The sequence below is a fragment of the Centroberyx gerrardi genome, chromosome 3 (assembly GCF_048128805.1).
Source record: "Centroberyx gerrardi isolate f3 chromosome 3, fCenGer3.hap1.cur.20231027, whole genome shotgun sequence".
NCBI classification, from domain to species: domain Eukaryota; kingdom Metazoa; phylum Chordata; class Actinopteri; order Beryciformes; family Berycidae; genus Centroberyx; species Centroberyx gerrardi.
Genome location: NC_135999.1, coordinates 25,865,269 through 26,009,447, shown reverse-complemented (window position 1 = coordinate 26,009,447; position 144,179 = coordinate 25,865,269). Strand labels below are relative to the sequence as shown.

The 144,179-nt window shown below is 42.2% G+C and overlaps 5 protein-coding genes across 7 annotated transcripts in view; all 5 read right to left on the bottom strand.

Annotated features, from left to right (window-relative positions):
• Positions 1-33,270, bottom strand: part of LOC139909249 (vasorin-like) — a 34,493-nt gene extending 1,223 nt beyond the window's left edge. Inside the window, exons 1-2 of the mRNA XM_071896260.2 lie at positions 33,189-33,270; positions 1-3,710 (exon numbers count right to left, since the gene is read on the bottom strand). The exon at positions 1-3,710 is cut by the window's left edge and continues 1,223 nt beyond it. Coding sequence (XP_071752361.1) covers positions 1,566-3,689 — 2,124 coding nt within the window. The 5' untranslated portion in view covers positions 3,690-3,710; positions 33,189-33,270 and the 3' untranslated portion in view covers positions 1-1,565. The remainder of the gene's footprint in view (positions 3,711-33,188) is intronic.
• A 20,746-nt stretch (positions 33,271-54,016) lies between these two features.
• Positions 54,017-56,242, bottom strand: LOC139909257 (beta-1,3-galactosyltransferase 1-like). Of its 2 annotated transcripts, none has more exons than XM_071896272.2 (2): positions 56,218-56,242; positions 54,017-55,249 (listed from the first exon to the last, which is right to left on the bottom strand). In XM_071896272.2, the coding sequence occupies exon 2, from the start codon at positions 55,242-55,244 to the stop codon at positions 54,207-54,209; it is 1,038 nt and encodes a 345-aa protein (XP_071752373.1). In that variant the 5' UTR covers positions 55,245-55,249; positions 56,218-56,242; the 3' UTR covers positions 54,017-54,206. The 2 variants fall into 2 exon arrangements, with proteins under 2 accessions (XP_071752373.1, XP_071752372.1); XM_071896271.2 differs by having other exon boundaries at positions 56,027-56,239.
• A 5,451-nt stretch (positions 56,243-61,693) lies between these two features.
• On the bottom strand, positions 61,694-63,049 carry LOC139909260 (beta-1,3-galactosyltransferase 2-like). Its single transcript, XM_071896276.2, has one exon. It carries the CDS (start codon positions 63,011-63,013, stop codon positions 62,216-62,218), a length of 798 nt encoding a protein of 265 aa, XP_071752377.2. The 5' UTR covers positions 63,014-63,049; the 3' UTR covers positions 61,694-62,215.
• Positions 63,050-74,983: 11,934 nt separating this feature from the next.
• LOC139909242 (beta-1,3-galactosyltransferase 2-like) lies at positions 74,984-97,550 on the bottom strand. 2 transcript variants are annotated; one of them, XM_071896250.2, is made up of 2 exons: positions 97,435-97,544; positions 74,984-76,332 (listed from the first exon to the last, which is right to left on the bottom strand). In XM_071896250.2, exons 1-2 carry the CDS (start codon positions 97,476-97,478, stop codon positions 75,201-75,203), a joined length of 1,176 nt encoding a protein of 391 aa, XP_071752351.2. In that variant the 5' UTR covers positions 97,479-97,544; the 3' UTR covers positions 74,984-75,200. The 2 variants fall into 2 exon arrangements, with proteins under 2 accessions (XP_071752351.2, XP_071752352.1); XM_071896251.2 differs by lacking the exon at positions 74,984-76,332 and adding an exon at positions 92,534-93,912 and having other exon boundaries at positions 97,435-97,550.
• Positions 97,551-98,827: 1,277 nt separating this feature from the next.
• Positions 98,828-130,673, bottom strand: glis2a (GLIS family zinc finger 2a). Its single transcript, XM_071896266.2, has 7 exons — positions 130,204-130,673; positions 114,557-114,747; positions 108,750-108,949; positions 105,275-105,460; positions 104,633-104,766; positions 103,270-103,388; positions 98,828-101,579 (listed from the first exon to the last, which is right to left on the bottom strand). The coding sequence occupies exons 2-7, from the start codon at positions 114,720-114,722 to the stop codon at positions 100,888-100,890; spliced, it is 1,497 nt and encodes a 498-aa protein (XP_071752367.2). The 5' UTR covers positions 114,723-114,747; positions 130,204-130,673; the 3' UTR covers positions 98,828-100,887.
• Positions 130,674-144,179: the final 13,506 nt, after the last annotated feature.

The window sequence follows — 144,179 nt, the reverse complement described above, 5'->3', positions numbered from 1 at the left end:
AAAAACAGTCTGAGGTTTGTCTTAACCATGTCCTTATGGAGCGTTGGCAGACCTGGCAGAGAGAGTGAAGTGTCTGGGAGTTTAGAGTCCATGCACTCGACAGTCACATTCAGTTCTTCAAACATATTTGGGCAAAACTCATTCCAAAGTATTCTGGACATGGTCTAAAGACGTCTCAGTTTTAATTTAATCTTTTCAAGGAGATATTTCATTTGACCCGCACATTGTTATTGGTTGCTTATAAAGTTGGTGATCTAAGAGCTTAAGCTTATTTACTGAGGCACTCATTGTCAGTTGCTCTGGAGAGTTTCAGCGAAATGTAACCTAAAATGTAAATATAAAATGATCTAATCCATGACGACTTAACTGGGGAGCACAGTTCATAACATATTCACACTAAAGACAACAATAGCAATACTGAAGAAACAGCAACAGCAAAATGCATGAGAAAAATACAAAAAAAAAAACATTACAAAAACAGAATATCATGATATCAGCTAGACAAAACAGCCTTCCCATAGTATCACAGCACAGAGCTACGCAGGCCAAAAACAGTCCATTCTCAATGTCTCTTCATTCAGTCCATTTATCTTTCACAGCAAATTTATCTCACATGAAGACAACAGCTTTGGAGTGTGTGGGGTAATGGTAGATCTGTTGGCGCTGACGAATCAAATTCTCATGCGAAGAACCTTCTAGTTCTATTTCAAACTAGATAATATTAAAAAACAAATCCGGAGTCCCATTATTAGCTTTGTAGAGTGATTTTTAAATTTTTTGTGTTATTGCATTTCCTTCTGTGACCATCAGACTTGTAGCAGTTCCTGATTGCGACACTGGAAAGGAATATTTCTTTTCAGTGCAAGTTTCGTTTTTTTGCCATGGAGCAGTTTGGAGGAGTTTGTTGAAAATCCATTTTGTACCAGAAGTGTGGTCCAGGTGAGTCTACATCTGCATCGTTTTCATTTATACCACTGTAATTTCCTCCAGTTCTGTAGCCCAAACATTGGGACACATACCCCCATACTGTATCTCCCAAATCCAGCAACAGGATTGCAGCTCATTCAAATACAGTTTCTTTTACATCAACAAAGCAACTTAAAAAAAATAAGCCAAAAATGACAGACATGTCAATGCAAAAAGGCACTTCCGTTTTCAGTCTGCTACTTAGACCCTTGTAGGCGATTGCACTTAGTTTAAACACTTGGTTAGGTTTTCCCACCATCACACTCTGCTGGATGACTTCAAAACCACATCCCTTTCATTGTCCAACAGTGGTTTAGTGACTGAGGAGCTCATTTCCAATATGCTATATATCCATTTCGAAAACAAATCTGAAGTTCATCATTCAGTATCTCTAAAATATAAAGGATCCAATCTGTAGTGTTATCGATTAGACAACAAAAGACGAGTAAGTGCCACTTTTCAAATGGTGGATATCTCATTTTGGAATGAAACTCTTTGACTTTAACCACCAAGAGAGCCATAGGAGGATTCCATTAGCCTCTGTGGGCAAGCCCCATATCTCTTCCATATCTTTCCAAGTCACTGAATTGTACTGAATCTTAGAAATAAGAGGGTTTCAAGGCTGCTACATTGTTATTCGATGGACAATGTCCTTGCATTAAGGGAACCTCATATTCCAAACTCCCATTTTGTTGCAAGGTTGGGGGCGGCTGAGGAGTGTGACAGCGGTCGATCTCTGGCTGTTTGTGGGGTAGAGTACCATTTCCCCCATTCTCCAGGCAGGCCTTGACCCCCTCCAGTTCCATGGGATCGGGATCAGCCGGGCCCAGCTCCAGCTCCATTCCGGCCTTGGCCCGCCTCCTCTTCCGCAGACAGATGACTGTCCCGGCCACCACAGCGACCCCCAGCACCAGGGCCAGGGCAGCCAGGGCGGGGATGAGAGTGTAGGTCAGCTGACTCGGCGTCTCTATCCTGGACTCTGAAGATGTAATCTGGACCCCTGCGGTGCGAGCCTCCGTACACGACCCAGTTTCCACAGAGCTGTTAGCCCTGGAATTGACTCTCTCACCCAGCGGACTGGCGCAGACTGAGTAGGTACAGTTGGGCCTCAGGCCACGCAGGGTGTACTCTGGGTAGGATGCTGGCACACTAAGGATCATGGGGCGGCGGTCAGGACCTGAGAGGTTGCGATAGGTCAGCCTGATGCCACGGATGTGTGGCCTTGTCTCGATGAAGCGGTGCAGGTCGAGGAGGATGGATGTGGAGGTCACCTGTCGTGAGCTGATGGCATCAAGTTCAAAGGGCATCACCTTGGCAACCACAGAGACTTCTGTTGTCGAGGGTTTGGGTGGCTCAGGGACTTCCTCCACATTCTCGCAGTAGAGGCCAGAGGTTCCCGGGGGACACAGGCAGCCCAGTTGCCCCATGCGTTCAAAACGACAGGTGCCCCCGTTAAGGCAGATGTTTGGTGGGCAGATGTGTTGCTCATGTTCCCCGCTGGTGGAGCTAGGGGACACTGGAGGTTCTGGTGGAAGGAGGTAGCTGTCTGTTTTTGAGGAGAGGGGCTCTTTGCTGGGTGGAGGAGGGGGAATAGCATTGGTATGGGTGGTTTCTGGGGAAGTGGTTGGCATCTGGGGCACAGAGGTACTCTCCATGGGAAAGCCAATCAGCACCGTCGTGGTAGACGGACACCCAAAATCCTTGTGCTCCAGCCCTGCAAGCATCCTCCCAGCGTTAACTGGGGGGAAGTGGCATCTGGTTTCTTCAAGCCTCCCAAGATTCACAGTCTTGTCTTTCAGCCAGGCAGGGAACCAGGCCAGCGGACACAGGCAGTTAAATGGGTTCTCAGCTGCTGTCAGGTGTATCAACTTGGGAAAGGTCTGGAAGAAACCCTGGGGGAATCCCTGGAGATTAAGTCCACTCAGGTCCAGGTCGTGGAGCCCAGTCAGCTTCTGGAAGTCCTCCGTCCTGAGCTCACCCAGGGGGTTGGCAGTGAGGCTGAGCTTGATCAACCCCTTCAGGGATTCCTGCTTGAGGGCCTGGGGCACCTCCACTAGCTGGTTCTGGGAGATATCGAGGTCATGGAGGTTCACCAGGGAGGCCATCAGATCTTCGTCCAGGGACGTGAGGCCCAGAGAGGCCACTTTAAGGGCCTCCAGGTGGGGGGTCTGGAGGTCTGAGGATCCCAGGGTTGGGATGTTGTTGTGGCTGAGATCAAGAAGCAGAAGCCTGGGTAGATGAAGGGATGGCAGAGAGGTGAGCTGGTTCCCCTGGAGCTTGAGTTCCAGTAGCATTTCTAAACCTTCAAAAGCTTCCAAATGGATGCTCTGGATACGGTTGGCATGGAGATATAGCCTCTCCAACTGGACCAGCCCAGAAAAACTGTCCTTGGAGATATGGGTAATGTAGTTAGAAGACAAGTCCAAGTTCTTCAACATTGACAGTGTCTCAAACACACCACCTGGAACCTCCGTCAGCTCATTCTGGCTCAGGTCCACCATCTCCAGGTCCCCCAGGCCTCTGAAGTCGTCCTGGGCCAGAGTGTCGATGCCGTTCTGGAAGATGTAGAGGTTTTTAGTGGAGGTGGGGACTCGGGGCACGGTGCTGGAGCGCCGCTGGATACAGAATATCGCATCCTGGGTCTGGCAGGTGCAGTCCGCTGGACAGTCATCGGACAGCACCAGGCCAGATGAGAGGAGGAAGAGAAGGAGGAAGGGCAGCATGGTGGTGTCAGGCCTGAAACTCTGAAAGAGATGAGAGAGAGGGAAAAGGTCAGTATTAGTCACCATAGACTGTTACAAAGCTGGTCTTAATTAAGAATGAGACTTTAAATAACACATTGAGACATAAAGCAGAAACTGCGGTTACTGAGGATCAACAGTCTGGTAGTGAGAACCTGAATGTGTGTTAAGTAAGAAGTCTCCTCTGTTTCTCAATCTAATTTCGAAAGTCTAATTCTATTGGTTCATAAATTCATGCAAGAGAGGGATTTTTCTTTATCCCTTTGTCTTCGTCCACACACACACACACACACACACACACACACGCACATAGTAACACTGGCCACTCCATCGTGGTGAATTTGCCGTTTGCTTAATGAGCACACACTCAGGGGATAAGGACCCCCAGGCCAAGGCCAGGGCTTAACGTGGCCCACCCAGCGTGACCCGTCCTGGGGTAAGTGAGAAGCGTGTTCAGCCTCTTTGCTGTGTTTATGACACGGTCCTCAGCCCGTGAAACCCAGTCCGCAGTAACGCGGCTGGACACCCACAGCCACATGGCTACTACATACAAACACAGCCTAGTAAGCGTGTAGACACACATCCACAAACGTGCACACACACACATTTGCTTAATAGAAACACATGCACACTCCATCATTTCTTGAGATATATTTGCTCACCCACACACACATTACCAAACACATGGAAGACACATACAGGACTTCAGGAAATTAGGGGGGAGAGAAAGAGTTTGCATGTGTGTGTGTGTGTGTGTGTGTGTGTGAGAGAGAGAGAGAGAGAGAGAGAGAGAGAGAGAGAGAGGGCAGTTCAGTTTAACATCCCACTGCAGAGAATAAAAGCCTGAATGTAGTAAAAGTACATTGAAACTAACTCTAAAGCTAGATCTTAAACCTAGCTTTAGCTAATAAGTGTTGACTGAAGCTGAGGAGTTGTGATTTCCACATGAGCTTTTATCTACCAAACTGTCGAAACAAAGCTGTAAGTATGGCTAGGTTTGTGCTAAAGCCTGGATCAAAAACTAGTTCTAGCACTCCTCTTCATCCTTCTCCTTAGCCTCCTTTTCCTCCGCATCCTCCTGTTTTCCCTCTTCCATCTCCTCCTCCTTCATCTTACCTCTCTTTTTCCCACTCTTCTACCTCCTCCAGCCTTCTTCCTCCTTCTGTCTTCCTCCTCCTTCTTTGCCCCCCCTCCTCCTCTTCCTTCATCTTCTTCTCCCCTTATACCTCTTCCCTACTCTTTCTCCTGGCCCTCCTTACCATCTCCTTTCCCTCCTCCGCTTCCCCTCTTTTGTTCCTTTTTCTATTTACTACTGACTTCACCAGTGACTGTGTATAAAGCCTCATGGGGGCCGTAAGTTCTGTTCTGTCTGTGGAGATGCCTGAAGGAAAAAGGAGGGTCTATAAAATGGTGGCTTAATTTACTGCCTGGGGTTAGCAGGAGCAGCGGCCTCCATAGTATAATAAATGCTGTGATTCACTTCACAGTGCAGGAAGATAAACAATCAAACTCACTCCAAACCAGACTTCTCCTCAATCTCTGCTTTTTCATGACATGTTCTCCTTTTTTCTTTCTTTTCATCGCCTCATTATGTATTGACCGTTCTGTCACTCCATGGGCCAACTGTCAAAGAATGTGTTTCAACAACATTACAGTTTGTCAAGGTTGACCTGTTTTTTATGCAGAAATCCAAACAATGTTGATTGTGATTAATATGACTCATTTTGATGATTTAGAAACTCTTGAAATATCACATATCGCATTGCTTAATGTTGTGGAACGGTTAAAAGTAGACTAAAATACTTTCCTATCTTTTCTCCCTGGCTCTTTCTCTATTGAACATGATCATTCTTGGGATACATGAGTATTTGTTAAAACTATTGTCTGGGCATTGTGACTTTGAGCCTTGCACACCTTACCATTATTTGCTTGTAATGTGGCAATTTAGGAATGTAAGCTTATTCTACTGTTGCCCTCACTATCAGTAGCTCTGGCGAGTCCTATGAAGCAAATGTAAATATAGACTCAGAGATTTATGTATTGGATTGTTCAAGGTTTGTACATTTGATTGTTATCATCGCTGCTGCAATGCAAATCTCTGATAAGTACTGAAGTCCAAGGTTGTGATTTAGCCTCAGCTTGGCCGGGATCTTACACACACATACGTTCATGCAAATATCTATTGATAACACAGTCATGCATGCACACGTATGCATGTGCACGCAAAACTGTGCACACTGTCCATATGCACACAACAATGCAAACACAAATGCAAGCGCACACACACACACACGCATGCTTGGGCCAGACGGCTGGCGCAGGTTATCCTGAATGTAACCCTAACCTTAATCCTGACACCAGACCAGTCGGAGCACAACAAGATTTTTTTCAAACATGTTTGATTTTGTCGGACCGAGTCTGGTTAGGCTTGTGTGGTGTGAATCACTCCAAGACTCACCAAGAATCTGACAGTCAATGAGAGTTTAGCTCAAGGGGGAGGAAAACAATAATGAACCGTTAGAGAAGTCGCTTTTAACAACAACTCCCACTCATGTAGATAGTTTACACCAGTAGAGATTCTCAATTCCTGTTATACTATTCTATGTGGAGGAATAAACCCTATATTAAGTGGTTTAAAATGGCAACATGCCTGGATCAATCCACCTTAGTATGCAGTTACAAATTAGGTCAAAGAAGTCTCATACAATTTATCATCAATGTTATCTTTGTAATAATGTTACTAAGAAATACAGTTATAGTGTGAATGTAAACTGCCATGGAGCAAGAAACCTTATAACACCTGTTTCATGTCTACAGCGAATTGTTCTGAACGAATGGGAAAATATTTTTGAATGACAAAAAAAGTGTAGCGTGTAATCGCCTCGTCTTCATGTGTGTAATTCTCCATCTTTGCCCCGTCGCCCGGTGGTTTCTGATGGGACAGAAAGAATTTAATCAAGACCAGTCGTTTAGTCTGAACTGCCCCCGACAGGCAAGTTTTGAACAGTCTTGTAGTTTGACCTGAACTTTACTCAAAAGCACAAAATGCAGGCACAGCTCTCCCCATCGCCCCTCTTCTTCCCTCCATCTCTCCCTCCCTCCTTCTCTCTGACCTGGTTTGTGTCAGTGAACCCTTGCACCCGTGCTTCTCCCCCTGCCGCCCTCTCCAAGACTCCCGGGGTGGAAACTGAGGTAGAAACTTAAGATGTTTCATTAAAGCCAGGAGCGTACCTCCGGCCCCACGCCTCCTTTCCCCTCCTGCCCTCCTGTCTCTTCCATTCATCCCCCTCTCCTCATAACAGACAGAGAGCAGGGTCTGAGCCGGTCAGCACGGCTGGAATTTGCAATATCCCCCCAAAATCCATCTTGATCATGAGCAAACAGACAGAGACAGGGGGAGGGAGGTGGTGGAAGAGGGAGAAGGACAGAAGAGGAGGAAGGGCGAATGTAAAGAATTAGGAGGTTAGAGAAATGACTGTATAGATAAAGAGTTCTGAAGTTGAAGTGGCAAACACACATTCAGATTAAACAGATTTATTTGGTGTTTGAAGAACCAAAATTGGGATTTCAAATGGCATGGTAGTGTATACATTTTAGGCATTAGCTGACAACAAGTGAACAGGAAAAGGTTCAGTGTCTTGTTCAAGGACAGTTTGACAAGACATGGTTGTTGTGGGGATCGAACCTCTGACCTTGTTAGTTACAGGAAGGGTCTAAGCAACAAACCACACTCTGTAACTAAGTTGGTCAGTTCTCAGCATGTTTGTACTGCTCTTACATTTCATAGAAAGTCACAGTAACATGCTATCAGAATAAAACAAAGATAAGGCAAAGGAACTGTGAAGAAATGAGGGAGAAAACAACGGGTAGTGAGTGTGTAGAATCCGCATAGTACAAGTCTCTCAATCTGTCGTCTCGTTGTAATCCAGGGGGTGATGTCTGATCTTTGATATGCTCTTAAACTCTTTGAGGTTTCTAAAATCTGCGCCTGATTAAGACTTGGTTTCCTTTCAAATCGAGTCTTGTCAGTGCGGCGTCTCCATGTTTTGGCCAGTACCTTCATTACAACTGATTTTATCTGTTGTTTGAATGAACTTTAGTTTAGTTTAGTTGTGCATCAGAGGCAAAGTGATAAGAAAGATAAAAGGAAAAAGCAAGCAAACACACCAAAAGATCAAGATGACAAGCAAAGGTGTAACTGATAACCAACTTTGCAGTTTGAGACTGCCTGCACTCTTAAACATGATGTGTCATTTTCAACACATCCCTGTGTCCAGTTTGGCATCACATCTGTGTTACTCTTCAACACAATACATGTTGACATTATACACAGTGTCAAATGTGTTGCTATTAGCATACAATAAGTTGTGTTGTAAAGTAATGTCTCAAAACATACAGACACACACAAGTGTTGAAAAGGAACCATTCTTTTTAAGAGTGTAACATTGCAGCAGGAGCCAGAAGGCTGCAGGAGCAAACTTGTAGATAGTGTCTGAAATTACCAAAAAATGTACCTGGCCAAAATAAGGAATATACATGTTTCATAGAAATATGTCACCCTGCCTGTTTTTAGTGCTATTTCATCATACTATAAAGCAAGGAATCTCTGTCTGTATGTGTGTCCTTCGCATATCTCGAGAACCGTTCGTCCGATCTTCGTCACACTTGGCGGGTGTATTGCTGGGGACCCAAGGACGTGCAGTGTCGAGTGTGAAGTTGTTTGGATGAGCGGTTCTCGAGAAAACTGCAAGCAGCAATACCGGAGGCCAAGCAATCGGCCCGTTCCAGACAGGCATGTTTTGAACGGGCACTGCACTAGTGTATAGAATGCTAAAGATCAATTTTGTAATTCATCACAAAGTACAGAACAGAACTCACTATAACCATGTTTGTCTCAAAAAGTTACCGGCCAGTGCAGCAGGTGACACTTATTGATTTATCTGCCAAAAGGGAAATTTTACAGACATTTTGCGTTTGGTGGATGTTAATTTCGGACATGGTTGTGGTGTTGAGCCTGCAGAGGGAAAAGCAGGTAAAGTGGAAAAAGGTCTGGTGTGTTACGATGCTGAAGTCACCAAACCACTCTGTCACATCAGCCAGTAGTAAATGAGCTTCACCTCACAGTCTCTATAGGTAATCACACACACACACACACACACAATGAAACCGTCTGCAGTCTGACACAATGCTCCACTGGAGTCAGAGAATTACTACTGTGATATGGACGTCAAACAAGGCATAAGACTTCTTTTGTCAGAGACACATGTCTTGGTTTAAAGACACACTTAGGCCCGGAATCCGGATCTCTCTTTGTGTGCAGTCACTTATAGTGCAATAATAGGATTATAATACGAGCTGTTCGCCATTCCTTTTAGGGTACTGCTGCTGGCACACTTGTTGGGTGAATAAATAGACTGACAGGGAGACGAATGAATAGAGAATGAGTGAATGCGTTTGTGTGTGTTTGGGAGGGAGGAAAAGAAAGAGAAAAAAGAAAGGAGAGAGAGAGAGAGAGAGAGAGAGAGAGAGAGAGTTAACAAAGGAAATTACTAATCATGCAACTGAAAAAGTTTCTCTTGTCAATTTCCACAGGCCATTTGGCTTCCCTTGCTATATTTCTGACAGTTTGTCTGTCTAAATAAAAGGTGACATGATTAACAGGTTTATTTCATGTTTGGCCATTCGCTCTTCTCACCACACCGGATAGTCTTCTTCTATAAACTCCTATCAGCTCAAACGGTTGTTTATTTTTTCTGCCATTTCAAATCCTTAGTAGGCTACATGGTCTTGTGGCTTGTGTCAAAACATGTAGGTAAACACTCTTGAAAGGATGCATCATTTTCAACCCCATTGCAAGCCTAGTTAGGACAACACACACTTGTGTAGCTTGCCAATTAGCTTGTTTGACTTAGGTTTTGCATATTGTTGGTTGGCCTTCATTGTTGTAAGTGGTTTTAATCCTTTGCTGAGGATGTAACTTGACCGTAGCACTAACATTAGTTGTGAAGCTGTATTAGTGAGCTATTATTGATTTGGTGTTATTTTCCATTGTAATATTTTAAGGTCATTTTTCAAAACTTGAAAATGTGGTGACTGTTGTTTTGTGTGCCTCAGCATCAGCTGCAGCCGGTCCTCTCTGCTGGCTGTCTTGACATGCTTACAGCTGACAGGCAAGGAAATTAGAGGCAAGCTAGTTTTCACTTTATTATTATTATTGCTAGTGGTAGTAGTAGCAGTAGTAGTAATAGCAGTAGTAGTAGTAGTAGTAGTAGTAGTAGTAGTAGGAGGAGGAGGAGGAGGAGGAGTAGTTTGAAAAGAATATGCAGGGAAACAAATCCATCAGTAACTTGCTGTAAGTTCATCGCCACTGCTTCCAGCATAAATCATTCTTTTTAAATTGACTCAGCTTTTCAAAGGGATGAAGTGAGGGAAATAGGGATGTAGAGAGGGATGAAGGGAGAAATGAAAAGCTTACAGCTTACAGTCTGTACAGGCCTATTTTCAGTACTTTTGTCCTTTTTTAGCATCGTTCTATATTTGCCTTCTCTTTTCCTTTTGTTTGTCTTTGACTGGCTGTCCACACCACAAAGCCGACAATCTGCCATCCAGCTTCTTCATCTTAGCAGTCAAAACATGGGGAGCAGTGCTATGCTGCATGCAATCAGTCCTACATTACACTACAGTCACTTTACTAGGTGTTGCAAAACCGGTTATCTTTGCTCTTTCACAAATTCATAATCATATGTGACAGAGTATTCTGCTTTTAAAACCTTGCGGAATGCAGTATATCCTTAGCTATTTGTATGTGTAGATAAGATCATATGATGAAAGAAAAGCATCGCTGTCAAAATGACATAAAACAGGTAACATGCAACCCCCAGTGGGCCCACAACATGCATAACTGCGTGCACACACACACACACACACACACACACACACACCAACATGTCTACAACACAGCTGGGTTCTGTTACCCACAATACACTGCAGCCATCTCTCACTGTGAAAGAGAAAAAGAGGCGCACATAAACCTTTGTCCACCACCATGATAAGAGAGTGAGGTAGGGAGAGAGAGAGAGAGAGAGAGAGAGAGAGAGAGAGAGAGAGAAATTAAGTGTCTTAATAGCTGGTAGCTGCGGTCTACCTCTATTCATCCAAACTCCACTGTAAACAAAGCCTGATTCCTCTACACTTAGACCGCATGACAAAGGCCAGACATGAAAGTCACAGTATATTCTGCCATAACATTCGCTCACAGCTGACCATAGTGCCATACAAAGCCAAAGAGCAGTGATGGTGTGAGATGTGAAACTGAGAAAAAATGACTTGTAAGTAAATAACAGTTAGGCACTAGGACCCAGAGCAGCAGAGGTCCGCTGTCCCTCATGCATCTGCAAAAAATAAGATTTTCAGCAGTGAAGAAACTTTCTCATTGACATCCATATATTTTCTAACATAACCCACAGCACCAGAAGTGATAATACGTGTGCCGCTATTAACATATGCTGTGTTGGAAAGTAACAGCAAGTCCCAAAGTAGACCCAAAGGTGTTAAAAGTGACACATCATTAAAAGAGAGTAGACTCTTGAAGCGGGAATGAAGGGAATGAAGTGGTTCTTCTTCAGTTGCACAACATGGACTTTTGTCTTCTTTTTCTTTTCAGTTTTTTCCACGCTCTCAGGAGTGAGCATTGAGACATCAAAGGAAAGTGGTGCAACTCTTGCTCTTAAATCTTCAGAGGAGTGGAGGAGTAAAACATGACAGCGAGAGGGAGTAAGTGATGGAAGGAAAGTATGGCAGAGGAGAAACTAAAAGTAAATGGGTATAGAGAGAGAAGTAAGGCAACGGTATACTAACATGTCAAACATGCCAGTAATAGAATCACAGTCAAAAACAGCACATTTGTGTATATTCGTTGCGGCTTTGTATTGTTGGTTTACCGTATTTCCTCTAATATTGGCCCGGGCCTTTATTTACCTCAACTGCAGAGGGTACCAGGCCTTTATTGGAAGCAGGCTTATATTAGAGACAGGCCTTTATTTCTAATTCCCTCTGTTTGATAAGTATATTTGCTCATATTTTAGTATGAAGCCTCCTTGTTTTCTGATCTGTTTCTGTTGGGGTACGTTAGACGTTTTTTTGTTACTGCAATGCATTACGATAATTACGGTAATCGACGACGGCACGCTCCAGAGACTTCCGCCGGCCGAGCCATCTTGTGGCACTTGTACATAACTACAAACTACAGTTACAAACAGGCACCAGGAGTTTACCGGTATCCACCGTTGTTTGCATGTAAGCTGAAGCTAACTGAAGCTAACTGAACCTGGGCGCCGATGTGTTCCCGGTGATCCGGCTGAGATTTCGGCGGGGGTCCGGGGCTTGGATCGGGAGGATCAATGCGGGCCGTGGACGCGGTGGAGAGGACAGCGGCGGAGAGAGGAGACGGACACGGTCCAGCCATATACTAGGTTTTGACCTAGTCTTGTTTCCTTTGTTTTTTCCCCCGGCCTGTATTTGAGGCCGGCCTTTATTTGTTCGTGTCGACGACGCGAACACTCCATGCCAGTGGGGGTGTATGAAGATTAAAGAGGTAAACGTAACCTAGGGAAACTAGAAATAGCAGTGACAAAAACTAAAAGACTGGAATGAAAGTTGGTGTTTAAGTAGTAATCAACATTTTCATATGAATAAATGTCCATTTTGTAACTCCATTTTGCCAGTTAATGAAAGCTTTTCCCAGGAAAAATCCTCTGGCACACAGGAAGTGATGTGTTTTACATTTCCAGCAGTAGTAAGAGCGGTTAGTTTGTAATAAATAGCGGAACGAGGGAGAGAGTGAGAAATGAAGGTAAAGAGGTAGAGAGAAAGGATCATAAATTGTGTCATAAAGTTGGTCTGTGGGGAGATTACGTCATTTTCACGGAGGGAAAAAAAAAAGGGACATGAGTTAGTGGTACAAGCCACAACCCCCTCCCACCCCCCTCACCCCCTCCCGAAACTCCCCAAAGTGGAATATCCCATTACCTATTGCCTGTAAAGCTTACCCGTAAAATCAGTTTAACAACTAATCTGCTTTAAGAGTTCAACCCGAAAAACTCGAACTGAAATAACAAAGGCTGCAATCATGCAATATTGTGTAAGAATATCTGCTGTCCAGCGGTTTTCTGGCTCCGTATGAACAGACACATGAACGCACATACGCACACACATTAACCCTGCACACACGCCGAAAATGTCTCTTTAAGTCCCTGTGACAACTCTTGACCTTTGTCCCCTGAGCCCTTCGGCAAATCCATCCCCAACACATTCCACGGTGCGGCCGGGCGGCGCTGCCTCTCCGCCACGCTCCGCCACAGACCGAATTCAGCAGGGCAGATGCTGAGCTTCGGCACGACACACTCCTGAGAGCCTGTATCCACACACACAAACAAATTCGCAGACACACACACACATTTGATACTGGTGAGGACCTTCCACTGACTATATTCAGTCCACAACCCCTAACCTTAACCCTCACCACCTCCTGCCTGACCCTAACCTTTAGGATACCCTAAACCTACACCAGCAAACACTCTGACACTGAATAGATGTATAAACACGACGGCCTGTACCAACGCTGAAAACCCGTGTAAATATAGCACTGACATGACAGTTGAGACGCCGTCCATAGTCGTCCATAACTGCTACCTGAATGGTTTTGTGAAATTGGAACCTAAATATCTTTCTGGTTTCAGTTCAAAAGTTTCCAAAGCTGTTGTAATATATTTTATTTTAGGAAGGAGACTCCTGCACACTGCCTTGCAACACACAGCACTTTACTGATGAGCTTTCAGCCTTAGGCCATCATCAGAGCAAAGTGAGCAGAACACCAAACACACAGGTGTGCAGATATCCTGACTAGTACAATATATTTTTTGTGTACCATGCTATAATATCATATTGTGAATATTTTGTGCTTATTTGTGTTGACATTGAACTCGGCCGCCTCCTGCATGTCACTGTCCGTCAGTAACCATACCCAGCAGACATTTTGATTTGAATAGATGTCGATACAATCATCTGCACCGACATTGCAGACGATCAATATAGCACTGAAATTAAATTTGAGACAACGTCCGCAGTCGTCCATAACTGCTACCTGCATAATTTTGTGAAATCGGAACCTAAATGTCTTTCTGGTTTCAGTTCAAAACAGTTTCCAAAGCTGTTTTAATATGAATTCTTTGCGAATTTGTTTGCGTCGCTGTTCGTGAAATACTTGCTGGGATAATTTTAACCCTAACCCCACAAACAAGCCAGAAAATAAATGCGGACCAGCGAATGTACTGTATTTCTCATTTTCAAACCAGATCCTCATAAGGACAGCAGTACAAAAGCAACACACACACACACACACACATTTGGGAAAGTAAGAGTGAGGCAGAGGGACAAACGCATTAGGGGAAACACCTAACATATGTAACATGCGAATTACACCCCTGGCTCCGGTTACCCCGTCTGTCCACACAGGAGACAGCTGGAGGGACGAGGAGATGAGGTGGAGAGGAAGAGTGAAAAAAGAGATGAAGAATAGGGGAGCAACAGCTGTAAAACGAGGTAGAAGAAGCGTGTGGTGGAGATGGACGAGGGAAAGTTGAGCTGAAATAGGAGGAAGAGGAAATCATGAGGACAATTTGTACAAAATAAAAAAAGAAGGGAGCGGCTGGTGAGAAGTTTGCAGTGTATTTCTTTCTTTTGTCTGTGTGTTTGGAGCTTGTTGTGATCTTTGCCTTGGATGATAGTGACCCGACTGCATGCCTCCGGTCAGGCGGGATGAGCCAAACCACAGCTTGACTCATAATAACAGCGCACAAATATGTCAGAGTAAACACAATGAAGTGCGTGAAAGGAACAACAGTAACGCATGCAAGAGTGAGTATTTGCATACAATCTCAATTACATTTACATCTTCTCCTCTACTGTCTCTGTTTCTCTGGCTGGACTGAAAGCTGCTGATCTCACCTTGTCTTCTCTGTGCTTTAGTGTGTTTCTCTCGTTTTGTTATTCTTTTTTAGCAAAATGCATACACACAAACACACACACACACACACACAAACACACGGAAGGAACTACAATACCAGACAAGCTGTAGACGTGCCAAAGGCAAGTTACTTCTGGAACAAATTAATAACAGTGTGACAGTGTGGCAATCCATCTCCTCCTGTTGTTTGAAATTAAACGTCTCTCGGTCTTTCATCCGCCGCAGGATCCTGATCCTGATTCGAGTCACTTGTCTCTTCTCACCTGCTGCTTCTTCTTCATCTCCTCCTCTTCTCTCAGCGTGCCTCCTCTTAACTTTCTCTATTGACTTCTGTCGCTCCCTCCCTCTCTCTGCCTCTGGTCTCCCTCTGCCTTTGTTGCGCTGACAGCTTCAGCCGCCGGCTCGCTGTGAGTCTCTGTCAGATTTATGAACAGACAGACCGCCTTTCTCTGCCAGGGGCGCAAATAACTTCACATGTAGGTTCATGGTTTCTTCAGTGGACCCCCTTCATGCATTCGTCTTGCATTTATCCAATTTTAGTAATTTCTGCTGGAATGCTATACATAATGATAATAATGTGATACTTACATGCACACGGATAATTTGATCTTAAACCGATTAAGGCAAGACTCCAACTATTGAAATTGTCATGTAACTATATTTATCTTTATCTTAATTGGAGTAAGGTCAGAATCAGAGTAAGCAGAACCAGGTTAACACAGCTAGATTTCTGCTCAGTCTTTTGATATATTGGAGGATGTAAACGCCTTAGTTGGGTTTCTTTTGGTTTTTCAGACTGTGCATGTCAAAGGTCACAGACGCAGGAACCCAGATGTTGTATTTACAAAGCAAACCTGGCGCAGTGCAGTGAAGTAGCGACTGGTAGACCAATTATTAAATAAATCCATGTAAATTAGGTATTAGAGGAACTGCGTTACTTCCATCCTTGTAAATGTTGTAATCGAAATATTGCCTTAAGCTTTACTATTTAATGTTGGTGTGAAAGAAAACGTATTAAATGATACAGAAGAAGCATCCAATAAACAGGACGACTGACTTGATACTCCATCATTTGACAGTGAGTCAACTCGGTGAAGGATTTTGGCCCACATGGCCGTCTTGCAGACGCCTGGGTGTCTTGGTGTGTGAGTCAGGTATGGCAGAGATGCCAACTATGCTGCCGCTGCTATGATGAAAATGCACAGTGGCATTTAGGTGTGCTGCTGCTGTTTGTCATGCCTCGATTCTGTTCTATGGGTTTAGGAAACCTCGCTGAAAGGGGATCAAGCCCCTTCAAGCCAGACTGGAATCCAGATCTGGTCTGTTGGCGCAATTACAATGGACATCTCTCTTTAGCTTGGAGGTGTTAGTAGGTAGAAATGTGAACAGACAGATGTTTAAACAGATTTTAATTTCCTACTGAAGTGGGTGTGTGTGTGCATCTGTGTCCTTAAATCATTTTGAACCTCTGCAATAATTCTTCAAGTTTATGTATGCTTATTAAATTTAATAGTTCAAATAAAGCATTTGAAGTGTGTGTGGGTGTGTGTGTGTCTGTGTGAATGGCCAATGGATTTTGTGGGCCACAAGAGTATAATCAGTATAATTGACGGCTTGTTGGCCTAGGAGGTAAATATATTATAACTACTATTTCCTTGTCTGATATTGATGCTCAAATGGTTTGTACAGGAAGTGAGTGTAGGAAAAGTCATAGAGGGACATTTCGAAAACAGAGATATTTCAATGTAAAAATTTAAAATAGCCGTCATTTGACTATGGCTTTAACCTTTATTTATACAAGAAAAGTCAACTGAGCATGCTTGCACTTCTCATTCATGCAGTTCCACAAATTCACACCTGGGAGCTACTGCGTAGTAATAATAGGGAGTAATCTGGTTCAGTATCCAGGGAAGAGTTAACCAGCCAATTCCCCAAGTTCATACAAGTAAATTCTAATCAATAAACCTACAGAAATGGATATTTTGCCTCTGAAGATTTATTGAACATTACATCATTCACTCTCCCCAGACGTATTTTCCCAGCCGGTCCTGGGATCAAAGCCGCCGACGTTCCAGTCACAAATCTGTTTCTCTAACTTCCAAGCTACCGCTACCTGTGTGTGTGTGTGTGTGGTGGGGTTATAAATATGTAGCTGAATCAAATAAGTTATTCAATAAAAATTTCACCCGTGTTGTTTTTTGTTTTTTTTATGGCACATTCTAGTTGCCAAAATGTTATAATGATGGGGTGCTGTGTCTCGTTGCTTTTTATTGTCCCGGAGCTGCATGTCAGTACACACTGTCTATTAAAATTCAAAAATGAATTAATAGATACAGACAGATGTAGAGACACACCCACATACACAGACATACACAAACTCCTCTTTATTGGAAGAGGAGTTAATATGGAAACTGAAGTGTGTGTGTGTGTGTGTGTGTGTGTGTGTGTGTGTGTGGGTGAACCTAGGTGATGTGGTGACACTGGTTTTTCCAGTGGTTTATCAACTTGAGGACAAGTTGACAAACCATGATGCCACACAATTAGGTGTTCTGCAGTAGAAGTGTATAGAAGAACCATAGAAGTGTGTGTGTGTGTGTGTGTGTGTGTGTGGTTACACTCTATTGGCTGCAGGCCTGTCCTGTCTGTCAACAGTTGAAATGAGCATGTCACCTGCACTCAGATACAGGTGTGCCCACAGCAGAACACACACTGACACACACACACACATACTCAGACACACACACACACACACTTGAGCACAGGTGAGCAAGGAAAAACACCTTCTCTCAAACATCTCCCCCCCCCTTCTCTCCCGTATAAAATGTGTTCACCCCTCCTGCAGAGTTACGTTACTGGAGTCAATGTTTAGACTGACACTACTTTTCTGAGTACTTTACAAAGTCTGTGCTCTTACTTACACGTGTCATTTTTAAGTAGTTACCCCTATATTTGAGTAAGTCTGATTTATTTGATGTGAGAAAATAAATGATAATCTTGCCTTGCTGACATGAGCTAAAAAGAAACCATTCCCAAGCCTTGGGTTGATAATGATAATGACTGAAAATGATTGATCATGACTCAGTAAAAGTAATACTTTATTTTTAGGAAGCTGCTCTTTCATCTTTGCTTGAGTTGATTTTTCTAAAATGGGACTGACTTAAAGCTACAATATACTTTTCGCCTTGAAGCAGTGAAGCATGTTGTTAGTGCCGCCCTCCTCCCCCTCACTTGTACAAGTTCCCGCTCCAGCACTTGTCACTCATCTTGAAACAGCATCCAGCCTGAGGCTGAGTTAACCGGCATCTGTAAAGCCACCACAGGCGCGGAAGAAGCAGCGAACGCAGCCAATCTGCAACAAATAAAAAGCAATGCCAACATCCACCGTGTTTTTGAACAGGTTTTGTCTGCCATGCATTAAGCTTCACTGTACCTTTATTTGTTTACTGCTTTCCACCATTGTTGTTGTAGCTAGGACTTCTCCTAGCTCACCTTGGTAGCCACAACCAGCCCACCAATGGCCAAGCACACAGCAAATAGTATACGCCCAAAAATCGTCCTTGAAAAGCCAATTTCATGCACACGGTGGGATTCAGGCATTTAGGTCACAGAGAGACGCAGACTGCTAAAGAATAATATCCTATTTATTTGTTATCCTGCTATGGGAAAAAGTTGCATATTGCAACATTAAGAAAACAAACGAATGGAAGTAGCAGTATTTCAGGAAAATACTGCAGTGCTCTTTAAATCACTGCTCTCCTCCTCCCTCCATCTATCCCTCCCTCCATCTATCCCTGGGGGAACTGATGGATCCTGTTTGACAGTCACCTGCGGGCCTCTTACCCAACTGGGGGCCCCTTCATGGCTGTTAACCCCAGCTGTCAGTTACCTAAGCCAGGCCCCCAGCAAGATACAGGTTTATCTGGACTGGGGGGGATCAGCTTCGCCTCCAGGTTTACAAGTCTAGGCAGATACTGTACCTCATCTGTGGATTAACGTACATCAGGCCCTGTTCTGGTTCCAAGACCCAGGTGTGTGTGTGTGTGTGTGCGTGCGTGCGCACGTGCATCTGAAATAGTCACAGTTACACTTCAGTTCACAGTCTGTACCACCACCACCTTATAGGCTACAGTGAAACTCATCCCCTTTTTTAGTTGCTGTCTGTATTGGGACACCTGTGTTAAAAGTGTTTTCAATAATAGTGATTTTTGTACATTAATATTTCAGTCATAAGTTGACATTCTTATCCAGTGTGACGTACAATGAGTGCAATAGATTACCAACATTACAAGTATGCTGCTTTGTAAAAAATGACCATAAGCTTATGTTATGATGCTATATTCCATTTGGTGGATGCTTTTATCCAAAGAGCATTAAGCACTATTCACACAGGACTAGTATTATGCGGGGACTTCATGCAATTAATGAATTACTCCCTAATCTCAGCCTTTTGAAATGGATTGGCACAGGATAATGAAATTTGCTAAAAAAATTACCGGTGCCCCAGTTACAATTTTAGAAGGTCAAGATCTTACAATTCATTACTGTCTGATTTAACAAAGCAAAACTTGAAGTTTGTGCTGAAAATGCATTCAAAAACTTCCTCTATAGATTCCACTATTGCCTCTTTTTCATGACAGGTGGAAGATAGAAATTGCGTGTTCAGGGTTTGATTTTCATGGAATTAGTATTATCAGGTTAGCTCTGTCTTCACCAAAATACTTGGAATTTTTAGTTTTCAAATTCCAGACATGGCAGATTCGCACAGGATTCAAATCAAATTAAAAAATCATTGATCTTAAACCGATTAAGGCAATCTCATATAATATTAGTCCCATGTGAATAGGCTTTACAGTATCATGAGTGCCTACATTCTTTAGCATAGGTGACATCTAACAGCTTCAGCGAAGCCCCATAAACAAGACAGTAGAGCTACAATTTCACCAGAGATCAAATTGCTACAAAAGCCTTGACATAGAGGCATGCATGTACACACACACACGCACACGCACACACACACACACACATGGAACGACAGACTTCTACCAACCATCCCCTGCTGCTGAATCACCTCATTAACCCAGCGTTAGGTCAGGGAGTGTGCAGGGATTTACTGCTGAGGGGAACTTCTATAAGAACTGCCAGTAAGGAAAAGAAGGCCCCACCCCCTCCCATACGCACACACACACACACACACACACACACACACACACACATGCACATGCACATGCACACACACACACACACACACACAGTGGCAGATGAGTTCACCTTTAGAACGAACATATGGTGTTTGTTTATTGTTTGTCTATACGTGTATATGAAATATTATGTTTTGTATATGAGTGTGTGTGAGCGTGTGTGTGTGTGTGTGTGTGTGGGGGGGGGGGGGTTACTCTGCTGTTTACTCTGTCACTTATCTGTTTACTTAAACTCCTGACAGATCCCTGAAAGTAAACACACACACACACACTCATTGGTCTTGTCTCTGTTGGAAGAGGAATCAATTAGTGGAAACTGAACGGAGTGTGTGTTTGTTTGGCTGGGTAAAGCCAGTGACCTCGGCTGGTTCGTGACCCAGAAACAAAGGCTGCATTTTACACGGGAACAGAAAATCTGATTTTTAACTCTTTGTGGTGCAGCTCACAGCTACTCCTGTTTCTCCAAGCTTAGAGGAAGATCTGAACTCACATTGTTTTCCACTGTGTAAATGCAGCAAGAGGAGGAAAGCCAAATGAAGCCTAATTTTAGTTCAGACTACATTCATCTTGTCCTATTTTAGTAACCTGTCGCTGCAGGAAAACCATTTTTCACACTGCAATTACATATTTTTTTTTATATTTTACAGCACTTTCTAAATATTTATTATTATAATAGCAATAAGTCATAGATGTCAGGTTGCCCCAATTCAGCTTATATTTCCGTAAATCAAAAGGCCCCTATCCCATACTGAGGCCATGGTGGATGTTTACATAGACTTACAAAGCAGTTCGGGTTCACATCATTGATGACGTCACACACACACACACACACACACACACACACACACACACACACACAGACATCAGAGTGCCTATCTCCTAAACAGACCATTAATCAAGACAGAAACCAGGCTCTTTGTGTTCACTATCAGCATCACCCTCATGAACATGCATCTCTAATAAGCAATAACTAATTAAAATGCCTGTACTTCATGATTAAAGTGATTCTGATTCTAATTCAAAGTGTATATAATGCTAGTTCGTCTACATTTAGATTGCAGAAATACAGCTGATGCTCTTATTCATTCGTACTGATCCATCACCGGTCGGCATGCTGTGGGGCAGAGGGGGAAATGTGTTGTACTTTGAGCACTGCAACTGCACCGTTGCAGGAAAAGTAACTCAAGTTACAATACAAGACCTGTGAACCAGTTGAATAGGGTCAAAGTTCATGTTAACACACCATCCTGATTCTTTTGTTTCTTTTCAGGTGAGATGTTTGTTTCAGGCACTGGATTTTTAATCGATTTTTACTCTTATTTTGGTGCTTTCTCATTTTATATGTGTGTATAAATGATCTCAAACAAAGACAGAGCTGGATTCTGGGATGTAACTGCAGTCTGTGGGGTGTAACTGGACTCTGAGGGATGTAACTGTACTCTGTGGGGTGTAACTGGACTCTGTGGGGTGTAACTGGACTCTGTAGGGTGTAACTGGAGTCTGAGGGGTGTAACTGCACTCTGTGGGGTGTAACTGCACTCTGTGGGGTGTAACTGGACTCTGAGGGATGTAACTGGACTATGAGGAACAGAATTGGGGACTGAGGCTGAAGCAGGAGCGGCCCTGACACGCTCCACTGGAGACTAGGTGTTGACACACGGCTTTGAAAAGAGCCTGGAGGCTTCTGGGAATGTTTGGAGAGGGTCTGGGGGAAAAAATTATGTTGTTGTGTTTGTGTGAAGATGGAGTGTGTACACACACACACACACACACACGTACATGCTCACACAGGAAGACACACTCCCATAGAAGCCCCAAGTGACCTTGTTCGATTTTGCACTGATAGCATGAATAATTCTTAGTATTTTGTAGTAATTTACTTGTTATTTTTGCCTGCGGATAAGAGATATCAGCAGAAAAATGACTTCACGGAGAGACCAACAGATAACCTTGTTTGTTCTGCTTAAACTACAGGCTGTCCCAGCAAGCATTTGACAGGTGGTGACACACAGGAGCTAGCCAAGTTCAACGCCAACCCAAACAAGCACAACATGAAATTATAGCATGGTAAAAATCATATTATAACAGCTTTTGACACTGTACTGAACCGACATTCAGGTCCCGATTTCACCAAACGGTGCAGGAAGCAGCTATGGACTACAGATATCTGCTCAACTTGCATTTTGGCGCTGTATTTACACAGGTTTTCAACATTGGTGTAAGCCGTCGTATCAACATCTATTCACTGTCAAAATGTTTGCTAGGTTACCACCATAACAACTCAAACCGAACTTTACTGTAAAAGGTTTTTGTGTCATTTTGGGTGAGGAGAGATGGGGAAGAGTGAGAGGGGATGACGTGATAAAAGTGCTGCTTCGAACCCACTTATGTCCCAAATTTGTTTTCTTAAACCTCTTGGGCACAGTTGGATTTAACTTGAATGCTTGAAGTATTTTCTCCTGTCTAAAATCAGTTTGACAGCAGCTGAAATGGGTCACTGAAAGCACGGCCTCATGTCTTAGATAGATAGATGAACTCTACCCCGGATAGTGATTTTTGTTTCACGGAACGACACAGAATGGCTTGAGTGTGAATGTTTCAACTATTCTGGGAACATACTGAGGTTCAACCATGCAAGAGACTGAACATGCCAACCATACACAAGGTAAATTCATGATCATGTGTGTTAGGAGTCCTTAATGCGGCCATTCTAATCACAAATGTGCTGAATCTGATAAGAGATGGCTATCAGATACAGCAGAAGCCAATTTCCTCACATTTGCTTTGACCACAGCAGCTGACACACAGGTATGCACGCAAAATAAATGTGGATGCATGCACACAAGCATATTATGCGCATGACACACATCGCCACACGCACTAATTTCCCTTTAGACACATATAAGTTTTCCCACAGGACGATCACAATTCAACCACCAATCACTCAGCAAATCAGCAAACACCAAAAATATATTTTCCAGAGCTCATGTCCTCAAATCAGACCATGGCTGGCTTCCCCAAAATCACCTTGAGCCTAAGTTAATTTTAATTCCATTGTAGATGAATGAAGCTGTACGATGTACTTGATCTTCAGATGTTTTTGGAAAATCCAGTCTACACTTTCATTTCATTTCCTGACACATCATTTCAGATGAGGACTGAGATTCCCAAAGGCATCTCTGCACTGTGTTCATCTTTGTTCCACTGTAAATAAATAAAGCAAACGCAGTATGTACTTAATCTTAAAAGCTTTTGGGAAGGCTAGTCCATATCTTCCTGTCTACATCCTTTCAGATCAGAGCATCTTTACACTACATTCTATATAAGAAGAAGCAGTTGTGGCACACCTCACATTAAAACAAATCTCACAGTACTATGAGAGAAATCAATAGAAAAAAAGACAAGAAAAGAAAAGTTAAAGGTGTATTAGGTAATATATCACCTTTAACGACTTCTATCAGTGACAAGTACGAATTGCAACAACATTGATCGAACTTCTCTCCCCCAAGCCCCACCTCCATCCATTGCGTCCCCTTGAATTAGGGTGGCCTGTTATTGACTCAAACCGTGAAGTCACATTGCGAATTGGGAGTGTTTTGAAATTCCAATGGGTGGAGATTTTCTCTTCCAAAACAGAGCACAGGCCAGAAAGAGAGAAACCTCAGCACTGATCAACAACCCCATCAGTAAGAATCTTATTTACTGCCTCCTTCAGTCTTTGCTACCTCAGTTTACATTTTATTGAATATTAACTTAGCCTCGAGATGATTTTTGGGAAACTAGTCTTTGTCTAATACGTCCCATGTGTTTCAATCACAGGGTAATTGCCCAACAGTCTGGTGAGTCTTGGCCTCCGCGGAGGGACTGTCCAGCATTTCTCCAGCTGACTGACCCGGGACATCCTACTGCCGGCTGCCTGCTTGTCTTGGCCTTGCTCTGGTCTGTCTGTGTTGCTGGAATGTCTTGGTTCAGCTGGCCGCCGTCTCTGAAGTACTGGCCCATCACAGATGATAGACATGAGGAAATAAACTCTCTGTCTTCTCGAGAACTTTCCCCCTTTTTTACTTTGTTGACTTTTAATTTATTTTGCTTTATTATTGTCTTGTGGGCATGCTGCCTTTCTCCGTCTCTCTGTCTGTCTCTCTTTTGCACACACAGACACACATGCATACACAGACACACATGCACAAACAGACACACATGCACAAACAGACACACAACACACACTTCCCCTATTCTTTCCTCTCCGCGCCGGTGTGTATAAAATGCTGTGGCAGCGTAACTTTTGATCCGCCTGCCATCTCTTTGAAGTGGCTGTTAGCTCTCATCTGTGAACAAGATGTCTAAATTAAAAATACCACAGGCTCGCCCACAGCCACAGCTCGCTCCGGCCCAGACCAGGGTGGATTCAGGAAGTGAAAAGTAGCTGGGTCAAGTGCAAAGCAATTGAAGGAATAGTTCACCCAAAAAAATGTCATTATTTACTCACCCTAATATCAGTCAAAACACCGGTGAAGTTTGTATGTCCACATAACACACAGGTCACACAGGTAGTTTTTTGCCCAAATTATGTAGGAGTGTAAACATGGAAATGGAAAAAGGTTGCTTTCAAAAACAACAGTTTTAGTGAAGACTTGCACTAAATACTGGAAAAAGAACCAGTTCTCATTTGCTTCAGTTGTTCTGGAGAAGGCTGACATGGAGCTGCACTAACTCGCTGTGCGTTCTGTGGACAAACAAACTTCACAAGTGTTTCGACTGACATGAGGGTGAGCAGATAATGACAAAATGTTCATTTTTGGGGGAACTATTCCTTTGAGAATGACGCTGCACCTGCGCTGGTTTCATGTTAAGTTGTTGGAGGTCCGTCTTTCTCTGTTGTCATTCACAGAGACATCATTTCATATCACATATGGAGATGTGGAGAGTGATACGGAGAGTGATACGGAGAGTAATACCTATAATGCCCATAGTATGTCCTGCACTGTCACTTTGTACAGTGTGTTAGGTGCTGCTGTCCTTGTGTCGTGTGTGCTAATGTGTATTCTGAAGCTCGGTAAGTGGTGTAACGATCATCTGATTTGAATCAGGGAGACCAGGCCAACTCTGCAAATTATGTCTGCTCTTCTAACATATGTGACAAACAAATCATACTTTTCACCATGGAAACCCAATTCCAAAGTCAAAATTTGGAATATTGATTTGTTTCTTTTTTCTTTTGCATCTTTCTTTCTCCCCCATGCAACACTCTGCTACAACTACCCAACCTCCCTTTGTGAATGTGGCTGAATTATCATTGTCAGATGAAAACCTCGTAACTCCAATTGTGGTGGTATTTTTTTTTTTTAACATTGAAGGATCACATGCTCCATTATGGTTTGAGAAAGTTCTACGATCCTCAGGCTTATAAAAACCTTTCAAAACCCATTCGATAAACAGATTGTTTTTCTAAGTTCCAAGGTTTTCAGCCAGCAACAGCATTATGCAGGAATGATGAGGAAATAATCTGTGACTTGACGGCTCAAAACAACAACTTGAAAGTGTTCATACGTTCAAACTTGTTTGAAACCATGATTGAAGTTTTCTGTAGACTTTGTTTGCTCGGGATAATTATTCTCAGCTCTACACACATTTTATTTTATCATTCGAGTTTATCTTTTACAGCAAACCAAACATTGTAATGCCAACCACAAAAAATAAAATGTAGTGTCCTGCCATTGCTTTTATTTCTACCATTGCAATCTGACACAAGCTGTGTAATTTACAGAAACACTTTCACTTCCACAGTGGTTTTATTTGGATGCTTTATATTATAAGGACCATTTAGCCCTACTCTTTGTTTCTTTTTTCTTATTTTGTGGGATAGAATGGAGGTTTTATATATTTCTAAATTCAGAAGACAGTTGAAAGCTCCAGAAAAATATCAAAGGTATATTTTCTGTCATTGAAACTAGTCTTATCATGTTAACATTGGATTTCATGTTTCATGTATAATGTTGATTACCACATTACTCTTTTTTTTGTTGATTTCCACAAGTCCCAACCAGAGTTAAAATAAGGACATCATAACAAGTAAACTCTGCATTGCTTTTCATGGCACTGAAGCAAATATTATATCGAATCGTATCCGATCAGATAAAAAACTGAATGTAATTGCCTGGAAACGCTGACCTGCTCGTACATGCTGTATCTGTATTGATTCGCTACAAATTGAGATTGATATCAAATTAGATTCCAACCTTTCAACAATTACAGTGATTCTTCCAAATGTTTTGGCAATCGTCTAATGCTCATTAGGAAAAGTCGACCTCAATTTACCTTTTCCTTCAAAATGCAACTTGCCTTCCTGGATCTCTGACATTTAGAGACAAGCGACTATTGAAATCATCAACTTTACCCTCTTTCACTCGGATAAACAAGTAAGTAACAGTGGAAATCTTGCACAAGCTCCAGCTTGTTGGCTTGATCTGTTTGTGTTCATGTGGTGGTCTAAACATGATCAGGCAAAAGGCTTCAGGCCAAGCGGAAATGTGGTGAACCTGGGATGGCACTCTGTTCTCTGCTGGAGGGTTAAAGAGCCGTGGAGCCTCAGGCTGCAGCTCCTCAGCAGGGCAGCATTTAGACTGCAAGTTTAAGACTGCAATCACCTAAGGCAGATTCAAAACACAAAAACATTTAAACAAATATCTATCCCTCTCTCCCTCTCTCTCTTTCCCTGTCTCTCTCTCTCCCTCTCTTTCTCTCTCTCTCGCTCTCTCCCTGTCTCTCTCTCTCTCCCTCTCTTTCTCTCTCTCCCTCTCTCTCTCTGTCTGTCTCTCTCTCTCCCCCTCTTTCTCTCTCTCTCCTTCTCTCTCTCCCTGTCTCTCTCTCTCTCTCTCTCTTTCTCTCCCTCTCTCTCCCTGTCTCTCTTTCTCTCTCTTTCTCTCTCTCTCTCTCTCCCTCTCTCTCTCCCTGTCTCTCTCTCTCCCTCTGTTTCTCTCTCTCTCTCTCTCTCCCTCTCTCTCTCCCTGTCTCTCTCTCTCTCTCTCTCTCCCTCGCTCGGCCTCTGTTCCTTCTGCCTCGTCAGTTTCTTGTCCCAGTCTGTGGGTTGACTGGTTCTGTGGACGCTCCCCCCTTTGACTTCTGACCCCTTAATCCCCAGCCAGCTGCAGCAAGGCCGTTGTGATTGTGTGTGTGTGTGTGTGTGTGTGTGTGAGGAAGAGTGACAAGGAGAGAGAGAACCTGTCTATGTAAGAATGTGTGTGTGTACAGTATGTAAGCATTGTTTAGATTAGTATAGTCATGGGCGATAAGTTAACAATTTGTTGCTGGCTTATCATATGTACTGAAGTCTGTGTGTGTGTGTGTGTGTGTGTGTGTGTGTGCAGGGGTTAGGCATTGGTTAGTGTGCATGTCTCTGCTTCTCTTAGCAATACCTCCCACTGTTACCTCCTACTATAAGACTGTATATAGAACTTTGGAGTCACAACTAGAGAATGAACTGTGAAATGTCACACACACACACACACACAAACACACACACACACACACACACACACACACATACGTATACACACAATGGGAGGGACACACTAAAGGTATTTAGTATTTAATTACTACTGTGTAGAAACACTTAATGAGCGTGGCTTTCTGCAGGTTGGTGATTGATTTATTAAGACTACTCAAGTCGCAATTTTCCAATTAGAATACCTGAGGCACAACCACAGTGCCACACCTGCAGCACTAGCTGAGCCAGAGGCCAGGAGGTGAAGCGCTGAAGTTTTGTCAGTGCAGATATGGCATGACTCTCTCTTGGTCCAAGCTTCCAGTTCATTGAATATTCAATTAAGCAGATATAATAGGCTATCTATAATCTATAAATACTTTTAATCTCATCCTCTGACATTTGAAAGAGTGTAATTCTCAAATGGACCACTTTCTCTCTCTTATTTGTCGTCCTCTCAGCCTGTTGTGCCTTTGAACAAATAACACAGCAGCCATGACTTTCTCAGTATGAGAAGTTAGGATGCGCTTCCTCTGGGTGTTAAATACCATGCAGTATTAGAGGTGAAAATTATGCATTTTGGCTTAGTAAATCAATGGGGAGTGATGCATTGCAATAATCTCCTCCTCCATTTTTGTGCCCCACCATTAACACTCCTCAAAAACACATACATATCCTATTAACTGAGTGAAACATGCTAAAAACCTTTTCTCTTCTACTCCATTCCATGCACAAAATGCTTGTGTGTACAGGTTAGTAGATCAGAAACAACACTTTTAGCGCACGCAACTGCATTAACTGCATTAACGTCTCAGCAAAGCTTAGGAAATGCAGCCCAAGGTGTCACACAAACAAGCACGCAGACTCATGGCTGCACACAGGGAGGGTTGCATGTCTACTGTACAACACAAGGTGTGTAAAACGAACACGATACTGCACACACACACACACCCTTTATACACATTTACCTAAAGTTACGCCTAAGGCAACCGAGGCTCAGCGATCTTTCAGACACCCTGACACAGACGATACGCGACACACGAGCATGGACTCCAGCGCACACGTCCGTTGTAACCGATCGGTCCGGATACCTTCTGTTTGTCAACCGACTTCTCTCATCACCTGTTGTGCCTTCAAGTTGTACAGCAGATCACAGGTCCAGACCTTGGCCCTTTGAAGTGCTCTGTGAGGCCCTGCAGCCCCCAGGCCACTGTCTATCTCCAGCCTATGTGTGTGTGTGTGTGTGTGTGTGTGTGTGTGTAGGGGAATGAGGGCTGTTGAATGGGATGAAAGGATGTGTGTGTGTACAGCCAGACTATGTGCCCTCAGGAAAAAGAGAGAGGGGCTCAGAAAAGGGAGCTGGAAGGTGGGGTTCCCCTAATCTGCCCCCTCTCCACCACACACACACACACACACACACACACACACACACAGACACACACTGCCCCTCGCCCTCAGGTAGTGGATAGGGCTGCTGTAGGAGGATGAGGGGGAGGGGTGTGTTATCTATGGACTTCAGACAGATAAGGTGTCAAGTCAGACTATAAAAGCTTACTGTATATACCTGCTTCTCTGTGGTCTCTCTCTGTCAAAAGAAACATCTGTAATACTCTATTTTTAAAAAAACTGGTAAATGGAATCAGTTACAGATTAAAGATGCTTTGAAAAAAACATGAGATGATTTGTTGCGTTCCTCGGAATTTGAAGAAAAAATGTGAAAAATGTGATTTGATTTTGAGATGTTAGACACAAATAGATACAGATATCAAAAATAGACACAGATATGATTTTTACAAAGTATTCTGATCGCCCTTGAGGCTGTTACAGTGTCTGGAAAGATAAATCCAACTCTCCTCAACTACTTCAAATACTGGTAACCGAACTAAATTCTGCCCAGGATGTGTACTTCTGTTAACAATTCATTTAGGGATGTGAACCAGTAGAAGGAACTGCTTAGCAATAGGTTCATCAATGTAATAATGTAAGCCTGGTATCAGCAGTGTGTAATCTGACCACAGATCTGCCGTTAGAGCCATCTCCTTCTCCCGGTGCCTCCTGGTACCGCAGAGGAATGTTACGAGGAGTCTATATGTGTCACGCTCTTTACCTTCCTACTGAACCGCTGTGTTTATACAACACACTCAGAGGATGAGGGGGGAAGGTGCTTAGCGACACGCTCCGTGGGTTAGTAAAGGGCTAGCAACCGCTAAACCTCTCCCCAGGGGGGTCGAGTTCGAGGAAAGTAGAGGTTCCCCTCTGGCGAGCGTGTTAAGTCTTGGCCCCGCTGCAGGTTTGGGGCTAGAATTCCTCTGGTGTCAGGGAGCCTTGTAAAGATGTAATGTGAGGCTTTTTATGCTGTTGAAAATAGACATCAAATTTAAGAAAATCCCAACTGGCATCATAAAAAAAACATTCTATTCAGCAAGTTTGCTTTAAAGCTGCACTAAGTAGCATATTTAAGTAAAAATGCACCCATATTATTGGCCTAAACAACAAAATGAGGCTGCAATAAAGAAGAGCATCCCATCCCCCATAATTTAGACTAGGGTTCAACTGATATTTTTTTGAAGCCACCGACAGCCAATATGTTGTGCCAATTCATGATCTGTAATTTTGAGTATTTTAGTATTCAGTGTTTCCCCCAGAATTGTATTCTTGGCAGGATGGAAAAGCCTCTGAAGCATTCAGACCATCATGGGACACTAAATCTCTCCATTGAAACACAGACTAAAGAAATTATTTTGGGGTTAGTAGCTCTTCACAGCAGGACAACCCACACTACCAATTCAATTTTTCCAGTCCAATTCAAATTTTTCAAACAGTTCCCTCTTGCGGCTGTCTGGGGCCGCCAGTGCAGCTTGAAAACAAAGTCAGCTGAATTTAAGTGCCGGTTTCATTGGTAAAACTTAATAATCTTGCATCCATATTTAATGCTGTGAAACCTACATTTCCCATTGTATGTAATCCTTGTGGTCTTCTGTAAGTCACTCAGTAAAGCACAGCACAGACACTACAAGGGTGAGGCGTAGACTGGTACTGTATGCTTTGGACAAATGCATCCGCCAAATGGTACAGTGGCATATGTCATCCTCTAAAGCTATAATAGTGCAAACCTGGGGAAATGCCGTCAGCGTATATCATGAAAACGGCTTGTTACAGTGAATGGTTTCAATATGGCTGCTGAGCTGCAGGTAGGTCTGTTCATGAGGGAAAATAATGACTGTATTGAGCAGAATGATTTATCAGCAGTCAGGAGGCTTGATGCTGGGCGGCTGCTCCATCTGCGGCGTCCCTGCTTCCTTAAACATTCCCAAATGAGCAGAGCTGCTGCACCCCCACCCCCACCCCACCTACATCTGCACAAGAGCGAGAGAGAGAGAGAGGGTGGAGCGAAAGAGAGCAGAACCAAGGCTATAACAGATTGGGTAGCAGGACAAACTGAGCAGGAGTGAGAGCGTGACACTCTGACACATGAACAAGCGCAATCCTGAGAAAATATTAAAAGCAGAAAACTGAGATGGAAAAGAGATCAAATAGAGAGCTGAACGAGAGACCAGAGGAGGGAAACAAGCCTAACAGCCTCTCTGCAGTGGTAAAAATGTCACATCTCCAACAGGTCCAACAGGATGTGGAGAGGGGGAACGGATTCCCAAAATGGCAAAAACACTCAGGAAGGCAAAGGCAAGCAGACAGTTTTACAAAGCCCCAAAAAAAAAAATAAACAGTTTTAAAGATGCATAACTGTATCTGTGCTTAAAAACTTGAAAAGCAAAGACAGCAATGGTTAAAGAACTTATGACTATTATGATATTGATTTCAAACATGTCACCCAGCCCTAATAACAGGCTTTAATCCCCTACTGAAATCTATGGGTGGTGGTACAGTGACCAGCGCCTGACCTGAAGGGAGGGTGTGTGTGTGTGTGTGTGTGTGTGTGTGTGTGTGTGTGTGTGTGTGTAAGGGTCATACCAGACCAGAGCACACTTAAGCCCCACTAAGAGGGAGCATCTTTAGTTAGTGTGGCTGATAACAACTGCAATCACACACACACACACACACACACACACACACACACACACACACGCACGCACCTCAACACAATCCTCTTCACCTTGTACCTCTTAACTTCCTTCACAGGGTTATTAACTCCTTGATTGGGGAGCTTTCCTTCGGGGTCCCCCCTATTTAGTTGTCATGGTGGCATGACCCCAACACTTATTAGCTGACCCTTGGGATTAGTCCAAGCTGGAAACGGGGGGGGGGGGGAGTTGGGGTTAAGCCTTCACCTCCGAGCGCCCGCTGCAGCATCCCACAAAAACCTTAATTAAATTGCTGAGACACCGAGTCAGGAATGTTTGCTTTTCTCTCTCTCGTACGCTCCATCCCTCTGTCCGTCGCTCCATCTCCATCTTTCTTTGCTTTTCCCATACTCATACTCCATGCTGAGTTTGTTTTTCTGTCTGCTCACCAACCCTATATTGATTTGGAAAGCTTCAAACTCCTCATATAGTCCATTGATGGTAAAGCCAGTGTATAATGTTACAATGATGGCAGGCCATCGTCAAAATGTCACCGTTTCCTTTTAGTGAGATATGTTAGAAATCTCTGAAAACTTTAGTTAGGCAATAGCTGATGCCCTTGTATTATTAATGTATTACTCATGATGCACGGGTCTGTTTCAAGCTGATCTATGCAGTTTTGAACCACAAAAACACCCCAAAAGTTGCTGATATAGCTTTACAGATAGATAATGAATGTTTTTTTGATATGTGATGAGATCTGAAAGAAGTTCAAAGCATTTTAAACTTATTTTAATTATGAGTCGATTTTTTTTTTTTAATTACATCTACATATTTCAGCATTAGGAACCTAGTGAATTCTAGAAGATGCCATGCAAATATCACAGCCAAATTCAAGCCCTTGTAGGAATTATTATAGGGCCTTATATGTATTATGGTATAGGAGATAAACACACCATAAAGTACAATAATGTCACTATGTCACTATAAATCCACTACTGAGCACCGCACACACCTTATATGCCCCTATGGAAATACTGCAATTTGTCATTGCGGATGACCAGCCACTCAAAAAGATGAAATCTCCCATCTGAGGTGAAAACAATCACACAAAGTCAAAGAAACCCGCTTGCTCTTGGAGAGATAACGCCTTCTAATCCGATACATTGGACACAAACACGGGATAAAGCAACGACAATGATAAGACATAATCCTATTTCCACATATCTCGGCTGGAAACACTCCTCTCAGTGTCTCTCCTGTCCGTGCGTCCCTCTGCGCGCGGCTGGACGGGAGATTTTGACCCGAGATTGTGACCCGTGTGCCGGGTGAGGAATGCGAGGACACGCTGACAAAATAATCAACCACAAGGGAAGCTTTCATATGTAAAGAAAGCGAGATAAAGGGACTAAAAGTAACTGAGGTTGGATCAATTATAGCCTCTAACTCTGTTAGAGTCCACAGTTCAAAGACTAACTGGTTACCTCTGTGGTTATTATCGATATCCAATAGATTATCTCACCCACTAAAAGTGCATGAGGCAGGTTTCTCCACCATGAGACGCAACAGTCGGATTAAACTCGCCTGAGGAATGCGTGTTACTGCACTGCAGAGTTATTGAAGCGCTGAACAAACTGCAGTGTGTTATCTAATCAACCCGACTGTGCACAAACATGCACTTTTGCAATTCACTGCGGGTTTCAAATCAAACTTATAGTCAGTGAGAGATGAGCGCAGGGTGCGCAAGGGGAAACTTACCTTGTTAAAAGTAAACCAAAGTCCGCCGGAATGCGCTCTGGCACCTTTTATCCAAACTTTTTTTTGCCGCGCGAGACAAAGCTCAAATCAAAAATGCTTTTCGGGTCCGCAGCAGGGCATCCGCACAGAGGTTAGCGAAAGGTGTATCACTGCAAAGCACTCCGCTCCGTCTGTCTGTCAAACTTGGAGACCGAGGTCTGCCAGTCTTGAGGCGCGCATACACTTTCAACAATAGCGCTCATTGAGGGACGGGAGGCGAGCACTTAAACAAGCTGGGGAAGTGGGAGGTGCGAGCGAGAACGCGGAACCGTGCGCGTTCCCGAGTCTCAGGCTGCACCTGCAAAAATATGGCGAGAGAATATCCACAGCAGGACAGATGGATTATTCTGTGGTTCTGGTGCCAGAGATCTGAGGCGCTCTGACTCCATGAAACAACTTCTGTAGATAACAGAAGTCTGAGCCTGTAGGCTATACAGCTCTATAATATGTTTTAAACATTTCTTGCACTTCAGTTGCCATATTACACTGTAATATATCCTACACTGTAGGAGTTAGTTTCTGAGACCCACCTAATACATATTAGGTACAAATTTCACCACAGGGGTCAGAGTTCAGAGGGGAGCAGGTTCAGCGTCTTGTTAAAGGACTTGAAGTGTGTTCACACCAAGCATGTTTTGAGTAATTTATTTGGTCTCTGGGGTGTTCACTCCTTTATTTTGGTTTGTTTGGGCATGAGAACGATGAACTCAGGCGGCACCAAATAACAGCACCAAAATGCTGTTATCAAAATTCTTGAAAATGCAAGTCAGTCATCTTCCAAGAGAACTACGGTGCGGTTCGTTAGGAGCAAAGAACGTAATCCGAACCAACTACAGGAAATGACACCAAAACACAAGGTTTGGTGGATATAAGGAGGATGTTGACATTTGATAGCCAGCAGTTCCTCATGCTTGGAAAGCCTAGCATGACAAAATGAAGTGAGGGGAAACCACAGTCTGGACTGATGCTCATATTCAGCTATTTCTACCAAAACTGTCAAACAAATGAGCTCCTTGTGCCGTGGTTTGCTTGTAATTGGGCAGTGTGAACCTAAACAAACCAAATGCAAAAACGCAACAAAGTAAACTTTTCCACCACGGTTTGGACCAAAGAAAACCAACTGTAGGTATGATCACATGCTAAGACACAAATGAACACATTGTCTGTTATGAGACTGAACTTGTGACCTTCTGGTTGCGTGATGGTTGAAAGTCCCAGTGCTGCTACCAACAAAGAAACGAGACTGTCTGCAAGATAGCTATCTAGCCTGCTATATTTCTTTCCATTTATAGTTGTTTTTTCTTTCATCTCTGCTATACCCACTCACTCATTGTAAGTTGTTTTCTATAAGAGTAAGTTAAATGCCTAAAATGTACTTTTTTACAGTTTTGACCAACCAGGTCCACATAATGAATGTCATTCATGGGGAAACAGAAAGAGGAAAGGCCAAACAAATTCAACATTTGGCTCTTTGTAAAACTTCCACACCAACATTTCTCTTCATTTACAGTTCCCTCTCCAAGTTTACTTTTCCATTTTAGGCATGTATATTTATACTCAGTCTTGGGAAAGTTAGGTGTACCGATACCAAATACTTCCGTCCGACACCTAAGCTGTCAATGAGCTGTGGACGGAGACACTAAATTAAACCGTGGAGCTGCGATGCGTGTACGAAAACACACTGAAACCTGACACACACACACACTACTCAGGCTGCATCACTCAGGACACACAAGCCCTCTGCCTGGAAAACTTCCTTTATCAGCATCAGTGTGCACACACAATGAAGGATTATCTGCTGGTGTCACACACACACACACACACACACACACACACACACACACACACATGCATGCCCACACAGACAGACATACATTCATAAACAGACACACACACACACACACACACACACACAGTATTCACAGGCCCCAAACCAACCAAATCATTAAACTAACCATCGCTATGTCTACAATATTGTGAAACACACACACAGCCATGTAGGCTTAAACACACAAACACACTCTCTCTCTCTCTCTCTCTCTCTCTCTCACACACACACACACACACACATACACACACACACACACACACACATACAAAGCAAACTGCACACATGTTCATGAGACACATGCAAATAAATGTACACTCATATAAAGTATATAATTAAATTTACATTCATGCATTCATTCAAATATACACATGCAAGTACATTACCCAATACACAAAAATACACACACACACACACACACACACACACACACACACACACACACACACAAAGCAAGACATCTGTAAGTCATTAGGTATGAGATGGGAAGTCAGACAAGCCGTTACATGCATGACCACTCAGGTCCAGATGAAATCCTGTTTCTATAATGCAGCACTCACTCACAGTAAACTCACAGGGAATGAGGTCACACTTCTCAAAGGGTAAGTCAGTCAAAGACGATTTGACTGATCGTGACTTTTTAGAATATGCATTTGAATATTTTGTCTACTAAAACTGTCATCACAAAACATTAAACAAGACATGAACCCAGAAATCTAACAAATGAAGCCAAGTTGCCTGTGGCGCTGCATAAGAAGAAACAAATCAACTAGCGATGATGAGTCATTTCCTTTGCGTGTGTGTGTGTGTGTGTGTGTGTATGTAGTATCTAAGTATGCAGTAATGCAGTATAGGCATCATAACAGCAATTAAAGCATATTATAACCATAGATGTACTATTATCATGCTATAATCACATCAGAAAATCACATGCATTATAATAAAATCTTGCCATGCAACATTTTGAATCTGGGTCAACTGCAGTATGAGAATTTGATTTCCTATACGTTTACCCCAGAGAGTATTTCACCACTAGAGTTGTTGCAAGTATGCAAGACACATTCCAACCATGTTGATAATTCCCATAAAGCAAACCTTTGACAACGAGCTATGCTAATTCATGTGTTAGCCAGGAAACTAGGTAGCGATCTTTACGGTTTTTATTCTCACATTTGTTCAAAACTTTGTAAAAACATTTTTCACACAGTACTCATGCATTGGTAACTGCTGTATAAAGGCAATAATATCCTTGAGAACATTCTCTACTGTGATTATAGGTGCTTTGGTTCTGCCGATACCACCGTCGTACCTATAATCATGATGAAGAATGACCTTATGGATATTATTGCTAAATGATGTCACGTTCTGATTATATTGATTATAATACAGCTATTGAGTGATTATGATGGGTTTAGGATTCCTTGTAATCCCTTTTGAATGACACAACAACTTAACACAGAGGAGTGTTATGGACTGTGTGAAGTAAGGGGAAAGCAGGCATGTGTGTGTGTGTGTGTGTGTATGTATGTGTGTGTGTGAGTGTGTGTGTGTGTGTGTGTGTGTGTGTGTGTACAGAAAAACCGTGAGCATATACACATGCATGCTCGTCTGTATGCATCAGTATGTGTAAAAGTATATGAGTGTGCTTGCATGAGCATGCGTGCGTGCGTGTGTGTGTGTGTGTGTGTGTGTGTGTGTGTGTGTGTGTACTTGTGTGTGTGACATTTAGCCCCTTCAGTCGACCTGTCTGGTGACCTGAAGGGAACCCTGGGAAGATAAAGATAGCCAGCGGCGCCTCAGACCAGTCAGCCCTTTCAGATTATACATATAAAACATGATCAAGTCTACAGAAGAAGGAACATTCAGCCGCTTTGAGTTTTCAGATGAGTGATGTTTATAAATCTATTTCAAGATTATAAGTTAGAGTATTGTGTACATTCATAGTTAAAGATAGTAGAGGTTGTGTACTTTCAGGTGATGTGTAATATTTGTACTCCTGATGATTTGGATTGGCTGTATAATTGCAGGTATGTAGCCTGTTGTTCTGTATTGGCTTGCCGCTGATTCTCATCAGACTGCCAATGCTTATAGGCTTCAGTGATAGGTGGGATTTATGGCAACGCTGATACATGATTGGCAGTTGACGTTTGATGGTTCTGTTGCCCCAAAAGTTCAGCTGCAGCCAGCTTTTATCTGTGGACAAACAAGGAATCAAGGCAATCATGGTCAGTATCAGCCGGAATGAACGAGTTTCTCAAGTTGCAGGCAGCATGTACGTCGTGTGGTTACTGTTACTGCAAATGAGAGAGCATAGCAAGTATCAATATCTTGGAAAAAAAAGGCAAAGTAATTAGGCAGATCACTTCAGTAGTATCAGGAAAATTACACGATTCAAGAAAATTCACCAAGAAAATTGAAAAAAGTCTCCCACTGGCAGATTTTTCCACTTGTTTTAAGAAAAATAAGACTAATAGAACAGAATAGAATAGAATAGAATATTTTTTAAGGGTATCAGGAAGGGTAAAAATTTGATCATGTAACCTTGGGCCTTAACCCCATCCTTCATCTACAGATTGACACCACGACCACTGGCCTCACAACAAGGGCAGCTTGGCTGTGGGATCAGTCGCATTAAAGACTGCTTTGTTTTATGTGTGAGTGTGTGTGTGTGTGTGTGTGTGTGTGTGTGTCTTCTGTATGCTGTGAGGTCGAGAAAGAGGAACAGATTTTGACAGGAGTGCGAGAAAACAAACACAGACCCTGACCTCCGTGGCAATGTTTGATCTGCTGCTTTACAATCAGGCGTTCAAGTGGGATTTTCTCATGGGGAAACATCGATACACTGAACTGAAGGGTTTCATTCAAAAAGATACGCATTAGAAAAACAATGCTGCTGCCCATTGTTTTAAAAACACAGATGACTGCATCGTCTAAAGCGCTATTGTTTTGTAAGTAGCAGGCGCCACTGTCATATTCAAAAGTGAGTTTCATTTTAATGCCAGGTAGGATTCAACCAATATGGCTTTTTGAATATGGGTGTATGAGCTATGCGACCCTTGCCTAAATCTCTGCACATCCAGCATTTTGCAGCAACATAAAAGCATTTGGATTAAGTGTGACTGTGGAATGAGAGTAGCTCCACAATCGAAAATTAAGAAGGAAATAATAGGGGCTAACAATTTACAGCATCAACCCATGATAAGGTCTGCATTTACAGATTACATCAACAGCATGCCAGCTAACAGTGATTGTCCAGTGAACGTCAAAGTTCGCGAGCGTGGTGACGCTCCCTATTCATCTCAAGGAGAGCAGGCGTAGAAATTTTGCGGATGATTGTGGGAAGGTGAGCATCTAAAAATTCCAAGTGTAGCCGTGAGAAGGCAGCGGCAAAAATAGAGTTCAAAAGGGCTATATGCAAATTTCAGGCATCTGGAGTAAGAGTCCTCAAATGTCAGGTGAAAAGTCAGGTGTCCATTTGATTGATGTCTCTTCATGAAATGTCCCAATCCAAGTTCCACCTGTCCTACCAAAAACAACATGGAGGAAAAGCCAATTATTGCTGTTTCTAGCCTTCTAATCTTGAGAACAGAGAGCCAAATTAAAAAGGGCAGCTGCATGGAGGCTCAAAGACGATTCTCAACAAATAAAAACGAGATCGGGTTGGGCCTACAATGACACCCGTGACCCATATTACCTTTTTTAATTTCAGCAAACCTTAAGAAAGCAACTTGTATGTATTTACAGGCTAAGGAACTTTAAATAATCTATTCATGAGTAGGCCCTACACCACCGAATTTGCCTACATCCATTTTCACATTCACAAACTGCCAAAAATGTTTGAGCATGGCATTGTCAAGCAGCAGAGGCTTTGTTGTCAGTGGCTGTTCTGAACATCCAAGAACCCACATTTCCCTTCTGCCAAACGCCACAAGAGGACCAGCGCAAAGCGGTTGAAAATAGCATGTAAAGGGCGAAGCATGGCTCCTGCAGCCTGAACACCAGCGGAGGGCCGAGGTGGGAGTGTCGCAGGCAGAGTGTTTATGTGATTCACACAGCCGGGGCTGGGGAAGGCTTGACCCTTCACAGACCTCCCCAACATAGCGGAAATGACTTTTCTACACCCCCCACCCACCCCCCAAACACACACACACACACACACACGCACACACTCATTCAATTTACAAGAATGTAAACACCACAGGGAAACGGAGGGGAAATAAGTAGAGGGTGATAGAGTGAGTGTTAACCTGTGTGTGTATATACTCGCTTATTTGCATACTGCCCAGTAAGCAACATGCTTATACTGTATGTGTGTGTGTGTGTGTGTGTGTGTGTGTGTGTGTGTGTGTGTGTGTGTGTGTGTGTGTATGTGTGTGCATGCAAGTCTGTCTACATGTGTCTTCAAGCGTACAGTACGCGGCCGCGTGTGTTTTCCAACATGGCAGACGTTACCAAAGCTACTTTAATGAGAGCTGTACGGAGGCGGCGGACTCGGTGTTTCAGGCTAAATTGCTCCGGTGGAGAAGAAAACATGAAATAGCACATTGGAATTCAGGCCTGGAGTCACTCTCCCCAGGGAGGCGGCAAGAAACAGCGTTTGGTCCTGAGCCACGAACACTAAAAGGAGACGAGAACAGCGTCCATGTCTTTCTTTATTCTCCTTCCCTCTGTCTGGCTCTCTGGCTCTCTTTCTCTGTCTGTTCATTTATCTTTGTCTGTCTCTCTCTCTCTGTCTCTCTGGGAATTGATTTCAATATGTTTTATTATCAAAATAACTACATTCACTATATTGCCAAAGCATCTAAATACAATTATCTTTCTCCCTCTTCCCTAATCTGCTTGTCTTTTTCTTAATTCATATCTCTATATGTGTCTCCCGCTCTCTCTGTTCATCCTATCCTTACTATGTCACTCCAGTGTGTGTGTGTGTGTGCGTGTGTGCGTGTGTGTGTGTGTGCGTGTGTGGGTGTGTGCCTGTGTCTGTGCATGTTGGAGCTTCTCTATAGTATATTAATAGAACTTGCCCTCCGCTGGTGATGAAGTTGCCACCTGTACCCCGTCTCAGCCGGAACAAATACATTCACACACACACACACACACATACACACACACACACACATTAGGTTGGACAGGGCACAGACCGGGTAGTAATGTGTGTGTGTGTGTGTGTGGGTGACAGCGTGGTATTTCAGTATTTCAGTACATTGCAAAGCAGTTAGTACATTATATTTACCTTAGAAGTACCTCATGGAGGAATACAAGACTTCATGTGGTACAAATTTAAGAAATAAAGTACAATCAACTACAGAACTAATGAATGCCCCCCCCCCCCCCCCCCTCCACAGGGAGGTCAGAGGTCAGGCTCAGCTACAGAACAGCACCCATGGTAAGGATTCAGCATCTTGCTCAAGGACACTTCAACAGGGCGGATGCTTGCCAAGATGGAGGCTTGAACCCAGCTGAGGCTCCTCAGGTTGGAGGAAAGTCTCCCCACTCACTATGCCACTCAGTATCCTTTCATTCCTGATAGAGAGAAAAGGAGTGATGCCTTGCGAGAAGGAATAGGGAAGAAAAGAGGCAGGACAGGGAAGAGGAGGGAGGGAAAGGGAGGAAAGGGGGCAGAGAAGCAAAGAAGATTGTGTCAGGTAATGAGAGAGAGAAAGAGGTGAGAAGGCGAGAGGGAGGAAGGAAGATAGAGAAAGAGAGAGGTGGAAAGTGAAAGGGAAGGAGGTAGGGAGGAAGAAACGGCAAGAGATAACGAGTTAGAATGAGTGGGAGAAAGGGAGGTAGAGACAAGGGGTTGGGGGTGGAGAGAGGTAGCAAGGGAGTGTGAGAGAGAGAGAGAGAGAGAGAGAGAGAGTGAGAGAGAGAGGAAGGGAGGGAGGTGACAGCCATGGGAACCCATCTCTGGCCTGCGCTACAGAAGCTGCAGTTGTGAGCGTGGTCAGTGTTGTTGTTTTGTTTTCACATGGCCTTCAACCTCGCTGCGCGGACCACAAACAGATGTTAATGACGTTTCTCACAGCAGTTTCTGCTCTGAGTCATCAGCGCTGCTAATGAACTGTGGTGAGACGTTTTGTGAGGATGGACGCCACAGCAGAACTCACAATGCTGTAACACAGCCAAACACGCTGCAGCAGAAATACCAGCGCTGCAGTAACAAAAAATACTGTAAAGACACTAGAGGGAGTACAATGTATATGAATAACATCTGAGCTGTGAGTCAATGTATGAAGGACTGACTGAATGAATGACTAAATAAATGAATGAATCAATCAATCAATCAATCAATTAATCAATAAATCCTATACTACTACCAATACTACTACTACTACAACTACAATTACTACTGCTACTGTTACTACTGTTACTATGACTACAACTACCAATACTACTACTAGTACAAATACAACTATTACTTCTACTACTACACTGCTACTGCTACAACTACTACTATTGCTACTACTACTACTACAACTACTACTACTACTACTAGTACCACTACTGCTGCTACTACTGCAAACCAATACTAGTAATACCACTACTACAACTACTACTACTAGCGCTGCTGCTATTCCTACTACTACTGCTATTACGCTATTATTACTTTTACAACTACCAATACCACTACTACTACTACTACTACTTCAACTAACAATACTACTACTACCAGTACTATTACTGCTACTACTACAACACTAATACTACTCTAATACTAATATGACTGCTACTGATAATAATATTAATAATATGATAAAAATAACAACATCAACATTATAGGTCTACTCAACACTAACTCTGATGACATTAGCGAGCCCCTAGCTTTGATGGCTCAGTAACGATGATAACTTCTCCAACACAAAGCACATCCAGGCCTGATATGAAAGGAGCGTTCCCTTGGCATCAGCAGCGGAGCAGCCTGAACAGCTGTGTTTGTTTTCAGAGAGAGAGAGATGACACTACAGAGAGAGAGCAGACGGGAAAGGCCATGTGGACTGTTACGTACGCTCGTTTGATTCTGTGTATATACAACATACGTAGACTTGTGACTTGTTTGTATGTGTTTTTGTTTGTGTCTGTGCGTGTGCGTCAGGGGAGCGGAGCGCAGCAGGAGGCCTCCAGCAGCCCGGGCCTCTGCTGGTTCTCACAGCCCACAGAGTGACTCTCCGACAGGGATCGTGAGAACCTGAACGACAGGGTCCTTGTGGTTAAGAGGAATTTGACAAAATGTAAAGAAAGTGTTCGAAGATGTCAATAGCATAATATAGTGAGTGGAAGGCATTCGACTATATCAGTGTGCGCACACACACACACACACACACACACATACACACATACACACACACACACACACCCTAAATCTAACTCTAACCCTCTCCACATGCCAAAACTTAACCTGTACCCTACTTAAAACAAATTTCTAATTATAACTTTAACCCTGAACTAAGTCCTAACTCTAAACTAACCTTAACCCTTACCCTACCCTAAACCTAAGTCCAACCTTAACCTTAAACTCAAATCCTAACCCTAAACTAACCCTAACCTTTGCCCTATCTAATCCTAAATCCTTAATCTTAAAGTCAAATCCTGACTCAAATAGCCCCTTAAAGAACTGAGGACCAGCAAAGCGTCCTCAATTTGGAGGATTGTCCTCATCTTTCTATCCTTGTGAGGACATTTGGTATGCCTTAGTATATAAATACAAGAACACAAACACACATACAGTACATACTGTATAGATATACTGTATATATAGATATATATAACTGTGACATAAAATTCCTCTTAAAGGAGGTGGGAGTAGCTGGCTTGTGACCAGAAGGTTGCCGGTTCAAATCCCTGAGATTAGGGATGGGGAAAGTGAATTAGTGACGCTCTCGCCTCCCTCAGCAATCGAGAAACATTTAACCCAAGGCATTTAAAAATGGGAAACTATGGCTTCATGAACTCATATGGTGTTTCGCTGAATTTTTCACCATCAAAGGAATCCATTCAGGCTGCACTTCCAGTCACCTTTATAGTCTTTTGCAGATAATTTGGTATAGAGCCGTATATTGGTGTGGCATGACAGATTAGAGGGAGGGAGAAATTCTTCTTTCTTGGGTCTGATATACAGCAGTATAAGTTCACTAAACAGACCAACATGTACAAAGATCATAACTCAAAGCTGGTGGTAGTTCAGTGGTGGATCAGTGGTGGATCATGGAACAAAATTAGGTTGCAAAAATGATTGGGATGTAACTGTTACTGACAACTGAGTTTGGTAAGCGGTCCACACCATCAAGATTCTGTTGTGGAATATGAACTAGAAACACTTTTTCTGGAAAATAGTAGGAATACAACGAATCCTTGTGATACTCGGCTACATAAAAAATATGTTTGGGTATTCTTTCTTTCACACATGAAAAACTACAGTCACCTTTCCTAAATATTGCCTAAATTGTGCACATAGTTAGAATAATGAGAGGTCCCACACAAAATTTAATCTGTCCAATAACAAACCACAAGCCTGGATTGCAAAGAACTTGCTATTTCAAATTTTGTCACTTTTATGATTGATTTTTGTGGTGCAAGCCTGACAGTTCTGCTGTAATGTGCTGATCATCCAGTGGTGACATAACACAGATGAGTCTGGCCTAAAACACTGGACTTGGCCAAACTTAAATCTACTGTAATGACACTAAACTCAATCACAAGGCAAAATGCAAAAGCCCTGTGTCTTAGGTCAATGTCATAACACTTGTTCATTTTATTGTCTAATCCTTCTCTCACTCTAGTATCACTCTTATCAGTCAAGCAAAAAATGTCCTCTTACCATGTCAGTTAATCTTGTATTCAGTCTCCCAACCTTATTAAAACAAGTAAAAATGGGTCAATAAGGCAGATCACATCACTTATTCCAAGAAAATGACACTCCAGTTTAGAATGAGACTGCATTGGAAACAACAGTTGTTTTAATTATCTAACCTCACTGGTAGAGTTTTTTTTAATTCATTTGAATAAAAGTCAGATTTATACTTGACTGATTGAATGAAGAGTAAATGATTTGTTGAGATTTGGCATTTTTGCAGTGTGGTAAAAATGTTTGGATTCAAAGCACTGGTATTTTACTTGTTTACACTTTTACACACGATCCTCAGAATATGTCCAAAAATAAACCCAGACACAGAAAAAAAAAATCCCATGGCTATAAATAGAGAGAGAGAGAGAGAGAGAGAGAGAGAGAAAACAGAAACAGAAATTGGTAGAATTATGGAAATGTCTACTCTGGTCATTCAATTAAATTAAATTCAAAGGAGCTTTATTGGCATGAAATACAAAAGTACTTATTGTCAAAGCAAAAACAATAAATAACAGATTATAACTAGATTCAGATAGCAATGAGACAATAATAACAACAAATGGTTCAATAATATAATACTAATCGATCACTAAATCAACAGATACATTTCTAAAAGGACATATGATATGCATCTGAGATATTTTGCTGCAAATGTGGCACACTTTTGCTTTCCTTGTTTTCCTCTTAGAGTATTGTAATTTCATGTGGGGAAAGTTTTCAAAACTACTGCTAATTCTTTTGAATTTAGTAATAGAGGTTTCCCTAATTTCTTCAGTTACTACAGTTCAGTAGGAAGTGTTGCTCTGTCGCCACCTTGCTTCCAGCTTCTTCCATCATCACCAGAAACAGCAGAAATCATGCAAAATAAATAAATAAATAAATAAAATTGGCTCCCTTTTTTCACTTTGTCACCTCTTCTTCTTCTGCCTTGCCTATTGTTTCCTTTCATTTTCCATCTTCACCCACAAACCATTCATGGTCTTTATCCTTTATTAGCACTTGGAGGATTCTCAAGACCGGTGCGATCAGAGTCCAGTCCAATGAACTTGCGAACATCGAGGCCCAAGAATCTGCAGGTTTTAATTTCAGCCAAACACTACAGCAGCTCACTTTGTAAATTGGTGTTATACTGTAGTTGTACAAACATTTCTCTGAGAAAGAGCTGCTGGAGGCAGAAATAATCTCATTGGCTGAGTTAAGCCTAAGTGGGCGGAGCCAAATAATCGTTTTTTCGTGCAGAAGTTAGGTAACTGACAAACCTGAATGGAGGAACTCTGGTCAGAATATAAATAAATGTAGGCTAAATGGTAAGGACTTCTATGTTTTTTTTCATTCATTCATGATCACTAGTCCATACCCGGGGATGCGCGCTCCACAACTCCGCGCAGACTTGCCAAAAAGGCTAATAAACAGCTTAAATTTGGGAAAATGGATCAGCAAAAAATCAGCTTCGTCAGTCCCTGCCTATGCCAATGCTCAATGCCCATGTGCAGTTTCAGATTGATTGGCCAACCCGTTGAGGAGCAAAATGGATGCAGACAGACAGACAGAAGGACAGAGTTTTCCTCATTTTATAGTAGGATGGCATTCATGATCTTGGAAGGTCAGCAGCTAGCTAACTAGCTTACCAAGACAGCTACAGGCTGGCATGGCTAGTTTGAACTTGGAAGGTCAGTTAGGCTAACTAGCTAACCTAGATAATTTAGTTTGGCTTTTTCAGTTGGTAGATCCCTCCCCTTGCCTTTTTCACTGGGCTTCAGTCTAGCGTTACTTAGCCAGTTTAACTCAACCATTTATTTCTGTCTCCAGAGTCACTGTGCCACCGAGAAAATGTTTGTAGTACAACTAAAATTTAATCTGCGCTGATTTCACTGATTAGTCCGTCCTCTCTGGTTGAAGATCTGCTCATCAGTGAAATGAGCTGCTCTAGTGTTTGGTTGAATTGAAAACCTGCGGACTCATGCCTCAGGCCTTGGCATGGTTGAAGACCACTGCTCTAGTCTACATCGTGATCTAGACCTGGGAGGGGGAGGCTCTGTGTGCCTGTCTGTCTCTAGGCCAAGACAGGACCAGCTGAGGTTTACGACCCTGCGGTGCTCTCTGTTTTCACAGGGTGACAGGGAGGACAGCCGGTCTGCAGGGGGGCGAGGAGGGGGGAGACGATACGGCAACACCTGGTCTGTGTGGGTACAGGGGGACGGAGGGTATAGGGGGAGAGGTGGATGAATTACTGAGTGTGTGTGTGTGTGTGTGTGTGTGTGTGTGTGTGTGTGTGTGTGTGTGCTTGTACTTTGAAACTGTGAGAACCAGTTTTAGACCTTCAGTGTGAGGAAACGTTTGCAAAGTCCTCACTTCTTCAAGGAGCTAGTCTACAATTTGGATTTGGGTTTAGGGTTAAAATTAGAATTAGGATAAAGTTTAGCTCAAGGTTAAGGTTACGGTTAGGCATGCAGGAAAGGGTTAAGGAATGAATGTAGTCAGGGCTGATAAGGATAGAAGTACAAGAACGTGTGTGTGCACACGGCCATCTTCTCTTAAAAGCAATCAGTGCAAGACATCTTAGATTTGATAGTACTTATCTTGTAAACAATACAAACACTTGTTCTCTGTTTTTTTTTTTGTCTGGTGTCAGGTTTTATCACTAGGCAGAGTTTGCAGTTCCAGCACAGTGATACAGAGTTTGTCTGCCTTTCTGTCTGCCTGCCCACCTGTAATTTAATCATGTATGAGATCCAGCTCACACATGACAGCCTGCTTAATTTGCTGAGGTGCAGGAGGCAAAATGCAATCATATAGGTGTAGAAGAAGGGACTTCTGCACGCTTAGGTCAATGCAAGTTTCATGAAGTCCTTTCTATGCCTATGTTGAACTAATTCTGTCTGTCTGTTGAACTGTCTGTTGAACTGTCTGTTGAACTGTCTGTTGAACTGCTGTCTCACACCAATCAACAGGAGGTGATACCCCAACGTACAAGACCAGGCTTTCCATACTCTTCCATATAGAGAAGAATGCCTTTGTTTTAAGCTAACCACACGCACACACACACACACACACACACACACACACACATATATATTATATACACTTATATATTTATAATATTCGGGAATCCCTCCACCCCCATCCCTTCTAGACGACTGAGAGCATCAAAGGAAGAGAAGAAGATGAGCAATTTCCCCTTGGTCGTGTGTAGGTGTGTGTGTGTGTGTGTGTGTCTGTCTGTCTATCTGTGTAAATGCATGCATATGTGCGTGTGTGTATGTGATCCATATGTATGTCTATGTTTCTTGTGCACAAATTGGAGGATGTGTGTGTGTGTGTGTGTGTGTGTGTGTGTGTGTGCGTGTGTGTGCGTGTGTGTGTGTGTGCGTGTGTGTGTGTTTAGATATTAAGTGGGCTTTGTAACATGGAGGGAGCAGATACAAACCCAAACATACTGTCTGGTGGACACAGGCAGGAAGGAGAGAGAGAATGTGTGTCTGAAGAAGGAAGAGAGAAAGAGAAGCGCAGAGCTAATTTCCACCAACCAACTTAGAGCAATTTGTATTACTGACCTATATTAAAGGGGAAATAAGTAAGATTTTGACCAGCCCATAGCACAAAATGACCATAATAATATAGCCTATCTGTGGGGGTTGACAGGGTTGGTGATCAATACAAAATAAGAAGACATTTTTCTAATTTTGTAACAGATAAGCATACATTTTATTTATTATTTTCTTTTTTTTTATTGAGGCTGTGAAAGGTTTGTTTACATTTGCAAAGTTTTACATATGTGAGTAAAAAAGACCTGTATTTTGAGCTATAAGAAAGTTCCTAAAGCATAGTCCAACTCTTCATTCAACAAAATATCAGAATATACCTCAAATTCAGAAGTCTGGATTGTATCTTTAACACACATAAGACCCTGATCTTCCTCAACAAGGACATTTGAATTAATATTGGATGAAATTTTAAGATATTGCCTACACTGAATATTCCCCTAATCCTAATAAAGGTTGTATAACATTTGCAATAGAAAAAGAAAACAGCATGTTGACATGTTGATTTAGAGAGAGGGGAAAATGAGATATGTATTTGTTTCCCTCTTGTGTCTGCTTGGCACCTTTTCAGTCAGGCATGGCAGAGCCAGTCGGGGTGCGTTCAGGACGCAGCTGGCGCTCATTACCAACAATGCCCTCCTTCAGCAGGACCGCCTGGGCCTCAAAGGTAAGGCCTTTAAAATGAGTTGGCACTCAGGGCAAAGCACCTGGCAGCTTTATGAATGCATGAGGGGGTGTGAGTGTGTGTGTGTGTGTGTGTGTGTGTGTATATATGTACATGCATATAGACAGGCATAATACCTGAACCAGAGCACCACTGCCTGCTTAATAAATGTATGAAGTGAATGGATGTAGACAGACACAGTATGTGAGCCAAACCAGCAGCAGACCTTTATAATCTACAAGATTCCAATTAACAAGTCATCAGACCTTCCAAAAACACAGTCTTGGGGACCCTGCTGGGAAGGTCCAGCGTCCGGGACTACCAAGTCGGTTGCTAAACAGCGTCGCATTCATGTGCTATTTTGTCAGAAAATCAAACCCATAAGACATACAATAAACAAACACAGAAGTCCTGCAGTTAAACAAGTTATTTTGATGAACTTTATTCAAACAAATGTTAGGTTAGTCTGGTTAACAAGGTGCATATGTGTGTGTTTTTGTGACAGGAGGAGTGATTGACAGGACGGAGTCCCGCCTTTTGCCTCAGACTTCTCCTCATTGGTTGGATGGGTATCCACACATTCCATTTAGAAATGAGAATAGCAGAGGAATGGGGCAGCCGTTGTTTCTGATATTCTGACATTATCTTGCTCGCCTTTGGCCACCAAGCGATGTGGCAATTTATCTTTATTACTTATAAATAAATGTTAATCCATTAAATTTGCCTACTGCAGCTTTAAGGTTGCTCCATCCATATGTGTGTGTGTATCTAAGAGGAAAAAAAACAACCAAAAAAGACAAATTCCAGTTGCCTATAGCGCAACATGGTCAATAAAAGTAATCTTCCCCCTCTTCTTCCACTTGTCCTTCTTCTTCTTGCACAGTGGATAGGCCCTACAGTGAATCATGCCAACCGCTGAGTTGGATCTTTGACATTAGGTGGCAGCAAAACGATGAGTAATGTTTGCATCCAGGCCCTCGTGTGTGAATGGGAAAGGCAGCTTTGGTTTTGGATGAGCTTCTGTGTGATTTATGCAGGCTGCAGACAGCAGGGAAGCGGAGAGCAGGGCCTTTGACTTCGGGGATCCTCCCTTATCTGAGACAGGGAGAACAGCTGGGGATGAACGACAGCACATGGGAGAGGATAAGTCTGTGTTCATGCCAGAGAAAGAGAGAGAGAGAGAGAGAGAGAGAGAGAGAGAGGAACAATGAGCCAAGATAAGGTTATTATACTCTTATATGTTTTTGCTTGTTTGTTGTTTTTCTGAGTTGAGATTTATAGGTAATGAAAGACTGATCTTATTATGCTACAAAACGTTTCTTGAATTGAGAGACAGAGAAATATGAGAGAGCGTGCAAAGAGATGACAAGAGTGTGACCGTGGTTTAGTTGTTGAGTATTTCTTAATTTCCACACCCTGACAGAGGGGCTGATGATGGGAGGAGATCTCCATGCGTTGCGGTCCTGCATTGTGTAGGCGTGGTGAGGAGAATCAGCCATTTGAAGCGGTGCTTTGATTTATATCAGCTAAATCTCTTGTTGCTGTTTCTGTTCTCAGTAAAAATCTACCCGCTGGACCTCTGTTCCCATCCCATTTTATGTTTCATGCATAGCAATTTGGTTGCATGGAGGACGCTGCCAAGTAGCTAAAGACAAAGACAGGGATGAGGACAAAGTTAGGGATTTGTATTATGTTCAGTCAGACTATGATGGACTATGATTGTTTGACATTGCAAAATAGATTTCTAAATATAGATCAGAGAAGAAAATAATCATACTCGTTGCTCTCATCCAGAAAAAGTGATAGGAAAGTAAGTAGGAAAAGGGCTGATTTCTAGATTACTGTTTAGCAATTTTGGGGGAAAAAAAACACCTGATTTTCATCATTCAAAAATCTACTCATCATTCTGATTCATAAAACACAGACAGTGATCAGCAATTCAGTTACTTGCCCTCCTTTCCAAAAGACTATATATGCATTTTGGATTTAAAAAAAACAACAAAACAAAAAAGAAATGGTGGGTTTCTCAGTTTGGAATGACACTCAAATGTTCAAATGAACATATAAAGCAGCAAAACTACCCTTTTAATTCATAGATTGTGGTGTATTTCATGCTATATATGCAATAGTCCAGGACCATGCATAGCAAACTTCAACTCTTGTAGTCAGGACTGCGTTAGAAAGCTGTAGGTTTTATCTGATGTTACACCGCCCTCTTCTGGACTGAAGACCAAACTAAAACTGTAGAGAGTTTCACTGCAGCTAGACAAACCTGAAGAGTTTCATTAGAAAAGTGACACAAACTATTTCTGACAAGGAAGTGAAACAGTTTGAAATAACTGAGGTAGACCTTGGAATTATCTTTTTAACTATTGAGTGATGAGTTTCAAGTAACATTATTTTTTGTCTAATAGCATTTTGGAATGAAACACTTCATATTGATTTGAGTCTGTAACTACTGTGCAACATATAAGCACAAATAAAATACAATTTGTCATTTGCCTTGATCTTTTTGTCTGAACGCTTAAATAAATGAACTGGTGCCAAGATGCAAATCATCTTGCAACCAAAAGCAAACTTGGCCTGATTGCGTAATACATACACTGACATTACATGCAGCTGAGAGTTAGACAGGAGGAACATACAGTGCTTTGTCATTATGGCATACTCCCACACACAGTTTGAATGTCTTGGCAAAGATCAGAGAACCAACACATTGACAGAATAAAGCAGAGTTTGTAACTATGTGTGTGCGGTAAGTTTCTGTTCCCTCACAAAGTCAACTAAGGGGCCACTTTACCCCACAACAAAGAAGGTCTTTCGGAGTAAATAAAAGCCTGTAACGCAAATAAAAAAATCTGAAAATTCAGAACTGTTTAAAGTCACAAGGAAATGAAAATGACTTTTTCATCTTGTTGGCTAATTTTCCATATCAAAACATACACAGATTTTACACCGAAATTTACAACATCTGCATGTATTCTCATATTTTTACATCAACATCCCTTCCCTTTCTTTAATTTCCTGGAAAACAGTATATTTTTATTGATTACTTTATAGTGTAACAGTAGGTGCACCTACATTTTCCAACCAATAATACCACAGATTTTTGAACAATCCCCCCTCCACTCCTCCCATCATGTGAAACCTGCAACTTCACAGATTTGGTATGGTACGGCGGTCAAGTTTTGGGTCTTCACCCCCATCTCAGTGCATTCCAGTGGTTGCAATTTGTTTATATTGAAGAATCTGGAATTTGTGACAGCTCAACATTCACTCACAACCCATTTCTGAACTTTTGAACACTTTTGAACGGCCCCTCCGCATTATGTCCCGCATTATTGTCCGTATCATATTGTACACCTATCCAACAATAAATCCTTAAAATGTACAACATTCTTATTTTCTCATATTTTTACATAAACATCCCTTCCCTTCCTTTTACGTCCTGGAAGACAACATATTTTTATAGATGAAAAATTATTATTTTTTCACATTTCCTTGTGACTTCAAACAGCCAATATTCATACTGTCTGCTTGCTCCTAAATGTGGCGTGTGTTCAAATGGTGAACTACAAATGACACTATGGCAACAAAGGCATAGTGACAATTCAATTTTTTTTCAATTCAAACTTTTATTTCAGACTCAGGGTCCAGCTAAAAGACAGGACATAACATACAATGAATTACATACAAAGGATCAATAAAAGATCCTGGTTTAAAATATATAATAATGTCTTACAAAAAGACAACTGTACCAATGTCTCCACAGCTGGGATTGGTAGCGTGTAGTACTAAACCTTATATTTGATAAAACCAAGATGATTTCATTTACAGAGTCATTAAGCCGGCAGAAAATAAAGGCAGTCCAGTTTTTCTGTGTTGACACTATTTCCATTTCTAGATAGTGCAGGTAGATGTTCAACATTTATTGACATGGCAAAAGGTATATGATCAATCGTTGCTGCCCCATACAAGATGCTCATACACCCCAATGAAGCATGTGCATCAGCTGTACTAATACAATGGTCCAGCCATGACGTAGTGTGCCAGGCCTCACTAATGTATGTATAGCTATCTGTAGGCAAAAGCACTTTGCTTGACGATATAAAATTATTATCTCGACAGAACTGGGCCAAATAATGAGTTCCTGTCTGAGACATCCGCATTCATATCCCCAATGACATATACACTAGAAGAAGTATTATCTTGAATAAGGGAGTTGATGAAGGCAAGCCTATTTAGATATTCATCCTCATTCTGACGGCACTCATAGGGTGTATACACATTTAGGATAATGAATTCCTTATTATGAATAAATTGTATTGCAATACACCAGTCAACACCAAGTCTGATCACATTTATCAACGAGTCAAGCTTCTTATTCCATAGAATAGCCACACCCCCTGGTATCCTACCTCTGACAATTCCCATGCCAAGGTCAGTTGTAGACTCCCCATCCCCATGAAAGTTATCATTGAGAGAGTTTAGTTTTTCCAAGTCTTGCTTCGCTAAAAATGTCTCTTGCATACATAGTACGTCACAGTTCTCCAAAAGGTTGTCAACAACTATGCGGCGAGCTTTATCCCCTGCGCTCTGGCCCGTATGCAGGCCACGACAGTTGTATGACAAAACCCGAATGGTCATTTAGCAAGACTAGTGAGTGCCCATGACACTTTAAAGTACTGTTTAAAAGATGATAATGACAGTGGGAAGTTTGTCCCTTTGTTCCCAATACTATACTAGTCTGCACAAAGCAAATTCCATAAATATAATAAGTGCTCTTTTAAACTGAACCATGTCAGACACCTTTGACTGTTTTTCAAATTCTTTCCATGTGAAATCAAGTTATTTCAATATTTTTTCTACAACATATGATCTTTTGAAGTTTGCTTTGCTTGTAACAAGCAAATCCATACTGGCTTTTTTTTTTGTTATGGTACTTGAAGAGAAAGTCCACTCTGTCCACATTCCACATTGCCAAGAATAAGATTCTGGGAGAAATTAACTAAAACTTTAAAGATATTGAATATCAGCACAAAATATTGAATTTAGAAGTAAACTGCTGGCGCTACTAGCAGCCTTTCTTAGATTGTTAGGTTGGAAGACACAGTCGAAATGCTGAAGTGAATTCTGCAAGTGGTGGACCATTTTGTTGGGAGTTGCGGACCATTTTTCACAAAATATTGAGCTACAGTCTAAAGTAGATCAGCCTTCAAAAACCCATACTGGTCAAACCCTAGTGTCAATGAGAAAATAAGCATTCAATTCTTCCAGAAAAACATTTTCAAATATGTGGTTTTCCTTTGACAATAGCAATTTGCTCATTTGCTACAAGCTAATCCAGATCCAAGCAAGGCTTCTAACTTTTCTGTCTTTTAAAAATTGATGATGGGACTCCTAACATTTGTGGGAGAGTGTACTAATTCATGTTGTGATTCATTTCTCCAAGTGTGGTGAAACATAATCAACCTTAAACAAACATTTCAGCACATTCTTTGTAAGCCAATTAGTTCAACAATGGCAAATATTCCCCTGTAGCGTGTGAGGTATCAATGTCTGCCTTTACGTGCCAACTACAGAGTAGAAATACCGGTTTTAGACAATGCAGCAGTTGGCTGTGTAGATCAGGTGTTCCTCGTGGAACTTTTGCAACTTCCAAATTGCAGAGGCTGCAAATGCTTCCTTAAGAGAGAGGGGTGGTCAAACTGGATTTCTAAACAAGGGATTTTAGAGCTCCAAATAATCTTTGGTCCATGAATCAAGTACAATATTGGTGAAAAGCTTTCATCAAACTCAAACTCAGTCAATCCTGCACACTGACATCTATGTTTTTTTTTTTAACAAAATAACTTTTCTTTAAACAATTTTTAGGTTAAAAATGATGACAACAAAAATGCCATATCTGTCAAAACTTTTTGTCAGTATCTTTCAGCCCTAGTGATTACACACACTGCTTCATAACCATAGTAACAGAGAAAGTGTGTCCATCACCATTCATGTGTCCTGTCGCCTTGTGCAAAAAGACAGTGAACCCCACCTGCTCACTCACTGTAACTCTGGATAAGGAAAGAGATTCAGTAAAGTCTTTCTCTGTTGAGGTTCAGCATGGCTCTCCAGGCTCCCTGGTCTTCTCCCAGTAACTCATCATCTGCGGGACGCTTGTCGTTGTCACGGCGATCACTTTTGAAAGGCTGCAGCGGCTGAGGGCCAACCACGGGTTGACAACAAACATTGACTTTTCGGGGGGGTCAGTGGGGGAGATGCCCAGGCGTTTCAGGCACATCCCGAGGTAGGCGTCTTCGATGTAGATGGGCCTGATCTGCGGGGAGACCCCCAGGATCTTCCCGGGGAGGTCCAGGGACATGACATAGCCCATGCCCAGAGGATATGGTGGGTACTCAGGCTCAGCGATCACCTCTCTTGGCATGTAGAATTTATTGCTGGGGTCTCTTAGAACCGGGCTGTGCCACCACACCAAGCCCGTCATGTAGTTCTGTTTTGGCGTGCTGGGATCCAGCAGCAGTTTAACCAAATTCGGGACATTGAGGAACATATCCGAGTCAATCTTCATGACGTAAGACGCCTTAATGCAGTGTGCGCTCAGCCACTCCAGCATCACCATAGTCTTGATGGTCAGGTTGCGGTAGCTGTCTTGGAAGTCACTCTGGATCAGGTCGTGGTGCTGCAGGTTCTCCTGTTTGAGCTTCCCCTGCTGCTGCTCAGCATCGGCTCCTCCAGGGAGGCCCAGCAGGAAGAGTGTCTGGACCAGCTCACCCTGAACCAGGCCCTCTTTGCCCCATGTCTTGCGGATGGCGCCCCGAGCGGCCACGTCACCGGGCGCCACCGGGACCATCAGAACCAGGAAAGGGGTCTTGGCCTTACACACCTCTGTGTCGTCCATGATGAACTTGTAGTTGCGTGGGTAGGCCACGTGGTACGGCCCAGGATCCTCCCATGCTGATCCTGGTGACGGTTTGGGTCCGGTGGGCCAGTTCTGCTCTTCAGGCTCCGCCCTGCTGAGGCCTGGAGTGGTCTGCCTGACCCAGTTCCAGTCAAAAGTGTAGTAGACTAAGTAGAAGGTCGCTGCTACCAGGATGAAAATAAAGATGTGTCTGACATGTCTCCTCCGGGTCTCCATGAGAGCTAAACAGAAAAAAGGGAGTGACATTATTATTTATGTCATATTATGGCATGATAGTGGCTCTTTCAGCTAATTAACTATACGCACATTGACAGTGGGTGCTTGGTTAAGTCCCGAACATCAGTTGAAAAAGTAGAACCCGTACACCAAAGTATGATTTAACTCTTTATGCATACAACGTTTTGATCCATGACGGGTCTTCGTCATGGTTCCTCAAATAAAAAAAAAAATGTTGTTCTACTTTTCAAATGATAGTGGCTCTTTCCCAGTGATGCACTTCCGTCTACAATAAAAAAGGCACTAGAAAAGCAAAAGAAAATTCAACAATCCATCACAATGGGAAATGAAAATAATTAGTAGCACTGAAAATGCACAACGAGAAAAGTGCTTATTAAGTCATTTGAAGAGAAGGGTGCTTTAGGCTTTACAGTTGAAAGTTCACATACCATCATAAATAGGCTACTGGCAAACTGTACAAGTCAAGCAAGTCTAACAAGAAGATAACCGTTTTACACAGTGAGTAGACTATGTGTGTAATGTGCAGGTAAAAGGTTGAAATCTAATTTGCATGTTGTAACTTTGTTTCAGGATGACGGAAGAGAACACTGATCCGAGGTCGATTAATGTTGCCGACAGAATTTGTCTTGTCACGTCACTTACGGTTCTGTCACTTCTCCCTTGTTACCAGGAACTGACCAGCTGTCGCCGGGTGGAATATTAGGCTACCTCAGTAATCATGTAAAAAGGTGTACAGCTGTAGCATGGCAAATTGAGCACACGTTTCAGCAGGACCAGGAAGCAGACTAATTTCACTTGCCGTGTCTTGTATGCGTCCTTTTAAGGCGCTTTCATTCTCCATTATCTTTTCCTCAACTTAAAGTCCCGGGTGTCCAATAACTCTATCCGGATTTATAAGATACAGAATGGATACAGACTTAAGTAACAAAAGAAAACTGAACTGTAACTCCACCTGTGACATTCAGCAGCCAACTCACCCCAACAACCCCAGCATCAAGCACCGCCCACAGTTTCACTACACAGTCGTCTCTCTGTCACTTCCCTCTTCACTTGTCAGGAGTCCTTACTGTTGTGAAAGCCAGTGTGAGCCGGTATTGCGTTGTTTCTGTGTGGGTGATTAAGGGGAGAAGAGCGCAGGTATAAATCGGGTTAAGACCGAAGCTCTCTCTCTCTCTCTCTCTCTCTCTCTCTCTCTCTCTCTCTCTCTCTCTCTCTCTCTCTCTCGCAATTTAATTCAATTAAATTCAACCTTTAGTATGGCATATATGTGTTGCAAAAGCATTAAAATTACGGCACATCAGACAGGAACAATAACAATAATTGATAGCAGTAATACAAATAGGAACGGTAATCACTAAACAATAACAACTACAATAACAATAACATCAGTAAATTATCACTAGAAAATGTTACATTTTCTGAATAAAATATGTTGTAAAAGTTACAAAGTTGAATTCATTACAATGAGTTTGAATGTCTGTAAAAGTTGATTATTTGGAGCTTAAGCTATTTATTTGTGAGCCAAAAGTAATAATCAATATATTGATGTCATATATATGATGTATATTGAGTCATAATGTTTTAAAATATAGTGGTACTATCAGCAGTAGTGAAAGTAACATCAGTAGTAGTAGTGGTAATAGAATTAGTAGCAGTTGTAGTAATTGGACATAAGTAGTAGTAACAGTAGAAGTAGCAATGGTAGTAGTTGTAGCAGCAGTAATAGTAGTAATAGCATTAGTCGTTGTAGTAGTAGATGTAGTAACACTTGATGACACTTTGATTGAATTAGTATTAATTAGTATTTCTATCAGTTGTAGTAGTAGTGATAGTAGCGTTAGTGGTAGTTACAGTACTATTTACAGAATAGTTGTTATCCGAAGTTGAAATGAGACTATAAAACTGTGTTGGCAGCGTATAATTCCGGTGTTTCGTAGTTGATGGCATGCTGTGACATATTGGGCCCTCAGTTCTAGTAGCTCACTCTTTTCTCCAAATAGAACAGACATTTTTTTTTAGTTTTTTAGTTCATTAAAATCTGGTGTTTTTCCCAAGACTAGGGGAAATAATCTTCGCTTAAAAGTTCATATTTTGTACCGAACATGAGGCAATGCTCTTTGTTTTCAATGTTCTTTGAATCACAGTTTGGGCAGATTCTTGTTTCTCTGGGAAGCCATGTTTGTTTGTGGCGTTCTATCTCTATGGTCAGCTGGTGGCCGCTCACTCTGTATACACAGTTTTTTTTTTTTTGTTTGGTGTCTTTAATTACAGCAAGATATTCTGCACATGTAATCTCTATTTAATGCTTGATAGCAATTAAGCTTGTTTATTTTTTTTCCAATAGTGAATGTATGTTTGTGATTTATAAATTCAGTATGTCTGAATGTTGCCGGTGTTCTCTCTATCTCTCTCACTGTGTGTGTGTGTGTGTGTGTGTGAGTGTGGTAATTGGCATAGTTAGGAACACTCCTGCATGTCCTATCCATTTCCTGTCCACATTTAAGAGTGCGCATACAGTAGTTGCTGCATTACAAAAATTAAATGAAAGCTAATTGGTAGGATGACAAACAGAAAGACAGGGACAAAGCCGTCTGTCTGGTGTTGGGATAATAATCAATTGTGAAACCTTGGTGTAATTACCATAAACAAATTCGACAATGGTTGTGATGATTGGTTGCCTCTATCTCATGTCAGTGGTATTGTTAGTGCTGCTGTTTCTCAAAATTAAGACCACATTTCCCATAAACCTGATTCTTCCTGTTCCAGACTCTTTGTATCTTTGGTCAAAAGTTTTCTCTTTCACCTTACTGAAGAGGATAAACATGTTGGAAGTGATTTTTCCCATCGGCCTTTCACTCATTCATCCATCTGCCATTGAGAGAAACTCTGAAAGCTTTAGCTCTGTTTGCACTAAAAGAGAAGCGTCTTTGTCCTGTTTTGTGCTGTAAAGCAATCAGGCAGATTACCCACAAAATCTGAGGCGGCACACAGTGTAAACTGTAGTGTAGAGGCCGTTACAACCTGCCAAGCTTCTCTGTGACTGTCTTTTTTGTTTACGGTAAATATGCTGATGTCTCAAAATGACATAACACCTTTAAAGTCACAGTAGAAGTTGCAGTACCCAGAGATAGTAAAGTGGTTAGCTTACATGTGGCTCTGCCTCTAGAGTTCCTAATTTATTTATTTTTTTTATCATGTTATCATGCCACACATACAGCCTCTCGCAATTTAATTGCCTTTAGGCATGAAGTGTCTTAGGAAATTTGTGCTCAAGTGAGAGCAATTCACCTCTGAATCAGCAGGTATTTGTGTCTGGTGCAGCTTAAATGCATGACACTGAAATAAAAGTGAAACTAAGTATTCAGTACAACCTCTAAAAATATGACTCATTTGGATTCAGGATTCAATACTTTATTGCCATATCAACCATATTTCCCAGGAACCCGTCACAAAATGCCCAAGTGAAGAACAGAACAATAATGGAATAGAAATAAAACCCTTATCCAGTTTGATTGACACAGGATCTAATGTAACTATCCCTTGTGCTGTTCAGGGTGAGAGTGTATGTAGAAACCTGGCTTGGACGTTAGAGGAAATGGGGTTGGATGAGAATGAACATGTCATTGGGGTTATCAGGCAAGATCCTGCCATCACAGGTGTTTTGCTGAATTAAACTCACTCTGCCTCCAGAAGGCTTAACAGGACGAGTCAACCCCAACATGCCCGTTCTCAACACTAATCAGACATGTACGTACCTACACTACAACAACACACCTTCACTTGGGCTTATACAGTACTTAGCCTACAACCTTTCACCCAAAATTTTACAGTGTCACTGTCAATCCCAACAATAGGCCCTTTTCACATCGTCATGGTAACAGCTAAATCGGTGCATTGCAACTTCCTGTGGCAAGTTTCTTTTTGCGACCAACAAAAAAACTAAATTGTAATGGTTACTAGCACTAGATACATAATGTAACAAATAAAACATTTTGGGCACATTGTGGAGTGATTTAGTGAAGGCCACAGCTGGCAACAGGAAGTTGTAATGCACCGGTTTCTCAGTGCAGAAACATTGAGAAACAGAATGTGAAAAGGGCCTATTGGCAAAAGGGATGGCTGACCCTGCTGGTTTGAAGCAGTCAATTCAGCAGTTCAAACATTGCATTGTAAATACTTCCTCTCAAAGCACTTATGGCTGTATACTTTTTTTTTTTTCAGCAGGTGTCACGTCTACTGTATTATGTCATTCTGATGAGGTGTTTGTTCAATACTGTCATGTCATGATGATGTCTTCTTGGTGAAGTGTTTTTTGTTGATGTTTTTTTCAATGTTGTATCATGTACTTTTAATGATTGTTGGAGCATGTCAGGCAAGACAAATTTCTGTGAGAACGGACAATAAAGTATTATCTTATCTTATCTTATCTAAGAGACATAAATGTTCTTATAAGAAAAAACAGTATTTGGAAACCATTTGCCCTTTTCTCACATGTGCCACTTTCAGGAATGATAGAATTTTACCTATGTAGAGTCATTTTTGGTGCATATCCCTGAGCAATTTGTGATCACAGAATCATCACAAAGTACTGAAAATGGCTTTTAAACAATTGTAAACTGCTCAGTTAAAACAGTCTTTGAAAAATCAAATACTACCTTAAAACGTCCCCATGCCAATGGCATTACTCATAAAAGATTTATTACAATAATCACCATGACTTTACTGCTCTGCGTCAGCGTTGAAAGACAGCATAGTTTCCACACCTCAACTTGAAAATCCCTATATTGACGAATGCATTCAGGAGGGTGGAGAAAACATTAATATTGCATGACGTACATCAGATTACACCACAGCCAGCATGACCGTTGTGAACTCCAAACTCCAAGTGTACCTGTAGTAATCCTTGTGCTAACAAGGTGAGCCAGGCTTCTTCAGGTCTGTCCAGTATTTCACCAACTGAGTAGGTGATGACAGGGGAGGATTCACAGCGATTTTATATCAAGTGAACTGGGAGGGATTTGGAGGCGCAAATTAAAAGGCTTGATAAACTTTGAGATCTCCACAAATTTCTGGTGAAGATCATTAGAGAATAGGTATCCCATGCCCGGCGTGTAGTTATGGTAGAGGGGATCCAGGTACATTTCCTCACTGTCTCTGCTGTTCAAGGTAGTCTTTTTCACTCCATGGGTTTGATTTGGTTTATAAACTCTTTGGTTCAGACAGGAGAAGGCGTATTATTCATCCCATGGCTCCTATTGACAATCCTGAGTTAGTAGAGGAAAGCTCTCCCACCATGACAGAGAGTTGCTGGATAGAGTATAGAGGATGAGGATCAGGAAGTTGAATATATAGTGAAACAAAGGTTTTGTAACAGTATGGGTTCAACACAAGTTGACAAAACTGGAAATAAGAAAGACAAAGTTAATATTAGGGTTAGACTGATATATCAGTCTGCTGATGCATCAAACCAATATTGTTGTTGTTGTTTTTCTTTTTTAAGAAAAACAGTCAGTGTTATCCACCTCTGATATGATGGATATCATGCAGTTTAATTGATTACATGATACTAATACTGCAATGGTTGTCTTTGGGAAGCCATTAACCTGGATTGATTCTAATGTGACTGTTAGAGTCTACATTCTCCACATGTCAAACATGTTTTTCAGTTGTCAAGAGGAACTAACCCCATGAAAATGTGGTTTGTCCAACTATGTCCTAGCCTCGTGAAACCAGCTAGGCTTGTGTGACTCCATTGTGACTACATTCTGCACAAGATCTGTCTGGCACAATGCGGATAGTTTAATCAAAGCAGCTTTGGAATCAGCTTTGTCTGAAATGGACAACATAAAATCCTTAAAAAACTAACAAAAGTCAGCTCTGAAAGCTTTTCTTCAAGGAGATTATGTTTTAGCCTTTCTTCCGAATGGATTCGGCAGTCAGCTTGATTTATCAGTTAGCTCCGTTTGTAGCCAAGAAGATTTCCCCAGTCAAGAACCCTATTTTCATTGTTGTTTCGCCATTGATAGCTCTCATGGAGGACCAGATCATTGTAAACAGTCTTTCTACAATTAATAAGTTAACAAAAAAATATTTTTGAATACTGTCTTAAAAATAAAAAGTTTCATGTTGATTGATAGTGATGATGTTAGTTATTTAAAAGCTTACACTTTTGCAGCAGACACTGCATTTTACCAACAAGCCTGCTGCAGGCTAGAGGAATGGCTGACCCGCCAGGCTTGTCCAGAAACAACATTGTGCTGCATCATAAAACCTGTTCTTGGATTTGATTACACCTAGTTATAAACCATGTGCTCTCTACTGTCCTGGAAGAAAATCAAAGAAAATGTGACATAAAGTGGTGCAATAAGGAGTTTGATAGTTTAAATAACTTTTAGGTCCTGTATGTTTTTTCATGGATGCTTGGAAATCTGTTTGTAAAAAATATGTATGTGTTATTTTTAGTGCTCTGTTTCCTTTGTTACTTAAATCATAGTATGTGATTACACTTCTCACATTTGCCCCTTACTTTACCATTTTAGGAATAATAAACTCTCCCTCGATAAAATATTTTTTCTGGGTATCCCTGAGGAATTTGTGAATACAAAGAATCAACAAAAAGTATTCAAAATGACATTCAAAATCAATGTAAACTGTTCCTCCAGTAAATCCATAGTCTTTCATGGTACAGTCGGTCAGAAATTTATGTAAACCTCCATGTGGTTATCCTACTTCTTATTCCTGAAACGACGATGGAATTAATTATATAATGGTCTTCTGTTATGTGACATCTCAATATTTTTGGAACCAGCCAGTAACACCCCATTATATTCCAGTTTTTCACCAGCGACCAATACAGTTGAAAATCTAATAATAACTTCACATCCCCATTCCCTGCCGTCTGACCCCTTTCACTCATATGCTTTCTCAGTGCGCCTGTAGTAATCCTTGTGCTAACAAGGTGAACCAGGCTTCTTCAAGTCTGTCCAGTATTTCACCAACTTATCTGCAGACCCAAGAATGTAGGTGATGATTTGGGAGAATTCACAGCGATTGTATACTGTGTTGTAGGCCTTGAACTGGGAGGGATTTGGAGGAGAGGTGGGCGCAAGTCCCAGCCTTTTCATGCACATGCCAATATAGGCGTCCTCTATATTAAAAGGCTTGATAAACTTTGACTCCTCCACAAATTTCTCTGCAAGATCATTGGAGAATAGGTATCCCATGCCCAGGGTGTAGGGTGGGTAAAGGGGATCCGGGTACAGTTCTTCTGGAACGTACCATTTGGAGTCGTTTGAGCGGATGACTTCCATGTTCCACTTTATCATCCCCGTCAGGTAGTTCAGCTTGGGGATGCCGGGCTTTTGCAGCATGATCACCAGATTGTCAATGTTCAGGAACATGTCTGAGTCGATCTTCATAGCATAGGCCGCCGTAGGGCAGCGGGTGGCCAGCCAGTCCATGATCACCATGGTTTTGATGGTCAGATTGAGGTAAGTGTCCATGAAGTTGCTCTGGATCAGGTCGTGGTGCTGCAGGTTCTCCTGTTTGAGCTTCTCCTGCTGCTGCTCAGCATCGGCTCCTCCAGGGAGGCCCAGCAGGAAGAGAGTCTGGACCAGCTCACCCTGAACCAGGCTCTCGTTGCCCCATGTCTTCCGGATGGCGTCCCGAGCAGCCACCTCACCGGGCGCCACCGGAACCATCAGAACCAGGAAAGGGGTCTTGGTCTTACACGCCTCTGTGTCGTCCATGATAAAGTGGTAGTTGCGTGGGTAGGCTAAGTGGTACTGAATGACAGTAGGTATTTTCAAGGTTGTTGTTTTCACTCCCTCGGTTGGAGTTGGTTTGTAAATTGTGGGTTGATTTATCCAGTGGATCATATTGGCAATCCTATTATAGTGCACATTTAGAGGAAAGCTCTCCCACCATGACAGAGACTTGCTGGACTGAGCATAGTAGAGGAGGGGGATGAGGATGATTACACTAAGCATGAGCAGGAACTGGAATCTGGATTGAAGCCAAGGTGTCTTCTGGCGGTATGGGATCTGCACAACGTGACTAAATTGGAAAGAAAGACAAAGTTAAATCTGATGGGAAAGGATTGTGTAGCATTGATAATCAGACAGACCTTTCTGTAGAGTATGATTCAGGTCATTCCTAGGTTGGGGTGCCATTTGGCCATCACAACTTCTATAAAATAAAGATTTCCCATTCTTTTTAAGTTTTATCACTTGAATGACATTTTTTGACTTGTTGAAAAAAGTATTGGTCAAGCCAAGCATACAAAATATAGGTATGTTTTTAACATGTGAACCATGAGATAAGCCCACCTTGTTAAGGACACTGACATATCTGTCTGAAATTGTTTTCAGTGTATATGTACTTTTAGAATTACCTTTTCTTGGAGATCTTGTGTCCCTTACTTTAACCAGGTCATTTATTATTTAATTTATTCTAAAATAGTGGATATTGAGTAAAACACACAGCTATGCCTGATATTTGACAATATCAAATTAAAATAAATCAAATTAAAATACCAACATAACAGGGTGGATGTAAGTATAACAGGGTGGACAGCATTCCCAAGATGGACAAAACACCAAAAACTGCCCATTTCTTTGATGTAAGGTATTTTCTTACCCTGCTCTTATCTGCAAATCATGAGAACATTTCATTTGCCAGATAATATCAGTAGTGTAAAAGAATACATTTTACAATCAGCATGAATACTGAAGTAAAACAAAGACAATGAATTGTTTTTTAACAACTCTTCAAGTTATTAACAGAGGGAGAGGTGGAGAGCTGCATGTGTCTCTGGTGTGTGAGCAGTATAGCAGTAGTAGTAGTAGTAGTAGTAGCAGTAGTAGTAGTAGTAGTAGTATTAGTAGTAGTAGTAGTAGTATAGTTGTAGTAGAATTGGTAGCAGTAGTACTTGCAGTTACAGTTGTAGTAGTAACAGCACTAGCAGAGGTAGAAGTACTAGCATTAGCAGTAGTAGTAGCAGTAGCCTAGTAGTAATGTTAGTTACAGCAGTAGCTGTAGTAATAGTAGCAGTAGTTGTAGCAGTAGTAGTAGTAGTAATTGTAGTACCAGTAGTAGCTGTACTAGTAGTAGTAGCAGTAGTAGTTGTACTAGTAGTAGTAATAGCAGTAGTAGTAGTAGTAGTAGTAGTAGTAGTAGTAGTAGTAGTAAAAAGTAAAAAAAGAGTCTCTTGATTCTCTGGAGTCTTTAGGTTAAAGTATGCAGAAATAGTTAGAGGATAAAATTTGAGCAGAAGAAGATTAATAAATAGAAGTGTGAGAACAATGCTCCACTACAGCAAGCACACAACACTTGACTCAGTCACCCTCCCACCACTGCAAGCAAAGTGCTCAAAGTGCATAAAAAATTGTTAATCATTTGTATGATAAATCTGGTCTAAACATATATGAAAATCTATTTGGAATTTGCATTTCTTTGCATTTAAGACCAAACCTAACAGGATTTGTCCTGGGGACTGAAATGCCTCCACAATCTAGGAATGACCCATTTATTCAAATTGGAGATAGTGCAAACATAACTAATTCAATGAATCTATAAATTTTAATTTCAATGTAATCTTGATTTAACCTGAAAATTTGACTGAGAACACTTCTTGTTGAGAGCAACTGCCTGGTGAGTATAAATGCCAAGCTTCTTGCTTATCCCAGATGGTCCTTAGTTCATTATTAGTCCAAACCTATGTGTTTACACTGAGCTATAAAAAGCTGTTTCAGTCTGCTTCTAACATTTACTGTCATTATATCCTCGAAATGAGTTTCTGGGATATTATGGAGTCACCCCACCCGCCGCCGCGTCCGCCGCAGATCCTTCGTGTGAACGCGATAACTTGAACAGTTTTTATAAGAATCTTTTCAAATTTGGTATGGACATTGATGACCCCTAGAGGAAGAACTCTATTGATTTTGATATGTTTATGATTATAATAACTATTATTAATTAACTGATTAAATTAATCGCGATGCTATTTGGACCCATATCTCACCAATGGTGTATTATATTGTATTGAAATTTGTCAAGAGAATTGTTCAGACAATTATGGAGATTTGTATGAAGTTTGCACTTTCTGTGATTATTATTAATAAATTAATCAATTAATTTTTGTACTGTTACTTTTTTCTATTATTATTGTTTTTCTGTTTGGGCTCAATTTCCCGCAAGATGGTAAATGCTAGAGCCATGAAACTTTGCACCATGGTCTAGTATGGCTTCAATTAGATCCACAAGAAATATAACCCCCAACGTCCTGATGGTGGCGCTATAATTAAAGGTCAAAAACTAAAAGGTTTAAAGGGCTGTATCTCCCACACCGTTTGTCCGATTTACATGAAACTTGGTACACATGTCCACCCAACCATACTCTACAAATTTGCCAAAAGGACCCTCAAGGTTCGCCTGGAATTTTTTTTAGATATTTTGAATTATCTGAAAAACACATTTTTAACATCTCCTCCTACACCGCTTGACCGATTGACAAAATCGGTCAGTAGCATCTATGGTCCTACGCTCTTTAAATTTTGTTTATAGATGGTTGATATCTACTGTAGTTTTGATGATATTAACTCTTAGAGTTGTGAAGGAGGTGTGGCCTGTAAGCTAAATTGTTATAACTTTATGATAGATGGTCCGATCATCATGAAACTTGGACAACATGTTCACACATAATGAATGAACATGTGTGCAAAGCCATTCAAATATTGACCAATAGGGGGTACCACAAAGGCCAGAAAACTGTATCTCCTAATCCAATTAATGAAATTGCACGAAATTCGGTGCACATGGACCATGGCCTAGTCAAAATCTGAAGTTTGGTCGTCATTAGTGAAAGTGGGAAATTAGTGAAACAGAATTTCACCCAATCGCTATGAAACTTGGTAATCATGTTCCAACCTCTGTGGAACATGCATTTCCATACAGATCCGACCAGATTTTGCCCAACAGCAGCATTTTGAGTGTACAGTTAAACACAGCAAAGCCAATACGAAGTTGGATATTGACACCTTTTAACTTGCTGTTAAATTCTTCAGTATCAGAACTTGATAGCTTGGGGCCTGATGGCTCAACAGCCTAATATGACAAAACTGACAGTAATCTTAATGCAAACTTCCACGTTTCAGCTCTGGCTGCTGTACTGGCATGAACCCAGTACAGCAATTTATTATTGAGTGTTAAAAAATAGTTATGGTACATACCCTTTATTATTGGGGAGACAATCCCTAGAGGATTATATCCATTAATTGTGCAGTGTTTAGGAGTAATAATAACATAATTAACTTTAGATTAGCCCAGAAGGAAAAATTGTATTATTTGGCGAAATAAAAATAGTTGGGACATACAACCAATATAATTGGGAAGATTAACCCTGGAGTCTTATTGTGTGATTATTGAATGGCTTTTTAATACATTTGACTTAATGGGGCCCTGAGGATTGGGGAATTTTGGGGATATACCCTTGCTGTCGGCCCCCGACAACATCCTAGTTTGAGTTTGGTCCTAGTGTAAAATACGGTGGGTTTTTCATGGTATTTAAAGGGTCTGGTCACTGTAAGCCACATGGACTTCAGTAAACACAGTTGATCAAACTTTAATCTGAAACAAATCTGACTTAAACCCCTCACAAGGACATAGTCCCATCAGGCTGGTGGGTTCAGTGTGGAAAGGGAGAATGGTAACAGAGGTTGGCTTTGAGTAGTACATAGTCTGTTTGGCCAACCATCAAAGTAACTAGACTGACCAGCACTGTGTGTTGTGGTGATAAGAAAGAACAGGATAGACTACTTTGAATAATTGGCTCAATTGAACTGGAATTTCTAGAAAAGCAAGGCCCTTTTGAGGTAGGTTACAGTAGCACTGAGCTGTCCAGGCTGCATAGAAAGCTTCTGTCATTCTTACCATTGTTGCTACAAAATTAAACAACTCAAACATGCTGTCAACAAGAGATGGACATACTGGCGGTATAGTGAACCATAGGTTTATTGGATTGCAACTTGCCAGCAGAGTTAATGCTTAATTAATTAATTGGTGATTAATCATTAACTATGAACAATAAATGAAATGTTAGACTAAGGTCACATTGCATAAGATAGAAAACAGTCTACGGTTCATGGTCTTCACAGATTTACAGGCCGGAGTTACTCCCTGTGGGTAGGTCGCAGTGGGAGGAGGTGATGTGAAAAGTTATGAGTCGGACACCTGACAGCCGCAGAGAACAAGAAAAGTCAATGACGTTGTGGCTGCAGATGAATTAGTGATGGGACTGGGTGTGGTGCAGGTAAGCTATCCATTACAGGTTATCCACAGACGACCCCGTCCTCACGTGTCTAAGCTATACGACAGTCAGCTCTCCAAATGCGCACAGACTTCATTACCAGCCGGTAGACCAGACAGCCGACTGATCATTTCATTTCATTAATCCTTGTTTTCTGTGATCTGGGTGGATAGAGGCGGAGGCTTGGCTTTAAATACACATCCAGCCGTTATCCAGCATCTAAATGTCTTTCTAATTAAAAACAGAACACGTGGTGTGCATAGTTTCTTTGCGTAAAAGACGCATCTGAGTTTTGTTGCATTGTCATTGGTGCAACAGTTTATAAAAACATGCTCTACTTTATTATTACTTTATGATTGGAGAAGATTTGTCTATTTCATCATGTTCATCTCAACATTTAAATTCTCCATGGAAATTACAATACCAGCTGTTATTACCCAAATCAGACAACTCAACTGACCAACTGACATACCCTGCAATCAGTGGCAAAAGTCACAGTTAATCACATTAAATTAATTGTGTTTACTTTAAGTTCATTTGTCTGAGCCAACCTGAAACTCAAGTAGTCCTAATCAATATAAGGCTACTTCACATCCATCTTTTGATCAGAAAAGCAGACTTTTCGGACTGTTGGAGTACTTTTAGTAAATTCTAAGTGAAATGACCACATATCTGAGAGTTATGGTCTAGTCTGTAACAGTCTGCTTTTCTGGACAAAATGTTATGTTATGTCTATGAAATGATTAAAAAGTTTGCACCTTTTCATCTCCTTCCCACATGAATCAGTTCCTCCATCCTCCATGACCGCTGCAACCTTTCTTCCCTTCTTTGCTTCCATCCTATCTTCCTTCTGAAGATTATTAGCGTGTTAAGAGCTGACCACACCACAGTCTTGACACGTCACTTAAGTGTGGTCACACTGACTGTCACTGCGGTCAATGCACTGCTTTTACCCTAAATGACAGAGGGAGGGCATAAGGCCAGAGGGGGGGCAGGGCGGGGGGGTGGGGTGTCAGAGTGAGAGAGAGACATGTCATACATAAAGTTTAACGCTTTTGTCGACTTTGGACTTTCTTTGTCATGAGGGGCGAGGGTTTTAAGCGTCCACCTGTTCAGCCCTTTTATACACACAGACATACACACACACAAACACACATATATACATAGACAAAGTACTGGGGTTGGGACTCAAAATCCATAGACCAAAAAAAAAACGTAACTGGAATTTTTCTGCTAAATTAAACCCAGTTCATCCTAACACCAGTCACAACTACTAAACAAAAATTCAGAAAATGTATTAAGCGGTCTTTTTGGTATTTTGGGTGGGGAGCAGTGGGTGGGGCTTTACCACAGTAATTAAGCAGAGGAGACTAGAGACATTCCTGTTTGACATTAGGTGTGAAATGTAGGCCTACTAAGGGCCCGAAAGACAACAGCCGATAATCTGAAGCTCAAACTGCTCTCCTCCTTTTATTATTTGTACCAAGCTGACTGTGCAGCCGAATTCATTTCTTGAATGCTGTCTCATCACTTAACATGATGATGCGTTCAGTGACAGGTTCTTTCAACTCCTTCCTCGTTATATAATCAATTTGATGTCAGATATAAACAAAGTGGAGAATAAAAAGAGGAAATGGGGAGAAGTAGCGCGTGGATTTAAAAAAAAAAAAACGAAATTAAATAAAAAAGGCCATGTGTGGCAAACTTACCCATATGTTTCAAGCTTGCGGCTGGTGGCACAAGAGCCAGAGGATAATAATGATGACCGTGGAACGAGGCCTGCGCCATATGAAAGTTTCAGAGTACGATTATCTTGGCCAAAAGTATCTCAATATTTGATATTATCTCGATAATTATTAAGATGAAAACCTTAGGAGGAGGACTTGATGGGGGGCATACAAAGCACATGCTAAGTGTAGTGTTTAGGATTTGTTAAAGGATGTATAAATAGTCTAACTGCCTTTTAAAATGCAGGCAACCAATTATGTGACCTCCTAAGTGTGTAAGACGTGTTGCACTTTACAATACGGTACACAAATCCTGAGTAGTTACCAAGGAACAAGTAAGGAACAAATCAGGAACAAACTGCTAGTAGTTCCTGAATAACTCTGAATCAAGTACAATAGATAATGATAAGTTACTTAAGAACAGACTGTCAGATACCATGCTATTGAACCAGTATCTAATGATTAGTTCCTAGATATCTGTGAATATATAATAATACGCATTATGACCACTTACTTAATGAATCGTTGCTGATTAACTCTGAATAAGCCACTAAATAATAACTTTATTTTATATAGCACCTTTAAAAACAGAGTTTACAAAGTGCTTTGACAGACAAAATAAAAGCAGAATACTCAAATTATGAATTTAAAAAGCAATAAAACAATAATAAACAGGGATCGTAGGATGAAAACCAAGATAAACAGTAAAGTAGAATAAAAGTAAGATAGAATTAAGACAGAGTTAAGATAAAAGTCGTAAAAAGACAATAGAAAGACAATAGAAAGATGATAAAAAGATGATAAAAAGACGACATCACATAAAAGCAAGTCTATAAAAATGGCTTTTAAGAAGTGATTTAAAAGAAGTCACTGATTCTGCTAGCCTTATTTCCTCAGGCAAGTCGTTCCAAAGCCGAGGGGCCCTGATGGAAAAAGCACGGTCACCTTTAGTTTTAAGTCTAGACTTTGGAACAGCCAGAAGGGCCCGCCTGAGGATCTAAGGCTGCGCACTGGCTCATATGGGGTCAACATATCTGTTATGTAGGTTGGAGCCAGACCCAAACGTGCTTTAAAAGTGATCAGTAAAATCTTAAAATCAACTCTAAAACGAACAGGGAGCCAATGGAGAGAAGCCAGGATTGGGGTGATGTGAAGTCCTCTGTTAGAACCAGTAAGAAGCCTAGCTGCTGCGTTCTGAACTAGTTGGAGGCGAGAGAGTGACTTTTGGTTGATGCCAGAAAGGAGGGAGTCACAGTAGTCGAGTCGTGAGAAGATTAGGGCTTGGATTACTTTTTCCAGGTCGCTGTGTGATAGTATTGGTTTGATTCTGGAGATGGTTCTCAATTGAAGGAAGCAGGACTGGACAATTTTTTTAATCTGTGGTTCGAAGTTTAGGTCAGTGTCAAATAGTACTCCCAAGTTTCTGGCAACCAAGAGGACCAAGGCCACTCTCAATATGACTGATAGAATTTGTGGGACTGAACAATATGATTTCTGATTTTGAGTTATTGAGCTGAAGAAAATTCTGTGCCATCCAACAGTTGATGTCATTGAGGCAATCTACAACAGCAGCTAGGCTGTTTGGGTCACCAGGTCTCAGGGGAAGGTATATCTGTGTGTCGTCTGCGTAGCAATGAAAAGAGACATTGTGTCTTTGGATAATTTGGCCAAATGGCAGCATAGAGATTGAGAATAAAATTGGACCTAAAATAGAACCTTGCGGTACACCACAGGTAATGTGAGTTGTAGAAGATGAGTAGTTAACTATGGTGACCGTGAAGGTTCTTTCTAAAAGGTAGGAATAAAACCAACCAAGTGCAGTGTCCTTGATGCCAACCCAGGTGTTCAGGCAGTCGATTAAAATGGCGTGATCTACAGTGTCAAAGGCTGCACTTAGGTCTAAAAGAATTAAAATTGCACTTTCCCCCGTCAGCTTCTAAAGGAGGTCATTGGTTACCTTGAGGAGGGCAGTTTCTGTACTATGTAAAGCTCTAAAACCAGACTGAAATTAAGATGTTATTATGACACATAAAAGCTAAAAGCTTTTGATACCATTTTCTCTAAAACCTTTGATAAAAATGGAAGTTTAGAAATGGGCCTAAAGTTGTTAAGAACAGAGGGATCAAGGTTAGGTTTCTTTAAAAAAGGTTGGACCACAGCATGTTTAAAAACAGAAAGAAAAATGCCTTTCTCCAACGAGCTATTAATAATTGATAAAATACTGGGCCCAACTGTGTCAATAACCTCTTTAAGAAATTTGGTGGGGATAATATCAAGGCTGCACGTGGTAGATTTCATGTGGGATATAGTTTCAGATAAAAATGACAGTGACATAGGTTCAAAATTGCTAAAATAACTATTGATGTCCCTATTGGCATGTATAACTCGGTCAGGGGGAGTAATTTGCTGTCTTATATTTTCAACTTTATTCTTAAAAAAAATTAAAAATTCCTCACACATCTCTGGCAAGGCATTGGTAAAATGACAGGGGGGGGGGGGTGATGACGGAGTTTATTACCTTGAATAAAATTCTGGGGTTAAAATGGTTTGCTGTAATCAGGTTGGAGAAGAAGGTTGTTCTTGCTTCTTTAACTGCCTTTTGATAATTGTGCATTGCATCTTTCCAGATCTCATAAAATACGTGTAAACCACTCTTCTTCCGTTTCCGTTCCTGTCTCCTACAGTTTCTCTTTAATTCCTGGGTGGATTCATTTAGCCAGGGCTGCGATGTTTTATTTGACTTTTTGTCTTTTAATGGGGCGACAGAGTCCAGGACAGTCAGACAGGTGTCATTAAAAAGGAAGACCAGCTCCTCTGTGTTAAAATCTGGATCAAAGGCAGTTAAAGGCAAAGCAGCAGCATTAAAAAGCTCAGAAAACTTGCTAGCAGACATAGAGTTAGAAACACGGCAGCGGACAGTTGTAATGTGATTAATAGGAAGTTGGGATAAAACCACACTGAATAAAACCGCTTTGTGATCGGACACACAGATATCCTTTGTTTCAATGTTGTCAGGGCTGAGACCACTGCACAGTACTAAGTCGAGGGTGTGGCCCTTAGAATGTGTGGGTTCTTGTACTGCTTGAGTGAGGTTAAAAGATTCAAAAGTATTCATAAAATCAGTAACAAAAGTCTGGGTGGGGCAGCAGACAAAAGTTAAAATCACCTAAAATAAGATTTTTGTCATATTTTGTCATAAAATGATATAACAACTCAGCAAACTCTTGGATAAAAGCATTGTTTGGTCTAGGCGGTCTGTATATTATTAAAATTATCACCGGATCCTTAGAATTTAACATAAAACCAAGATGTTCAAATGATGTAAAACTACTATGTAAAATGGGAGTGCATTTAAAATCCTTTCTGTAAATAACAGCAACCCCCCCTCCCCTGCCTGACAGCCTGGGTTGGTGGAGATGTGTAAAATCGGGGGGGGTCGCTTCAATAAGAGGACTATAGTCTCCCCGAGTTAACCAAGTCTCTGTGATGATAAAAAAAAAAAAGTCCAAATTATTAAAAGTAATAAAATCATGACATAAAAAGGATTTATTATTTAGAGATCTGATGTTTAAAAGACCAAAATTTACGGGTTTACAGTTAGCAGCAGCAGAGGGTAACAGAAGTTGTTGAGGAACTTGAATTATATTATTATGATTAGCAGCAAAGGGGCGTGATAATGAGCCTGCTACAGTAGGTCTATGATAGGAAATGATAGTGGTTATAGTAGAAGGCATACCAGTCCCGTTTAGGAGAGCTGAGTGGCGTGCAGGATTAGGGGATGGTGGAGGTGACTGAACATTTCCTACCGTGCCGCCATGTCATTCCCTCAGGCCAGAGTCCATGTTCTCAGAGAGCATCTGGGATCCCCTCCTGTTTGGGTGGAGGCCATCGCGCTTCAGAAGGATGGGCCTCGCCCAGAACAGGTCGAAGTTGTTGGCATGTAACCAATAACAAATCATTACTTCCTTATTACCTCCATATTAAGTAATATTTTTGGTCACAAAAATGGTAACTAATGGTAACATAACAGCCAATGTGAACATTGTGAACATTGTGAAGATGTGGAGGCAGACACCTGAAAGTCAGGTTTATTTAGCCCTTCATCACCAAACATATCTCAAAGAACTTTACAGACAACAAACTGGCCTAGATCTAATTAATCAACAATCACAAAAAGAAAAGAAAGACAAAGAAAAAACAGTATTCAGAAAGCATTTTTGCCCTTATAGGGCTACTTTAATACCTCACTGCTTTGACAATAGACAAGAACAATAGAGCTTTGTATGCTCAAAGGTGTTGTTTCAAAGCTGTATTTTCAATATTTTTTAGATCCAGAAAGTAACTCAGTCACATACTCATTCATGTATTCATTCATTCATTCACTCACAATTAGCCTATCTGCCTGTGAGATAGCCTGACCAGAGTGGCTAGGAAGGTGGTAGGAGGCAGACTCGTGAAACTTCGTCCAGGTATAACAAAAGGTGTTTTATTTACAAAAAGTGGCACCATGCTACACGTGTAACCAATAATATGTACAAAAACAAATAAACAGTTAACTTGGCTTAACTGAACAAAACTCAACCCATAATAACGCAACTTATATTAATTTAACCTCACGTGCACACAGCTACACACTAATGTCCAACCCCCGTAACAGCCAAAAGGCAACTGCTTAAATAGACCCTTCCATCAGCAGGAGTCAATCTAGGCTGTACCATTCCTGCAGGTAAATTCCATGCCTCTCCTGAAAACAGGTAAGTGATAAAGTTATTAATTCTTACTAACCTCCAAGTAGAAACACTTTCACATACCTTACCATATCACATACATTTGCAACCATACATAAACAGATCACAATCAATCACAGTTACCAGCTTATTTCATTTAAGTTTCAGCCTGACAAAGACGGACTTGAAAATGAACTTAAAATGATGAACTTTTGGTAATAGGTTTTTTTCACATCGTCATGGTAACAGCTTCCATGTTGAGAAACCGGTGCATCACAATTTGCTGTGGCAACTTTATTTTTGCAACTTCTTGATAAAGCAATCCAACAAAAACAACAAAATTGTAATGGCACTAGATACATAATGTAATAACATTATGCAAATTAGGTTATGACTGCCAAGCGATGACAGCAGTCGGGGAGAAACTGACTAAGAAACTAACCCTAACCCTAAAACCTTCATAATCGAAGAGGGAACTTTGGGTGAAGAATTTGTAGCCTTTCTCTAGTTCAGATTTAGGAGTCAATGAAAACAGATCAGCAAGACTTTGTACTTCACCAATGTTAATTTTGGGCAGGTTGTGGAGTAATTTGGTGAAGGCCATAGCTGGCAACAGGAAGTTGTAATGCACCGGTTTATCAACACGGAAGCTGTTACCATGACGATGTGAAAAGGCGTTTTTGATGCGTTTTTTTCGCTTTCCATTGTATGCCACTGTAAGGGGAAACGGGTCTGAAAATAACACTTGTAGCACATAAACAAATGCAAACAAACTAGTAATACTTCTGAAGTCTCTCACTTTTTTTTGCCTATTTACAATTATCAACATCATTTTAAGCCCTAACACACGCATTTTAGATTTCAATGTTACACTCACTGAGTGGACTAGGCTGAGCATGGTGGCAGGTCGGCCAACATAATGAAATGGAGAAAAAGAAAAAAAATTCTATACCACCGGCCCACAAGCATGCCGACTTAGTGGGAATCATCCAGAGTTTCCTGATTGTAAGTCCAGCATTACAGTCCTCGTCTTTACTTTTGACATACAACACTCCTTCTGTTCCACCAGTGATCAGTGCAATCGCAAATCTAACTTAAACTTACAAGTTTCCCATTCACTGCCATCATGTCACCTTTATCCATATACTCTCCTAGTGCATCTGTAGTAATCCTTGTGCTAACAAGGTGAACCAGGCTTCTTCAAGTCTGTCCAGTATTTCACCAACTCTTCTGCAGACCCAAGAATGTAGGTGATGATTTGGGAGAATTCACAGCGATTGTATACTGTGTTGTAGGCCTTGAACTGGGAGGGATTTGGAGGAGAGGTGGGCGCAAGTCCCAGCCTTTTCATGCACATGCCAATATAGGCGTCCTCTATATTAAAAGGCTTGATAAACTTTGACTCCTCCACAAATTTCTCTGGAAGATCATTGGAGAATAGGTATCCCATGCCCAGGGTGTAGGTGGGATAGAGGGGATCCGGATACATTTCCTCTGGAACGTACCATTTGGAGTTCTTTGAGCGGATGACCGGCCTGTTCCACATTAGCATCCCCGTCAGGTAGTTCAGCTTGGGGATGCCGGGCTTTTGCAGCATGATCACCAGATTGTCAATGTTCAGGAACATGTCTGAGTCGATCTTCATAGCATAGGCCGCCGTAGGGCAGCGGGTGGCCAGCCAGTCCATGATCACCATGGTTTTGATGGTCAGATTGAGGTAAGTGTCCATGAAGTTGCTCTGGATCAGGTCGTGGTGCTGCAGGTTCTCCTGTTTGAGCTTCTCCTGCTGCTGCTCAGCATCGGCTCCTCCGGGGAGGCCCAGCAGGAAGAGAGTCTGGACCAGCTCACCCTGAACCAGGCTCTCGTTGCCCCATGTCTTCCGGATGGCATCCCGAGCGGCCACCTCACCGGGCGCCACCGGAACCACCAGAACCAGGAAAGGGACCTTGGTCTTACACGCCTCTGTGTCATCCATGATAAAGTGGTAGTTGCGTGGGTAGGCTAAGTGGTACTGAATGACAGTAGGTATTTTCAAGGTTGTTGTTTTCACTCCCTCGGTTGGAGTTGGTTCGTAAATTGTTTGTCTTAGATGATCTTGATAAAGAGTAGGTTGATTTATCCGGTGGGTCCTATTGGCAATCCTATTATAGTGCACATTTAGAGGAAAGCTCTCCCACCATGACAGAGAGTTGCTGGACTGAGCATAGTAGAGGAGGGGGATGAGGATGATTACACTAAGCATGAGCAGGAACTGGAATCTGGATTGAAGCCAAGGTGTCTTCTGGCAGTATGGGATCTGCACAACGTGACTAAATTGGAAAGAAAGACAAAGTTAAATCTGATGGGAAAGGATTGTGTAGCATTGATAATCAGACAGATCTTTCTGTAGAGTATGATTCGGGTCATTCCTAGGTTGGGGTGCCATTTGGCCATCACAACTTCTATAAAATAAAGATTTCCCATTGTTTTTAGGTTTTATCACTTAAATGACATTTTGACTAGGTATGTTTTTAACATGTGAACCATGAGATAAGCCCACCTTGTTAAGGACACTGACATATCTGTCTGAAAGTGTTTTCAGTGTATATGTACTTTTAGAATTACCTTTTCTTGGAGATCGTGTGTCCCTTACTTTAACCAGGTCATTTATTATTTAATTTATTCTAAAATAGTGGATATTAAGTAAAACACACAGCTATGCCTGATATTTGATAATATCAAATTAAAATAAATCAAATTAAAATACCAACATAACAGGGTGGATGTAAGTATAACAGTGTGGACAGCAGTCCATTTCTTTGATGTAAGGTATTTTCTTACCCTGCTCTTATCTGCAAATCATGAGAACATTTCATTTGCCAGATAATATCAGTAGTGTAAAAGAATACATTTTACAATCAGTGTATAAAAGGCTCGGACATTTCTGGGTAATTATCACTTTAATACTCACGTTATCTGGTTATAGGAGATGACGTATGCACCTCGCTAGTGTGTTTTGCTATTTGTGTGTGTAAAGAGGGAGTGCTCAAATTCAGCGTGCATCACCTTATAGTTTAGATTCACTTACCTGTGACGATTAATATCCTTAGTCCTTCCTGTGTGATCCAGTTTGTGATATTCCAAGTATTGAGTCAATGACGGAAAGTAAGTGTCGTTTCGTTGTTATGTTTATATCTCGCAAGTTTCACCACGTATTTATGTGCCCAGCGCGATGAGAGATATTTCCAATATTATCACAAGGCTCATGCTGTAATTGACTGGAGGAAGTATTAAGTTAGTTTGTGATCCTTCATATGTTTAAGTTAAAGAAGTACTGTTTATGCCGTTGTGAAGAGTTACGTTAATAACGTCTCCAGGTGGGGAGAAAATGCCCGTTGTGTGTGAACGCCATTACGTAGTACCCTCGTCTAACCAAAGGGTGTCGCCATAGACCGTTGTGTGATCTGGTCAATGATACTTACGTGAAGTTTGTTTATTTCTCTGAAGAGTAATATTCTCATTTGTATGCAACTCTAGGTTACTGCTTCTGTTAAAAATGGGCATTGCAATGTTTATTAATATGTTTATGTTTAAATGAGTCTTGGTGGCTTGATTTGGTTATATACATATATATAGACATTTCTTTATTCATGTTTCACCATAGTTTATGTCCTGTTGCTGTCAAGATGCCAGTGCCTAATGGTGATTTATTGTTATTCCAGACTGATGACAATACTGAGTGTTGAACTGCACCAATAAATACTGCTGGAACGCAATACAGTTCAGAGAAGAAATTACGTCTCCTCATCTTCATTCCTGTGTCCTGACTGATACACCATCCTGTTTACTGCCAAACCTAAAAGAGCTAGCCCTACCTAATTACCTCAGCAACATTGGTCCTTCGAGCCGGATGACAGTATTCAAGATGGAGCCGGATGAAGAGATGTACCCTGATGTGAGGCCTAAACGGCAAACACGTTGACCTGCCAGATTTCAAGACTTCGAAGTGGACTATGAGGGATATCGTCAAAGAGACCTGTTACAGTGGGGCCTACCATCTCCTACCACAGAGGGGAGGGTGTTTCAGCCACGGGAGGGTCCAGTCCAGATGACCCCCTTTCAGGCATCCCAGACTCACTCTGGTAGCTTCCATGGGAATGCTGCTCACCATGAGATTTCTCAGCTAGCCCCAGGCCGCATCCAGAGGAGAGATTTGGATAGTGATGTCCTACCTGAACATACACCCTCATACAAGCGGAGCCCGTACCTGGATTCCCGTTTCCACCAGGAAATCAGAGCTATTCAGGAGGAGAACGCTAAGCTGCTCCAATCACGACAGGTCTTCCAGTCAGGTATAAAGGAACTTAACGAGGCACGAAGCGAGATTAAAGAGCTAATTGAGATAGCCCGCTCACTGAGAGCAGACATGGGTCAGGCTAATAGCCCAGCCCCAAAATATAGCACCCACAACCCTCCACAAGCCAGTGCTGTAGCCTCGAGGAGTTACCCCGTTATAGCAACACCAAAGGAGGAGGAGGAGGAAGAGGACTGGCCTGATCCTCCACCATGGCCTGAACCCGATGAAGATCTGCATAGAGGCATGTGCAACCTTAAGTTTGAGGAACAAGAGTTAGACAGTAGCCAACCTTACTACGCCCCTAAAGATACTGTATATACGCCCTACGAGCCTCCACCGCTGATACAACGGCACCCTCAGCTTCTAGCCCCTGCTCCTAATAAAGGGATCTCGTCGTACCCCCCTGCACGACCCTCTCAGCCGCTCTCACGCCCTGCTCCAGCCTATGCAGGTTTAATGCACTCAGCGCCCACACAAGCTTACCATACCTTGGCGGCCACCGGGTTGGCGCCTGGCATGCAGCCACCTAACTACCCTATGCAGTCTCCTGTATCTGAACAAGTGTATAGAGGCCCCAAACCCACTATCCCAAAGTTCATTCACCCAGACCCAAGTGAGTTTGCGAGGCTGCGCATAGCTTTAGAGAACCTACTCCCGTCTAATACCACAGAACTTTTCAAGTATCAAATACTTGTGGACCATCTAAAGCTGGAGGAAGCTAAGCTTATAGCTGATGCCTACCTAAACTCAGCAACCCCTTATACTGACACGATGACAGCCCTCCATGATAAATTTGGTCAACCCCATCAGCTTGCCTTACGGAAGATAGCAAGTGTCCTAGAAGCTCCTGAAGTCAAGCGTGGAGATACTGCGGCGTTCCAGAAGTTCTCCCTCCAGATACAATCATTAGTGGGCCTGTTGCAGACCTTAGGTTCTGAAGGGGAAATCGAACTGAACTGTAGATCACATGTAGCTCGACTGCTGAGTAAGCTCCCTGCAGAACAGCGAGCCGACTTCCGCCGGCATCAGTTCAAGCAGCCTGGGGCTACCCACACTCTATATGATTTGTCTGAATGGCTCCGTTACGAGTTGTGGTGTCAGGGCTTTGACAGTCAAGCCACTGGACGAAGCAGTAAGGAGAGGCAGAATGCGAAGACTGATGGTCGTCCTGGAAAACAAACAGTGACAGTCCTGCATGGTACTAGAGAGCCTTCAGAGACTGCCTCCCTGCCACACACAGAGAGTTCAGTAAAGAAGAAAGCCAAGAGTAAAGCCTACTGTGCCTACTGCGAGAGCATTGAGCATTACCTCAGTCAGTGCAGTGCTGTTGCCAAACTCTCCAAAGACCAGCTCAAAGAGTGGATCCAGGTTAACAAACGGACACGAACTCATCAAGCAGCCCAGTGTACATTGAAGAAACCCTGCGACCTCTGTCAGGGAAAACACCTCCTGGCTCTCCACGAGATAAATATGAGATCAGAGAAGGGCAATAAAGATGTAGCAGTTAAGGAAGAGAGCTGCTTAACCAGCTCTGCCTCTGATACCCTCTACCTTGACTGACCCGGAGCTGGGCATCAGGTCATGTTAAAGGTTGTCCCGGTGCTTGTACATTATGGGGACCAGACCCTAGACACCTTCGCAATACTTGATGATGGGTCCGAGAGGACTATGCTGTTACCAGCAGCAGCTAAGTCTCTTGGCATAAAGGGCCGTACGGTCCGTCTGGACATCCAGGTACTCCACGGACACTCTGTGTCTTTCCGTGTCTCCCCAGCTGCCAACCCTCAGATTAACTATAAGATTGATGGCGCCTTTACAGCTAGCCGCCTCAGCTTAGCTCAGCATACCTACCCTATCGGCCGCCTTCAAAAGAAGTTCAAACACCTACGTGGCATTCCCATACCTGCCTTAAGAGAAGCCAAGCCATCACTCCTTATAGGCTCCGACCAGCCCCATCTGATAACACCTGTTGAGCCAGTCAGACTTGGCCCACCTGGTGGCCCAGCAGCAGTCCACACCAGGCTTGGGTGGACCCTTCAAGGCCCCATCCAATTCATGGGGTGGCCAGCCCACTCTGCGCAGTGTCTGTTCACCTCATCTCCGCCACTGATGGACGAGCTATACAAGCATGTCGAAAGGCTCTGGCAAGTAGACACTGTACCTTACCGGCCCGAGAGAGAGGTGACTCAGTCAAAGCAGGATCAGCAGGCTGTAGCATTGCTTGAAGCCAAGACGGTCCGTACGAAGGTAGATGGAATTCTCAGGTATGCTACACCATTGCTGCGCCATGCAAACATGCCACCGTTGCACGCGCCAAGGGAGTCAGTCATGCCTATGCTGCGTAGCACTGAGAGGCGTCTCCTGAAGGACCCCAAGCAAGCGGACGCCTACAAGACAGAAATGCAGAAACTCATTGGAGCAGGTGCTGTGCGGGAAGTCACACGGGAGACCTCCCCTAAAGAAGTCTGGTACATCCCCCATCATCTCGTCAGCCACAACGGGAAGAATCGCCTCGTCTTCAACTGCTCTCACCAATACCTCGGGCAGACTCTGAACCAGTACCTGCTACCTGGCCCTATCCTCGGTGCCTCTTTGCTGGGAGTCTTGGTGAGATTTCGTGAACATCCCATAGCAGTTAGTGGAGACATCAAGGGGATGTTTCATCAGGTACGCCTCCTCCCTGATGATCGTTCCCTGCTAAGGTTCCTGTGGCGTGACCTGAAAGTGGATACCTAATTACCTCAGCAACAATCAGCATGAATACTTAAGTAAAACAAACAAAGACAATGAATTGTTTTTTAACAACTATTCAAGTTGTTATTAACAGAGGGAGAGGTGGAGAGCTGGATGTGTCTCTGGTGTGTGAGCAGTATAGCAGTAGCAGTAGTAGCAGTAGTAGTAGTAGTATTAGTAGTAGTAGTAGTAGTATAGTTGTAGTAGAATTGGTAGCAGTAGTACTTGTTACAGTTGTAGTAGTAACAGCACTAGCAGAGGTAGAAGTACTAGCATTAGCAGTAGTAGTAGTAGTAGTAGTAGTAGTTGCAGTAGCCTAGTAGTAAGCCTAGCAGTAGTTGTAGCAATAGTAGTAGTAGTAATTGTAGTAGCAGTAGTAGTTGTACTAGTAGTAGTAATAGCAGTAGTGGTAGTAGTAGTAGTAGTAGTAGTAGTAGTAGTAGTAGTAGTAGTAGTAAAAAGTAAAAAAGAGTCTCTTGATTCTCTGGAGTCTTTAGGTTAAAGTATGCAGAAGTAGTTAGAGGATAAAATTTGAGCAGAAGAAGATTAATAAATAGAAGTGTGAGAACAATGCTCCACTACAGCAAGCACACAACACTTGACTCAGTCACCCTCCCACCACTGCAAGCAAAGTGCTCAAAGTGCATAAAAAATTGTTAATCATTTGTATGATAAATCTGGTCTAACCATGTATGAAAATCTATTTGGAATTTGCATTTCTTTACATAAGACCAAACCTAACAGGATTTGTCCTGGGGACTGAAATGCCACCACAATCTAGGAATGACCCATTTATTGAAATTGGAGATAGTGCAAACATAATTAATTCAATTAATGTATTAATTTTAATTTCAATGTAATCTTGATATAACCTGGAAATTTGACTGAGAACACTTCTTGTTGAGAGCAACTGCCTGGTGAGTATAAATGCCAAGCTTCTTGCTTATCCCAGATGGTCCTTAGTTCATTATTAGTCCAAACCTATGTGTTTACACTGAGCTATAAAAAAGCTCAGCTTTCAGTCTGCTTCTAAACATTTACTGTCATTTGAGTTTGGTCCTAGTGTAAAATACTGTGAGTTTTTCATGGCATTTAAAAGGTCTGGTTACTGTAAGCCACATGGACTTCAGTAAACACAGTTGATCAAACTTTAATCTGAAACAAATCTGACTTAAACCCCTCACAAGGACATAGTCCCATCAGGCTGGTGGGTTCAGTGTGGAAAGGGAGAATGGTAACAGAGGTTGGCTTTGAGTAGTACATAGTCTGTTTGGCCAACCATCAAAGTAACTAGACTGACCAGCACTGTGTGTTGTGGTGATAAGAAAGAACAGGATAGACTACTTTGAATAATTGTCTCAATTGAACTGGAATTTGCAAGAGAAGCAGGCTGCATAAAAGGCTTCTGTCAACAACTCAAACGTGCTGTTAACAAGAGATAGACAGGCTTTTATTAATATCTGAGGTGTAGATGGGATGGGGGAGGAAGATGGCGTCGTACAGTGTGTGCCGCTGTGAGTTCCGGTGGCGTTTTCTCATAATTAATCCTACCTTTTTACATACCTAACGGTGAAAGTGTGGAGCTTGGTAACGGGATTGCTTTAACATGAGTTTGGACAGATATTTCTTGAAAGCATCTACCAATATGCCCAGAAATATGAAAAATTTGACGAAGAAAGTCCCAGCAGATGCGGAGAGCCTACGAGAGCCAGGTGCGTCGCCTGGGGAAATTAGTACAGAGGCAGAGGCTAGCTCCGGCGTGATTGAGCCAAATATTGTCCGAGCGTTGGACAGGACAATCTCACGAAAGTCATTGATGTTAAAATAACTTTGGTTTTGGAAGCTATTAAGGAACAGACTACACAGTTGCAAGCGATTGCCCTCCGAGTGGTAGAAGCGGAGGAACGGATTGCTACTGTGGAAGCTACGGCTACATCTTCGGAAACTAAGATAGCACTCTGAGAAACAAGCACGATACATGTTAGATCACATCGATGACCTTGATAACCGTGGCCATAGATGCAACATGTAATCAGCCTACCCAGAGGTTCAGAAGGGTCGGACCCTGTGAGATTCTTTGAGAAGTGGATTCCCGACTACCTCCAAATGGACACGAAGGCAGGGCGGCTGAAGCTCGATCTGACTCATCGTTCCATGGCATCTAAACCTGGCCCAAATCAACGATCTAGACCGGTGATAGTGAAGTTCCATAACTTAATTGATAAGCAGCGCGTGATGGAGGCACAAATCATTTGATGAGGTTAAGACATGGCTGAAAAATCAGAAAATAGACTATGCATTACTGTATCCGGCAACGTTACAGGTGTCGGTGGATGGAATACAGAGAAGATTTGATACCCCAAATGAAGCAGCTGTGTTTGTCAGCTCATTGAAAGACCATGGAGGCACGGCCTCTGAATGACTTTGGACTTGAGTTGATATGTGGGATGACTAGGTTGTGTGAGTACCTCAGTTTACAGTTTTCTTTTGTGACCATTTACTACCACAGAACGTATGTTACTTCCTCCATGCGGTGGAATATAAATGTGGAGACACAGACTGAGTGGGTTTTTGTGACAATTATTGTGTAAATATTATCTTATGTCTGTTTTATTACAGTCTATGATAGACAATGTTAGGGTAATCAGTATTGGCCACTGTGAGTGAGCTTATGGTTTGGTGAAATCTCTATAGAGTTAGAGTGCCAGGGAAGAGTAAAGTGTAGCCTCGTTTTTTTTTTCACTGATGTTATGTTTAATTTTTGTTTGGGATGAGGCTTGTGTAAAGGAATGGCCAAGGCATATAACCTTGGTATTGAAGAGGTCTGGAGTCCCCTGCAAGCGAGGGTGTGGGGATATTTCTATGGTTCTGTGTTTTTATGTGATTATTTTTGTTGTTTGTTTTTATTTTGGCAGCTCAGTAATGTTATGATATTTAGGATGTGCATTCACAGGAGTCTAGGTAGCCTACCTGTATTGAGGGTGGAATCTGGTAAATATGGCTAGTAATAAAATACGTTTTTGCACTTGGAATATGAGAGGGGTCCATAGTCCTATTAAAAGAAAAAAAATACTTTCTTTTTTCAAAAAAGCACATTGATATTGCACTGGTGCAAGAAACACATCTTGAAGAGAGAGAGCATTTGAAATTACAACAAGGGGGCTTTGAACAAGTGTTTTTTTCCTCATTTACCTCTAGAAGTAGAGGTGTGGCTATTCTGGTGAGGAGGAAGTTACCTTTTGTAGTGTTGGAATGTATCAAACATAAGAGTGGTCAATATGTTATTATGAAAGCTGTTTTGCAAGGCACAGTTATCTCAATAATAATGTGTATTATTCCCCTTGCCCATCCCTCAGATTTCCTAACTAAGACATTCTTAGATCTTATGGAGACAAAGTCAGAAATTGCCATCGTGGGTGGGGATTTTAATTGTTTACTGAATTCATCAATTGATAGACTTCCCCACAAGACTATAGCTCTGTTTCCACAGGCCAAATCACTAAACGCGAAATGTGAAGATTTGGGATTTGTGGATGTATGGAGGACAATGCATCCTCTAAGTAAGGAATACACTTTCTTCTCTGCACCTCACCAGTGCCACACCAGAATTGATTATTTCTTTTTACCGGGACTGTGTCTACACTTAGTTGTTTCTTGTCAAATAGGCAGTATTTTTATTTCTGACCACTCAAGTATGAAATTATCTCTTAAAAGGCTAAGCAATAGGACAACATTTTGGAAGTTTAATGCAACTATTGTGAGAGATCAAAATTTCATATCCTTTTTTAATACTGAGTTGAAATTCTTCTTAGCCATTAATTGTCAATCAACAGACAATTCTGCCCTTTTATGGGAACTACTAAGGCGTATACCAGAGGTGTGTTTATCTCATTCCTATGCAGGAAGAAACAACAAAAGCAGGGAAAACAACATCTGCTAATGACTGAACTTAAAAACAAGGAAAAAGCATATGGATTATCCCTCCCCGGCCCTTCTTAAAGTGAGCAGCGACAGGATCACTTTGTTCAAGCTAATCATCCTGTTTCTTCTCTCCGCTACATGGGAATTGAAAATGTCACGTTGCCCAGACGAGGGGGCAACTTGGATACTCTACTATTGAGGCGAGAGGCAGCCTGGATCCACCACCTCAAGACCCTTGCTCCTCTCGGCCTCAGTGTAGACTTTGACCTCAAACCTTTTTTGTAAAGTTGTAAATATATTTTGCGTGTTTTTTTTGTATTGAGAACATTGTCTATTACTGATGGTATATGGAGGGCTTCTTGATGAGCCCCCTTTCTTTCTATGTGTGGTTTCTCCGCCATTGGATCATGTATTTAATACTTTCTATATTGCTATGTATTTCTATTGCTTTCTATATTGTTAATGCTCAAGTGGCCACTCTAATGTTCATGCTGAGGTTTTTGGCTGATATCTCTGTGTTTTATTTCTATGTCTAGTGCTCTCCATTAATTTGAGTGTGAGTGTTTGCACCTGTGTGCTAATGATTATTGATGCTGTCCTGTGTGTATATAAGAGAGTCAACAGAGACAGTCTTGTTCATACCCTAACGAAGACAGTTTTCTGTCGAAACGTTGGTTTTTACACAATAAAGAATTCTACATCGGAGCTATGGGAGTGCAGCTACAACTTTTTACTTTGAATTTCTGTTCCGTTTCAACCAACTTTTCAAAATGAATATATTACCAAAATTATACTATTCAAATTATTCCTGTTATATTCTCAAATAAGGTCATGAAAGACCTAAATGGCTGGCGAAGCTCCTGTATATGGAATAAGCGCAGACCGAATCTTAAGATGGTGTATTAAAATGACCTGGCTGTGTTGTGTTGACTTACCAGATATTGGAAAATATCAGCTATGAGCTCATATGAGATATATTTTTGATTGGATTACTAGTGACATTGACTCTTTCTGGTTGGATGTCAAAGCTTCTCTGTCAACAGTCCCTTTGAGGGATCTATTGTTTTTTAAGAATTTTAAAACTAAGGCAAACTGTGATAACCCTATTAGTCTTAATACAGTTAGAAGAAGGTCAAAATTGACATCAGTGTTTACTCCAATTATAAACAACCCTGATTTTCAGCCTGGAGCTACTGATGCTGGTTTTGTACAATAGAGGGATAATGCATTAATAGATTGAAAGACTTTGCTTCCTTCAACTCAGAAGACTTTCTAAGATTAAGGCATTTTTATTTAAACACTTAGAGATTGTGACACATGCTTTTATTTCTACACGCCTCGACTATTGCAATGCCTTATACTCCTGTCTTAGCTCCCAAAACATATCCGGACTACAACTAGTGCAAAATGCTGCAGCCAGACTCCTTACCGGTACCAAGAGAAGGCAGCACATTACCCCAATTTTAGCCTCTCTCCATTGATTACCAGTAAAATTCAGAATTGATTTTAAAATTTTATTAATCACTTTTAAAGCACTCGCAGGGCTGGCTCCTTCTTACATCTCTTATCTTTTAACCCCATATGAGCCAAGGCGCAGAAGATCCTCAGGCACAGGTCTTTTGGTTGTTCCACAGTCAAGGTTGAAAACACAGGGTGATCGCGCTTTCTCCATTAGGGACTGTGGAATAACCTGCCTGGCAGGTTAGCTCAGCCATTTCAGTGTCTTCTTTTAAATCGCTTTTCAAAAAATACTTTTACCGTCTGGCTTTTACTTAATGTGTTTATAACCTCTGATGTCTTATCTTTTTATTTAATTTTGCTTTTTATTGTTATGTCTTTTTATGTACTTATTGTTCTCTCTGTTTTGTAAAGCACTTTGTAACTGTGTTTTGATAAGTGCTATATAGATAAAGTTTATTGTAAGGCACTACATAATACACAACGTTAATTAACAATCCCGATCCATCACCTACTGAAAGATTACTATTTCATACAACCAGAAAATTGACTATGAGTCTGTGTCATAAAACCTTATGTTCAGTCACATCTATGGGTAAAGAGGGAAGTAAGGGCAAATGGGAGAAAGAGCTATCTATCAAAATTAAATATGAAGATTGGTAAGATATTTGGAGACATACAAACCCAATTTCTGTTTGTAATCATAGCAATACCGTTCAAAACTGTACACAGAATGCATGTGTCACCTAACCGTAGACCCTACTTTAATTCCTCTTTTTCTCCTATGTGCCTTAAATGTAAAACAGATATCGGTGCTTTAACCCACTGTTTCTGGTCTTGTCATAAATTGCAACTATATTGGTCCATTGTGTTAAATGAAATAGAAGAAATATTGCGTTTAGAATTGGATCTGGACCCAGTGTCTTTGATACTGGGCCTTCCAAGCAAGAGTATAAAATGAATTAATAAAAAAAAAGATTTTATTGCATCCTTACCTTCACACATTCTGTTACAGTGGATTACCAACAGTTAAAGGCTGGCAGAGAGTACTGTTTGATTTAGTACCATTAGAATATCTTACATGTATTTTGCATACTAAAATGGATGCTTTCTTTAAAGTATGGGAACCCTCTCTGAATTATGTAGAGCCTGGTGTTGCTGCTATAGAGTTAGTGCTGCTGCAGGGCTTTTCGTGAGGTACCTTACTGTACATAACCGTGGTTTATTAATCTAAGCTGAGCTTTGCTTTGTTTTGTTTTGTTTTGTTTTGTTTTGTTTTGTTTTGTTTATTAATGTCCTACTTTATTGTCTTGGTTATTGTATTGTAAAAAATACTGTAAAAGAGAGAGAGAGAGAGAGAGATGGACATACTGAACCAATTGGATTGTGACTCGCCAGTGGAGTTAATGATTAATTGTTGATTAATCATTAACGATGAACAATAGGCAATAAATTAAATGTTAGCCTAAGTTCACATTGCTTAAAATAGTCAGTCTATGTTTCATGGTCTTCACAGATTTACAGGCCGGAGTTACTCCCTGTGGGTAGGTCGCAGTGGGAGGAGGTGATGTGAAAAGTTATGAGTCGGACACCTGACAGCCGCAGAGAACAAGAAAAGTCAATGACGTTGTGGCTGCATTACAGGTTATCCACAGACGACCCCGTCCTCATGTGTCTAAGCTATACGACAGTCAGCTCTCCAAATGCGCACAGACTTCATTACCAGCCGGTAGACCAGACAGCCGACTGATCATTTCATTTCATTAATCCTTGTTTTCTGTGATCTGGGTGGATAGAGGCGGAGGCTTGGCTTTAAATACATCTAAATGTCTTTCTAATTAAAAACAGAACACGTGGTGTGCATAGTTTCTTTGCGTAAAAGACGCATCTGAGTTTTCATGTCATTGCAACGGTTTTTAAAAACATGCTCTACTTTACTAGTGGAGAAAACTTGTCTATTTCACTTCATCTCCATCATTTAAATTCTCCATGGAAATTACAATATCATTTGTTACTTCCCGAATCGGACGACTCAACTGACATAGCCTGCAATCAGTGACAAAAGTATCCAAATCACATTAAATTGATCATTTCAAGTTCATTTGTCTGAGCCTATACCTTTGCCAACCTGAAACTCGCACAGCAGATATATTAGTCCTAATCAAACAAGGCTACTTCACATTTTGATCAGAAAAGCAGACTTCATAAGTTAACGGATTGTTGGAGTACTCTTAGTAAATTATTTTTTATTCGTTTTATAATTAAATTAGTGAAATGACCACATATCTTAGAGTTATGGTATAGTCCGAGGCTAACGGTCTGTTTTTCTGGACAAAATGTCATGTTATGTCTGTGAAATGATTAAAAGGTTCGCACCTTTTCGTCTCCAGCCCACATGAATCAGTTCCTCCTTCCCCCATGATCGCTGCGACCTATCCTTCCTTCCTTCCTTCCTATCTTCCTATCTTCCTTTTGCAATGAAACCCAGTAGATTATTAGAGTGATAAGAACTGACCCCAACCTCGACGCACCACTTAAGTGCGCTCACACCGACTCACTGAGCTCAATACAGAGGGAGAGAGAGAGAGAGAGAGAGAGAGAGAGAGAGAGAGAGAGAGAGAGAGAGAGAGAGAGAGAGAGAGAGACGTTTATGAGGGGCGGGGGTTTTAAGCACCTGTTAAGACACACACACACACACACACACAGACACACACACACACACACACACACACACACACACACACATACATATACAAAGTACTGGGGTTGGACGCAAAATCCATAGACCAAACAAAAAAAACTGGAAATTTTCTGCAAATTAAAACCAGTTCATCCTAACACCAGTCACAACTAGTAAACAGATCTGAAAATTTATTATGCGGTCTTCGGTATTTTGGGTGGGGACTGGGGCTTTACCACAGTAATTAAGCAGAGCAGACCAGAGACACTTCAGACTTTGACATTGGGAGTGTGAAATGTAGACCTAGGGTCCAAATCCCAGACCTGAAAAAAACAGTCGATTATCTGAAGCTCAAACTGCTCTCCTCCTTTTATTTGTACAAAGTCGACTGGTTAGTGCAGCCGAATTCATTTCTTGAATGCTGTCTCATCACTTAACATGATCGTTACATAATCAATTTGATGTCAGATATAAACAAAGTGTAGAATAAAAAAAGGAAAGGGGGAATAAAAGTGTGGATTTAAAAAATAAAAAAAATAAGTAAAAAAGGCCAAGTGTGGCAAACGTACTCATATGTTTCGAGTTCAAACAAGCTGGCGGCTGGCGGCACAAGACCCAGAGGATAATAATGATGACCGTGGAACGAGGCCTGTGCCATATGAAAGTTTCAGAGTACGATTATCTTGGCCAAAAGTATCTCAATATTTTTGATATTATCTCGATAATTATTAAGATGAAAACCTTAGGAGGAGGACTTGATGGGGGGCATACAAAGCACATGCTAAGTGTAGTGTTTAGGATTTGTTAAAGGATGTATAAATAGTCTAACTGCCTTTTAAAATGCAGGCAACCAATTATGTGACCTCCTAAGTGTGTAAGACGTGTTGCACTTTACAATACCGTACACAAATCCTGAGTAGTTACCAAGGAACAAGTAAGGAACAAATCAGGAACAAACTGCTAGTAGTTCCTGAATAACTCTGAATCAAGTACAATAGATAATGATAAGTTACTTAAGAACAGACTGTCAGATACCATGCTATTGAACCAGTATCTAATGATTAGTTCCTAGATATCTGTGAATATATAATAATACACATTATGACCACTTACTTAATGAATCGTTGCTGATTAACTCTGAATAAGCCACTAAATGGCACGTAACCAATAACAAATCATTACTTCCTTATTACCACCATGTTAAGTAATATTTTTGGTCACAAAAATGGTAACTAATGGTAACATAACAGCCAATGTGAAAATTGTGAACATTGTGAAGATGTACTGGAGGCAGGCACTGAATTCAAGCCAAGTCAGGTTTATTTAGCCCTTCATCACCAAACATATCTCAAAGAACTTTACAGACAACAAACCGGCCTAGATCTAATTAATCAACAATCACAAAAAGAAAAGAAAGACAAAGAAAAAACAGTATCCAGAAAGCATTTTTGCCCTTATAGGGCTACTTGAATACCTCACTGCTTTGACAATAGACAAGAACAATAGAGCTTTGTATGCTCAAAGGTGTTGTTTCAAAGCTGTATTTTCAATATTTTTTAGATCCAGAAAGTAACTCAGTCACATACTCATTCATGTAATCATTCATTCATTCATTCACTCATTCATTCATTCATTCATTCATTCACTCACTCACTCACTCACTCACTCACTCACTCACTCACGATTAGCCTATCTGACCCTAGCAGCTGTTATAAATGTGATATATGTGATAAAGGAATATTTGTAATGTGTAACAAGATACATTTTAAAATATTTTTGTTCTGTATCCACTAAGTGCTAATATTGCAAGATCTCAAGTGTTACCTGATTACCTGAAGCTTACACAAACATTCATCCCAAGACAGAATTGATATCACCCTTTACACAGACAACGATGCTGGTGCACACGTGTAACCCTTCCATGTGGTTATCCTAATTCTCATCCCTGAAATGGCAATTAGACAAATACCATTATGGCAGTGCTGAACTGGGACAAAAATTCAGCCCAGGAGTTTCACCACCAGACAGCACTGTAGCAGCCTTACACAGAATCCAGAGAAGGAAGAAGAAGAAGCCGCTAGTTTTCAACATTTGGCACTTTCTTTCTCAAGAGCCTTTAATTTTGTCATCCTCACATTCTCTGCACCACCCTTTCTTTTTTTGCAGTCCATTTTGATAGCATCACATTGATTTTAATGTGCATTTAAAGGGGAAATGCAGTCAGTCTCTTCCTGCTTGTCATATGCAAGTATTGAACCTTTCTTGAACAGTGACTTGTTTTGACTAGTTGCATTTCATGGCAAAGGCCAAACCAAAAGGGAGGATATGTAGACTGCACTGCACTGCAGTGGCCACAGTTACCAGCTTATTTCATTTGAGTTTCAGCCAGACAGTCCTGACAAAGACGGACTTGAAAATTAACTTAAAATGATGTTGATCTTTGGTAATAGGTTTTTTCATGTCATCATGGTAACAGCTTCCATGTTGAGAAACCAGCCAACCACAACTTCCTGTGGCAACTTTCTTTTTGCAACTTCTTGACAAAGCAATCCAACAAAAACAACAAAATTGTAATGGCTATTAGCACTAGATACATAATGTAGTAACATTATGCAAATTAGGTGACAACTGCCAAGCCAATTTTGGGCAGGTTGTGGAGCAATTTAGTAAAGGCCATAGTTGTGTAGCTTCCTGGCTGCGATATAACCCCAAAATCAGCGATTATCTGTTATCTGTTTCTCCGGTAGAGACAAATGGAGAATTGTGTTTTTTTTGCTCTCAGTCTCTCGGCGAAACAGGTCTGAAAATCACACTTATAGCACATAAACAAACGCAAACAAAACAGATTCTGACAATATATAAAACTAGAAATAACATTATGATGTCACAGTGAAGCTGACCTTTGACCTCTGACCACCAAACTCTAATCAGTTCATATTTGAGTCCAAGTGGACGTTTGTGCCAAATTTGAAGAAATTCCCTCAAGGCGTTCCTGAGATATCGCGTTCACGAGAATGGGACGGACGGACGGACGGACAACCTGAACACATAATGCCTCCGGCCACGGCTGTCGCCGGCGCGGAGGCATAAAAAACTAGTAATCCTTCTGAATTGTTTTCAAGTGAATCGCTTTCTTTATGTTATTAAACAACAAGTGTGACACCGAAATCCAGTCGGAGGAAACTTATGCCAATTGAACAAAGAGTAGGCGGAAAAAATGTGGGACACAGGACTTTGACAAAGCAGATTCTGCCAATATATAAAAAATGAGTCTCTCACTTTTTTCGCCTATTTACAATTATCAACATCAACATAATTTTAAGCCCTAACACATGCATTTTAGATTTCAATGTTACACTCACTGAGTGGACTAGGCTGAGCATGGTGGCAGGTCGGCCAACATAATGAAATGGAGAAAAAGAAAAAAAATTCTATACCACCGGCCCACAAGCATGCCGACTTAGTGGGAATCATCCAGAGTTTCCTGATTGTAAGTCCAGCATTACAGTCCTCGTCTTTACTTTTGACATACAACACTCCTTCTGTTCCACCAGTGATCAGTGCAATCGCAAATCTAACTTAAACTTACAAGTTTCCCATTCACTGCCATCATGTCACCTTTATCCATATACTCTCCTAGTGCATCTGTAGTAATCCTTGTGCTAACAAGGTGAACCAGGCTTCTTCAAGTCTGTCCAGTATTTCACCAACTCTTCTGCAGACCCAAGAATGTAGGTGATGATTTGGGAGAATTCACAGCGATTGTATACTGTGTTGTAGGCCTTGAACTGGGAGGGATTTGGAGGAGAGGTGGGCGCAAGTCCCAGCCTTTTCATGCACATGCCAATATAGGCGTCCTCTATATTAAAAGGCTTGATAAACTTTGACTCCTCCACAAATTTCTCTGGAAGATCATTGGAGAATAAGTATCCCATGCCCAGGGTGTAGGTGGGATAGAGGGGATCCGGATACATTTCCTCTGGAACGTACCATTTGGAGTTCTTTGAGCGGATGACCGGCCTGTTCCACATTAGCATCCCCGTCAGGTAGTTCAGCTTGGGGATGCCGGGCTTTTGCAGCATGATCACCAGATTGTCAATGTTCAGGAACATGTCTGAGTCGATCTTCATAGCATAGGCCGCCGTAGGGCAGCGGGTGGCCAGCCAGTCCATGATCACCATGGTTTTGATGGTCAGATTGAGGTAAGTGTCCATGAAGTTGCTCTGGATCAGGTCGTGGTGCTGCAGGTTCTCCTGTTTGAGCTTCTCCTGCTGCTGCTCAGCATCGGCTCCTCCGGGGAGGCCCAGCAGGAAGAGAGTCTGGACCAGCTCACCCTGAACCAGGCTCTCGTTGCCCCATGTCTTCCGGATGGCATCCCGAGCGGCCACCTCACCGGGCGCCACCGGAACCACCAGAACCAGGAAAGGGACCTTGGTCTTACACGCCTCTGTGTCGTCCATGATAAAGTGGTAGTTGCGTGGGTAGGCTAAGTGGTACTGAATGACAGTAGTTGCATGGATTTCATTTGGTTTGTTAAGTCTGTGGCTCGGATGGACACGATAAGGAGGTAGATTGATCCGATGGGTCCCATTGACAAACCTGTGGTAGTGCACATTTAAGCTCTCCCACCATGACAGAGAGTTGCTGGACGGAGCATAGTAGAAGATGAGGATGATTACACTAAGCATGAGCATGAGCAGGAGCTGGAATTTGGAGTAAAACCAAGGCTTCTTCTGGCGGTATGGGATCTGCACAACGTGACTAAATTGGAAAGAAAGACAAAGTTAAATCTGATGGGAAAGGATTGTGTAGCATTGACAATCAGACAGACCTTTCTAGTACAATTTATTGAAACTGAAGGTACGGCATGGATAATTAATTCAACTAAATCATTATTTTTTTTAGTTTCATTTAATCTAAATTTAACATGTCAGTTTGACTAAGAACATTTTCTTGTTTGCAGCAATAGCCTGGGAAGTATAAATGCTAAGCTCCCTGGTTATCCCAGATGGTCTTTGATTCGTCCTATACAGGTAGAGGCACAGGTATAGGCACAGGCAATTTCAGTCTGCTTCTACCATTAACCTTTGTTTGGTGCAACCACATAAGATGCTGTGTGTCTTTCAATACATTTAGATGGTGAAGTGCCTCTAAGCTGGATTTCAGTCAACACAATGAATCAAAACTTACACCAACTGAAATTTCACTTAGGTTCCCAATTATGATAAAGCCCCAAACTATTCTTCTGACGGGTTTGTGTGCTCCAGGAAGTGCTGCACCTGTAAAAGTAGTAAAATTTGCATGCAACCTGCACCGTAGATCCACCCTCCTGATGTCAAAGAACTACTTGTGCAGCCAAACTCAAACTGAACCACAGGGGCAAAAGCTGAAAGCTGCAGCGCTAAATTAAAAAGACAAGGTTAAGATAATACTTTGTCCCCTCTGCCATAAGAATATTTAACAGTCAGCATCAATCTGTTCCACATGAACTGTTTTAGGAATTCTAGTATTCTTACTTGTGTCTTTATTTTTGCTGGAGCATGTGCAAGGGTGTGTTTGGCATGAGGGGGGAGGGGAGGTGCAGATCACTTTACTGTGGTGTTGCTGTATCTTTGTTGCTTTAATGTTTGCATTTCATTTGCACATGACCAAATGAATTTCCAAGCTGAGATAACAAAGTAAACCTTAACAGTGACCTGAAGTTATCACTCCATAGTGTGGCGGTTATCATAAAAACAAGTAACAATCAGATAAAAAGTATCCAGTGATTGATTTTTGACAGCTCCTTCAAATTTGATAAGCAGATTAGTTCAGTTGTCAAAACTAGCTTTTTTCAGTTAAGACTTTTAGCCAAGGTAAAGGCCTATCTCTCTCCCAAGGATTTCGAGAGTTATTCATGCTTTTATTACCTCTAGGTTAGACTATTGTAATTCTTTGTATGTGGGTGTAGATCAGTTGTCTCTTCGTCGTCTGCAGTTTGTACAAAATGCAGCCGCTCGTCTTCTAACTGGAAAAAGAAAGTGTGATCACATAACACCAGTATTGGCCTCCCTCCACTGGCTTCCTGTCCGTTTCAGGATTGATTTTAAGATTTTGTTGCTTGTTTTAAGGTTTTAAATGGGCTGGCGCCACCTTATCTAGCAGAACTTTTGCATCATCATACTCCAGTTAGAGCACTGAGGTCGACCAACCAGATGCTCTTGGATGTTCTGAGATCTAGGCACAAAAACAGAGGCGACCGAGCCTTTGCGGTGGCCGCCCCTAATCTCTGAAATAGCTTACCTATTCATATAAGAACTGCTCAGACCCTAGAAACCTTTAAGTCGCTGCTTAAGACCCACCTCTTCTCGTTGGCTTTTAATTCGAGTTGAACTTGACACCTTGACTTCATCTTCTATTGTGCCCCAATTCTTTTATTATTATTATGTTTATTGTTTTCTTTTATTCTTATGTGTTATTTACTTTTATATTCGTTTATTTTGGTATTGTAAGCCTGTTCAGCACTTTGGTCAACTGTGGTTGTTTTAAATGTGCTATACAAATAAACTTTGACTTGACTTGACTTGACCATACATGTGTTACTGTATTTAAAGGGTAAGTGATCAAATCTTAATTTTCCAAGAGTTCACTTGTGCAAATCAATATGTTTGGCATATTGAGTAGGATTTTGTCGGTTGTGGCTTGTAAACACAACTTTCAAAGTTGACCCCTCCTCCCTAGCTCAACAAGAGGTGAAGCGTCGCTCCCTGAACACAGTTGCCATAATGGTAAAAAACAGGAAAAAGTAAGAAAAGTACAGCGAGGCGAAACACCAAGCAGAAACAGCTCGTTTCAAAACAAGAGTGAATCTGGGGTTGGCTTTCACCCAAAATCCAGGCAGAAGCCAGGCTCTCCGCAGACACACACACATTGTCACAGACACCAGTGTGCCATATGATTGAGTAGGATCATTTTTGGATGAGTTTATGCTATTTCAAGGGGGAAAATCCTGCTTTAGTATGCCTTTAAACTCAGCATGGCAAGGTGAAACCCTATTGTGTAACATTCCAGTTTGACTTGTTCCTGCTGGGAATTACTGAACTGAGAACAGACAAAGGTTATCACTCTATCGTTTAGGGCGTGTCATATGATATGGATCAGTAGCTTCAGGGCGTCGCGCAATTGCTTTTTGGTTCACACTGTTCACACCGATCTGCATCTATTAATGAGGTCGAACCCTTATTTATCCGATATTACAATAGGCTACTGATATTACAGTAGGCTTACAGTAGGCTATTGTTTGTTGTGCGAGGATTCACTCTCCCAAACTAAATTATACGCCTAAATATGAATATAATAATATGACATCTTCCAGATATTGAGTTGCAGCCCTTGTTTGCACAATCCACATCTCAATTGTCTCAAAGCTTTAAACTCCTTCTCATCTGCTTCTCGTTGTCTACATCCCCTTTGTTATTGGTGTTGATTTAATATGGAAAATCAATAAAGGATAATGACTTTTACCTTGATTCACCTCATCAGTGTACTTCACGCGAGTGTCCCTAATATTTTGTACATTCAGTGTACATATCCAAGGAGAAGCGCTTCCTAATATGCAGTTGAGAAAAATCGCTTATCATACTATTTCAATGGCATGAGCTCAGTGTAGGATAAATAAAGAAACTTTCAAGTAGAGGCGATTTGCGCTCGCCAATTAGAACGGATTGCGATGGGAAAGCAGTTTCCAGGTTTATTCGGATGTTTTAAGATCATGAGTATTGTGTGAGTTTAAAAAGAATATAGATTATTGGAGATCGGCTACAGAGTATTGCGGCACACTTGCTCGGTTCAGGTAGACCTGTGCTTGGGGAGGGGAGTTTTGCGCGAAGTGTCCTTGAACAATAAATAATGTTTTTAGTCTAAGGTCACCTGCCATCAGTTGCAGCATAGGCTAAACCGCGTATGTGTGTGTCTTCACATTTTATTTTACATATTTGTGTAATATGTATAGCCTATAGGCAAAAAGGAGGGCGGAGGGCAGCCAGAGAGAAATAAAAAAGTGTTAATTACGCGTCTGAGTTTGAATTAGGAGGAGTGGGCTTGATCTGGCCATACACTAAAATAAGGATAATATGCGCCCCAGGTGTAGACCGGGACAGACAGCTCCATTACACTTCATTAGCTCGACTGGTCGTTTTATTCCAGTAAGCCAAACGGTGGTCATGTGACTATATCAACTCTAACTCGCGAGAGAATCACAAGAATCACAAATTCTCCTGGTATGAATAACTGAAAAGTCCTCACCTTTTTAGCTCCTTCCCACCTGAATCAGATCCTTCCTCCTCCATGACTTGCCGCTACAGTTTCATAGAGACACAACTGACAACAAGCCTGAGGGTGTTTTCACCTACTGAGTCCAGCCCAGCATTCTATAGGTGTTTTGACAAGAGAGTGACTCCACAGGTGACACAGAGAGAGAGAGAGAGAGAGAGAGAGAGAGAGAGAGAGAGAGAGAGAGAGAGAGAGAGAGGAGGGGGGGGGGGGGAGCTTTGCCCATGCTATTGTGTCATAAAATGTAAAAGACACTAAAAGAGCGTTTAGCCTATAGCTTTGTAATAAAAAGGCCTAGTGGGAAACTGGTTGGAAATTGTCTCCTAAGAGCTTGAGATTTAATTATTAGAGTGATTAGAGTATTAGAGTATTAAGAATCGACTACAACCTTGACATAAAAGTATAGTCTTCTGGGCTTGTGGCCACTGTCCTCAAAACAAACAAAGACGTTTTTCCTTGCTGAGCGAGAGAGGAGGGGCACAGGGTGACGTTTAACCATATGACTGTCATCAAGACTGTCAGGAGACAGCTTTGTCTACTTTGGACCTTTAGAGCTCACCTGTCCACACCCTACAAACACACACACACACACACACACACACACACACACACACACACACACACACACACACACACACACACACTAACACCTTCTATGAAACACGTACTATGAAATTTAGGTAATTCAACCTGCACTTCCCTTTTTAAACAGGATCTGTATGAATAGTGACTCAAGTTTCTATTTTTCAAAAATGTTTTCTTTTTTGAGTGTCCCTTTGTGTAAGGGACACTCAAAAAAGAAAACATTTTTGAAAAATAGAAACTAATCTAAAACCAGTAACCCCCATGTGAAAACTCGTTGAAACTAGTGCAGGGCGATAAATCAGTATTATTGTTTGTTGTCTTCCAGTGGAATCATTTTGGGATATCATGACACACAATTCTGCTGTCTAAACTGATGATAACAAGCACATTTTACATAAAAACTCAAAATGAGGTATGAAACATTTTAGGGACATTATTTATTTGAAAACTTTAGTTTTGTTTGACATCCCACCTAATATTACCATTCGGTTCAATGGGACGAACATTAGTTTGATTATTTAACATGTGATTTTGGATACATGAGCCATATTGTGATATATAACGATAAATAAAAAAAAATCCTTATCAGTATCGTGATATTGATTTCAACCATATCGCCCAGCCCTAGCTGAAACTTAACTAAAGTTGAACTTCATTTAAAAACTAATGCAAAACTACAGTAAGCTAGGCACACGCACACACACACACACACACACAACATAGGTATACTGATAATACACTGCTGTTGAAACACAACAGGAGATAAGAATAAGACTTTTTTTCATTCATTCGTTTATTGACATTGAGTCATTGTCATCGTCATCAACTTTAGTGACGTCCTTGAAAAGTGATGCAGTGGCCTTGATGTACAAATCACATCTGTTGTCAATTATTAAAATTCAATTCTCTAAAACATAACGAAAAGTACATTTATACACTTACATTTGCGTAACTTTGTTTCATATGCGTATGATCTATATATTTCAGTTGTAACACAAGGCACTTGGACACCTTTGAAATACTGATTAGGATAGGATACCTCAATGTGCAAACATGAATATATGATGAATCAACTCGGATACTGGCCACATCTGGCCATTGTCTAACATTTCCCCTTTGACCCTAAAGACACTTTATTTGAGAAGATTTTGAAACCATTGCTTGGCTTTCTCTTGTGCATCTTTATGAGGTGTGGTGGAGTATGTTTAACATTCATCTGCAGCAAATGTATACTCGTTACCGCCTACTACACATCTTTGTCTATATTCTTCCTACTTGAAATTGGCTCTCAGTTGGTCCTGTTTCTGGGTTTATAAGGCAGGGCAGATCCTGTTCAGATCTTTGTCTTGGAGTGATTAATAAAGCAAGTAATTAGCTAGGATAAATTGCAAGCAAGGGAGTTAAATTCAAATGTCGTTGCAAACCTACATTCAGTTACCTCACCAGCCAGTTTGTGTTTCTTGCGACTTGAAAATCACATGGTCAAGCAGATCGGTCTGTGCGGAGTATATAAACTTGCATAACATATCCAGATTGGTGCTGTAGGAAACTCATGCAAATTATGAGCCAACGTTTCCCTGTGCAAAAGCAAACAGAACAACAGCTGATGGCCACTGGGAGTCATCTACAACCAGTAAATAAGTGACTGTATGAACTACGTTGGAGATTATCATGTATGGCATTAGGCCACAGGAGATTGGGTTTTCCTCTGAGGCTTATTATTTTGTTTGCTGTGGGCCTGGAAATCGAGCAGGTGGGAGTCCATTTCAGTTGCTTTTGCACATGGCAATTACTGCGAGTGTTAGCTGACACCAGATTAACGGCAAAGTGTCCTTTAAATGAAAAGACTATGTGCCAGAAATTGAAAGGCTCTGATTCCAAAATGCCATAGATCTATTTCAGAAAACATGTTCATCAAATTTCAAATACAGAGATGATTATCTTCTCAAAAAGTAATAATTTGTAAGAAGATCTCTCAAGATGACTCATAGCTTGAATAGTAACCTATAATTTGCCTTTCTTTCATGTTAGCAATCATTTTGTGGGAATAGGTGTTGATTTGTCAAATATCTCATTTTGGAATGAAACCTTTTAATTGCACTAACTCTTGACTTTTCCTGCAGGATAAAGGATGTAAGCTATCTAAATGAAGTCCACGTCGAGTGCTTTTTAAAGCAATAAGCCTTTCATCAAGCTATATAAAGTTAACATTATTGTGTACGGACTGTATTTCCCATTGCTACCTATTATCCTGCTTTTCCACCATATGGATTTAAAACTAAACAATAAGGGCCTGTGTAAGCAGTCAGTGGGGGTTGTCTAACATAGACAGACAGTACAAAATGGTAGGAACACTGATCTTTCCATGAAATGGTGGAACTTGATGAATCCAATACAGGTGAAAACTATGATTCCTCACGGTAAAATGCTTTTCGATCACAAAAGAGGTTAAAAAAAGATTTTTAAGCCTTGAGACAGTTTAAACATGCATGGTGCAAAGACTTGGTGCAACTCAACACTCAAAGGTGTTCGTAATGTTTTGTACACTCAGCGTATACTGTACATTCAATCCCTTTCTGGGTTGGAATGATTGAAGTGCTCTTCATGGCTCTGCAGGCAATAGTGACCTTTGACCCCACACTTAGGTCTATCCCTCTCTGTCCCCAACCCCTGTACCTGGACACACCATACACACACACACATACAGACACATACTTGCATGCACACATGTGCACACATACATGCATATGTGCGCATGCACACACACACACACACACACACACACATACACACACACACACTCCCTGGATCTATGCTTTTCGAGGCGTCTGAGCGCACATCCTAGCTGACAACAGCTGGTTTGAGCAGCAGCGCCCCGGGGTGGGGAACCACCACCCAGGAGTACGGGTCACTTCGTCTGGCCCCCACCCCTGCAGACAGGTTCAGCACCTCCCCCTCCCGCTCCCCCTCTCCTTCCTCCTCTTCCTCTTCGCCTTCCACCTCCCTCCCTCCCAGCCGGCCCAGGCCCAGCGCTCCCAGCCCCAACATGGACGCGGCCGAGAGTCCGAACGGCAGCAGGGGGGAGTCGGGCAGGCCCAGCGCCCCCGCACCGCTTCCCCCTCCTCCTCCACCCAGTGAGAACAGCGGGGCCCCGGGGTGGCCCAGGGCTCTGGCGTGGCAGAAGGCAGAGAGAGGCAGGGAGGCCCCCAGCCCCCCCAGCAGGGCCGCGGCAGCCCCGGGGATGATGATGTGGGCCCCGCTTATGGAGGGCAGTTCAGTGGCCCCCTGGGGCCCCTGGAGGCCCAGCCCCGCCCCCGGCCTGCCCGGGGTGCCTTGCTCCTGGGCCACAAAGTGTCCGTGGGCCTTGATGTGCTTGCGTAGAGAGCTGGGGTCTGTGTAGCGCTTCAGGCAGCCGGCCATCTTGCAGTAGTAAGGCTTGTCCACGTAGTGAGTGCGTGTGTGCTTGAAGCGGTCGCTGGAGTTGGAGTAACGCTTGCTGCAGCCTTCGTAAGGGCAGATGTAGGGTTTCTCTCCTGGAGGGAGAAAGAGAGAGAGAGATGGAAGATGGAGGGACAGAGGGAGAGAAAGAGGATGGGTGGGAGAGAAAAAGATGGGGAAGAGTTGAGAGAGAGGGAGAGACAGAAACAGACAGAGATGAGGAGAATGAATAAAACTGCTTGATGTACATATCAAGTACTGTACACAAAGCGAAAGCAAGCTGCTCTGAATAGATGCAGGAGCAAATTTAGCCATGATAAGACAGACAGAGAGAGAGAGAGACAGAGAGAGGGAGAGAGAGAGACAGAGAGAGATGGAGAGAGAGAGAGAGAGAGAGAGAGAGAGAGGGAGAGAGAGAAAGAGAGAGGGAGAGAGAGAAAGAGAGAGAGAGAGAGAAAGAGGGAGAGACAGAGAGAGACAGAGAGAGAGCAAGAGAGGAGGAAATGTGGGAGAAAATTTGCTCTAATTCAGCTCTACTCTTTCTCTAGTATTTCTGATCACATGGTCACAGGAAAATTCAAACTGACTGTCCTTTGTTCTTGTCCTTTTTTAGCTCTCCCTTTATACTCTATTATTGAAAAAATACCCAAAACACCATTCTATTATGGCTTATATACACATTTACTAATGTATGTATACCACTTGAAAGTTTTCGAGTATACATAGATAAGAATAAAAAAAAACAGCAGAAAACCAGGAAGCTAACCAACTCCTTGGTCACCAGAAGAGTTGACATAGCAACCAATAAAGCACAGCTGGCTGTGTTTTATGGGAAATATGAGAACGTCACCATGGCTGAAACACGTCATTGATCAATAAGATAAGAATGATTGGCTGAAACACTGTTAGGATGGCAACATACACAATTTCACAAGAGGTCCTGTATCCTTATGAAGTTACCCCACCCTGGAAGACACATATTTGTACAGGTAATGATCACGTAGTTGGTTATCTACATCCGGTGCTATGTGCAAACATTCAGAAACACACAAAAGGCCACAAACCTCTTTTGCATAATTCACTCTACAGCTTGAATTGACTCAAGCGAGTAAATCCTCCTTTAACCTGTCTCCTCCCTTTCATCTTATCCCCTTGATGATTGAAGTGGATTTAAAGGACAATACTGGCGTCATTTACAGTTATAGCCCATTAGCTTCCGTCTACCTCTAGTTTACATTTTCCAATATGCCATATGTAAATAGATTTTTTTTTTTAAGATTTATTTTTGGCATTTTATGCTTTATTGACAGAGAGATAGTAAGGTATGGGAGAGAGAGGGGAGGACATGCAGCAAATGGCCGCGGGCTGGATTCGAACCCGGGTCGCTGCGGGAAGGACTGAGCCTTATGGTACGCGCTCTACTCGGTGAGCCACCGGGGCACCCCGTAAATAGATTTTTTAACATTTAATAATTTTTCATCATTCCAAATTGTCAAACCTAGCTTGAAACAGCTTAACTGCTGTCCCGGCTAACAAAGACACCCCAAAATAAGACATGGATGTGACAATAAAGTTTGTAAGGCAACATGTTTTTAAGGGATTATTTCCTGGAGGAGATTGCCATTTCTTCCTGTGGGTGTCAGGTGACTGGCGCAAACTTAAAAAAAAACACCGGTGTTATCCTTTAACTGGGGGACACAACAAGAGATTCCAAGCATCTCACATGGTTGGCCTGTTTCATGAAAAGAGCTTCATCGTGTTGCACTTTTTGCATTGTGCACTAACCTGTGTGTGAGCGGGTGTGTATCTTGAGGTTCTCAAGGCGTGAGAAGCTCTTGTTACAGGTGGGACAATGGTGCGGCTTCTCGTTGGTGTGTGTGCGGATGTGAATCAGCATTTTATACCTGTAACACATGAAACAACACAGGGTATTTGTTGAGAAACACAGACAAATGTACAGAACACACACACACACACACACATGCACACACACACATTGTGCTTCTGAGATTTTGAAATGTATCCTTTCTGGGGATACAGCTGTTGATATTCAATTAAAACACCCCCCTACCTCCAGGCCTTGGTCCAGGCCTACACCCCCCTACCTCCAGGCCTTGGTCCAGTCCTACACCCCCCTACCTCCAGGCCTCAAATCTCTCCTAGCACTCCTCTTTCTAGCATAACATTATACTATATATATTACTATATACAGTATATTGTATAGTAATATTATGTTACTTCTACTTCTACTTCTGTTCTATATATCAGGGCACTGTGGCTCTGATTTCAAAAATGTGAACCAGGAAATGAATCTTATTCTGCTGTTGCTGTTGCACAACCTAAGTGTTATTCATACAACCACAGCCCAATCTTTATTTCTTAATAAGAACAAAGCTACCAACCTGGGAAATGAAAATGAAACTTATACATCCTGGGGACATTACACAAATAATGAAAGGGAAACTGACTTTGGCAGTGACAGTGGCAATGTTTGTGTACATTTTTACATCAAAATGATTGTTATTGTAGAAGTACTGATAGTCCTGAACCAGAAAATACACCACAATCCTCATAAAATCATTTTGGCTGCCATCACACTTTTCCATCTTTCCTTATTCATTCGTTATGGAGCTGTACATCAGTTTGACCTCAGTGGTCAAGAGGTGGACCGAACTTCTCATTCTTGTTTCTGGATGTCAGAGACTAATGATGCTTCACTAAAACAGCCCAAACTGTCTGAGGGCAGTGGAATGGTGTATTTAAAGGTGACTTAAAATGGCATTCTCCTTTACACACAGGAAACGCATGTTTTTCAGCTCCCACACTGTTTTGATTTTTTTAACACTTTTGTGGTCACTGCAAAATCCCATTTGTGTTATTTCATAGTTTTGATGTATTTACTATTATTCTAAAATGTGGAAAATAGTAAAAATAAAGAAAAATGTGGTGTGTCCAAACTTTCGACTGGTAGTGTAGTTTCTTTCAAAGGCAGGTAGAACTCAAGCAAAGAAATATCAAAAGAGATGAACATAGTAACTTACTTCACACCAGTAGGATACTTGTATAAGAATATATAAAAATATCTGGCATCTTAAGTGAAATATAATGAAATTTCAGGTAAAGATGAAGGAATCTGAGCATCCCTTACCTGGCATTGAAGCCCCTCCCATTTCGAGCACAGCCCTCCCACTGGCAGCAGTACCCAGAATCCTTTTCAGGCTTGACATGATAGTCATTGATGTGATCCACCAAGTCCTGCAGCGAGTCAAACAGCAGGTGGCACTGGAGGGCAGAGAGAGAGAGAGAGAGAGAGAGAGAGAAAGAGAGACAGAGAGAAAGCAAGAGACAGAGAAGGAAAGAGAGATATACAGAGAGATTAAATACAGACTTTATTGAGTAGACAAAACTAATTCTCGATAATATTACACAACTTAAGTGCAATTTGAGCAGTTTGGCACTGCTGGTATTGCATTATTTCAGACATTTTTTAAGTAATCTGCCCATTGTGATTCAACACAGTGAGTTATCTCAATACATAATGTGGACTTGAAGATTCGATTGTTGTTTTCTGCTTTGATCCGATCATACCAAATAGATGTCAGTGGGTTTTGTTTTATAAAAACTGAGGGTTTGCCACATATCACTAATATACTGACTTGTTTCAGTTATTTATCCTTGTAATTGTTCATAATGCAAGCAAAACTATTTGGAGTAAACTACCTTATATTACTGTAGAGCTTAGTGATGTTTGGCCTCTACCTCTCTTGTGTCTGACTGTCAGTCATCTTACCTTCATCCAACGGCAGGCCAGCTGATCGTCCAATGAGGGCTCCGGAGAAACTCGCTTCTCTCTGTTCTGACCAATGAACACAGAGGAGGGAAAGCTGTACCCCCCCGCTGGGCTTCCGATTGGCAGATAAAACTGGTAGCCCTGCGGTGAAGCTCCGCCTTCTACACATCTGAGATGAGCTGGTTCCTGAATGAGAGGGAGAGACGGAGAGAGAGGTCATGAGGTCACAGCGATCAAGGAGGAGGATCTAAACACAGAAAGACGGAGGGAGAAATACATCTTCATCAAGGTGATGAAAAGCAAGGTGATACTAGCAATTCATCAAAGAAATAATCCCTCCTTTTCCCCATCTCACATAACAGATGCCATTTGGTGGACGCCTTTATCCAAAGTGCCTTCCAGTACCATGAAGCGTTTCTAGCATGGCTGGTCTCAGAGGAAATTGAAGTGCTAATCCTGCTGCTGTTAGTGCCATGCTGTACCCATGGAGATACACAGGGAATGGATCCACTAACCCTGGCAAAGTAATTGTCACGCTTTGCCCATTCAGTGATACAGAAACACGTGCAATGTCTCTGGGTTACCCACTTGAAACAAACAATTTCCCTAAACCGAAAGGGAATTATATTTCTGGCTTATATTTCTCTACAATACTAATAACAATACACTTTATTTATATTGCACATATTTTAAAAAAAGGGGTTTACAAAGTGCTTGACATGAAAACAGAAGCAACTGCACAACATGGAATAACACTAAAAACATGGAATCAAAAGAAGTAAAGATAAACTTGAATAAAAGATAAGTCGTTACATAAAAGCAAGACTATAAATATGAGTCTTAAGAAGCAGCGATTGAAAAGATGATACTGATTTATCTAGCCAGAGTTCCTTAGGCATTTTGTTCCATAATCTAGGGGCTGTAATGCTGAATCCACGGTCTGCTTTGGTCTTGAGTCTAGAGTCTTGAGGAAACAACAAAACAGCCTGCCAGAAGATTTCAGGCTCACTTTCATAAGAGTTAAAAAGGTCTGTCTATATATTCTCCAAGCTGTGGATAAAAGCACCTTAATTTTTGATAAATTCATCAACTGAAAGATAAAAGACTATAGTACCTTCTTAATTTGATTCTCCAAAGTCATATTGCTTTCTTGAACCACCCCCAAGTTTCTGGCCATTGATTTAATGCTGGCAGACAGGCTAACTAGTTTGGCAGGACCAAATCAAATTATTTCTTGATGTCATTAAGTTGTAAAATGTTCCGACACATCCAGCACTTCATATGACAGAAGCAGTTGTTGAGAGTGTCAAGGCTGCTTGGATCATCAGGTTTTAATAGGAGATATTGCTGGGTGTCATTGGCATGGCAGTGAAAAGAAACAATGGTGTTTATGGATTATATGGCTGAGGGGCAAGCATGCAAAGTGAAAAAAGAATAGGACCAAGAATTGAGCCCTGTGGCACCCCACATGTGATGTTAGCTGGAAAAGAGAATGAGTTGCCAATGGTGAGGGAGAAGGATCTATTAGAAAGGTAGAAGATGAACCTGTCTAGAGCATGGTGATACCCACACAGTACTTAAGGTGTTCAAATAAAATGTTGATCAATGATGTTGAATGCAGCAACACGATTAAAATTGAGCAATCTCCTGCCTCTGCTACTGAGAGAAGTTTGTTACTTTAAGGTGGATTGTCTCTGTGCGATCTATAGCTTTAAAACCAGATTTAAATTTCTCAAAAATGTTGTTGCTGTTTAAAAACTATATAAGTTGGCTAAATACTACTTTCTCAACAACTTTTGATAAAAACGATTTAGAGATCAGTCTGTAGTTATTGAGGGTTGACAAAATCAAGACCTGGTTTCTCAAAGAGGGGTTGAAACCTGAAGGGAAAGTCCCAGTGGCCAGCTGAGCGGTTTATGATTGAAAAAATGCTGTAACCAGCTGTATCAAAGACGTGTTTGGGGAACCTGGTGGGCACAACATCTAGGGGACAGGAAGAATACATATGACTAACAGTCTACTTCAAAAACGATAAGCAAATACATTTAAGACAATTTACAACAGCGGTATTTTCTGAGGTAACAGATAAGTCCCGGGCATGAGGGGAGACTATGCTCCAACCTCAACAAAGAAGCCTTGTGTTTGATGTTTTAGCCTTCAAGCATGGGTAGAATTTGATTTAGTCAGAATCACTGGATGGCTGTGTGCTGTGAGCAGACACCGCTCCAACAAATTAGATTCACTCCCAGTCTCCCAATTCAATTCAGTCCTGTTGAAGATGAGTGGAGCATATTCAGCGACCATCGGTCCCTGGCTTATTCTGGAAAGACTGTGGCCATGCCTATGCACAAGATTGACTGATAACATGAAGACACACACATACACACACATTTTTCCTTGAGTGAACCTTTATGGAACAGTTCACAGGGTTTGTATATTATTATCCTAATTCTCTGTAAGCTAGCATGACATATTAGCTATTATCAGAAACCTCCATTGAGCTCAACTACATGTGGTTGCATTGCATGTCATTCATTTGGATTAGGAATTCTTTGAGTATCACATTTGTTTATTTATTATTCTTGTACTGTAGCTTTATGAGCAGTTTCTTAAGACAAAAAAGAAACGGGGGGGGGGGTTGGTCCAAAAAGTGAGCTGTCAAAAAAGAAAATTTAGATTCATTAATAATTTGGTTTGGTTTTAGATTTCTCTCTTGGCCTCAAAGTGGTTGTTATGCATCTCCTGTGGCTGTATATATTTAAATCTGTGTAATTGCATTACTTTTTCTCCCCCCCACCCCCCCCACCCCACCCCTCTCTCCATCTCTTTACATTGCTTGTATGCACATTGTAGCTGCATTGCATCCAGATTATGTAGATTTTGATCACAGTGTGAGCCTGACCATTTCCATATCTGACATGAAGAATTATTAGCTAAGGTTACATTTGTTGTGTCACTGCAACTTTTATCATCCGATCATGCCAGGACACATTAAGCGACAGATCTGGATGCACAAAATTAGATTTGTCTCTCTTTAAGTGGTCAAGCTCACATTGTGATCAGAACTCTGCATAGCCTGGGTGCAACCCAGCCACATTGCGCATATAAGAAATGCAAGAGATGGAGAGAGAGAGAGAGAGAGAGGAGGAAAAGTAATGCAGGCACAGACTTAAATAAATACAGCAACAGGAGAGGCATACCAGCCATTTTCAGGCCCAGGTGTGGACATACAGCAACGTGATCTCAGAAAATCCAATTTTTAGAATCAGATCTCAAAATACACATTGAAGTGACAAGTGTAACTGAAGCCATTGCAATCGGATCAGATAGCAATGTGAGGTAAATTAGATTATTGTGTGTCCAGAGTTATCATTTAATATGACTTGGTGTGACTGGATAATAAAAGTCACATTGAAACAACAAGTGTTACAGTAGCCTCAGTGTGCAGGCTGCAGAGCCAGACGGCTGGACTCACCCGCGAGAAGAGATGGGGCAGGGGGCTGCCGCTGCTGTGAGGGGACTCCAGGGGGGAGGAGGGGGACGGGGAGGGGGAGGAGGGAGAGGAAGGCGAAGGGGAGAGGGAGGAGGCGTGGCGGGACGAAGGGGACAGGCTGAGGTCCATGGCCGGAGGGGTGAAGCAGGACCCGGGTCGATCGTGGGAGGAAGACTGGGAATCTGGAAGAGGAGCAGGAATCACACTCAGAAAGCAGCTCAGGTTGTTTCTGTCCATTAAGTTATAATGGAACTAAGAGAATCTCACTGGGACACGTTGGCATTTTGAGCTGGTTATTTTTCTTCACCTGACACTTGTCACACTGAGGGAAAACGTGTATTTTAGTTTCCATAAAATGGCTTGTTAGTATTGTTAGCATTCTTCACTGAAATCAAGTCTCGTAGCTAACAGTGAGTTACCTGTGCCCTATGGTTTTGATCAGGAATGCTAACAATGCTAGCAAGCTCACAAGCAACACTCACACTGCTACCCGCAATGTGAGAAGTGTCTGGTGAAGAAAAATAACCAAATAACATTTAAAATATGAAGGTATCCCATTGGCACTAACAATGCTCCTGTGAAGCCCGACCCTGTGTTGTAACACATCTTAGTGGTTGTTCCCTGACAACCACTGTGGTTGTTTGCTTAGCCCTGACTTCTAATGAGTGACATAATACCAAAATGAATGCTGCACAAGGCAAGATTTTTATGTAAAACATATCAGCTTATCAGCTTAAGGGGTGGGGCTGCAACAGAAAAGAGCATCCCATCCCCTCTGTTTGAGACCCTGTAAATTGACTTATTTGCCCAAATTAATTTCGGGCATGGTCACTGGTGGGAAATCTTCCTGGTGCACAGGAAGTGACAAATTGAAACTGAAAAGATCAAAACTGTCCCCCTTCATATCATATCCTGTGTATTGATAAACACACAGGAGAAGGGCAAATGACAAAAAGGGTGATGAATAATTTTGTAATAAAGACAAGTTTGCCATCCTCTGATTCAGTGTTCTCTTTAATGATACATGCATGGAGAGAAGTACATCATAGCAAAGGGAATGGTGCAGTTCTCTAACGACGGTCAGACTAACCAGGCTTATATCTCCAAGGACAAGGACAGCCACCTGCAAACCTACCCCCCCTAGACAAAGCATCGTGTCATGATCCTAACACTGTCGTATTTGTACGGATGTTGTATAAGTGGGTCTAAGGAACAATAGCATCTTTTCTATGTATGACAGTCATAAACCCTCAAATGGAAACACATGATGAACACATAATAATCAGGAGGACATAAGGACATATTTTCTCTACAGACCCCCCCCCCCCCCCCCCCCTCACATTCGAAATATGCAGAGAACTTGAAATCTTTAAAATATTTTCTGAGGGTAACTGATCACGCCACAAGGCAGTAGCAATACAATAATCAATTAAGTAATGAATGAGTATATACTGATTATGATTAAAAAAGTAAATAAGGTATGAAAAGATATATGGTTACAACTAAATCCACCCAACATGTCTTATGAGTTCCATATGTCAGCCAAGCGACTAAAATTAAATTTAAAACAAATACATGAACAAAATGGAGGTCAACAGACATAAAGGTACACACTGGCCAAACATCTCCTCCCCCATTTGACAAGGGAAGAGTAAAAGACCAAGTGGGCATCTGAGCTTAATAAATCCACATTCAGGATAAAAACCCTCATGATGACAGTAAGAGGGAAAAATCCCAAATGAGGCTCAGTTCAACACAATCAATCATCATCTTTAAAGGCAGTAGTTTAGGTGTCAATATTCAGTAGAGTGAATGCATAGTAGTTGGAAACATAGCACAGACCCTAGCATTGTCATAAACCGTCATTGGATGTAATCATCATCATCATCACAGTCAACATTGTCATAGTCATAGTAGTCTTGGGCATTAAACATAACATCAGGATGGTCAGCTGCAGAATTAGGAGTCAAAATAGACACCATCATGGTAGTGTGGGTGTGTGGTGTGGTTACAGCAGTACCAACAGAGCTACCAATAGAGCTACCCCATGTGGAGCACATCCTCTTAACACATGAGAAAAATGCAATAATACACAGTAGGAAAACCAGACCATAGACTACATAGGTGATGATCGTCGACACAAAAGAACCAACTAGGGAAGCCAGAGGATCCCATGGTGGGGGCTTATGATCCTGCAGATCTTTAATAATGGTCTTAAGCCTTTCTAAGTCGTTGCTCACAGCCTCGTTCTTGTTGGGGATGTCAGTGCAGCATTCTGGGCCTATAATAGTGCAAGTACCACCTTGAGCAGCCATGAGGTAGTCCAGTGCAGCTCTATTTTGAAGGGTCATCATGCGATTGCCCTGGACTTCGGTGTTAAGTTTACGGAGCGCATCGAAGGTGATATTAGCAAAGTCAACAACCGCATAGGACGAGTCTCATCTTATCTGATCCAATGCGGCCAAAACGCCATATTGTGGTAAGATGACACTAAGTACCCTATTCCAGCTCTGAGTGTGCCTAACACATCAGTGTTACTGACAGGAACCAGTTGGAACGCGGAAGGTGAGGTGAGAACACTACGTTTAACACGAGAAGCGCTAACTGGATTGGTATCATTATCCCATGGACAGAACGGCATTACAACAGAGACTAGAGCGCATCTTCCTGCCCATGGAGTGGCAAGAGCAGAATATACAGTGTGATTACATAGCCAATATAGACCTTTTGGAGCCACTAGAGGACAAAGAGAGTAATATGCGCGCACAACACAACGTGCGTGCGAGCGTGTAACATTAGGATCTCAGTGTTGGCACTGGCCAGGCAAAACAGAGGCTGAGTAGAAATCATGTAGAGACATAGTGATATTACAAGACTCCTCAGATAGTTCTCCTACCAGCAGCGTTTTCACCGGATCGTTTGTAGCGATGAGTTTAGATTGGATACACCACGGGTGTGAAGTGGGGACAATACTAACATCAAAACGGCTCGGGATGTCCGTCATACGTACAGTCATTACACTCAACTTTAGGTTGGACACTCTATCTTGTCCATACTATGTTAGCCTGCTCGCACGTTGGTGCAGGGAAATCAAACCCCATATCGCCGCACCGTTTAGTTTTAGTTTTACCTTTTCCCGTTGTGCTCGGTGTATCATTTTGCAGATCAGTACCTAATTTAGTAACCTGTTTCGCCTGGGAATAAATTTGTGTATGTCTAGAGAACCACATGACTGACACATAGACAATGGGCTATGGGGCCTGCCACCTATAGGGTGGGGTAAGACCACTGGAAAGACTCTAGGTCCTTCTAGTGGTCTTACATCTCCTTCTAAGTATCCTCCAAGATCTCATCAAAATTGATTTCCTTTTCAGAGGAAAAATTGAGGGAGTCACTCTCAGAGAAATTATAATGCTATATAAAGATTTTGTCACTGAAACTCATTATAAGGGTGTGTCTAAGCTCCGGTGTTCCCGGGAGGTCTGTTCTAGTGAAACTTATTGTCTACTGAAGCTCAGTATAAGGGGGGTTTCTAAGCTCCGGTGTTTCCGGGAGGTCTTTTAAGTGGTGATTATCTTTGAATATCCTCAAGGGTAAGGCACACTTAATTAGATACTGGCTGACCAGATGCGTCACCAGTGTGAGAGTGACTGCTCAATATCAGAAGTAACGCCGCTTGATTCTGTGTTTTCTTTGGGGGGTAGAAATACAATGATACAACTGTTTTTAATGCTTATGGTCTGACTATATGGCGAATTAACCATTCATTTTTCCTTGTAGAACTGTGAAAATTCTTGATTTCAATACAGGAAGGGAATCCGTAATATTGTGTAAATTATATTGTATGAAGATATAATCCGGCATAGGGGACTACTTTTTCTCATGTTTGAAGACGCTTTGGAAACAAGCCAAGGATGCAGACGGGAATCCGGTCCTCAGGGGGTACGCCTAGGCTTACGGCTACGGTCCTAAACGTCCATCTTTGACCCTGCAGGCTTCCTTGGTTGCGTGAGTACTGATGACATACATAGACATACATGGGTACTAATAACAGTAAAATGTTGGAGGATGGAAAAAGGAAAGTGAAGGAGAGGAAAGATAAGAAAAGGTCAAAGGATGGAAGTGATAAAAGTAATGAAAAGGAACGGAGTTTAAATCCCCCTCCAGGAACCCCTGCTGATGTAATGTACAGCAAATATGGGGCCTGGACTGCGTTAATAGTACCACAGGAATGGGAAGAAATGACAGAGGGAAAGTTTCCAAAAACAGGAACGTGGGACAAAAATATTCTGACAGGTGTAAAAACTAAGTTGGATGAGGCTTCTTTTGACAAAAAGACACAAAGTTATTATGACGAAGTGTGGGGCTGTTGGTGGAAAGATTCTTCATTACATCAACCACCAACTTCATCCTCCAAGCAGGATCCACGCACCGCCATAATAACCAACACAACCGATCCAAAACTAACTCAAAAAGAAGTAAAAAGGTGGCCAGCTAAATTACAAATGGCAATGAATGTAGCATCAGAGCAAACAGATGCTGAACATTTATCACGATTCTGTTGGAGTGCAGGACCGACAAAACAGGAGATAGATAAAATTAAACATTTCCATCCAGAAAACGTACAAAAACAGACAATGATGGCTTTTGGTACATGGGCAAAAAGAGAAATTAACCCTGATGTTAACAAATTTATTAAAAAGTTGATGTCTGTCGGCATGTACAATACAGCTGAAGTTCTGATCAATCTAACTCGCACTCCAGAGCCACTTAAACCGGCTGGAATGTATCCTAAATGTCCTGTAGTAACGCCACTAGGGAAAATCGATTTCCCAGACATTGATGATGATATTCTCACACTTGCTGCCGCAGTTCAGACACAACAAAGGCTACAAATGCGAGCACAGCAGCAACAGTAAATGATCAAAGCAGCAACAAATAACAAAAAATAGACAATAGAGCTGAACAATTAATCTAAAAAAAAAAAAATGAACTTCTGCAATTTCCAAATCACAGAGGCTTAAGAGAGAGGGTTTTAGAGCTCCGGGTAATCTTTGGTGCATAAATCAAGTACAATATTGGTGAAAACCTTTCATCATACTCAAAAAAAAAACCAGTAAATCCTGCACACTGACATCTATTTTTCACTTTTCTTTAAACAATTTTAAAGTTTCTAAAAAATGTATGACAAGAAAAAGTTTTGATTATATGCATCACAGTTTAAATCGCAACCGCAACATTCTGTCAAATAATCGCAATTCGACTTTTTGTCAAAATCTTTCCGCCCTAGTAGACAATGAGAGCCATACACAGACGCTGAATATTCTGCGCAAAATTGATCACATGAACTGAATCAGCCGCAAACCCCCTTACAGTCCGTTCATATGGACTGTCACAGTGGCCACATTATGGCCGTCTTTGAGGTCAGTGAGGATGCACTTGGTGTCAGAGTCACGCTCCTCTTGTTATGAGCCGTGCTGACGAAACCTTGGGGACAAAGTGTGTCTCTTTTAGGGCAGAAGAGAGCTACCATTCAGCGGCTTTTACATTATTATGTTACTGGGAGAGTGAGAACAGAGTGTCCACTTATTACGCTATTGCATTATGGCTGAATGACCACAACATGGTGTCAGTGAGGGCATGCCCTATGGAAAGTAAGAGAGAGAGTGGAGTGTGTGTGTGTGTGTGTGTATGTGTATCTAGCATAGCTCCCTTGTGGCTTTAAATAAGAATGTGTCCTTTGTCAACTCTCCTGGTTAAACAAGGATTCAAAAAAGGCCAAATCTCACCTGGGGAAGACGGCGGTGAGGGGAAAGTCGTGCAGAGCAGGCGAGGCCGCGTGGCGCTGAGCGGGGCGCAGATAGAGGCGGAACAAACCCTCTTCCCTAATCTCAGCGGCCCGTTGGTCCTCCCCGAGGGAAGCTTCAAGTCCAGCGGCTCATCCAGCGACAGCATGGCTGCTTTGGTTACTCCCGCCCTCCTGGGGAGAGAACAGGTAAAAGTGATTATAGATGGTTATTAACAACCAGAAACAAAACGGCCTCCTCTAAAATGTCGCAAGCTCCCATGCTGTTTTCTGATCTCTGCAACAGTTTTGCTCAAAGACCCTTGAGGTATTTTGATTAGCTTCTTCTTTGTACTGTAGCTTTCATTGTGTTTTTCAAGGTTTCAGTGAACATCCAATATTTGACTGTGGAAAAATTAGTCATTTTAATTAAAGTCCCCATGAAATGAACTCCCAATACTTTTACTTCCTTATCTTTCATGGTGACCTCATGCTGCACCAGTAGAGGTAAATATAAATTTCTAACCACTAAAACCATCAGATATTTGAACAATCCCGCCCCTCCCATCAAATAAAACTGCCTTTCTCTCCCTGACTGATATGCCATTGGTTTAGACTTTGATCCGTCACTGCATTGTGTCCCGCCCCAACATCCTGTTTCAACAGCAAATGCATCAAATCAAGGAAGTAAAGATGCCGTTTCATGGGGTCTTTAAAGATTGGAATTGTTGTAGAGAAATTGGTGTCTTCAACAGCTAAATATTTTTGACTGGACAGTTATTCAAACTTCATATGAATCTATGTGATGCTGCCATAGTCTTGCTGGCCTTTCCAAGTAAAGCAAACTCCTGCAGGCTCATAGGTAAGTACACCTCTCTCTCTCTCTCTCTCTCTCTCTCTCTCTCTCTCTCTCTCTGTCTCCCTCTCTCTGACTCCTGACAGGGATCCACAAGTCTCTTATGGGTGCTAACCGCTAGAGGAAGTCCCTCCCCTCCCTCACAGTGGAGTGAGAGAAGTCTGATCTGTCAGTCAGAACAGATGTTGTCTGCCACCTTGTCAGTCAAAAGCCTCTTGGACAACCAAACCACAGTGGCACGGCGGCCAATCCTGCACCAGGAAGAGGTAAAATAATGTTGCACCAATCTGCCATTGACATCAGTGCATAGCAGAGGAAGAGTTAGATGTGAGGTGATGGCAAAGCACAAAGCACCTGGGTGGGAAATTACCTCCTGCCAACAGCCAAATGCAGGTAAATTTTCTCTGTTGCTGGTAAACGTGTCCGCCTCCCACTTTGACAGACAACCAGCTATCATGTTGTTTGCTGTTCTAAAAATCACTTTGGCTTTTAAATGAGTGATATGTGGCTTCTAATAAACTATCCTAAAAGACAGCATTCTGTAAAAACATAATTATAATATCTAAAAAAAAATCATAATAATAATTAGAGCAGGAAATTTTTCTTTTGAATGTTAAATCAGCATAAGTAAATTTAGGTTAAATATTGTTTAACTAATGCCACATATTTTGGGACTATCCTCTATTTTGTGCCATGTATTAATGCCTAGAAATGCACAGAATTCGCTGTGTGATCGCTGTCTCCTCATCTGTAACTTGGTCCTTTGCTCTTCCTCTCTAGCTCATTTTTTTTTTCAAAAAAAAAAATTTTTTTCCTTGATCTGTCATTTTTTCCCTCTTGGTAGTTTAAATTGAGGGTCAGGATGTATGATAAATAATCATTCTTCTAATAATCACTCATCCAAACATGACTCATTTTGTCGATTAATCAGTTGTACAGAAATGATACTGCAAGCATTTAATTTCTGCCTATTCCTTTGCATATGAAATGTGTACTTTCTATAGCTTATTTGCCTAAAACTATTTTGGATCATTCGCCCTAGGTTACCTAAATCACACCTGTGGTTTGGTAACCATAATAGCAATGCAAATCATTAGGAGTGACGACGAATGTAACTACACAACATTCAAACTTCCACTATTTAGACATTTGAAAACACCAGACATTTTTATCGTATGGCCCATATGGACTCAAATATCTTTACTTTAAATGCAAATTGTTCATTGAAATTCAAGTACAGTGTTCCATCAGCAACTAGTGAATGTTTCATTTAACTGAATACATCCCTTGGCCTTAGCAGTTGATTTAGTGGGCTAACCCTGCCAAGTTTCCGTCCGAGCTTAAGTGTCTACATTTTACATTCAAATCTTAGCCCACACTCTTATCCAGAGCGACTCAGAATGGAGTGCAACAGTAGAAAAAGCTTCAATGCCTAGATTTATCTAGGTAAGAGTGCTGTGGGGAAACCTCTGAGAAGCATTATGATGTGGGCTTTTCGCTGCGATCCTCTACATTTTTGTGGGACGGCTTCATTGTGGCTAAGGCTTAACAAGATTTTGCAGTACTTTTCCACCCTTAGTGGTCTGATGGTCTGAGAGAAGCATGAAACAGAAACATACCCATAGTCCGTGACTCAACTCTAGAGTTCCTGTCAGAGCCAGTGACTCAAGACCCAGATATCTACTTTTAAGCAAGACTCACTGAGCTGGACCTGTGGGGGATTACCTGCACGGTACTTTTTTTTTTTTTTTTTTTTAAACATTTACCCAGAGAAAGTTCACTGAGCACACACGCTCTGCTTCTCACTCACACTGTTACACAACATTCACACCTGGGAGCTGCCCAGTACATCCACAGTCTTCTGCTGTTGGCAGCTGAGCAGCTCCGGTTGAAGAATAGAGGGCTTTCAGGTGACGTAACACACCCGCCGCCGGCCATGAAGGGCCTCCGCTGTTGGGCAACAGTTAGCTAGATAACGAAGCCTTAAACCTGTTTTATTTCCAGGTTACTTGAGCTGATTGCTCTCAGGTTACAACTCGTACTGAGTAGAGACTAGGGCTAAAGTCAAGACGGTTTACTGTGTCACAGGAACCTAAATTTGGAAACAAATCCACCTTATCAGACTATTCACTATCGCTTAGTACTGACTTGATCTACACCCAAACCACAACAATCTTTTTCAGGTAAAGCTCTCTTTTTCTAGCCTGGTTGTTATATATACAGTACTGTGCAAAAGTCTAAGGCAGAATAGATTTATTTAAACATTTTGTCTTGGATGTTTATTTATTTTCAGTGTCAGTAGACTGCTCTTTATAGTACATTTTTTGATATTTAGAAACTTTTCATTTCGTTATTTTTGAAAGCATCTTCGCTTCATGGATTTTTTTTACATGTGCCTAAGACTTTCACACAGTACTGTATATTTAGCCATTATTTGTGCACAGCCAATTCTCAAATGGACGTCCATGATGGCGCCAGATGTGGTTGCTATGAGATTTGTGACGCAACTGCAAAGCCTCTATTGGCTTGCTTAAGGGCGCCTCAATAGCAGTTGAAGGGGAGAGCATTTTTTATTTCACTTTCACTGCCTGGATCTTCCCAGCCGGTCTGGGATTCAAACCAGCAACTTTCCAGCAACACGCACGCTTCTTTAACCTCTAAAGTCACTGTCACCACAAATTCTCTTCCACAATCGCCAACAGGATCCCCCGACATAATATGAAGCAGAGGCTAAACCACAATGAAGTCAGTGTTTAGGTCCTTGGGCCGGCGTGCCAACTCACCACACTGGTTTCACATTCCACAGCAACCTCACCGACTTCTCACACGCACATGCTGCTATTTGGGGGTATTGTGGAGGCACGCACATACTGGACCATATGCATCCAGGCACGCATGCAGACAGAAATCACACCAGCAGGCATGCGCAAAACTCATAACCACACGTGAGCCCCCCCACCTCCAGCACCACCCCCCTCTTTTCCCTCAATGACCTCCGTTTGGGCAGCGTGCCCAGAGCCTCTTATGGATCCCCTACCGCCTAGCAAAACACATACTTTGGGCGTGCACACACACACACACACACACACACACACACACACACACACACACACACAAACACAACACTTGTGCATGGGGCTATAGTATACACACAGTCACACATATATTCTAAACACATGCAGGGATTGGAGCTTTCTCACACACTGACCGAGTACTGTACACACACACACACACACACACACTCATACTTATGCATGTGCATATATACACCCAATCACACACACATACTGGACGCATGCAAGCACTGGAGCTTTTTCACACACTTACAGTAATGTATACACATGCACACACACACACACACACACAGACAGACACACTTGCATGTGCCAATACACACACACATATGCAGAAACTAAAACTTTTTCACACTCTTTCATGTAAAACGTACTTTTACGGTACATACACACATACACACAGAGCGCTGTGGATGCCCCCTAGGGTGTATCTCTCTCACACACACACACACAAACACACGCACACACACACACACACACACACACGCACACACACCCTACACACGAGAGATTCTTTCCTCCTCAGACAGGAAACCTTCGTTTCCACGGCGCCCTGAACTGGCCTCTCCCTCGCCCTCTTTTACTCCTTCTCTCTCTCTCTCTCCCTCCCTCCCTCCCTCTCTCTCCTTCCTGTGGTTTTCCTCTCCCAGTCCTCCAGCAGAGCATACCTCTCCTGTGTGTCGCTCTGTTCTCCTCCCCTCTCCTTTGCCCTCTCCGCCTCCCACTCCCTTGTACTGCTTCACCCGTGAACTCTCCTTTTTCTTCTTTTCCTGTTTTTTTCTCGTCCTCTCTCTCCTTCCCCCTGCGCTTTAACCTCTCGCTTTCTCGTTCATTTCTCATTATTCTGGCATAAGAGATGTAACATAATAATTCATAATTATCCCTCCCCGATATGTGCCTTTAATCCTCTTCTTCTTCCCTTTCCACTCTTCATTTTTTCCACTGTAGTGTATCCTCATGGATGTACATGTTATGATACAGAATTTATTCAAGCATTTCCTCCTCATCCCCTGCTTTCTCTCCTATAAAAAGCATATATAGAGAGTAAAACTGAGCATGTTAACGAGTAAAAAAAAAGGCATATTAGCAAAATCAACAGGACAGAATCTCCAGCGTCTAAAATCAGGAGCAGGATTAGAGATGGAAAGCAGCTTTGAAAAGTTTGAGTGCTTTTTTTTTAAAGAAGGGGAGTGAATTTCAGTCTCTGATGTGCGAGGAGAGAGAGCTCCAGAGGGAGGGAGGTGCGATGGAAAAAGGCCTGTCACTCCAGGATCGATGCTTGGGCCTTGTTTTGGGGGGTTTACATCCCTTGATCTTTCCATCCCACGTCCTTATAAGGTATTACGCAATGCCACTGCAACAGCACGGATGACAGGAGGCTTTGTTTTTGTGACTTGGAGGCAGACAGAGACAGGGGAGGGAGACTCTAAAGGCCGAGGTGCATGGGAATGGCTGGAATTGGCTGAAACTGGACACCTGTTTGAACGGCAAATAGAAGGGAGCAAAAACAAAGAGAGAGAGAGAGCGGTTTAAGTTCGCCAGAGAGAAAGGGATTCAAAGGGACGTAGGGAAGGATTGAGGGAGGGAGGGAATAAGTGTGGGTGGGACTGAAGGATAGAGGCATGAAGAAAACAGTAGGGGGGACGTCTTACCTAGCCACCCATGGACTACAGCCAGAAACCACAGAGGCAGAGAGGGAGAGGCGGAGACGACGAGCAAAACGCTGTTGTCAGACGTAAAAAAGTACGATTTTCAAGGAGGAAGTCAAGAGTGCTGCTGTTCTTGTTGACAGCCAAGTATTTTTCAAATTACGCTACCAGTCACACACACATTTGGACACACATCAAAACTATGAAATAACACAAATGGAATTATGCAGTGACCAAAAAAGTGTTAAACAAATCAAAACTATCTTATATTTTAGATTCTTTAAAGTAGCTGCCCTTTGCCTTGATGGAAAGGCAAAGGCTTTGGAAAGAAATTCATACATAGGATCAACTTCACTATTTATATTTGTCTAAGAAACAAATTTCAAGCATTTAAGCATAAGCCTTCAGATCAAAATTGGCTTTAAGATAATGAAAAACATAGAACATTCAATCAGGTGTGTCCAAACGTCTGTGTATTCAATAGGTTTCTGACTGGTTTCAAGAAGCTCACCCAACACACAAATGACCATATCATCTTTCAATTGAAGTCAGAAAACGAAACCGCCACAAATTGCAGTGAGGTGGTTTTGCCGCCACAGCAGCAAATGGAAATTTAACTGTCAGAGGTTTCAGCTTGCAGATGCGTTACATTCTACCCCCTGTTTCACATGATGTCAGTTCTGATTCGCAGTGTGTTTTCTGCGCCGGCATGAAGTGAATTTCCTTCGGGACGACAAACGGTATCGTACAGCGAGACTGAGAGAGAGCGGCTCGGCGAAAACAGCAAAGAGAAACGCGGAGAAGAAAGGCGGAAGGTGGAAAGGGTGGAGTGAAGGACAGAAACTGTGGGAGTCAGACACGGGCTCCCACCCATTCCCCTCCGCACAGTTTTTTCCCATTATTTGTCTCAGTATTCTCCTCTCTCTCTCTGTCTCTCTCTCTCTCTCTCTCTCTCTCTCTCTCATCTCAGCAGTGCTAAGTGATGCAACTCTGCAGCCCTAAACTGCAATAGCCACCACTAACGCCTGCAGTGTGTCTCGCACTGACACTGGCGTCTTCACTACTTAGGAGGAAGGTGGTGGTGGTTGGAGGGGGAGGAAGGGAGGAGGGGGGGGGGGGGGGGGGGGTGTAATCTCAAGACAGGGATTATCGCTCCTTCGCTTCTTCACTTGAAAAGCGCTCTTTACATCTCTAAAGCAATTTGTAAGTTTCTCTGAGACTCAGCTCAACTTATAAAATGGGAGGGCGCTGCAGAAAAAGTCAGTTTATTTTCTTTCCGTAGGATAAAGACACAGTTTGCCGCTCATTACTTGCGTGGGTTTTATTTTTTGAAAAAAATCACTGAGCTTTATTTGCAGCAGCCACTCTGGGAATTAATGCTTCTGAAAAGTCAGACAGTAACGGTTTCGGAGTTTTAGCAATGCAAACAGCTCTTACGGTGTGTGTGTGTGTGTGTGTGTGTGTGTGTGTGTGTGTGTGTGTGTGTGTGTGTGTGCGAATGTGTCATAGGAGCTGGCAAAAGACCCGGACTTGCCATATCATAGTTATGACACATGGGGTGGGTGGGTAGAGAGCACCAGATGTGTTAAGAAGGAGGCGAGTTGAGAGGGTTTGTGTGTGTGTGTGTGTGTGTGTGTGTGTGTTGTGAGTATTCAAAATGTAGTAATTCTCTGCCGTTACTGTTATTCTTGTATCTCCCATCCTAAAACTTACCACAGCCTACAGCTTTCCTTTCCCTTTCTGTCTCTCATTTTTCTTGTCTTGCTCATTTTCCCTCTCCTCAGGTCTTTCCCTCCTTTCTGTCTTCTCTCCATACTTGTTCTTCACATCCATCCCTATGCCCTACCCACCATCGCATACAGGCACACAGGGAAAATCCAGCTTGATTCTGCACAATCTACAAAATCCAGAAGAATAGCTTCAGAACCTCAGAAGTTGTTGGCATTTGTTTTATTTTTACTTGGAGTAAGTAAGTAAGTAAGTTTGTCAGAAATTTTAGACAATCATAAATATCTAGAAGCCAATTGACTGACAACTTATCTAACAGTGAATTGTCCTGATGGGAGAAACCCCACTCTCCAAGCAGGCAACTACTATTTGACTGAAAAACCCACCCAAGGACCCAGCTACAATGGAGTTTAATAGCAGAAGATGTTTTAGCGACCTAAAACATCAACACTTAACGTCAGGTTTTGGTGTCAGTCCCTCAGAATCAAATTTTTGCATTTTTCGTTCAACAATCATACAGGGAGAAATCCATCGTAGAAGAGGCAGAGAGACCAATTCCTCCACTGACAGTTGCCTTAATAGACCAGAATGCAATACAGCCGCAAGACATTTGGAGTAAGGGGTACAATTCTCAAAACTCTTGCTCTCTTCCTCTTACTATGCTATCGCTATCGCTCCCTCCACCTATAGGTATATAACCCACAGCAGAATGCAACAAGTTCAGTCATGTTCTCTAGGGGCTGTCGAAAGGCATCCTGGGAAACGTAGGAAATCACAAACTGAAGTAGACGAGGCAGGTCGAAGGAAAGTGGTAAATGACAACACTTCATCACAAAATAGCTCCCGTAATGCATTGAACATCACAGAATGATGATATATAACCGTGTAAAAGCATCCGAAGGCGTCATTTTCCTTTAAAGACGGTGGCGGCAGACAGGTAGGGTCACTGTCAGTGACTTGGGAAGGTATTCAGTCCCTTGTTTGGCTTGTTTGTTTGAGAGCCGGAGAGTGCATTCCCTCAGCAAAGCATGAACCAGCAGACAAACATGTTGAGTGGGAGGAGAGCAGCACTAACAGCAGCCACAGCCATAACACATTTCAGGCTCCCCTGGGGGGGTGGGGGGGGGGGGGGGGGGGTGGCAACTAGAGCTGTAGTGAAGGATAAGCCCATCTCATGCCAGTTCAGCCCTTTTCATTTGGAAGATGGATTTCACCCAGTTTTTTTAAGGTGATATAGGCTAAAACGTAACCATGTAGCACATTCATGAGATAAGTATTACCCCATCTGTCTGTCCATCAAACATTCCAGTTTTGAGAAAACCTGGAGAGATGATGCATCTTCGCACTGTGTTCCAGCGTTTATGAAATTACACTGGTTTTCCTAATGGGGGCGTTATAAAGGTCGAATTTTCAGTCGGTAGGTCCCAAAACTTTACTGTCCATGTGCCATTGCGGGACACATCTATAAAGACTCTATGAGCCCGTTTGCCAGATCACTTTGAGTTTAGCTGGGTTGGTAAAGAATAAGTTTGCCACACCAGCGATCGCAGGTTCTAATCCTTAGGGAGTCAATTTAGCACAACTGTTTCTTCATGCTTCCCCAAGCACCAAGCTGGTCGCAGTTTATCACAAATTACACACTTATTCAATTAAAATATGACATCTGTGATTTTGACAAAACTTGGAGGACTGATGCATCTTGTTGGCTGATTGGCTCAAAGGGTGCCTGCATCATTTGTGGGGGACAACACGTTTTAAATCGTTATTTACACAGGGAAAGTCGACTGAGCACACTTTCTCTTTTTCAGCACCACCCTGCTTCACATTCATACATTTCCATACATTCACACCTGGGAGCTGCCCAGTACAACCACAGTCTTCTACTGGTGGCCGCTGAGCAGCTACAGTGGAGCAGCTTGGGGGGGTTCAGTGCCTTGCTCAAGGGCACATCGATGGCAGTTGTTGAGGGGAAGAGAGAGCTTTACTCATTCATTCATTTTCCCCACTCACAATTTCTCCAGCTGGTCAGTGGATTCAAACCGACAACCTTTAAGCCACAAACCCACTTTTATAGGTTCCCGCCACTCCTACAACCCCAAGTTACGAGTAGGTACAGGGTCTTTAAAAAAAACATAAATGAATACTATTCTGAACATATACTCAGAAAGTCATTCATTTTGTCTTTTATGTTTGTCTTTACCGCAGCGTCAGCGGGTTAAAGCGGGGGGTTTGGGTGGGAGCGGGCAGCGCACTCCTCCACAAACCCAAACACTTCTGCTCCCGAACCATACTGAAGGACAGGAAGACGCCAAAACACTAAACAGACCACAGCAATTACACCACAGGGGGTGACGCAATGTGAAATGATGGCATGCGTGTGTGTGTGTGTGTGTTTGTGTCTGTGTCTGTGTCTGTTTCGCAAGCTCTCTCGAAACATTGTTATTACCAAGCTGAATCCTCAGCCCTGACCAGACCATCCATTCAACTGCGCAAATTGTTCTCAAGTTATTCAATATTGTTTCAGCCACTGAATTAAGCCTGTATTTAGCCTCTCTCTCTTCTCTCTCTCTCTCTCTCTCTCTCTCTCTCTCTCTCTCTCTCTCTCCTAATTTTTTTCCTTCCCTAGTATGGCGAAATGTATCAATCACATCCGCTCTTCTCTTTATCTCTCTTTCTCTCTCTCTCTGTCTTCATTTATTTCTCTCCCTGTGCCATTTCCTCACTCTGGAGATGTGACCAACCCCCCACCCCCCCACCCATCACCCATCATCCCACCCATTTTTTCTGTTACTCCCCACCCCACCCCACCCACCCACCACCACCATTTGGCAGCGGGACAAGGTCAACACAGCAAACCTCTTCACTTCGCTTCTCTCCACTCCTCTACTCTTCTACTCTCGGCTCTCCCTCCCTCTCATTCTCCCCTCAGCGGAGCAACAGACAGACCCCTCCCCGATCCTTTCATCCGCCGCCGCCGCCACCGCCACCCTCCGAGGAGAGAGAGGGAGAGAGAGAGAAAGAGGAGGAAGGGAGGGGGGAAAAAAGAGAGGAGAGGAAAACAGAGAGATGTGGAAGGAGAAGTGCAGGGACGCAGAGAAAGAACGGGGGGGGGGGGGATATTGCGTGTTGTGTTGTTCCGAAGGCAGAAAGCGAGGGAGCCGGAGGGAGAGAGAACATTAGTAAATGAAAGACAGAGAAAGGAAAGGAAAGGAAAGGAAAGGAAAGAAGGGGGGGTGGTCGAGAGAGTGAGAGCAAGACAGAGAAAGAGAGAGAGAGAAAGTGCTGTTAACCTTCATTGTCAGGCATTCATTTCACTAGACAGAGCCAGACCAACAGCAGTCTGCATCCCAGAAATCTCTCTCTCCCTCTCTCTCTCATTTCCCTTCTTTCTGTCTCTCTTTCTCGTTCTTTCTCTCTCTCTCTCTCTGTCTCTCTCTCATTCCCTCAGCTCTGTCATCCAGACCTAAAACACACAAACACATGCGCCTCACATTCCTACGTGCAGAGCAGATTCACCCAATTTGTTTCCACTGCGTGTGTATGTGAGCCTATGTGTGTGTGTGTGTGTGTGTGTGTGTGTGTGTGTGTGTGTGCCAAGCCAGTAAATAATAACCAATCCCAGCTGTACTGTAGGCCGCTGCTCTCATTCTCATTGGGGAAACAAAGAGCGAGAGAAGGAAAGAAGAGAGAAATAGAGGCTCCATCATATAATGGAGTAATGAGCTGGAAAAAAAGAAGTCAGCGTAGTTTTAACAGTTTAATTAATAACTTTTTTACCGCTAACAGACACTAAGAGACTGGTAGAATTGCTAGTGAGTCAGCTGCACCTAGCTGATAGCCGTCTCTAGCTGCCTGTCAGCTAGAGACCTTTCAGTGGGGAGATTCAGAGTCAAATCTTCGAAATGCTGTTTTAGAGGATTTTCCACTCCGAGTGGGAAAAAACTCGCTACACAGGTAGATAAACTCTACGGTTTCCTTCCAGATTCCTTAAAATAATTAATCACTAAGTCCTCCGTCCTCGCTCGGAGGAAAATTACCTCCCAATTTCACCCTGATTTTCTGGATTTGCATGAAGTAGCTGAGCCTAATTGGGGCTGAATCTTAACCAAACAGAGTAACAGAACAGAATGTTTTTCCACCTTAAGGGGAGGAAAGAGTATAAAACCAGAGAACGGGAGATTAGGAGAGAATGTGCAACAGAGGCAGCAAATGGAAGAATTCGGAACATTAAAAGATAGATAGATAGATAGATAGATAGATAGATAGATAGATAGCAGGGCATGGTCAGAGTTAACATTGATGGATTTAATTAAAAAATGCTGTATAAATACAGATGATTTCAGGTCTTAGGTTGGCCAAAAACTCAACAGTATCCCATAATTCCAATTTATGCAACCATTTTTTTCAGAGACTTTCTCAAATGGTGGACATCTCAATGTGTTAAACTGGTAAAAACTGGGTGAGAGGTTGACACAAAAGTAACAGGCCAACATCAGAGGAGCGATGAGAAAAGAGAGCGATGATGAAAGGAAAGAAATATCTAACAGTCTATCCATTGTAGTCTAAATCTACAGCGGCCACAAGGGAAGGAGGTAGAAGCAAGCAGAACCATTTCTGATCCGACGCCCATCTGACGGCCATGGCAACTCACTCCCTCTTTACAATCATACTTCCCTCCTTTCCCAAGACATATTTTTCTTCCTCGCATATCCTGTTTTCTCTCTCTTTCTGCCTTCACTGTTCGCTCCCTCACTCTCTCAGGACTTTTCTCGGGGGCCAGTATTTTGTTTGAGAGTCTCATGCCCCCCCCCCAAAAAAAAAACCCTCAAACACAGACCCTAAAGAGAGAGGGAGGGAGAAGAGGAGCAATGGAGGGGAGGAAGGAGGGGGTGTCGGGGTGGGGTTTGCGGAATTTCGTCTGTGTTTGTTTTGGAAATGAAGGCACAGGCGCACGGCTCTCAGGAGGATAATGGAAAAGAGAGGGAGAAGAAAGGAAGGTTTATGGATGTGTGTGTACCCTCACAGGTGGCCTGCACACACTGACGGGGGGCCTTTGTGTGTGTGAGTGTGTGTGTGTGTGTGTGTGTGTGTGTGTGTGAGTGAGAGAGAGAGAGAGAGAGAGAGAGAGAGAGAGTGTATGTGTACACAAGCTATGCCTATATGCCTGTGTGTTCATCACATGCTGTAGGCATACTTGCATGTATGCGAGTGTGTGTGTGTGCCTATGTATGCCTATACTTCTGGCTGTCTGTTCATTGGATTGTGTTGGCATGTTGGCAAACTTAATACTATGTGTGCTCAATGCATGTGTGTTTATTTGCAGATGTTAGCACACATGCATGTGTACTTTAGCATGTATGTGAACCAGCAAAGAGGGAGAGAGAGAGAGAGGGAGAGAGAGAGAGAGAGAGAGAGAGAGAGAGAGACAGGAGGTGAATGAGACATTCCTAGGATGGGGGTGGGGGGGTGGGGGGGGGCAGGGAGCCAGTGGTTAGTTAGCGGTTAGAAACTAAGAGGAGAAAAATGAATGCCTGGTCCAGGGCTGGGCCCAAAAACGATACCACAACCAACCAGCCAGCCAGCCAGCCAGCCAAGCACAGGAGAGAAGAAGAAGAGAAGGGAGAGGAGAAGAAGAGAAGGGAGAGGAGAGGAGAGGAGAGGAGAAGTAAAGTAGTAGAGGAGAGGAGAGGAGAACCAGGGGAGGCCTCCTCCTCCGCCCCCCCCCCCACACCCCCCACCCTCCTCCCACATGAGGCCCGCTACTCCTGCCTCTGCCGCAGGGGAGAGAGCGAGGGGGAGTGGTGCTTTTATAGCTGGGCTGAACCCGCTGAACTCTCATGTACAAACAGCAGGGAAAGTATGGAGACAACAGAGGGCCGAGGCCGGCAGCAGCCACACAGGGGGCTTCAGAAGGGGTTTCAGGCCGGGACGCCCAGGAGGGCTGGAGGTACGAGGAGGAGGAGGAGGACAGGAGCCACACAGGGGGCTTCAGAGGGGGTTTTCAGGTTGGAGGTACGAGGAAGAGGAGGAGGTGGAGGAGACGGACAGGAGCGGCAGGAGAAACCTCCCACTGCTCTCTCCTCCCTGTTCAGCTGCACTCCAGCACTCTGCCTGGCATCACTGTCTGTTGGTTGTTGGTTGGATGGTTTCTTTCTTTCTTTTTCTTTCTTTCTTTCTTACCACAGCCCTCTCTCTCCAGTCAGATTTGCTGTACACCATCACTTTGTTTTCCTTTCTTTCTTTCTTTCTTTCTTTCTTTCTTTCTTTCTTACCACAATTCTCCCTCTCTCCAATCTGATTTGTTGTACACCATCACTTTCTTTCTTTCTTCCATCCTTCTTTCTTTCTTTTCTCTCTTCACTTTGTTCTTTTTCTTTCTTTCTTTCTTTCTTCCCTTCATTTCTTTCTTTCTTTCTTTCTTCCTTCCCTCCCTTCTTTCTATCTTATTTTCTTTCTGTCTTTCTTCTTCTTTCTTCCTCCTTTCCATTCATTCATTCCATCCCTCAATCATTTCACTTTCTTTCTTTCTTTCTTTCTTTCTTTCTTTCTTTCTTTCTTTGTCTTTCTTTCTCTCTTACTTCTTTCTTCCTTCATTTCTCCCTTCCTCCCTTTCTACACATACACTGTTTTAACACACACACACACACCCATATATGCCATATGTCCGAGCAGCACTCCCACCCTGCAGCAGACAGTGTGGGTGGATGCAGGAGAGAAGAAGGGGGCGCGGGCTGCAAGGCAGACGCACCCAACAACAACAGGAAAAGAGTTTGCTTGGCTCCGGGCCTTTTCCAAAATCCATCCATGACTGTCTGTCCAACCTTCAGAAAACAGCATGATGCAACGAGGCTGCAACCTGCGTATCGCCGCCGTCGGATGAAAACCTTGCATCTTCCAAAAATAAAAAACACATTTCACACCGCCATGCAATTCCTGAAAATTTCATATGGATGGATCTGACGCGCCCATGTGGGTCACGCCCAAAAGCGTCCGTGCCTAGACTCGGGCCCTGTAAAGCGTCAGAAAATCAGTGCAGCTGGAGTTAGGAGGTTTTTCCGCTGCAAAGCCCTATCAGCCTTTAAGGAGGAGGATGAGGAGTCGGGCTCGGTGATCGGCGGTGGAGTCAGCGGGCGGAGGACTTGTGGGATTTGATGACCCAGAGTGTTGGGAGGAGAGTAAGGAAGCAGAGGTCTCGTCTCCACCCTGGCCCACTTGGGAGTTGGTGTGTGCGTGTGTGTGTGTGTGTGTGTGTGTGTGTGTGTGTGAGCCTATAGGGTTATAAACTTACTCACTACTTCCTACACAGTGCACACATATTTTAAGGCCTGGGTTTACTGTGCTTTTACATCAGTTGGTGGCCTAGTGGTCAGAGAGGCCGTCTCATACCCAAAAGTTCCAGGTTTGGATCGTTGCAAAAGCATATACACATACACACATTCATACATACATACATACTGTAGGTCAACATACATACTATACATGCATACATAGATCAACATACATACAGTATATAGGCCTACTTGCATACACACATACAGTACATGTATAGACCTACATACTGTACATAGGCCTACATACATACTATGTGTAATGGGACAATATATCGGAATTCAATATATCACAAAATAAAAATGTGACAATACGAATCGCGAGGTTGAAAAATGTATCACGGTATTAATTACATTTTATTCTGCTGTAGTAATCACAAATGAGAAGGCTTGGCCATCACAATTTCACAACCTCTCCATCCAAATAATAAAGTGCAAATACATTTTTAGTCACTTAGACATTTTTCAATTATTGGTTGCATTCACAACAAGCTAGTGCCATTGCTAGAAAGATTTGTGTCTCAGAAATAAAGTCATACTTTGTTGTCATTGAACTTTTATTTATTATATCTTATCAATCGTGAACCCCATACCGTGCTGAATCGTATCGTGATATCGTCCCATCCTAAATGTATAGGCTACACATAAATACACACACACATACATACATACACACACCAACATTGTACATGTGACTGTATACAGTGCACAGCAGGCTACAGGATGCTTCATAACAAAACTATCAGAATATATATATATATATATAGCTCTGTTTTGATACAATGTGTCTATATGTCTAATCCTACAATATATTTTGCAAGGATTCTATACAAATATGTATCACACTAACACTGTACTGATACCATAGGAGATAAAAACACCATAAAGTACCCTAAGGTCACTATCAACTCACGACTGAGCACCACAGACACACTACACGTCACTATAGGAATATTATAGGAGTATGATAGTGATGTTGTTGTCAAGGTAGAGAGAGGACAAGGCTTGGTATTTACCTGAAGGAAAAGCCCGTGGCAGTGAGACAGTCTCCTCTTCTCCCAGCTGTCTGTCTGTAGATGCTCACCAGCCGTCAATAAAACACAAATTTGCGGACACAAATTGCCCAATTCAAGCGAGTTTGTCTGGCGTTTCCCGTACCATCATCGATTAAGTTATCTGTTGTCACCGGCAGGTTAAAATAATAATTAAAAAAAAATGAAAACAGTAATAGTATCAAATCCTCCCACAGGGGATCGTTCAATTTCTGAGGAAAGAGAGAGGGAAAAAAATGCCTGTTGCGAGTAGAGTCAGTTTTCAGATCTGTGCAATCGAAAACCCTGTCCTGTAAAATGCGTTGCTAGAAAATAGACTGCCGTTTAAAAAACAAAACAAAAATAAAAAACAATATGGTGATAAAATGTGAGGATGTAGGCTGCGATGTGTGTCAAATCCGCTGGAAAAGACAGACGCTCTCTCGGAGGTGCATCGCTCAGTTGCGACGCTGGTCAACTGAGCTTTCAGCGGCGGTGGATGAGGGAACAGGCTGTCTGGGAGGGAGGGAGAGAGAGAGAGAGAGAGAGAGAGAGAGAGAGAGAGAGAGAGAGAGAGGGAGAGAGAGAGAGAGAGAGAGAAGGGGAGAGAGAGAGAGGGAGAGGGAGGAGAGATGTCAGAATACAGATCCAGCCTCCTCTTCCAGCTGTTGACTCTCACGATAGGAGTCTGCTGTGTGTGTGTGTGTGTGTGTGTGTGTGTGTGTGTGTGTGTGTGTGTGTGCGTGTGTGTGTGTGTGTGTGTGTCTGTCTTTCTGTCTGTCTTTCTGTCTGTCTTTCTCTCTCTTTATGGTGTGTGTTTTGGAGTATGATGGATTTTTATTGAATGTTGTATTGTTTCTTGAAATGTGACATTAAAGTTTTACTTAGAATTTGAATCCTCTGCTTCTCTCTCTCTCTCTCTCTCTCTCTCTCTACCCTAGAGTGACTTTCCCTCCGTAGAAAGCCTATCATTATTCAATTTCAGACTGGAAGAGATTTTTCCATCATGGTGTTTTCAAGTTCAGCGGTGGCGCTTTGTGTTAACATTTGGGCCTTTAGTTACCACCTTTATTTTATTTCCCTGTCAGCCCACATGGGTTTAAAAGACACATCTGCACATACTGTAGAAGCATAATCCAGACAACATCAAAACTAAAATGAAAATTATTTCATTTTCAGTGATGTGTGCAAAAATCAGAATATATACACATACATAATTCAAATTCAAATGCAAAAGCCCAGTTTGCATTTTCATTTTCAAGTTTAGGAATGTATGCACATTGTCTGCCAATATTAAAATACAAAGCTAAAGTCCATTTCACATTTAATTTTCTCACTCTCTATGACAGAACCCTGTCATTATTTAAACAAAAATGAAAAACACAATTTGAAATAGGGGTTTACTATTGTAATCGCATGATCCATGGCAATAAGGAAATGCTAATTCAATTCGCCATTTAACATTTGATTTTCATGTTTTTGTGTAGGGTTTGCGCCATAAGGGTGACATAAATCACCCCCTCTTACATTACAGAATTGCTGTCCCCATATCACACTGTCAGAGTACTGAGATCGTCTGACCAAAGACTTCTGTCTGTCCCGAGATCCAGGACTAAGTGTTATGGGGACAGGGCCTTCTCTATCGCTGCCCCAAAACTATGGAATTCTCTTCCTCCCACCATCCGATTCTCCCCCACTATTGAGATCTTCAAGAGTCATCTTAAAACATACTTCTACTCACTAGCTGTGCCTAACTTAACTTAACCAGCTCAGGTATTTCTCCTGGAGTCTCTGTAGGTCTGTGTTGTCACTTGGGCTCTGTGTGACCATGTGCCTTCACTATTTATTATTATCATCATTATTTATCATGCACTCTGATCTTTTCTCCTCTTCTATTGTGTTTGTCTCCTTTTGTTTTGTTTTCCTCTGTGTGTGTTGTAAAGCACTTTGGATCAACTGTGTTGTGTGTAAAGTGCTATATAAATAAAGTTGAATTGAATTGAATTGAATAAATCAAATGCAATGGCATTGGCACCGTTTACATTATCATGTTCTTGTGGTCATCTACCCTGCCAAAATTCAAATGGAAATGCAATCCCTCTCCCAAAATACATGCACATTAGTGTCTTTCCTTGGCCCCGCCTGGCCCCGCCTGGCCCCGCCTGGCCCCGCCTGGCCCACATGAACGAGCCTAGCTGCGTTCTCATAGCAACCGTGACTACAGCGTTCGCGGAAACCATCGTTCGAGTGTGGCCTCCGACCCTATCATTATATTCAGGAACAATGTAACATCTTGATCTTGCTCCATTTGTATAAATCCTACATCCGATGTGAAGTCCTTCAGTCTGGATAAAATTGCTAAGCTAAGGTTAGCATAATGTTACGGAGTCAGCTAGCGTTAACATTTGGCAAGTTAACTTCAGTAAAAATTGTTTGTCAATTTGTCATTTGTGCCCCACTTGTGTTTAGTGTGTGTTGAGTGCAAGCGGCCAAAACCATGGGTGAATTTTGAAGCCAATAAGTGACTGAAAACTGCAATTCCTCAAACATCCACTAGAGGCCAGCTCCAAAAACACTCCAAACCTTGCCCAACTCCATGCAAGTCAATGGGACCACAACCCAAGAGCTTATGGTCTCAGTAGCTAATTTCACTCCTTCTAATATGTGTCCATATGACGATTTTCAAAATAATTGCATCATTAATGGGATAATGGTTATAAAACGGGGTTGTTCTCCTAGTGATTGACAGGTCGCCTGTCCAGTGATCGATATATTATTGGCTTCAAAATATATATATATTGGCTTCAAACAGCCCTTTAGAGACCTATGGGTGATGTCACACTCACTATGTCCATCTTTTTTTTACAGTCTATGGTTGAGCGTCATTTTGTGTTTCTAAGTTGATCTCCACACATCACTAGCCAGGTAGCCTGTGGCTCTGTGGGTTTACTCATGCTAAACCAGATAAGATTTATTTTGAACTTAATGTTGAGCATTTTCAGTGTGACATGGTTCATACATCGATCAGACAACACTGACTTGGTATCAGCCTTTTCACTTCTACCGGAGCCAGTGCTTTACAAATTCACCCTGTCATGTAATCATCATGATGATGTTGATGTTTGTAACTGTTTCTCTGTAAAGCACTGAGCCTGAGATACTTACTGCAGTTTCATCTGTTACAGAAACTCCTGCTCTTCAAGAACCACCTGACACATCTCTGGAAAATGCTCCTAGTGTTTGTTTAAGAGCAAAGAGAAATTAATTTATGATGTGTTCTGGCCTTTTCACTATAGTTAGTAAATTAATATGGATTCAGAGTCAAGAAGGACTCTTTGAATTATCAAATTTTAAATCATTGGGTCCATTTTTCTTTAGAAGCCACCAAGAGCCGTATGAAGCTGTATTTTTCCCACAGCGCAGCTGAAATTCAGGTCAGGCAGTCAGGCAGGCAGTCAGTCAGTCAGTCACATTAAACTCTACTGCAGAGAGCTAACTAGTTAGTCAGCAGTGTGCAGCAGTGAAACTGAACCAGGAACAGAGAAGTCTGCCAGCGCTCATGAACACTGTAGTCAACGCAGCTAGGCTCGTTCATGTGGGCCAGGCGGGGCCATGGAAAGACATTAATGTGCATGTATTTTGGGAGAGGAATTGCATTTCCATTTGAATTTTGGCAGGGTAGATGTGTGACCACGAGAACATGATAATGTAAAGGGCGCCGATGCCATTGCATTTGATTTATTACAGCCTTGTGCCACAAACCCTACACAAAAACATGAAAATCAAATGTTAAATTTAATTAGCATTTCCTTTTTGTCATGGATCATGCGATTACAATAATAAAATTCTATTTCAAATTATGTTTTCATTTTCATTTAAATAATGAGAGAGTTCTGTCAAAGAGGGCGAGAAAATTTAATGTGAAATGCACTCTTGTTTTTTGTTTTAATATTGGCAGACATGTGCATGTGCATAAATACCTAAACTTGAAAATGAAAATGCAAACTGGGCTTTTGCATTTGAATTTGAATTATGTTATGATTTTTGCACACTTAAATGAAAATGAAATTATTTTTATTTTAATATAGACAGGATTATGTTTCATGACCAGAGTAAGTGTTAGTGTTTGTCCATTTGAACCGGGTTGAACCAAGTTGTTAAACGGTAATTAACATCTTTCTTCCTGTCCGAACAGAGCATGGCAGAGACGAGGGAGGCAACAGAAACTTGTCGGCCCATAGGTTTGAATAAGTTAAAGCTACAAAGTTAGCTATAAAGTTTTTTTTGCTTTTTAACGTAAATGTAAAAATGTAGCCTACTTGACTGACCACAGTTACATCAGAATAATGTTTTGTTTTTTTTCTCCAGTGCTCTGAATACAATTCAACCTCATCTGGCTCATGTGCGCTTGGATGTGTCCCCCCAGTTTGTAAAGTGTATTATTAGTTACTTACCACAGCATGTCAGACTGAATCAGTTCAATTGAGATGTGTATTTACTGACTAGAGCCTCAAGAAACAGCTCTATCCCCATTCTGTTTCAGTTTTTACATCTCTGATAGCAGAGATAAACAGGAACCAAAGTTTTCTAATGCTGCTACCCTAGTCAGCTGTAACTGCTGAGAGTGACCTAGTCCTACCTAGTCCTATACATTACTGTTTAAACAGCTTGGTGTTCCCTGGTTTCTCCTATTGACCTTGTCTTGCAATGTTGTGGTTTCCACTCAGTTACTTGCCATTTCATCCTCACGTCATCCTCCAGAAAAGTGAAAATAAGATAAATATTGTTTTCACAGACCCTATATCATCAACACAGTAGAATCAATTAAGACATCACTGATCATGGAGCCTCAATGTAATTTACTCAGCGTTGGTTAAAAATGATGTGAATCAAAGAAATCGTTGTCTTCATCCTAACCTATTCCAGCTTGTTGTGCTTGGCTTGCTGTCTTAACGTCTGGCCGTAAAGTACCGACCACAAGCTTGTTACGTGTCTACTTTACATTAGAAAGCAAGCTTAAAAAACTTTATAATGTAGCTTATTCAAAACTATGGGCTGACAAGTTCAGGCAAAAGGTATGGCATTTAGTTGAAATGGAGGTCCGTCCTGTCTGGAAGCCAGAGCCTGACCTGTTCACGCCTCCACAGTACTTCTTTTCTGGATTGACAAACTAAAAAATTTACAAAAAGCAAAAATTCACATCTCGCTTTCCTTTTCTGTGGTGTCAGCTGAAATGTAAAAGCAAAGCGGCAGTGAAATTACTTTTTTATTTATTGTGTTTAAATGAGTAAAACAATTGATGCTGGAGGTACGAAGTACACGCATTATTTTAATATTGGCAGACAAAGGACAGACAATGTGCATACATACCTGAACTTCAAAATGAAACTGGGCTTTTGCATTTGAATTTGAATTGATTTTGGCATACATACAACTGAAAATGAAATTATTTTTATTTTAATTTTGTCAGTATTATGCTTTCATACATCTCTGTACAAAGTGAGTATAACAAAGATATTTCTATAGAAACAAGAGACCACACGTTTTGTCCAAGCTTTACAAAGTTTACCATATCAACTCTTTCATAATTGTCTATAGGAAATTAATAGAATTCAAAGTAATTTTGCCATAAAGAACCCTTCACTGCTGATCGTACAACAGGCAAAAGAAGATAAAGTGAATTTCATTTGCAGTTTCCTCCAAATCAGATAAGACAGATGCTGATGCTGCTGTCCTCTCCTGGTGCATTGTGTTCTACAGCTGATAGACATGGACCTGACCTTAACTTTGCAAGAGACTTGGAGAGATCTTTGGCTTCTGTGTAACACACAGTTCTAGCATATTTACCTATTCTTAGTTTACTTTTATACCAAATGTCAACGCACCATTTTTTATTTTTAAATTAGAAATCATTTGTCAGAATAGCACAATGCATGGGAAGTCTTACATTAACATCCAAACAATACAGTAGTTCCCCAGTCTGGAAATAATTTGTTTTTAACATCCTGTATTGATTAATTAAACCCAGTCATTAAAAATAAGTAAATAACTTGTGGAAATAATTTAGGTAGTGCGTGCAGCAAACTGTTTGACCCCAACTGAACTACATTAGACGGGTTTACAGCCAAACATGGCTGTGGTGTGGCCAACTCAATTCTCTATTCAAGTAAACCACTTTCTACCAAACATATATAGATATTTCTATCTATCTATCTATCTATCTATCTATCTATCTATCTATCTATCTATCTTTTTTTTATTTAGGCTGTTGCCATTGCAGATGATTTGGCAGCTCTGGTGTCAAATAACCTGATATTGTAGCTCTAGTAGGATTGAGTGCCATTTGGCCCTGCTGTGGCCTAGTAGTTACTGTGTTCAATCTCTCCCTCTAGTGGTCAGAAAATAGAAATTATAACATGGAGCCCACTGAGCTACAGCATAAACCAGCTCTTTCTGACAGTTTTAGCCTTGCTTTATGACTGTCAAAACATTAACAATACAGCCGAAGTGGGTTTCCAACCATAATCACATCAATACAGAGAAATGACTTTACTACTAATTTTGGTATAACAAACTTATTGGACTCTTTGCAACCTTGAATTTCCATGAAGGAGTGAAAATTGTAAGAAAATTCTAAGGCTGTTGGGGAAAAAAAGATATTACCACACTTAGTTCCATGTAGTTTGACAGATTTGGTTGATCAGCTTTTACACACATACTGTTTATGCAGACTGAAGAATAGCCTGTTGGAAGTGAAGTGTGTTGGAGATTAACAGACTTGTTAGATGGCAGGCCTGTCTCAAAGGATCTGACAGCACCAATTAACAATCATGAGTGGAAAAACTTGAGGTTCACTTCCCAGTAATGTTGCCCGTCCTCATCATTCTGATATCTGAGAGGGTTTACTCGAGCTGTATTTAGCCTGGGACTACTGTTAATTCTGATTTGGATTCATCCCATGTACAACCTAATCGTGAACTGGCACAAACTAAATGTCTTACTCTTTCTAAGTCTCTTTGTGGATGCATGCAGGGTATCAGGGCAGTCTACTGATTAAAGTAGAGAGGTTATGACTGGAGGGTTGTTGGTTTGAGCCCTAGCCGGGAAAATTTAGAAGTAAATAAACAAGTCACACAAAGACAAATCTCGGAACGGTTTATCCACTGTGCTACAGACACACTGGATATTTTGTCCACACATGTCCAGTGTGTCTTTCTTGAGGTCCAAAACCCCTGATCCCCTTGGCATGGATACATATGTCACCTTCACAAAAAGTGTGCACAAACACACTTAGATTGAACAAAACTCAAAGGTCCAGTCCAGTAAAAGATTAATTTAAGCAACAAATAAGACATGTAATATTACTACTCAAAATTATCATCAAATCGTGTTTTATTTTATGGATTGCACAAAATGAAATGCTCTAAATTATCTTCAAGTCATCACTGAAAAATAGATGTCTTAAAGCTGGGGCCTCTGGTCGTCCGTATGATCATGGATATTTGAGTCTTTTAGTCCAGCATGGTGATGGTCTCCATGGAGCTCCAGTATTCTTGAGCTTCCTCTTCTTCATTCAGCTCCAGCACTGGGGAAACACTGGGCTGCTGACAAATCCGATAGAAGGGCCCCGTTTGAAAAAGATCATCAAAGTCTTCCAAAAAGGCGGGGTTCTTCTTCCAAAGTTGCCAGATGTCCTGCCCCTGGCACTCCATGGAGCTCCAGTATTCTTCAGCTTCCTCTTCTTCATTCAGCTCAGGCACTGGGGAGACGCTGGGCTGCTGACTAACGCTTTGCTTTGCCTCCCTTCTTCTTGTTGGTGCGTGGCTGCGTGGAGCTTCTGGAGGCCTGGGTGTTCCATGGACAGCAAGAGGATGTTGCTTGATGGTTTTGATGGGACCCTTAGGCATTTTGTCCATGCTCTGGCCATGCTTGACACCAGAGAAGTCCAGCACGGTGATGGTCTCCATGGAGCTCCAGTATTCTTCATCTTCCTCCTCTAGCTCCAGCACTGGGGAGACGCTGGGCTGCTGACTAACGCTTTGCTTTGCCACCCTTCTTCTTGTTGATGCGTGGCTGTGTGGAGCTTCTGGAGGCTTGGGTGTACAATGGACTGCAACAGGATGTTGCTTGATGGTTTTGATGGGGCCCTTAGGCATTTTGTCCATGCTCTGCCCATGCTCGACACCAGAGAAGTCCAGCACGGCAATGGTCTCCATGGAGCTCCTGTATTCTTCATCTTCTTCCTCCACCTCCAGCACTGGGGAGACGCTGGGCTGCTGACTAATCCGATAGAAGGGCCCCGTTTGAAAAAGATCATCAAAGTCTTCCAAAAAGGCGGGGTTCTCCTTCCAAAGTTGCCAGATGTCCTGCCCCTGGCACTCCATGGAGCTCCAGTATTCTTCAGTTTCCTCTTCTTCATTCAGCTCAGGCACTGGGGAGACGCTGGGCTGCTGACTAACGCTTTGCTTTGCCTCCCTTCTTCTTGTTGATGCGTGGCTGCGTGGAGCTTCTGGAGGCTTGGGTGTACAATGGACTGCAACAGGATGTTGCTTGATGGTTTTGATGGGGCCCTTAGGCATTTTGTCCATGCTCTGCCCATGCTTGACACCAGAGAAGTCCAGCACGGCAATGGTCTCCATGGAGCTCCTGTATTCTTCATCTTCCTCCTCTACCTCCAGCACTGGGGAGACGCTGGGCTGCTGACTAATCCGATAGAAGCGCCCCGTTTGAAAAAGATCATCAAAGTCTTCCAAAAAGGCGGGTTTCTCCTTACAAGGTTGCCAGATGTCCTGACCCTGGCACTCCATGGAGCTCCAGTATTCTTCAGCTTCCTCTTCTTCATTCAGCTCAGGCACTGGGGAGACGCTGGGCTGCTGACTAACTCTTTGCTTTGCCTCCCTTCTTGTTGGTGCGTGGCTGTGTGGAGCTTCTGGAGGCCTGGGTGTCCCATGGACAGCAAGAGGATGTTGCTTGATGGTTTTGATGGGACCCTTAGGCATTTTGTCCATGCTCTGGCCATGCTCAACACCAGAGAAGTCCAGCACGGTGATGGTCTCCATGGAGCTCCAGTATTCTTCATCTTCTTCCTCCACCTCCAGCACTGGGGAGACGCTGGGCTGCTGACTAATCCGATAGAAGGGCCCCGTTTGAAAAAGATCATCAAAGTCTTCCAAAAAGGCGGGGTTCTCCTTCCAAAGTTGCCAGATGTCCTGCCCCTGGCACTCCATGGAGCTCCAGTATTCTTCAGTTTCCTCTTCTTCATTCAGCTCAGGCACTGGGGAGACGCTGGGCTGCTGACTAATGCTTTGCTTTGCCTCCCTTCTTCTTGTTGGTGCGTGGCTGCGTGGAGCTTCTGGAGGCCTGGGTGCCCCATGGACAGCAAGAGGATGTTGCTTGATGGTTTTGATGGGACCCTTAGGCATTTTGTCCATGCTCTGGCCATGCTTGACACCAGAGAAGTCCAGCACGGTGATGGTCTCCATGGAGCTCCAGTATTCTTCATCTTCCTCCTCTAGCTCCAGCACTGGGGAGACGCTGGGCTGCTGACTAATGCTTTGCTTTGCCTCCCTTCTTCTTGTTGGTGCGTGGCTGCGTGGAGCTTCTGGAGGCCTGGGTGCCCCATGGACAGCAAGAGGATGTTGCTTGATGGTTTTGATGGGACCCTTAGGCATTTTGTCCATGCTCTGCCCATGCTCGACACCAGAGAAGTCCAGCACGGCAATGGTCTCCATGGAGCTCCTGTATTCTTCATCTTCCTCCTCCACCTCCAGCACTGGGGAGACACTGGGCTGCTGACTAATCCGATAGAAGCGCCCCGTTTGAAAAAGATCATCAAAGTCTTCCAAAAAGGCGGGTTTCTCCTTACAAGGTTGCCAGATGTCCTGACCCTGGCACTCCATGGAGCTCCAGTATTCTTCAGCTTCCTCTTCTTCATTCAGCTCAGGCACTGGGGAGACGCTGGGCTGCTGACTAACTCTTTGCTTTGCCTCCCTTCTTGTTGGTGCGTGGCTGCGTGGAGCTTCTGGAGGCCTGGGTGTCCCATGGACAGCAAGAGGATGTTGCTTGATGGTTTTGATGGGACCCTTAGGCATTTTGTCCATGCTCTGGCCATGCTCAACACCAGAGAATTCCAGAAGGTTTATAGGATGGGAGCATGTGGGCGGGCTGCAGAGAGAACTACTCTCAGTGCTGCTGAAGATCAGAGGCTCCAAGGGGAAAATGTCTGAGCTGTCCTCTGGTGTTTCAACAAGCCCATGCAGTTCTTGTGGAGAACCCTCACTCAGAGGAATACAGTTCCTTTGTTTTGATCTGCAGGTATCAGACCTGGCAGTTTTTGGCCTGGCAGGTGGAGTGGGTGCAGAAAGCCCCTTTTGTCTTGTTCTGCAGGTATCAGACCTGGCAGTTTTTGGCCTGGCAGGTGGAGTGGGTGCAAAAAGCCCCCTTTGTCTTGTTCTGCAGGTATCAGACCTGGCAGTGTTTGGCCTGGCAGGTGGAGTGGGTGCAAAACCCCCCATTTGTCTTGTTCTGCAGGTATCAGACCTGGCAGTTTTTGGCCTGGCAGGTGGAGTGGGTGCAGAAAGCTCCCTTTGTTTTGTTCTGCAGGTATCAGACCTGGCAGTTTTTGGCCTGGCAGGTGGATTGGGTGCAAAATTCCCTTGACACTGAGGGCTTTTCATCGAAGCCTCCATCTCCAGTCCTAGGGTGACATTTTTAATGGGACAATGAGTGACAGACCCTGTTGCCACATGCTCAACTGGCGCAAGGCGTGTCCGGCTAGGAGGTGGATTATATACAGGTGCGCTGAGTTTAATCAGCACCTTATTGGATCTTGGAGCTGCCACTTGTGAAGCATGTTGTGCACAAACAGGTCCAGGTGGATCATTGATGCATAAGCTGCTTTGCTTTGTCACTGGTCGTGTCACCCTTCTTCTTGTCTGTGCATGGCTGCGTGGAGCTCCTGGAGGCATGGGTGTCCTATGGACTGCAAGAGGATGTTGCTCAGAAATGCAACAGTTGTCCCTCGGTGGTTGTCCCTCCTTACTCTCTTCCTTCATTTTACCAACCGAGTTCTTTGACACCGTTGTATGTGCTGACATCTCTGGGTGCTTGTTTGCTTTGATGGGACCCTTAGCCATTTTGTCCATCTTATTACTCCACATGTTCTCAGTTGTGGCAGGTTTGGTGGGAGCCTTGGCATCATTGTCCGTCTCACCCTTTTGAAGGCTTCTGGTGGTGATAGGTTTGAGGGGACCTTTTGGCATTTTGTCCATCTTTTTTCGCCACACGCTCTCAGTTGTGGTAGATTTGGTGGGAGCCTTGGCATCATTGTCCGTCTCACCCTTTTGAAGGCTTCTGGTGGTGATAGGTTTGAGGGGACCTTTTGGCATTTTGTCCATCTTTTTTCGCCACACGCTCTCAGTTGTGGTAGATTTGATGGGAGCCTTGGCCTTATGGTCCCTCTCACTCTCCAGAAGGCTTCCACTGGTGATATGTTTGAGTGGACCTTTAGTGTTTTTGTTACTCGTCCTCTCCTGCACACAAGAAAAGGTCTTTTTAATGTGTGGGGATGTCAAGGCAGCCACTGTGAGGAGTGGGGTCTTCACAATTGGTGACAGCAATTCTGTCTCCACCACCTTTTCACCAGCAGTGGTGCTGTTGATCAGGTGGGACTGATGCGTCTGCCTCCCTTGAGGTCTTTGCTGGGAAACTCCATGGGAACAGCTCCGGCGCCCCAGCAGTTTAGGGAGAGGATCTAGATGGCCAGTCTCAGAGCTCTGTGGACTGGTGCCTCCTACCTCCAACACCAGCGGTTTCTGGGAAATTTGGTGTTCGTATCCATCTTCCATGACTGTAGGGTATGTCACCTCTTTTATCATGCTCAACTTCACTAGACTTTCAGAGTAATCTGCATGCAGACATTTGTCTTGCCTAAAAGTAGAGGACAGTGAGCAGAAACAAAAAGTGCATACCTGAATCTGTCGGTAGAATGTGGTAGAATCAACAGAATGCAGCGACAGTGTACAGTTGCAAGATTAATTGCATTTGAGGTATGTCCATTTTACTTTGTTGTCTCTCGTTGTCTCTCGTTCTGATAGTTTGTGCACGCTGAACCCTGTTTTCAGGTTTATACACACGCACTGCTATTGCGTCACAGACGGGCCATTATGACTGCGGCACTTCGATTCTGACTGACAGCTGTCCTTAATAAAAAAATGTTTTGCGGCAAATAAAAGCCTAAATATATTTAATTCATTCAAGCTACACTGTTAATAAACCAAACCTAATTAGTTATTATTATTAGATATTTTGTTAGGGCTAATGATTTTTTTGTCACATAAATAAACCATTTAAATTGCATTCGATTACAGCCTACTGTGTTTATCCAAACCTATTTTTTGCCTGTCTGTCCATTTCAATCAACGAAGCCGTTTTTTATTTTTTCATATTTAACAGCTTGAACAGTTCCAATATAAATAGAATCCAAATATAAATACCAATAGGCTGTAAACATCTGTTGTCTTCATCTGTATACATTTAATATAGGCTATTTCATAATGTGAATAGTTCTGACAACGCACATCTGCACGTCTAGACACATTTCTGTAGCCTACGCTATATCCAGCCTCATGTATAGGAATGTGAATATAGCGATGTAAATTTGCACATCCGCACTTTAAATCTAATACATGAGCCAGTGATACATATTGTGCACACAAGTAAACGATCGATCGATCTATCTAGGCTATCTATCTATCTATTCATATTTTTTCTCAGTAGCCTACAGGTTGTAATTACATGTTTTACATCCTATTTATATTCTCAACATCCTATTCTTTTCGGGGATCATTTAAGCGTCAGTCAGTCAGTCAGTCTGTCTGTCTGTCTGTCTGCCTGTCTACCATTCAAAAGCAGCATAATGAACGTCCACATGAATGACACCAGAGTTTTTTAACCTAATCACTTCCATAATGGACATGTTAGATGGAAACTTTTTTGTAAATGTCTGATTTGATATCCTGCAGCTTGACAAATGAATATTCGGTCAATTCTTGGTTATCATTTTTAACTATTAAATGTGAGATTTCAACGATCAGCTGTTAACATTTCAAAATTCTCAGTATAGTAAACTATAATATAAACTTTGATTTATATCCTGCCTACACTGTCCAAAATGTTTTCACAGTGACTTTTTGTTCATTTTCAGATCTATCTAGGCCTGATGTGTACATTATAGGCTACAGAACAGATCACATACAGAAAATCACATAACATATGAGGAGGCTATTCCAAAAAATATGAGGGGAAAACATCACCTGTTCATCATTCATTATTTATAAAATACTGAGGATTCAGTTTGTAAAAGAATCAGTCAATTTGTCAACTAGGGACGAAAGTTATCATCCTTTAAAAAGTACAATCATTTGTTTTAATGTTGTGATATTAGTCATTTTATGAGTAGATATCACGTTTTCAAGTGATATTTCATTTTGCAACAAAATATGTTATGGCTCAAATCATGTCTTAAGATAGTGAGCATCAACACTTGTGTATGAACTGCAAAGTTTAGGCTGCTGCAAACAAAAGTGTGAAGTTGAATAGTGTGTTGCTGTCTGTCTATGAAGAATGGAAGTGGAAAATAGAGACATGATTTGGCCTTGACTAAATTCAGCTTTTTATTGGCTATTGGTCCTTGTAGCGAAAACAAAGTCTGCAGCAAACTTACTGCAGATAAACTGCATTCACAGCTGTTTTAGCATTTCCACCACTGTGAAGTTACATATCATTACATCGTCTTTTTTTGGGACAACACACATTTGTGTTACATTTCAACACAAGATACTGTATATCAATAAAAAAAATATGTTATGTAAAAATGTCATAAACATATGTTGTGTGAAAAAGTAACACAAATGTGTGTTGTCCCAAAGAAGACACAAAGGCACAGGTGTGTTCAAAATGTT

Bases quoted from the DNA above. Each gene is read 5' to 3' on its own strand.
- LOC139909257 (XM_071896272.2), bottom strand. From the start codon at position 55,244: ATGGAGACCCGGAGGAGACATGTCAGACACATCTTTATTTTCATCCTG.
- LOC139909260 (XM_071896276.2), bottom strand. From the start codon at position 63,013: ATGGACGACACAGAGGCGTGTAAGACCAAGACCCCTTTCCTGGTTCTG.
- LOC139909242 (XM_071896250.2), bottom strand. From the start codon at position 97,478: ATGGAGGAGGAAGGATCTGATTCAGGTGGGAAGGAGCTAAAAAG. The intron at 76,333-97,434 runs GTGAGGACTTTT...TTTCCAATTTAG, and splicing joins GGTGGGAAGGAGCTAAAAAG to TCACGTTGTGCAGATCCCAT.
- glis2a (XM_071896266.2), bottom strand. From the start codon at position 114,722: ATGCTGTCGCTGGATGAGCCGCTGGACTTGAAGCTTCCCTCGGGGAGG. The intron at 108,950-114,556 runs GTGAGATTTGGC...CTCCTCTTCCAG, and splicing joins CTCACCGCCGTCTTCCCCAG to ATTCCCAGTCTTCCTCCCAC. The intron at 104,767-105,274 runs GTAAGATGACTG...TCTGCCCTCCAG, and splicing joins TGGCCTGCCGTTGGATGAAG to TGCCACCTGCTGTTTGACTC.